The sequence below is a fragment of the Camellia sinensis genome, chromosome 9, assembly GCF_055761805.1.
Source record: "Camellia sinensis isolate YWXY chromosome 9, ASM5576180v1, whole genome shotgun sequence".
Taxonomy (NCBI): Eukaryota; Viridiplantae; Streptophyta; class Magnoliopsida; order Ericales; family Theaceae; genus Camellia; species Camellia sinensis.
Genome location: NC_138969.1, coordinates 112,788,758 through 112,932,936, shown reverse-complemented (window position 1 = coordinate 112,932,936; position 144,179 = coordinate 112,788,758).

Sequence of the window (144,179 nt, the reverse complement as noted above, 5' to 3'; positions counted from 1 at the left end):
AGATGAGTGAGAGACATAGAGAGAGAGAGACAGATAGACAAAAAGAAAAGAGTGATGAGTGAGAGAGAAAAAGAGAAAAGAGAGAGGAAGATGAAAAAATGGGTGAAAAGATATAGACAAAGAGAGAGAGAGAAAGAAAAAAAGAGCGAAAAGAGATAAACGAGAGAGAGACAGAGAGAGATGAGCGAGAGAGATAAAGAGAAGAGAGATAGAGAAGAGAGACAGAGAGAGAAGAGAGATGAAAGAGATAGACAGAAGAGAGATGGACGAGAGACACAGAGAGAAAGAGAGAGAGAGAGAGACAGACAGACAGACAGACAGACAGAGAAAAGTGATGAGTGAGAGAGAGAAAAATAAGAGAGACAGAGACACAGAGAGAAAGAGAGAGAGAGACAGACAGACAGACAGATGAGTGAGAGAGAGAGAGAGAGAGAGAAGAGAGACAGAGACAGAGAGACAGGAAGATGAAAAAATGGGTGAAAAAGTTCCGTGTCTAAAGCCTCATTTTCTAGTAGTGAGTCGTCTCTATCATTCATGAGTAGAATAGAGGCGCGGATTTGGGAATTGTATATTTTATATAAAAATCAAATTGAAATATTTTATATAATCACACCTATTTAGGGAGTGTGATTAAATATATATATATATATATAATTACACTTATTTAAAAAGTGTGATTAAAAAGTAGTAATGTATATATAATCACACTTTGATTAAAATGTGTGATTAAAAAATATATATATAATCACACTTATTTAAAAAGTGTGATTAAAAAGTAGTAGTGTATATATAATCACACTTTAATAAGAAGGTGTGATTAAAAATGTATAAATAATCACACTTTAATTAGAATGTGTGGTTAAAAAATATATATATAATGACACTTATTTAAAAAGTGTGATTAAAAAGTAGTAGTGTATATATAATCACACTTTAATTAGAAGGTGTGATTAAAAAATATATAAATAATCACACTTTAATTAAAATGTGTGATTAAAAAATATATATATAATCACACTTGTTTAAAAAGTGTGATTAAAAACTAGTAGTGTATATATAATCACACTTTAATTAGAATGTGTGATTAAAAAAATATATATATAATCACACTTAATTGAAAAGTGACATAAAAAATAAATATTATCACACTCAATCAAATTAAGTGTGATTAAAATATCAATCTAATTTTTTTTATCACACTTCCAATAAAAGTGAGATCTTTTTTTTTGTCAAAGTGTGATCTTTAACTATTTTTGTAGTAGTGATGCTTGGCTTTGCATAGCTATAGTGCATTTGGCTTTGCTAGTCTTGCACTTTGAGACCTCTAGCATGTCATAGTTGAGCTTTTTGCATGGCATGACATCATTTGGCATGTTATTTCTGACCATATATGTCTGCCATGTTCTTGCATTTGTCGCCCTTTTGTTGTGTTTGAGGGTTGAGCCTTATGTTTCACTTGTGAGCCAATATGTAAGCATGCTTGTCTAGGCTTTTGGACTTCTATTTCAGTATGTTTTAGTCTTTGTTTTGGCCTAATTGAGCTCTGTCCAGAGCTGGTTTGGTTGTTTAGGCTATGTATTGCATGCTTCTTGTGTAGTGCTCTTTACTAGCCTTGTGCTTTAGGCCTTTTAGCATGCCTTATTTGTGATATTTGTATGATATGGCATCATCTAACATGTAATTTTAGAGCATATATCCTTTCCATATTCTCATGTTTATCACTCTTTAATTGTGTTTAAGAGTTGTGCCTTTATGCCTTGTTGATGAGTCAATGTATGAACATTATTTGCTTGCCTTTCATGCTATCGTTTTAGAGCATTTTGGCCAATGTTTTGGCATGAATGAGGTCTATGTAGGGTTGGTTTGATCCATTGAGCATTGTATTACATGGTCCTTGTGTTGTGTCCTTCACTAGTTTCAGTGCTTAAGGACCCTAACATGCTATAAATGTGTTGTTTTCATGATATGGCATCATTTGATATATGATTTCAGAGCATGTTTCACTGTCATGCACTCATATGTATTGTTCTTTCAATGCCTTTGAGAAGTTGAGCATCATGCCTTGTTTGTGAGCCAATACTTGAGCATATTTTTCTGGCTATCTATGCTACAAGTCTAGCATGTTTTTGCTATTATTTTGACATGCCTTAGGTCTGTTCTGAATGGTTAAAGTCATTTGAGCATTGCTTAGTATGGTTGTAGTGTAAAGGACCTTGCCTAGCTTTGGGTTTTGAAGCCTTCAACATGATATGCATGTTATGTTTGCATGGTATGGCACCATTTACCATGTAATTTCAGTGCATATAGTATAGTCACAATCTCATATACTTCACTTCTTCATTGCTTTTAAGGGTTGTGTATTATGCTCTGCTTAGGGGCTAGCATGTGTGTATGTTGTCTTAGTCGTTTGAGCTTCTACCATAGCATGTTTGGACTATTATTTTGGCATGGTTTAGCCCTATTCATGGCTATTTTAGTCATTTGAGATTGATAATGCATGCCTCTTGAGTGATGCTCTTTACTAGCTTAACGTATTTGGCATTTGAGCATGCATTACATATGTTGTTTGCATTACATCGTGTTCAACCGGACATTATGTGGAACACAAAGTGGATTGGTCCACTTCATACTCAAAGGGATGAAAGTGAGCCAATCCCCTTTGTCTCCATTGCCTTTGATCACTTATGATAAGGCCATGGTCTTAGAGTCTTGTGCATGCCACTTTAGCATTGAAAGATAAGCATCTTGTTTTCATTGCATTGTGTTTGGATCGGACAGAATGTGGCACGTTCCATACTCAAAGTGATGAAACGTGTTGCGTTTCTCAGTCGCCGACACCCTTGATCATGCATGATAGGGAGGAGGCCCTTTGAGTCTTGTTTCGGCATTCACTAACATTGTGCAAGCTTGGCTCTTTGGCCATCGTGCATTGAGATGCGTGATTGGTGGCTTGAGAGTCGAGTACTACGCTTCTTTGAGCTTGAGAAATGATATGGAGAGTAGTTGCACACACATTTCCTTATAAATGCATTGTTGTGCCTTTGTTGATCTCTATTACAGCAAAGTTGAGGTTCTGGAAAGGAAAGTGGGCGGCCGGCCACTTGCACTAGCCTGCCGACCACTTGAAGTGGCCAGTCGGCCAGTTGAGGTAGCCTGCTGGCCACTTGCAGCAAATTTGTCCAGAATGCTCCTGTTTTGAGGCAGATGCAACCTGGAAGTGCGTTCGATGTTCTGAGGTCACCATGAGTGCAAACAGAGACAACTTATGGCATGGCAATGCATTTCTGGGCGAAGCAAACCGAGCATGCATATCTCCCTCCTTTCGAGGCCATTTTAACTACTTTGTTTAGTTAGTTAATTTGTCAGTTTCTGTAATTAATTAGTTAATGTGCTTAACTAATTTTAATTCATCTTTGTAATATTCTAATTAGCTTAGAATAACTATTTTCAATTTGGTTTGTAATAATTAGTTAGCTAGAGTTAGTTAATTAATTGGTTTGTAATAATTTGCTTAGCTTAGCGTTGCTAGTTAGCTTATTTATTCGGACCCTCCGTCGAGAGGGCAAACGTTGTAATAAGTATGTGTGTGTGTGTGTGTGTGTGTGTGTGTGTGTGTGTGTGTGTGTGTGTGTGTGTGTGAATGTTTTCCAACCCCACGCTTTTCTCCTTGTTTTTTACCCGCTTTTGATGGTTAGTTTAGGGTATGTTTCAATTAGCATACCTTATGCTTTTTATGCGTGTATCATTCATTTGTCTTGCATGCATCGAGCTCGGGGCATCATTCAAATTGCATCGTATTTCAATTCTTCTTTGAATACATGTATCAAATTGTTGCAATCATATCGCAGCTTAGATAGTTGAGCCTACTTAGTTGCATTTTTGCATGTGTTGCATTAGGCATTTATAACATAGCTAGGATCATGCATTGATTACTAACTAGCTTTTGTTTTAGCTCGAAGTATACTATAAGTGTTTATGCGTTAGCATCCTTGCATGTGTGTAAGTATTGCCATGACAGCATGCATGCCATGAGGCTATTTGTTTATTTGCTAAACTGCATGAATGCTTGTGGATGAAGGCTTCATTGCTTGAATTGGAACAATTCATCAAATGTGAGTTTTAAGCCCACTTGAAGTGGCAAATCATCATGTTTTAAGCCCGCTTGAGGGTGGCAGAATCCGCGTTTTAGCCTACTTGCGAGTAGCACTTTCAAACCATTTTCCAAAAACAAACATGAGATGTTTTGTTCCAAATTGGGTGATTTAGTCTATACTTGTATGCTGCGCATATGACATAGTAAGTTAAGCTAATAAACCAGAAGAAGAACACATGTGTTTTCAAAACAACATATCATGATTAGTAGAGGCTGATCCTTTCATCGGGCGAGCGGGGGGTGCTCATTTCATGACCTTCCCCCTTCGTACCCAAGTTCCCGAGCAGAGGCAACTTTGGTGATGACGGACACGCGGCCTTAAGCACGAGTTATGGTTTCCTAAATTTCCCAGAACAAAATATTTAGGTGGCGACTCTGAAATCTAGAAAAGTAGTCCATGTTTGGCACTTTTTGATTCAAAATTGATTTTTCAAAACCAATTTCCAAATTTGGCCTCTTTGGTGATTTATCAATCTTACATTGCACTTTGTGAGATTAGATTCTGAACCGAGACAGGAGTCTGAACTGTAGGACCAATTCGAGCTTTTCGTAAGGGGGCATGAAAAAGTCAAGCTACAGTTTCTGGCAACTCTGCTGGGGATTTAGAGAACTTGACTTGAACATCATGATATGTTGTTTTGTTTACACTTATGTGTCTCTTTGCGTTGCATTTGCATTGGTGCGCCTAGGACACCGTGTTTACCGTCTGCTATTCCTGAACTGTTTACCGGAGGCTTGCTTGGAACCGCGTGCTATAAGGCTGACCGGTTACGGGCTCTGCCACGATGGGAACACAAACCTCGGTTTTACCGATGCACCCTTTTTGACCATTCAACCTAGCTGCATATCGGAAGCCATAGTGGCCATTCCAAACTAGAACAGGTTGCTTACCCGAATGTAGGTTGTTTGAAACAACTGCGTGCGTAGTGAAACCCTAGCTCCTGACAAAATAGGACATGAAAATCCTACCCCAACATAGGGGTGTTTTGGCTCTTACTTGCTTGATATGTGCTGTCAGAGTGTGTCTCTACAGGTTGTATGTATCAGTTGCAAGTCTGGGTATCGGCCTGTGGGCATTTGTATCTGGGGGTATCAGATTTGAGGCAGTGATTTGGGGCATCGATCATTGTTTGAGAACAGTTTGTTCTGCTTACAATGTCAATTGTGTGCTGTCTTTATTTAAGCCAAAATGCTGTCCGTTTTTCTGCTTGTTGTTTCCTTATTTTTGCTTTATTTTCCTTTTTGCAAGGTAGTATTGCATCATTGCTTCCAAAGAGGCGGTTTTCCCGAAAGCACTCTAGGTTAGAGGCAGAAGGCTTTATCGATCTGAGGATCCAGTTGATGGACAAGCAGTGTTCTTTTCATTACCCCCGGTTACCAGACGTAGGGCAGTTAGGCAGAGAGTATCAGTACAGCAGTTGTCAGATCAGCGATCGTTATCCACCTCACCTGTGCGCAGTTGGGCTGAGATATCTGCTTCCACCTCAGAGAGGGGATACACACCTGTTCAGTTAGATCAGCAGTTTTCAATTAATATGGAGGACGTGATGCGTCAACTCCAAAAGACCATGCAAGCCATGCAGCGGGATACTTCCCGCCAGGCAGAGGTTACCACACGTTAGGCAGAAGTGGTAGCTCAACAGGCAGAGTTGATTGTCATGCTTCAGAAGCAGCATCCACCACAACAAGCCGGAGCATTTACTTCGCACCCACCCCCACCCCCACCTATGGTTCGACCACCCGGGGAGACGGCAAATGTCTAGGAAAAGACCAACGTCCCAACGAGGTCGGTTCCATCCCCAATCCTATCTCAGCTGTCTAGAGCACCGGCCAATCCAGTGGACACATCGTTTGAATTTGAGGTGGATCCAACAGCTCTGAAAGCGAGCAAGCTAGAAAAGCTGTTCAAAAGAGCTCAAGGCGCTAATTCCATTCCAGACATAGAGGATGGATACACCGACTCAGCGGTGACTTTGCTGGACCGGTTCAAGATGCCGCATATAGACCGTTTTGATGATTCTGGAGATCCTGTGTTACATCCACGGTTGTTCTCGAATATCCTACGGCTAATGGGCCTCTGTAGATTGCAAAAGCTTTCACTCTTCGGTCGGACCCTGCCAGGTATCGCGGCCATCTGGTATGCCAAACTAGAGGACTCAATGAAAAGAAGTTGGAAGGAGATGGCTGAGGCCTTCATCGCCCAGTATTCATACAACACTCAGACCGAGGTCACGATTCATGATCTCGAGGCAACTAGGCAATAGCCGAAGGAGGGCTTCTCTGACTTCGTAACCCGTTGGAGGGCCAAGGCTTCTCTAATGACCACCAGGCCGCTTGAGAAAGATCAGATGAGGATGGTTGTGCGCAACCTCCAACTTAAGCTGATGCAAAAAATGAATGTCTTACCGCTTCCCACCTTTGCTGACCTACACGAGATTGGGGTACAGATTGAGGATGCCATAAAGCAAGGTCTGATTGACCACGAGAGAGAGCAGCCCAAGAGGGCGTTTACCCACGGTTCAAATGCAGGTACTAGTAATGTTGTAGCTGCAAGGACATCTCACGTGGGCATGGTTACCACCACCACACCAAAGACAACCACCCCATTTACTGGTGCGTTCGGTACCAACTCACAAATAGCCAAATACCCACCCCAGGGCCAGAGGACTTTTACCCCACTGTATATTCTTTTGTCCAAAGCCCTGGGTATTTTAATCAGAAAAGGGCATCTGAAGCCCCTAGAACCACGCCCATTGCCAAATAATCTCCCACCAACCCATAACCCGGCCAAATATTATGCCTTTCACCAACAGCATGGTCACGACACCGACCAGTGCTTTAGACTTCGTCATGAGATTCAGGATCTCATCGACAACAAGGTGATTGCACCTCTAGAGAAGCCGAATGTCACCACCAACCCACTCCCACCACATAACCAAGCTCCACCACCCAAACACATTAACCTGATCCTAACCGCGGCCATTCTATATGACCCAAGCATATACATCACACCCTCCTACCTACCCAAGCCTGAGGTGTTCATCCCCAAAAGCACAGACCTATCCATGGTGGACGTCTCCCAAACCCAACCCGAGCCGGTGGTAGTGACTGTCGTGGACAGAACTGGCCTGACTTTGGAGGAAAGTGGGAATGTTGATTCAGGGCCTGAGGAATCTGGGAGCTTTACCGAGGGAGCATATAACCCGTATGGTTATATTACGTTAACAGATCAGGCTAAGCTGAGGGTAAATTTGCCAATCGGGGCGGAGATCAGTGTGGTCCAGGAGGATGGATCGAGTCAGGGGCTGGATGATCTAGCGAAGCTTGAGATATTGCCAATCTGTAGTTCTTTAACGAGCAGGATCAGGGTGATGTGAGCATCAATTGGTTTGACTTGAATGGATTAGTAGATACCACCGGGTGAGCCAGATGTTGTTGAGGAACCTCAGCCAGAACAGAGACCGTCAGAAACGGGAACACCTACAATGGCCGAAATGACCGACAATCTGGGAGAATTGCCGGAGAGCACCAGAGTGAAGAATTTTGCTCGGGATTGGGGCAGTCTGTGTGCAGCCGATATAGAGCAGGAGGCTGCATTAAAGAGGTTCGAGCAAGAGAAGGTTGATAATGACAGCAGGGCTAGAAAAGCCAAGGCACCCGAGGGGGCAGAGTGTGCTGTGAGCACAGAAGCAGTTATAATGGAGCCGGACAGCTGTCTGTTGGTTGCCGATGGTATGTGGTAGGAAGACGACGACGACTTGCATCTTGCACACACTGATGAAGATCGGGGGCAGAACCAACCGAATGATACTTGGTATATTGAGAAGGTTGACCATATGACCAGGAGTGGGCGGTACTTCAAGCCCCCACACTTGGACCAGCAGGAGGTGTCCGGGAAAAATAAAGAAGCGGGGAGGCAGAAAGAAAAACTGCTAGAGGAGGAGGCTGTACGGAAGAAGGTTAAGAAAATTGAAGCAGACATCTGCATCAAGGGATTGCTTATGGCCTCGAGGGTTCGCAGATAAGCCGTCCTTACAGCCATGGACAGGGCCAAGCTTTCAATTGATACAACTCGTGAGCAATTGGTAGGGCTGGTTTTCCCGGGAGGAGCTTCCCCAACCTTAACCTTCACAGACAAAGAGTTACCGCCTGAGGGCTCTAATCACAACAAACCACTCTATGTCTTTGTGGAGTGTAGAGAGAAATGGATACCGGTGGTCTTGGTCGACACGGGATCTGCAATCAATGTATGTCCATCAAGAACGGCGTATGCTATCAGGTTGAAGCCCGTGGATTTCGTGACTACATCCTAGGTGATACAGGCTTATGATAATACCAGCCGAGAGGTGATGGAGACTGTACAGATTAGGACTCAGGTTGGCCCAGGGCAGCATGACATTGAGTTTCATGTATTGGATGTTCCAACCACTTTCAATCTACTCCTCAGGCGGCTGTGGCTGCACCAAGTGAAAGCCATCTCTTCCACCTTACACCAGATGTTGAAGTACCCTCACGGGAAGGGAGTGGCAATTCTTTTTGGGAACTCGTCAATACATCTGCCGCCAGGGGTTTCTACACCAGTTCTGTAGATTGAGCATGGCGCGGAGTATGTGTTTTTGTCAGGATTCACCTTAGCTGAGGCTCGGGTTGTATAGGATATGCTAGCTGTTGACGAGGGACTATACGTTAGTGTGCAGCCTATCTACCTCATGAACAAGCTTCAACACATGCCCGGGATGGGATTAAGGCAAAGTGGCCGGAAGGGCGTCGCAGTATCGGCCGAGGTGCTGCACAACCCATCTACCTTTGGCTTAGGTTATCCGCCTACGAAAGAGGATTTGGCAAGGAAAGGAAGGGAGATGGTCGGAAGAGCTAAGGCAAAGCAAGCCGGGAAGCACTACGAGTTGGTGCACAGACCTAACCAGGGACCCTAAACGGATGCTTTGTTTCGGAAGGGGATGACTTCCCATTTTGCAACATTCCGGAGCCCTAGCTGAATTCAGAGAAGCGACACCTTCCCGACTTCGAGATCTTTTTTGACCTTCAGTTATCCGGGGATGAAGTTGCCAAAGAGCAGACAGACCCACTAGTTAAGGCTGAGCAGTGAAAGGAGGTAGATTTCGAGAGCACATAAATTGAGATGGGAGTAGCATTGGCTTGTCTCCTCTCAGATCCTCAGATCATATCGTAGTGCTTGGGGGATAACTTCTCAGTTTCCATGATCGGGGATGAAGTGGCTGTGGGCCCATCTTCTGGCATTCAGGATGCATCCATCGCACCCTCCCTCGTCTGGCAATACGAGGAGGGCTTTTATTGAGCAGTTCTGGATCAGGTAGTAAGCCAGAATCTGATTCCACAGAGTCTGTGTAGTCGAAATCAGATTCTAGCTCTTTTGAGTCTGAGTCCAGTATTCCTGGAGCTGATAACCCGGATGCCACTGTCCTGTCCAGGTCGTCTTTTTCGTTTTCCTTTGACTCTATTGTAACCGAAGGATCAGATCGACTGGATGTTATTAATGGGAATGGTACGACTGTGTCTTCTGAGTACTTTTCTATGCCTTTAGTTTATTGCATTAATCAAGACATTCAAAATTTTGATGAAAACGACGAGGAAGAAATTCCTCTGGTTTTGAAACGTTTGCTTGATCAAGAGCAGGAGAGGTTTGTAAAACCTTTGGTTGATGAAATCACCTTAATTAATGTTGGTGCTGAGAAGGACTTGCGGCTAGTCCAGATTGGGTCCACGTTGTCTTCGGAGGAACGCGAACGCTTTGTCACTTTATTAAAAGATTTCAAAGATGTTTTCGTGTGGTCCTACGAAGACATGCCTGGAATTGATCCTGAGATTGTACAGCACTAGATCCTTCTTGACCCAGAGGCCCGACCTGTTAAGTAGAAGCTCCGAAGGATCCGTCCGGTCTGGGCTCTGAAAATCAAAGAAGGGGTCACCAAGCAGATCGACGCAGGGTTCCTGTTAGTATCTGAGTATCCAACTTGGTTGGCTAATATAGTTTCGGTGCTGAAGAAGGATGGAAGAATTCGAGTATGTGTAGACTTCAGGGATTTGAACAAAGCCAGTCCGAAGGACGACTTTCCTCTGTTGCATATCGACGAATTCGTGGACTTCACTGCTGGGCATGCGCTGCTCTCGTTCATGGATTGGTTTTCAGGCTACAATCAGATTTTGATGGCACCTGAAGATAGGGAGAAAACTGCTTTCACTAGCCCGTGGGGGGCCTACTGTTATAGTGTGATGCCGTTCGGTTTGAAGAATGCAGGGGCTACGTATCAGCGGGCTACGACCACGATTCTACACGACATGATCCATAAAGAGGTTGAGGTGTACATGGACGACATGATTGTCAAGTCCAAGGAAAGAGAGGGCCACTACACTCCCTTGCAAAAATTTTTCCAATGGATCAGAGAGTATCGGTTGTAGCTGAATCCTCAGAAATGTACTTTTGGTGTTACAGCAGAGAAAATGTTGGGGTTCTTGATCACACAAAGAGGGATCGAGGCCATCTCAGAAATGCCACCACCAAGGACTGAAAATGAGGTGCGAGGCTTTCTGTGTAAAGTGCATTTGATAAGACGGTTTATTGCAAAATTAACCTTGACTTGTGAACCACTGTTTGGTCTCCTGAAGACAGGAAAAAAGTTCCAATGGGATGACCAATGCCAAGTTGCTTTCGAGCAGATCAAGCAATATTTACAGAACCCACCTGTGTTGTCGTCGCTAGAGCTTGGGAAACCGTTGATTTTGTACCTATCAATGACCGAAACGACGATGGGCTGCATGCTTGCACAGAAGTCTAAGGACAAAGTGGAGATGACTATCTACTACCTAAGCAAGAAAATGCTGGATTACGAGGCTTGTTACACTCCACTGAAAAAAGCATGTTTGGCCTTGGTATGGGCTACCAGGAAGCAGAGGCACTACCTGTTAGCTCACTCTGTAATACTGGTTTCGAGATTAGATCCCATCAAATATCTCTTTGAGAAGCCAACGCTTACGGGTAGGCTAGCTCGTTGGTTGCTTTCTTTTCCAAATTTGATTTGAAGTACATGACGCGCAAGTCAGTGAAAGGGAGAGAGGTAGCGGAGTCCCTAGCCGATCACCCGGTAGAGGGAGATGAAGCAGTTAAGTATCTGTTCCCAGACAAGGCCATTCTGCATGTTGAAGAAGAGACTTGGACTATGTACTTTGACGAAGCGTCAAACCAATACGTGTACGGGATAGGGGTGTTGCTGATAGCAGCCGACAATGTCCGCATACCCTTAGTATTCAATCTCCGATTCAAAGTATCGAACAATGAGGCAGAGTATAAGGCATGTATTGCTGGACTGGAAGTCGCCCTAGAACTAGGAGCAAAACAGTTGGATGTCATCAGGGACACAAACCTTGTTGTATCTTAAGCTAAAGGAGATTGGAAAGTTAAAGAAGAAAAGATGAGAATCTATTACCAGACCTTGGACGTTCTGATTCCTCGGTTTGAAAAACTGAACTTCGCTCATCTTTTAAGAGAGAACAACAGGTTCGCTGATTCATTAGCAACTTTATCTTCTATGATAGACATCCATTTTGGAGTCCAGATGCATCCGATCATCATTGAATAGAAATTCGTGCTGGCCTACAAGTTTATTGCTGCCATAGATGAAGCACAAGATCAGAACCCCTGGTATTATGACATCTAGAAACTTCTTAGAAAAGGAAGACTATCCACCAAGGGCAAATGCCAAAGACAAGAGGGAAATTCGAAGAATGGCTGCTCAGTTCATCATCTACAGGGGAAAACTTCACAAGTGGGGTCATCTTGGGATGCACAAGCTGTACATTGATGCTGAGGAATTTAAGCGCCTGATGAAGGTCATCCACGGAGGAGAGTTCGGAACACACATCAGTGGGGTGATGCTAGCCTGGCAGATTCTCAGGCAAGGTTATTACTGGTCAACCATGGAGGAGGATTGTATTAGCTTTGTCCGGCAATGCCACAAAAGCTAGATCCATGCAAATCGCATGAACATTTCGCCGTCGAAGCTGTACAACATGACATCGCCATGGTTGTTTTCAGTCTAGGGGATCGATGTGATTGGGGTAGTCACTTCGAAGGGGTTGAATGGGCATGAGTATATTCTGGTAGCGATAGACTACTTTACAAAGTGGGTTGAGGCCCAATCTTACGCTGGGCATGAGTATATTCTAGTAGCGATAGACTACTTTACAAATGGGCATGAGTATATTCTGGTAGCGATAGGCCCAATCGCATGTTGCTAAGTTCATCAGGAACAACATCATCTGTCGTTATGGGGTCCCAAATGAGATTATTTCGGATAATGGTTCCCATTTCAAGAAGGAGGTGATCGGCTTGTTGGAGAAATACAACATGGCTTTTCATAAGTCATCCAAATACCGTCGCAAACTAACGGAGCTATTGAGGCCGCCAACAAGAACATCAAGCATATTCTGCAGAAGATGGTGGCAACCTATAGGGACTGGCCAGATAAGCTGCCATTTGCTCTTTGGGGCTGCCGGACTTCAATTCGAACTTCTACTAGGGCAACTCTGTATTTCTTGGCCTATGGGATGGAGGTCGTTCTGCCTATCGAAGTTGAGGTTTCGTTATTGCGGGTTATGGCTAAGTGCCAGATAGCTGAGGCGGATTGGCTGCAGAGTAGGTTCAAAGAACTCATGCTGTTTGACGAGAGAAGGCTAAAAGCACTGTATCACGTCTAGGGTTATCAACAAAGGATTACCAGGGCTTTCAACAAGAAGACTAAGTCCAGGAATTTGAAGGAGGGGGATTTGGTGCTTAAAGACAACCAGGCTCCCATTCACGACCCTAGGGGCAAGTTTAGACCCAATTGGACTGGTCCCTACATCATCAAGTCAATTTGGTCAGGTGGAGCTGTCGTTCTTATGGACCTGGATGGCCTTGAGTTCTCCCAGCCAATCAACACGGACAAGTTGAAGAAATACTATCCCTGAGTGGCTCGCTAGGCCGAAAACCTGAAAGGGCAACCTAGGCAAAAGTTAGAGCACATAAAATTTGAAATAATAAAAATTGAGCTCGCAAGGTTGAAAACTCAAAAAGGACGGTCTTGGCAAAAGTTAGAGCGCAAAAGGAGAGTGTTAATACATGAGTGCACCTGAACTGAACTAAGTATGGCATGATTCCCACCCTTGGGATACGTAGGCAACTTCATTCTGAAGTCCAGCCATAAACACTTCCAAATCAACTTTGTCCATGAAATCATGTTGGTCATTTTTGTCTATTCTGCATCCAAGAGTTCAGTTGTGATCTTCTGTGCAGTGCTATTCAGACTAGAGGCAACTTTCTAGTTGTTTGGATTTGGGTTTGTACATCTCAGCGTTAGATCTCAGGTGTGTCCAGTTGTGATCCATATCGAAAATGGTTTTGAAAAGTTTTAATAAAAGTTGATTTTGCTCAAATTAATCTTTTTACCACTTAGACCATTTTTGGACCAAACGGAAAATTTTCAGTACCCACAACCTTTAATTTCATTGATTTCAGTATAGAGTTCTCCTACTCTTGAATACAAATTGAAGTTGTTTTTTATTACATTCATAAAGAAAACTTGAAAGTACCGATTACAGAAAATAAACTCGGGGCATAGTCAGGTGTTCCTGCATCGCCTCCCAGAGCTTGTGGAAGCTTCTGATGCCAAAGTACGCCCAACCTGCGCCTCTTCGTCGAGCCAAGCTATGCACTCATTAGAGAGGGTGTAACTGAAAGTGGGAGCAGGGGCCAAAAGCTCTCTCGTCCTCCATGCTATGGCATATCGAGCTAGCTGCGCGCCTTAGACGGGAATGCAGTAGGGTACTCTATCCCTTCTTCCGAGCAAGTCTGATCATGTCCAAATTGGCGCCGAAATTGGAATGGGAAGTAAAAGACGCAGTGTGTCAGGCCGACCAGCTGAATACCAGGATGGCGAGACATGCTGTAGCTCATCGTCGGCAGATTAAGCTAGGGGCAGCGCCAAACAATGTTGCCAGTGAATAGGCTGCACATCCATTCACACCACCATCCCTCGTCTGGGGCATCAACTAGGCGTTGTTAGAAGAAATAACCACGAACGGAATATGTTGGGCATGAGTCCACCACTCTCAACTTATCCATCAACCATATCTGAAGAGAGATGAAAAATGAGAGATTAAATAATAGAGAGGTGTACGAGAAGAGAAAAGTGAGAAAGGTTTTTTGAGAGAAAAACAGAGCCTAAGGGCCAAGTGATGTGAGGAGTACACATGTGAGTTGGGAGGGAAACATTAACTGCAGCAGTAGTGGACTCCCCGCGAATCTAGTTGTCTCTCGGCAATGGAATGCATCCAAACCCATTAGTGTCTCAGCTAGTGTCATGGCAATGGAGCTCTTGCCCTCCTTTAAGCCTTGGGCAACCTCAACCAAACGGATGCTAGACACTCCGAAGCTTGGGGCCAGCAAGAAATGAGACAACATGCACAAGCAGAGGGCGTATCGCCGAAAACTCTGCCAAAGATGATCGCCGTGGTCACTGGCATTAGAAAACTGATGAATCAAGCTCAGAATGTCCAGCTCTCCATCGTGAATCAAAGACCAAGCGTCATGCAAAGTAAGCCCGCATATCCGTCCTAAGGCTTGGATGTGGCCAAAACGGAATTGGGGCAAGATCTCTTCATCGCGTCGAGATTCCATCAAAGCTTGGAAGTCTTCGAAAGTGGGGCACATCTCTTATCCCTCAAAGCTAAAAACATAAGTTACTGGATTCTAACACCTTGCCGCAACATGGAGGAACGGAGAACGCAATGGGGTGCGGCTCAACGTGAATAGTGCATTTATTCCGAAGCCCCAGAAGTTCAAATTTCCGAGCCATCCAAGATTGCAATCCCATTTGTGAGGTTTTTGACAAGAAACGCTTCCATTTGGGGAAGAAATGGAGTTCAAATAAGGGAACCACGAAGCTGGAACCTTTATAGAAGATAGAGCTTTGAGTGGAAGACAAATGGTAGAAATTTGCAGATTCCCAGAAAAATTGGCCGGCCGGCCAGTTCCAGTAGCCGACTGACCAACTTAACTGGCCGGCTGGCCACTTAAGTGGTCCACAGAAGTAAAAAGTGGCCGGCAATGGCTATAAGTGGCTAGCAACCACTGTTTTTCCCCAGCAGATTTGTCTTAGTTTGTTTATGTGCTGGGAGTGCTGAAAATCCATGTTTTGTTCCACTCTGGACGTGTTTTGCTGTGTTTTGGCGACTTGTCCTTAAGTTTGTCACTTTTGTTTATCAAGTTGTTAACTTTGTTTATCGAGTTGCTGAACTTTGCTTATCGAGTTGTTGTCTGGCTTATCTGGTTGTTCTTTAAGTTGTTTTGTTTTGCTTGTCGTGTTGGTTCACTACCTGACTTTGCAATATACAAGTGTTCAATTTCCATCAATCTCATTTCTGTGCAAAGTGATGAGATGTGATGCTTAGAATGTAAAATGTAACACTTTTTGAACAAAAAGGCTGTTTTCATTCCATCATGGTTTCTCTTTACAAAAGGTACAAACTTTTAAAGAAAATAAAACTGCCTAAGGCTGTACAATGTGCCAATACTAAAGCAAAAAGAGGAATAAAGAAAAAACAAAAAGCATCTGAACTGGTGCTGCCGAACTCAAGACTGAGAGGCTCTCTTCACCCTCTTGCATCGTTTCTTTATCCTATTGCTTTTCCCTTTTTGTGGAAAATGTGTCTAGGCCTATTTTCTTGAGACTGTGACCTCTCTCTTTCTCTCTCTCCTCACTCACTTACGATGTGTTTGGAGTTTGTTTCGAGGTTTACCTTTGTTGATTGTTGGTCAGGGTTGGGGTACCATTTTGCTATGACTGCCGGTCACATGCAAGTTTGGCTTCAGCCACCCTCTCTCCTCTCACATTGTGGCATGTTTGGAGTTTGTTTTAGGGTTAACCATTGTTGACTATCGGTCAAGATTAGGGTTCCCTGTTGCTGTGATTGTTGGTCACTTGCAAGTTTGGCTTCAGCCACCTTATCTCCTCTCACATTGCAACATGTTTGGAGTTTATTTTGGGGTTCACCTTTGTTAACTACTGGTCAAGATTGAGGTTCCGTGTTGCTATGACTGTCAGTCACATACAAGTTTGGCTTCGACCACCCTCTCTCCTCTCGCATTGCGGTGTGTTTGGAGTTTGTTTCGGGGTTCACCTTTGTTAACTGTGGGTCAAGATTAGGGTTCCCTATTGTTGTGACTGCTAATCACATGCAAGTTTGGCTTCGGCCACCCCCCATCCTCTCACATTGTGGTATGTTTGGAGTTTTTCTTAGGGTTCACTATTGTTGACTACCGGTCAAGATTGGGGTTCCCTGTTGTTGTGACTATTGGTTACATGCAAGCTTGGTTTCAGCCACCCTCCCTCCTCTCGCATTGCAGCGTGTTTGGAGTTTGTTTCAGGGTTCACCTTTGTTGACTGGAGGTCAAGATTAGGGTTCCTTATTACTGTGACTGCTAGTCACATGCAAGTTTGGCTTCAGCCACCCTCTCTGCTCTTATATTATGACATGTTTGGAGTTTGTTTTGGGGTTCACCTTTGTAGATTGCCAGTCACATGTAAGTTTGGTTGCAGCCACCCTTTCTCCTCTCTCGTCATGGCGTGTTCAGAGTAAGTTATGGAATTTCCTGTCATTGTGACTGTCGGTCATGAGCGAGTTTAGCTTCGGCCACCTTCCCTCCTATTGCATGGAGCACGTTTGGACTTGCATTCTTCATTCATGTAGAAAACACGTTCATGCATCTTGTTTTTTTTGCTCTTGTTAAAAGCACATTTGAATAGCATTCTTTTTGCATCAGTTAGCATACTTCATGTCATTTGCATGAGGCTTGCCTTATCCCTCACCATCTTTGCAGCTTTATCCTTTTTTCATCTCATTGCATTTGTATCATTAAACTTTTCATAATTCGACAGTGTGGTATATGTAAGCCCAACTTTCAATTAACCGGCCATGCGTGGCTTGTAAGTCCAACTTTTTAAATGTATTTCGAGCATATCATTTGCATCTTGCCCTTGAACTATGCTGGTTTGATTCCTTGCAAAGTGATTCATTAGCAACCCTTGGGTTTAACCACTGGCATTTTTATTTTGTTTGTTTGCCCAAGTTTTACGGCCTTGTCGAAAAGGGTCATCTTCGGGCTTTGACATTCACTCACGTCATGAAATGATGCACCGAGTTCTGTCAAAGATGGACAACTGTAGACATCCTATTTTTGACTAGCCTTAAGACTTCGGTGCACTTTTCTGAACACCCAATGATGAAAATTGTGATATGCTAATCTTATGAGTTCCTTAGCAGGAAACCCGAGAATTAAGCTTTAAATCCCAACCACGTAACTGTTTTGGCCAAAAAGCTTTTCTACGAAGTTTCCACAAATATCTTAGATATTTACATCCAAAACTCTATAAATAGAGGTTGAAACCTCATTTCAGTCGGTTAGAAACTTTGCCCAAGGCTTACAGAGAGATTTTAGAGCTCCTTTCCCACATTTCATCTTTAACCTTCAGTTTCCAAACTTCAGTCATCAAAACTCCATTGAAGCTTCACTCTAAGCTTTTTGACGAGGATCTTAAACACTCTAAGTTGCATCTAAAGGACCTTAAGGTGCCAAGAAAGAGTTTGGGAACCAGGAAGTTCATTCTCTTTAAGAGGTGAAATTTTTGAACTTTTTACCACTTCATCTCTTGTTCTTCATTTCTAAGCTCTATTTTTCATTGTTTGCATGTTGTAATCATGTAACAAGTCGTCATGGATGTGGATGGAGGTAGAAAGTAGCCACCCATCCATTGATTTGATAGTTTTCATCACTTTTCTATAGCTTTGCTCTCTTTTCTTGCTTTCTAGAGATATACTCCATTAGTTGTATATTTTGGAACCTTGTGGATATAGACGGAGGTAGAAAGTAGCTACCCATGCACAAGTTTGATTATGTAGAGTTAATTTTTTATTTTTTATTTTTCATACCTTCCCATCACATATCTCATCATTCTACGATATTGGTCCATATATTTCAATCCATGCTCAATCAAAATCAGGAGAGGTGGTTTTTTCATTGGGCTAGGTGGATGATCTTTGAGATTTGATGTTGAGAAAGTTGTTCTTTTTCATAGTCATTGATTTTTCTTGGAAGTAAAGTAAGAGGTTTTGGGTCAAAGATGTCAAAAACTCTCTTCTCAATCATTTGTGGACATGGAAATGGGTGGAAACATTCTTGTTCCATGAATATGAGAGGAGTATTCAATAGCCTTTGATGAATCTCTTGCTTTGGAACCAAAACTTCCACTAAAAAATGGTGGACATTAACCTACTCTCTCTAATTAATAGCATGAATTTGGGTATTGACCTACCTTATTCAAAAAGAGATGATTGTAGGTTCCTATCTATTTCTTAGGCTTGAATTTCTGCTTGTTTAACTTATTTAATTTGATAAATTGTTGCAAAATATCTGTTGTACATAGCCATTTGTGTAATTGTTAAGGGTTGAGGCCTATCTACCTCCTCATTAAGTGTTCTCTGCTAGAGGGAGAAGTCGAAGGGATGAACACCCCTTAGAAGATGTACATTGTTTCTGTTTTGGACCTTCTGCACCAAATAGAGTTGTACTTAGAGGATATGTTCGGCTAGGCATCTTTTTAGTCGGTTGGATGAATATGTGTACGGTCATATGATTTTCACAGAGCAAAACAAGATAGTTTTTGGGAGTGTTCTCGTAGGCATTTTGGAGCTGTTGTGTAAAGTTCATTGTTTATTTTAGTAACGATTTGTTAGATTCGTCATTAATTTGGTCGAATCAATTCGTTGCTGTAATAACATCCAACCCGACATCTTTTCTTTTCTTATTCATTCATTTGTTGTAATAATCTCTCCCTCTCGTCATTCTCTCTTTTTTATTTAAATTATTTTAATAACTTCCAATCCCACGTCTTTCTATCCCTTTTATTTACATGTTTTCTGTATGTAGCATCATGTTTTATTTAACATATTCAAGATTTGCATTCATTTCTCACACATCTGGGTTCCGTCCATTTACATTTGTGGGATTTATTATTTGTAACATGATTTTGTGCACTACCTTATTCCTTGAGAAAATACACATGGCATGTGTAAGTAGCCGAACCTCTAGGTGCATTTTGTGTATGTATCGTATTAGCTATTTGTATGTAGGATCATGCATATATTTCTAACACATTTCTTTTTAGCTTACCATGGAGTACTAGGTGAGTTTTTTTTTTTTTTTTTTTTTTTTTTTTTTTTTTTTTATAGCATACTGTATGTCCATGTTATCTATCATATCCATTGCTATACCATGAGGCTAGATGCTTAGGTAAAATATTTGTGTGAATGTCAGTGGATAAAGGTTGTATTGCTTGTGTTGGAATGCAGTTGACTCCTATATTTCTAAGCTTTTTTTTTATTGGGAGTTGCACAAAAAGATTTTCCAAAATGCATGGAATCACGACATAACAAAATCCAGTGACACAATCTATATTTATTTGCCTCAAATAGTAATGTTACCATTATTAAAACTGAAACATGGATGTATGGAGACTATAAAAATCACGTTATGACTTAGTAGAGGCCGATCTTTTGATCAGGTGAGTAAGGGTGCTCAATTTATGACCTTCCCCCTTTATACCGAAGTTCCCGAGCTGAGACACTTCAGCTCTGATTGATAGTGGCCTTTGGCACAAGTCATAGATTTCCTAGTTTTCCCAAAAGATTAGGTGATGACTCTGAGATCTAATGACGTAGTCCATTTTTGGGGGAAGATTTTGCAATAAAGGGGATTTTATGTACAAAATGTCAAATGTGGACTATTATTTATGTTTCACATTGCACTTGTGAAACTAGATTAAGAGATTGGGAGTTAGTAACCCCGAAAGGCATCCCATACACATTGGTTGCCGACTCCATAGAAGAGGAAAGCGGTGAAAAAGAAAAGGAAGAACCTATTACTAGCACCAAGTCCCCCACTCTTAACGATGAAGTCCTGGATCATACAGAGGATAATAAAGAGGTTGCTAAGAGCACTTCCTCTGCCACTAAAGAGGACGACAAGACGGTGCCTGATAGAAGCGTTGAAAAGGCACTGAAGGAGATTGATGCGGAGATCATAACTGACTCTAAGTTTGACAAGATTACCTTGCTGACCACTAAGGCCGACCCAGCGCCAACCATCGAAGTTGGTTAGTCTGAAACTTCTGCTACTGCTAATCTTGAAGCCAGCACTTAAGATATTTTCTTTTTGTCTTTACTTTTAGTCAATATTATCTTTGTTTGAACAAGGCCGATGTGCCTTCATATGTAATCTCAAATCTTTAGTGTAAATGCAATCTCTATTTTTTGCTAAATGTTGGTCATTTTCTTTACTTCTGCTAATGAATGCCTTCCTTTACTTCAATGTCTTCAACACTTCTCAAAAAAATTTCTAAGTGTAACATCTTGGATTCAAATCTCATGTCGAACAACGCAACTACCTCGGATTACATGATCTCAGGTATAACTGTTATCTCAAATAACATCAACAAAATTTGTTTGAAAATTTCACCAAGTACCACTTTTAAATCACTGACTCAGTCTCCATTAACTCGTCCCTGCTCTCCACCCGCTAATGTGAATGTAAGTACAGCTTACCTTCACATTAATGAGCCAACATCTCATTCTTGCCTAAGTCCTATAGACCTAGACATCTATGATTGATGTCATGGTGTTTACCTCATCAAAACAAAACAATGAAGGCTTAACCTTAGTGTACCTATTTTACAGTACTAACTACCTCGGCTTTTTGTTACAAATTAACCAGGTCGGCAAATAGACATTACTGCCCCATGGCAGAGTCATAGTTAATTTTGTCTTGTTTCTCGTTGAAACATCCCTTTAAATTAGTTCTACTCTACCCTCTTAGTAAGTCTAAGTTAAACGTCCAGCTTCTCGCTGTAGCATCACATTGGCCTAAATCGATCCTAACTTTCTACCAAAATTACAAAATAAAATCATAGAAGAATCAACAACAATTGAAGTGAACAAATCAAAATAAGATTTTATTAATCAAAACTTCAACTAACAACTTCTAAGTTACATAAAAAGAAAACTAACGAAAGAAAAATTTCAAATTGCTAGTGTTCCATGGTCTTGGCAATTGCTTGCCATCACAATGTTTCGGCCGATATGCTCCTAGACCGACAATTGAGATGATCTTGTATTGTCCTTACCAGTTTGGGCCAAGTTTTTCCTCCCTATGATCTTTCTTATTGCCAACAACTTTCTCAGGATGAGGTCACCCACTTTGAATTCTATTGGAATGACTTTTTTGTTGTATGCTCTATCAAGTCCTTGCTAGTATGCCTCCAGTTGAAGTGTTGCTCTGTCCTTTGTTTCTTCAATCAGATCAAGATCTCGGGCTAAAAATACTTCATTTTGCTCATTCTTTATTGCTTGTGTTCTTATTCCTGGAATGCCAATCTCCAAAGGTATTATTACCTTTGTGCTCTAAGCCATGGCAAAAGGAGTCTCTCCTATTGATTTACTTAACGTAGAGCGGTATTGCCATGGTACGTTGGGCAACTATTCTGTCCACTTATCTTTATTTGTTTCCTATCTCTTTTTGATTCTGTCCAGAATAGTCTTGTTCAAAGCCTTGGCTTGGCCATTTCTATGAGGAAAGCTAGGAGTTGAATAGTAATTATTGATCTTATACTTAGCACATAAAGTTTTGATCAGCTTGATGTCAAACTCTGTGCCATTATCTACTTCTATGGCTATCGATATCCCAAACCCAGTGATGATATTCTTCTAGATAATGGTCTTGATGTCCACATCTCGGCTCTTGGCTAAAGGTTGCATTACGTAAAGTAGTTAGTGGCAACTAAGTGAAACTTCCACTAGCCAGTCACTTGAGGCAATTGCCCAATGAGATCCATGACCTATTGGGCAAAAGGCTAAGGACAAGATACTAGGTTCAAGTCTTTAGCAAGTTGGTGTATCAAATACGCAAACCTTTGACACTTCTCACACTTTCGAATATATGCCTCGATATCTTTTTGCATATAAGGCCACCAGTACCCTTAAGATCGCTCTATGGGCTAAGGACTTGCCTCCAGCTGTAGTTTGCTTTTTGTGCTCCTCGGAGGGGTTAAGTCTCCTGGGATACGATAGCCTTACAGTTCGGACTCCCATGGTTCTGAATTTGCTTTCACGGGTGCAATGTGAAACAGATAAAACATGAACGAGTCCAAATCCGGTACTTTTTAGAAAAATCTATTTAATCGTTAAAGATGCCAGAAATGGACTGCATTACCAGATTTCAGAGTCGCCACCTAAATATTTTTAGAAAATTTAGGAAACCTATGACTCATGCCAAAGGCCACTTGTTTGTCATAACCAAAGTATCTCAGCTTGAGAACTTAGGTATGAGAGGAGAAGGTCATGAATTGAGCACCTCACTCCCTCGATCAAAGATCGGCCTCTACTAATCATGATGGGTTTTCATGTACATTATATGCTCTTGTTTCGATTATTAATACTAACTTACTATGTGAGGCATACTAGAATAGACAATTTTGCTCATTTTGGAATGGTTTGAGTTTATGTTTGTTTGAAAATTGTTTTGATTTTTAAAAAGTGAACTCATATGTACTTTGATCAAATCATCCCAAATTAAGCAACACAAGCTTCATCTATCGGCATTCAAGAGTTATATCAATTAAGCACTTAGCCTCATGGTAAACACGGTTGATATGACAACACTAATATATATGCAATATGCCAAAGCAAAAATGGTCACCTAGTACTCAACCGAGGCAAGCCAAAAGAAATAAAACCATTAGAAAAATGCATGCTCTACTATGCAAGGTGACTAATGCAACACATACAAAATGCAACTACGAGGTTCGGTTTATTAGCATGGCACGTGAGTCAATTTGAGGCATGTGATAAAGCACATATTCGAGTAGGGAATTTGAAATTGACATTGATTAGTATGACGAGTCGAACCCTTATGGATGCAAAATAGATGGATGTGAGTCATGGAAAATGCTAAGGAAAATATATGCTATACAACCACGGTAAGCGGATAAATAAAAAGGAGAAAGAAATGGAGGTTGGAAGACATACACAAATTACTATAGGTCTGCCCTCGCGCAAGAGGGTCCGAATGTCCAAGTTTTCGAATTAACTACTTATTACAAATTCAAATGAATAACTGCTTAATCTATTAAAATAAACCAATGATCATGTGCGTGCCAATCACAATGTTCCTCGGAAACTGCTCTGTTTGCCTTGCTGGGAAACTGCCCTGCATTCACCCTTAGCCACTACTCTGTATTTCTTAAAAATACCCTGTGTACCATCCATTAGAGGCCGGTCGGCCCACAATGAGGCCTAGCCGTGTCCAAACAAATCCGACCTTGCCCTAATTTTTGGCAAAAAACTGTTTTGTGTACTAAGGTGAAAACAGTGCAGACAGAGTGCTTCTAAGCAATGTTCGTCCTTTCTGCTGTTCTCTATCATGGAGGAGTGGGTTCGGTTCCCAAACCATTAATGGTCGCAAGTTGATTGCGTGATGATTTCAAAAGTTTAATGAATGCAATGAAAGACAAACAACACCTCCTTCCTATCATGAAATTCAAGAAAGGAGGTAGACACGCTTCAAGAATCATCAAACATCACGAATTAGTATGCGATGACTCTAGAAGCGATGGATTTGGTATGACGCCCGACCGAATCTAACCAATTTTATTAGTGCCCTTTATGCCGGTTACAATCCAATTTTAAACCAATTTTATTAGCCTTTTTCAACTTACCTTTCCATTTCTTATCTTTTATTCCATTTTTTTCCAAAAGTGATGTTTACGTCCACTAAGTCCAAAAGCAATGAAGATGAACAAGCATCGACTTAATCTGAGATATGAGCCTTTCAAGCCCTTTTCTTTAAGGGAAATTGCAAAAGAGGAGTCAAACTCATTTATGAGCGATAAGGGATTCAGAGTCAAACCCGAGAGAGGGCGATAATGACTATAAATCCAAACCCGATAATAAGCTATAATGAAACATTCCTTTGTGATTTCCAAGGGTCTAACTAAAAAGTTAGTCCCTTAGAAGTAAATGCACTGGTGATAAAGAGGAATGACAAACAAGAGGTTGTGTTCAGCATAAGAGAGATGCAATGCCTTGGTAATGAGCCTCCGTAGACATTAAACCATTAAGCATAGAAGGTCTCTTTCTTATGCTTGAACAACAACCTTTTGTTAAACACAACTCTTTAATCAAGCAAAGAATGGAGGGAAGTTGCAGAGATGATTATGCAAAGTTGATTATTACAAAAGTGTGACTACTTAATTGAAAACTAAGTAAACATGACTATGAACTCAAATAGATTGGTATCTAAGGCCTAAACAACCAAATCCATAAGGACTTACAACACTACAAACATGATATTCAAAACATAAATTAAAACAAATTATTAAACAGCCCATAAATACCAAGAAAAAGAGTGTCAAAAGCAAAAGAAAGTAAGTAAAAAGAGTAGAGAAAAAAATATGAAACAAAGCCTAAAGAGGGGTTGCTAACCCCTCCACTTTTTCAATTTTAAATAATATATTTCAACCCCAAAACAGTCCAAAAACAGTGTATAAAGCAAGGAAAAGAGAGGAAAAGAGTGAGAGAGAAGTAAGGAAGAAGATGAAAAGTTATACCTCTTGAAAAAAGAGATAGCTTCTTAGTTAACAAACTTGATTCAAAACACCCTCAAGTTTCTGAAATATGGTTTGAAACTCTAGCAAAAAGCTTCAAGGGCAAGCTCTAATGGTGTATGTGTTGTGTATGTATAGCTAAAGAAGGTTTGAAGATGAAGAAAGGTATTGAAGATGAATGGGGGTCTCTCTAGCTCTTCAAAGCTCGTAGAAAATTTGCTAACCTTTAATTTTGAAGGCAGGGGTCTACTTATAGAATTTGAGACATTTTGGTCAAAAATATCTTCAAAAAACAACAGCTGGCAAATTCTTGCCAACTGTCCTGTTTATCACTATTGAGACCCGGCCGGGCCACAAAACACACGGCTGGGCCCAAAAATGAAAGGTCAGCTCTAAAAAGGTACTATAGACTATTTTTCATTGAAACTCGGCTGGGTCTAAACAAGCTACAGCTCGATCTAAACAAACCCGGCCAGGTCCAAAAAAACTACTTTCAAGCCCGAATTCAAACGGCCATATCTCCCTTATCCGGATTTGGTTTTAGGTGATTCTTGACTTAAATTGAAGCCCCAGAAGTATATTTTCCAATGGTGGTGGCCTCACATCTAAATTATAAGTGTAAAAAGAGCTATTCCTAATTTAGTGAAACCTGTTCTTTTTTTTTCTTAACGGCTTGATGCTCAACCTTTTCCTAAACTAGTTTTCTTGCAACCCCTCCTACTTCCTTTAACTCCAAACTTATAAATAAGATGTTTTTAAATATTTTTCAAAGAGTTCGCCTCTCTCACTTATTTTCACGTTGTCCTTACTCATTTTACTAAAAAGTACAATATTTTGATCGAAATACGAGCCTCAAAACATTGTAGAAACATTTGAAAAAAGAAATCGAAAAGAGGGTTTCAAGGTCTAAAATAGTTTAGCCAAAATGGGGTGTAAGGTTTAGGATTAGGGCTTGAATCCAAATTTCTTTACTGAGAATTCAAAAGATTGTACAATGTAACTTTCATCATTTGGTGTTCGGAATAAAGCACCCAAGTCTTAGGGGCGGTCAAAAATGGGTGTCTACACCAACATGGCTTCCACATATTCCATTGTTTATCTCGTACAAGAAGTCTTCAACTTAATAAGCATGTTGGTGTAGACACACACGCAATAATGGTCCAGTGAAAAACCTTCTATAGAGGTGACCTTCAGCCGACAAGCAGAATCTTGCCGACTTAAGTCATACCTTGTGTGCCTCTTTCTTATCCTCTGGTAACTTTCTATCTCTAATGAATTTCACAATTGGGTTCATTCAGCTTGAACGAAGTTCAACACACATTGCTTCGTATTCTATAATCATGGGCTCAATACTTAGACCCAACAAGTAGTCTACCAGATTCTAGGAGAGTCTGTCTTCATGGCCGAAGCCAGGTTAGCTAATGCATCTACATGACTATTATCTTCTTAGCAAACCTGCTAGAGGCAACAACTTTTGATCTATCCTAACAATCGCATGACCTATTTTTACGTAGGCTGACAATCTCTCATCTTGGGCAGTAAACTTTCCATTGCTTGACTGACGATGTGTTAGGAGTCATAGTAGACCACCACGTCATCGGCTTCGACTATTACTGCTAACTTCAATCTTGCGATCAATGCCTCGTATTCTACCTTGTTGTTTGAGGCCTTAAATCCTAACTTGATTGATTGCTCAACCATTTGTCCGTCTAGTAAGGTCACACACAACTCTCGCCCCCGCTTCTTGTCAGTTAGAACATCGATCAACAATGAGCCAAAAGGATTTGCCAAGATAAATGTTGCAAGGCTTCGACTTCTCAAACTCTTTCTTTTGGGTTCCTACATCTTCAGCAAGCTTGGGGGGTTGAATTATGATTTGCGTGTCTTTCGGTCCTACAATTCTCACAAGTCCGAAGTTTCCAAGTTTACGCCTTAAAATAGAATTCAGTGTAAACTTAGCAACAAAGTCAGCCAAGTCCTGACCTTTGATTGCTATCATTGGTTTGTATTCTATGTCATACTTACCTAGAATGATAGCCCATTGTGCAATCCTTCCTAACAAGTCTCTATGCTACAGCAGAGACTTCAATGGGTGCTCAATGAGCACTATGATTGCATGAGCCTGGAAGTATTGATTCAACTTCTTTGCTGTATCATCAATGCAAGTGTTAACTTTTCCAATGGAAAATATCTTGCCTCTGCACTTGCCAAGGTCTTACTCACTGTAGATACCCAATTTTGACCGACCTTAAGACTTGGGTGCATTATTTTGCACACCCATTGATGAAAGTCACAATGTGCAATCTTTTGAATTTCTCAACATGAAATCCAAAATTCAAGCTTTAATCCCAACTATCCCAACCTGATGCCCGTATTGGCCAAACCATTTTTGACCCACTTAAAACCCTTTTTCAAAACTATTTGGTTACGTACTTCCAAACATTTCTACAATGTTCCAAAACTCCTGTTTTCAAACTCCAAATGTTGTCTTTTCAATAGACTGAGCAAAGGACAGAGTGGAAGTGAATGAAAGGGGTGGGATTTTGTCGCGCCCCATATTTTATAACTCAGATATATTAGCATTAGTCCTTACAAAAGTCCATTTACCATAATAGTTAAAGAAACAACACAAGCTAGAAACATTTAATGAGGTTCTCTCTTGCATAATTACAATGATATACATAAATGTTCACAACAATTATTCACATTACATACCTCAAGGGCTTACATAGAAGATTAGACTCTAGTTATTTACAATAAAAGAATAACATCTTCCTCAACAATTCACACTGTAAGAAGTCTTAATGATTTAGAACTTCATGATCTTCAAATTGTTGCACCCAACTCCGTCCCTTAAAAAGGGTTAAACAACATGGGATGAACATGAGGTCCAGTAGGGATTTACAACGATTCCTGACAATAAGATCACAAGATATATGCAATTATGGATGTTATTAGGTGATACATACATAAATAATGTGTCTTTTTATATGTAAAATAAATTACATAAATAGATAATCTTTTCACCAAATCCCACTTCCCATTTCTTAGAGATCTCCTTTGCTATCTTTTTATATTACAAAAATTCAGTCAAATGATATTTCTTAAAATGTTTTTCGCCCACTAATCATTTACTTCTTTTAGTTCATATCTCATACTCATTAATTACGCCACATCTTGTCACCTTACGAATACCTGACAACATCTAACATGTACACCTAACAACTGCTATACACATGGAAGTTACATAATTCAATTTCTACTATAACCCTTTACCCCAACATACTCTGCATAATGCTAAGCTCATACATAACTCAACACATTCCAAATTATACACTTCAAATTTACATCTAACAATTTTCACAATTACATAACGGAATTATTACAAGATTCTCAATAAGTATCCACATGCCAACAACCGGCTTCGCTAAGCCATACCAACACAATTTACCGGGCGCTACTCCCGAAGGAAAGTTGGAACCTCTGTCAAGCGCCATGGTTTATCGGTGGCTAACCGGAAGGAAAGTGGAACCTCCACATAGCCGAACAGTTCACACGCTTTACTGGGTGCTACTCCGGAAGGAATGTGAAGCCTCTATCAGGTGCCATGTTTTTGGGTCACGAGCCGGAAGGAAATGGACCCCCTTTCCAAACTGTATCCCACAATTCATATTTTCACTTCAAAACAAAATTATGCTAACCACACATAACAATTAAAGTAAAAATTTATCTTTATGCATGAACAAATTTTCTTCTCCGCTATTCCCCATACTCCAAAATTAACTCCACTTATTTAAATAACATAAGCCTTTTAATTTCATGCACTTCACATACTGCATGACAACAATTGTCATCACCCATTATCATAACATGAGCCCATTCATCAATGATTATTCTCACAACAACTAATAATCAATATTTATACCCAATTCATGCAAACATCAACTCAATTTCAAGAATTTAGAGCCAATTGAAGAAAACTCCATGTTTAAATAAAAATTTAAAACTAGGGTTTGAACAAGAATTAGGGTTTGTCATTTTAGAATGTATAATCATATTTCAATAGCTCAAAACTTCCTTAATCAACCTTGTATAGTAGGTTATCTCTTTTGTGTTAGAAACCCTCACATTTCTCTACATTCATTTCAAGAAAATCTCTTTCAATGTAAGGTTTTATGCAATGAAAACATACCACACATCTATCTATACGTAACTATTGAAGAGAAGTAAAGAAATCCATACCTTTAGCAAAGAGAGAAAGAGACCCCAAAATCCAACGTTGGTGAAAACGTGATCTGCCTAGATTAATAGGACCTCCTCTTCGTGCTCTTCATTTTTGTGTGAGGAACTAAGGCGAGATTCTTACTCTAAGGAGTTAAAATCTAAGGTTTAAAGAGCTTGGAGCTCAACAGTGGCTGAATAGAGAAAGGGGAGAGAGAGAGAGAGAGAGAGAATTTGCAAAGAACGAGGAAAACTGACCCAAAAATGACTTTTTAAAGTGTTGATCCCGAACAGACCGCTCGAGCAAATATTTCACTACTGGAGTGGTGAATGCAATCTCTCAAGAAGTTTTGGAAGTCTACAGTGAAAAGACAAGGAGTTGCACATCTCCACTTGAGCGACCACTTGGCCCCTCAAGCGGTTACCCTAGAGATAGCTAGTCACATAGCACAGTTTTTAAGTCACTCCCAACCCATCAACCTTATTTTTATATGTAACAATTTAAGTAAATGCTTTCAAAGTAAAATACAAAAATATCAAAATCCAATTAAATCAAAAAGTTACTCTCCTATTTTAGTACAAAAATAATTTTTCGACTGAAATTTCTATGTTTGACATTGAAGTAAAGTGATTAATCCCTCGTAGAAAAATCCCATAAAATCAAATAAGACTATTTAATGTATAAAGAACAATTACCGACAGATATGATTTTCAAAATCGTAAGTTTTGAAAAATCTAATTTTTACACTTAGAAAATTTTCATACTAAGTCTAATTTTTTTATTAAAAAAAACATGGATCTTGACCTGAACTATTACAATCTCTCCCTCTTACAATTTTTGTCACCGAAATTAAAGATATACCCAGCTCGGAAAGAGAAAACAACAAAAGAACTGCACCTATATTTAGGGCCTAAATCCATTCCTGAACCACCCACTTGGATTCCCAAACCAACACCATGGTACCCTCTTGATGCCGAGTGAATAGATCACAAATTAAGGACAATGAGTCATTCTCGACTCACCGACTATGAGAAATGAGCAATTGGTTAAACCAAAAGGAAATCTCCCACAATACACAACTTTAGGAACTCAATTCTAATAAAGGTTACGACTACCCCCACGAACCAAATAGCTGACCAAGATTCACGGAACTAAAACCCATCAGAAGAATGTCCACTCCCATAAGACACGTCACCCCCACTTCAACAGCTCCATAACTAATAATCATTGGACAATTAACAACCCTAGGTTCGAGAACAATAACGCACTACAACTTAGAAGCTCTCCCAAAAAAAAAAAAAAAATAGAGTTCATGAAGAAAAACCTGGGTCAACAACTTTAACAATGTTAACCCACTCAAAACAAAGCACAAAACATTCCAGATAATTGACACTTCAAAACTCAAAGCTAAACTTATAGTCATGACAAAATTCTTATTCAATTCTTCCAATAAAATGGAACTTGCCCTGGAAACTTGACCCACAAACAATACCACAACACAACATGTTTAAACAATATTAGCCCATCAAAACAATATGTTCAGCCACCCATTATCAATCCGTGGTCAATTCATTACTCAAGCCAATTCTACAAGATTAAAGAATCTAATTACGCCTCATAATAAGGTTGCACCTTTGTTTTGAAAACACTTCCTTGAGTACTACATATTGTAGTTAAAATAAGTAAGTTAATAAATATAAATAAATAAATAAAATGTTTCTACCCACACCGTATTTCATAATAAAAAAAATAAAAAAATAAAAAATTGGTTCCATATCCAGTTTAAAGTTTACTAGTTTATTAAACATTTTCTAAGAATCGAAAGTGAAATTACCACAACATTGTTCTCAATTCCAATGCCAATGCCAACTGAAGCCATAATATCGAAAAACTTCATTTCCATATCCCTTTCCGACATCACTACCAGTGACTCCCAATCGTCATCCAAAACCACCAATCACAACCCATGTGATTTCAACAATTAATCTTAATATCAATCAAAACAACAGTTCATAAAAGCAATAATCACATTGAAAGACAACAATGCACAAGAACACTTATAAATCTTTGTAATTTGTTCTCTTTACATTCATTATCACCAATTAACAATCACACATCATCGCGTCACACTTCACATTTGCAAAATGTCATCTCTTATCCGAATCAAAAGATTTTCACACATACCCACACTAAATACTGCATCCATGCAATCAAGTTTTGACACTTAAGTGTATTCCCAAACATTTCTTAACTATACAATTTCTTACTCAAAACGAAAACAGCTTACGAGCTGACTACTTATCCACCTATTTCCTAGACAAGAACTAACACCATTAACCGTCAACACTTAGCACTCAAACACCAATGAGTTCCCAACACGGATTACCCCTACATGGGGTTCAATACCCACATACTGACACATTACTTGAGTCTACGTCGGACTCCCAAAAACTATTTACAAAATGACTACCCTCTTCCCTTATTTCTCTCTTGAGATTGTACCACCCAACCTTCTCTCCCAATGATCTCCTAATAGCCTTTATACCTATATGACAATTAGACACTTGACACTGCTCCTGATGACTGTTAGGGTCACCAACAAAACCTCTACCTACACCAACTCAAACAAATTCCATGACTAACTCTATCATCAATCGCAATATCTAACGAAGAAATTCTCGCTACCTCTATAAGACTCTTACACCTCCATTAAGGTGACTCAGTTCCCAAAGCCCCTTGGACTTACTTTGCAACAATACACAATTATTATTCTTAGTAACAATGCTCAATCAAAGGAGATTGACAAGTCGTTGCATACATCAACTTATGAAACACTAACACATTAGCAACGATACTAGTATTTACCAGTCCCAGCAATAACTTCTCAATTTAAGTAAATTCACAAACATCATAGGTCAAGTTTACTACATTTAAGCCAACAAAATACATGAATACAACATTAGCAGGCATGAGGCCCAACATTTAATTACATAGCATTACAATGCCAAGACAACCCAAAATGCCCCACAAATCTTTAACAACATTTCAACCCCAAATCTACACTACTGAGACTAGCTCTGACCACGCTGAGGGCAATAACATCTAACATGACCTTACTAATTACACTTGGAGCAAAATGGTGGTTTTATATTCTGTGACCGATTCGAGGAAACCAGAGTCTGATTAGACCTCCCAAAGGACGAATCTAAAAAAACAAGAGAAGACAGAATGAAATTGTCCTTGTGATTGGGATTCTACTTTCCTTTGCCTCTATTGCTGGCTTTTCGCGCTCCTCGAAGGGGTTTAGCAGAATGAAATTGTGCTTGTGATTAAGATTCTACATTATATGCTCTTGTTCTGATTTTATTAATATGCTAACTTACTATGTGAAGCAAACAACTATAGACCATGTCACCTACTTTGGAATGCTTTGATTTCATGTTTGTTTGAAAAAAGTTTTGAATATGTGCTACTTGAATGAAAAGTGAGCACATATGTACATTTATCAAAGTCGTTCCATCTTAAGCAAAATAGCCTTAATCTACAGGCATTCATAGAGATATTTCAAATAAGTGAGTAACCTCATGGTAGTATGCTTGACATGGCAACACAAACCCACGTGTAACATACTAAAGCGAAAATGCTCTCCTAGTACTCCAAGGCAAGCCAAAGAAAAGAATATGATTAGAAAAATGCATGATTCAAATATGTAAAATGGCTAATGCAATGTATACACATATGCAACTACTTGATTCGGCTATGAACATGTCATATGAATCCACTCAAAGCATGCGGTAACGCACGTATTCAAGTAAGAATTAATCAATGATATCAAGTATGATGAGCCGAACCCTAATGCATGCAAAAATGGATACAAATCATGGTAGTGATAAAGAAAATATGATGCTATACAATTACGGTAAGCATGTAAATAAAAGGGAGAAAGAAATGGGGGTTGGAAGACATACAAATATTACAAGTTTGCCCTCACACAAGAGGGTCCGAATGTCCTAATTAACTAACTATTACAAACACAATTGAATGAACTAATCAATTATTACAAATTCGAATGGAAACGACTAACTTTTTGCAAATATGGATATCTATGCTACTAATCTAGAGGGATTAAACGAAAGGCGGGGAGCTACGTGTGCACAGGCAAGAACATCCTCTGGAAACCCACCCTGCTCACTGCCAAAAGCAGCACTGTTCATAGTTTGAAAATGACTTTGTTTTAGGCCTCAAGATCTGCTATGTTTATTTGGAAAACTACCACGGCCTTACAAAAAGGGGTGGCTGGCTAGCCTTGATAAGTGGTCGGCTGTACAACGTGATGGCTGGCCGACAACTATTGCTGAGGAAACATATACTACAATAGAATTGAAACAGAGCAAAACATGTGGTTTTAGGAGGATGTTCATCCTTCCTTCTCTCTCCTGTCATGAAAAATTCTCATGGAGAGAGTAGGTTTGCACCACAAATCATCAAACATCCCAAGGGTATTTAAATGAACATTGGTGAAGCAACGGGATGGCAATTAATGGATTCAAAGTGAACTAAAACTAATTATGAAAGATACAATCAAAGATATGGCCAAAACCCACTAAATCTCATGGAAAATAAGAGTAAGTGAATACTCAAGCTTAGAGAGAATAGGTTTAGAAGGAGCCATTCTTAGAAACAAAGTTCAAACACAAAAGGTTCCATTATTAAGAAAACCAAAGAAACTCTTCTTCCTACTTATGGAAGATGGATTGAAACCTCGATTTCCATACTTCAAAAGAGCTAGAAGAGAGTCTCTAATGATATTGAAGAGAAAGTTCTCATGTAGCTTTGAAGGAAAAGGAAAACTAAACTAAGTAAAAGCAAGAACTGAAAGCTATGGAAAGATGATTGCAAGCTCATCTTCCTACCCATGGAACATGGATGAGACATCCATTTCCATGGATCAAAGGAGGAACTAGAAGAGTGCTTTTCAATATCTTCCAAGAAGAGAGATATGAGACGAATCAAACTATCTATATAAGCTTTAAACACATATATATATATATATATAGTTCATATTTAATCAAAATCTACCTAAAGCAGTGCTAAAAATGAAAGAAAAGAAGCAAAAACAAGAAGAACAACAAGAGAGCAACACTAGAGAACAAGCCTATGGAAGGGTGGCTAACCCTTCCACCTTCAACAAGGTTTAAATCACATGTTTAAGCCTAAAAACACTCTGAAAATTAGTATTGAAATGAATAACAAGAAGCTTAAAAGAAAATAAAATGGAAAGAGTTGAAGAATCGACCTCTGGAGAAAAGAAAGAGTTTCTTGGTTCACAGACCACAAGCTAAACACTCTCAAGTATTTGAAATATTGTTCAAAATCTCAGCAAAAAGCTTCAAAGTCAAGCTTCAATGGTGTATATCTAGTGTATCTATATCAAGAGGCTAGGAAAGATTGGGATATCTTTGAAAAAGGCTTGCTCACTAAGTTTCTCAACCCCAAACATTGAGGACAGGTGTTATATTTATAGAATTTTAGTGTTTCATGTCAGAAATATCTGAAAATGGACAACTAGCTTGGTGCTCATGTATGGGAGTAGTTACAACTACAAAATATCTGTTCTCGGCAAACATGGCCAATCGGCCAACCTAATGTGGCTTGCTGGTTATTTTTGGTTTTGCTACTTTTTGAGTGGTCATGCTAAAAAAATAAGAATTGGTCCAAATGGGGTGCAAGGTTTGGGTTTGAAGGTCAAAACCGAATTATTTTGCTGAAGACTCGAAAGATTACACTGAGTAACATTTCATCATCATGTGTTCAGAGTGAAGCGCCCAAGTCTTAAGGTCGGTCAAAATGGGATATTTACAGTTGGCCCTCTTTGACAGAGCCCGAAGTCATGAAAGGATGTAAGTGAATGTCAAAGCCCGAAGACGACCCACATGACAAGGTCATAAGACTTGGGCAAACAAATAAAATACAAATGTAGTTGGTTGAACCTGAGAGTTGCCTACATATCCCTTTGCAAGGAATCAAACTAGCATAGTTCAGGGGCGGGATGCAAACAATGTAACGAAATAATACAAATGATATACAATGAAACGAAACAATCAAACCACGAGCAGTGCTTACCACACAAATATCATAAAGGGATGGGGATACAAATCAAACTAAGTTTTATATAAAAAAAAAAGCGGACAGGAGCCAAACGATGCCTAACACAGGCTAAGTGCCTACACCCTTAATACTAGCCTCAACGCAGCATGGGTCGCGAGCACATGCAAAACTATGTCTTTCGCAGAAAGAGCACAAGTGATTGGGTGGTATGACATAGGTGAGGAATGACCTGTTGGGTAATGACAATGGCCCTACATGTTGAATGCAACAAGACAAAGTATGATGCAATGGATGAAGTGAATAAGAGGCGTAGGCCGAATTACGTCTTACCTAGAAAAGGCATGGACACAAAACAAACCACGTCTAACACAGAAAAGGTGCCGAAACCCTCAGACCATAATTCTCGCAAAATAGGTGTGTACACATACAGAGCTATGCTTTAACGCGGGAAAGGTATGGACAAATGCCAAACTAAGCTTAACATGGAAAGGATACAAGCAATAAAATGGTATGATGTAATGGATGTAATGGATAGTGTGGAAGATGCACGCAATAAATGCTCTATGCAATGCGATAGAGGTACTACATATGATGTAGCAGTTAGGAAGTAGTGCCTTAGAAAGCACCTTACATGGGTAACTGGTGATGACTCACCTTATGCTGCTGGGGATCTTCCTCTTCTTCTTGGTTTTAAGACTTCTTCCTTCATTTTGTGCTTCCCAACCACGGGTACTACTTTTCTCCCTGGCCATGTTTCTAACTTTCCCAATTCTCTAACAGGATGATAGATTAGGTTGGTTCAGTATCTAGAATTGAGGTGCATACAAGATACCTCAACCTATGGGGCTGCTATATTGATTTCAAGTTGATGATAAGCCCCTGGGTATTTAAAGCAGACTTTAGTCTCAGAAATTACAAACCTTTGCGTTGTATGCCTCAACCGTTCGAACTCTAGTTCCCACCGTCTTAGTTGATCTCTTAGGAACTCGTTACAAATACAATTAGGTGGCTTTACCAGACCGCCTGAAGTTGTTCGGGCACAACAAACACTAAAGGAATTGCACCTTTAGAGGATTTAAGGTCTCATAGACCAAGTGAGTGCACAAGACAGTGCAGGTGAGGTGCATAAAATAGTGCGATACAAGTGCACAAAACATTGTGATGTAGGCGCACAAAATAGTGCTGTGTAGGTGCACAAGACAGTTCGATTCAAGGCAAATGCACAAGACAATACGATGCAAGGTGAATGCACAAAACAGTGAGATGCAAGTTGCACAAGGCAGTGCAATGCGGGGTGAATGCGCAAAATAGTGCGATGCGGGTGCATAAGATAATGCGATGCATGTGAATGCACAAAACAGTGCTATGCAAGACGAATGCACAAAATAGTGCAAAGCAACACGAATGCATAAAACAGTGGGGAGTGCACAAAACAATTCAATGTGGAGTGCACAAAACAGTGCAGAGTGGGTGCAGAAGACAGTGCAATGCAAGTGCACAAGACATTGCATCATGTACCTTACGGAATGAGTGTAGGGCAACATGCCATAACTTTTTGAAACGTAACTGAGAAACACTATGAAAGGTAACTTAACAAAACTCTATTATTACAAGTACAGACAAAGTCAAGAACATGAGCAGCCAATCACGCAATTCAAATCTACCAGAGTCTACGAGCCTGCATGCATAATCCAAAGCACATGTATTAATAAAGCAAAGATAGCAATCCCAAGAGAGTTTCGAAATGGTCGGAGACAACTTTCAAAAGCTGAATCATATTAGAATCATCATTGGGGGGAGCTACCCTAACTTAGGGGAAGTGCCCAATAAATGGCTTTGAGTGGACTGAGAGAAAGGTTGGGTTCATGTCCGTTGTTCAATTGATGACCCGATCAGATGTACTAAAAATTGCCCATAGTGTCTAGTCACTGGCCACCTTTTTTAACATTATGCAGGCACGTGTGATGGGGATCATTAGATCCTGGAATAGTTGCCAACAAATTAGACTCATGCTTCTCTTCTGCCCCGGTATGTTGAGAACTTACTCTAGTCCCCTCCAAAGTAGCAACAGATTCCTCACATACACTTTGCAATGATCATGGACTCGATGCCCTTTGTATAGGCACTCTTAGCTTGTTTATAAATTCCACACATGGACTTATTTTTTAGTTTGAAGCGAATACTCGTGTATGGAATTTTGACCATTCCACTATGTTGAACTTGAGCGATAGACTTGGTACGGTGTAGCTTGCTTTTCCTGCTCCTAGGAGGGGTTTAGTCTCCTTGGATACGATAGCCCTACAGTTCGGACTCTCATGGTTCTAAATCTAACTTCGCAAGTGCAATGTGAAATAGATAAACACAAATGAGTCCAAATCTGACAAATCTTTTGGAAAATCGATTTTTAATCAAAAATGCCAAAAAATGGACCGCTTTGCCAGATTTCAGAGTCGCCACCTAAGTATTTTTGGGAAATTTAGGAAACCCATGACTCGTGCCAAAGGCCACTTATCTTTCATCACCAAAATGTCTCGACTTGGGAACTTACGTATAAGAGGGGAAGGTCATGAATTGAGCACCCCACTCACCTGATCAAAGATCGGCATCTACTAATCATGATGTGATTATTATTTCCGTTACATGCTCTTGCTCCGATTATTTATGCTATCTTTACTACGTGAAGTCAAACAAATATAGACTGATTCGCCTAATTTGGAATATTTTGATATCATGTTCATTTTGAAAAATGTTTTGAATATGTACTACTTAAAAAAGTTATCTCATATGCACATTAATCAAATTATCCCAATTTGAGTGAAAAAAGCCTTCATTCCCCGACATTTAGACAGATATATTAACTAAGCACATAGCCTCAAGGTAGTTATGCTCGACATATCAACAATCGTACGCATGCGACATGCTAAAGCAAAAATGCATGCCCTAAGTATCCGAGGCCAGCCAAAAGAAAGGGAACAATTAGAAAAAAAAAAATGCATGATCCTAAACAATGCAACATGTCTAATGCAATGCATACAACATGCAATTGATAGGCTCGACTACTAGCAAAACATGTGAGTCAATTCAAGGCATACGATAAAGCACGTATTCAGGTAAGGAATTTGAATTTGATATTGATTAGTATGATGAGTCGAACCCTTATGTATGCATAACGAATGGATGCAAATCATGAAAAATGCTAAGGAAAATATGATGCTATATAACCACGGTAAGTGAATAAATAAAAGGGAGAAAGACATGGGGGTTGGAAGACATACACAAATTATTACATAATTGCCCTTGCGCAGGAGGGTCCGAATGAATGTCCTAATTAACTAATTAATTACAACATTAAATTAATTAACTAAATTAACCGGTTATTACAAGTTCAAACGAATTTAACTAATTAATTACAACATGCTAATTAATCTAAGAGCTATTTAAGCTAATTAAGTCAAACAAAAGTCGAGGAAACACATGCTCAACTGAGAACATCCTCCCCGAAAACGCCTCTGTTTTGTTGCCAGAACTATTATGTTTTGTAGACATAAAATATTCTCATTTTTAAGCCAGCTCCTGCTCTGTTCTTTCATGAAAATGACATAGTCTGTCCAAAATAAGGTGGCCAGTTGGCCACGGAAAGTGGTCAGCTGGATGAAGAACTGGCCAGTTAGCCACTGGTTTTAGGTGATACCCTGCTACAACAGAATCGAAATAAAGCAAAAACAGAGTGTTTCCAGGGGATGTTTGTCCTCTCTACCTCTCCCTATCCTGAAACTGATCAAGGGAGGAGTAGAATCGATTCACAAATCATCAATCGTCGCAACGTCGTACATGATAGTCCATGAGCCAATAGGACAAAGGGTCAATGACTGGAAATAAAAGACTAACAACACCCCTTTTTTATCATGGAGTTACCTCAAAGAAAGTGGTAGATATTGTTTCTTGAACCATTGAGCGTCACTAGAGAGTACGTAAAGAGTCAAGACACAATGGGTTCAATTAACATCCGATTGAACCCGACTTCATTTTAATATCTTGTTAACACTTTTAGTTCCATTCATTACCTCTTTTAATTACCTTTCCATTACTTAGTCATTTTGTCTGAAAATGATAGCTATGTCCACTAATGAATTGAAGTGTCAAACAAGAAGTTGTCCTTGGCATGAAAGAGATGTAATGCATTGGTAATGAACCTCCGAAGAGATTAAACCATTGAACATGGAATGGTCTCTTTTTCATACTTTAAACATGCATCAATTGTTTGAACCAACTCTTCAACCAAAAAAAATAAAAAATAAAAAAAAACCAAGAAAGGCGGGAGGTTGCAGAGATGATTATTGCAAGGGTGAGTACATGTATGAAAAACATGAAATAAAAGCTATCAACTCAAATAGGCTGGTGTCTAAGGCCTATACCACCAAACCTATGAGGACTTAAAACAACATAAGCATGATATTCAAAGCATAAGCCATCTAAACAATTAAAACAGCCCCCAAAACACCAAAAATAGTGCTAGAAACGGCTTGAAAAAGTTAGAAAGAGTAAACAAAATAGAAGAGAATTGAAGCTAGTAATCAAGTCCCACCACTCCACTTTTTGGACCTCAAAACCACATGTTTAACCTCTAAAAAACTCTGAAAATCTGTCAGACCCCAAACTCGCCCCTAAAAATTTCGGCATGACCGACCCGATAATGAGTTTTAAAACCGAATAAGCACATAACATGAATACCTTATACGGTACGGGGCCTGAACGAAAGCAATTATTAATCTAAAAAGACATCCATTGAGCCAGAGTTTAAATGCAAGGATCACAAAACACATCATCACATAATCCAACATATAACGTAGCATATACGTAAGTGACAACTATATACATACATAAATATACAATCCCAACCCCATAACTGGGGGTATAACTAAAACATTCAAGGGTGAAAGTTATACATGATTATCGACATTTGACAAAAGTGCTAGTGACCCAACGTTATTAGCCATGAAAGGAACTCTACCAAAAATACATAAACTCCATCTAACTGATTAGACACGGCGGGGTCGACAAAAGAGCTTCTAGGGTTGGACTAAGACTGACCTCCGAGCTGATTACCTACATAGACATACATAACATAGAGTGAGTGGAGCTCAGTGAATAATAGTGTAGACACCCCATTTTTGACCGACCTTAAGACTCAAACGTTAGTGATTGAGCGCTCGGTAATTGTGCATGTTGTGCTCGTTCTGAGGTTACGGAGTCTCGGCTGAGAACCTTGCCTCCGGACTTCGGGACTCTTTTGTGCTTTTCCTCGGTTTGCGAACCAGGCTCTGTTTTCTCCTCCCGAAGGGAGGGAGAGGTCTCGTAGACCATCTCTCAGTGGCCGTAGGCTACTTTTCGTGGTTGTAGACCACTGTTCCCGTTTGGAGACCAGTTTCCTGTTTTCTGAGTCGTCAGCCGTGCGCCTCGGTTCGGGACCGCTTAACTTTCCCCGTTTGCTCCAGTTTTCGGCACACACCTTGTTTTCCCTCTCTAGAGGCGCATTGTGGCCCGAGAGACCACCTTTGTGGTCGCACGCCACTTTCGATGATTAACAGTCAGTTTTCGGGGCACCTGGCTGCGCGTTTTGGCCCCCGAACCCTCGTTTTGCATCCGTCTTGGTTCATTTTTGGCATGGACCCTATTTTCATTATTTGGAAGGTGGTACAAGGGTGGGAGACCACCTTTTCTCCTTGGAGACCACTTTTTCCCCGCCCGCCAATTTTCTTGTCAGGTAACTAGTCTCCCTCACTTTTGGGCCACAATTACTGGTCTCCCACCACACCACTAGCTTGCATTCTGATGGGAGACCACCCTAGGAGGCTGCCAACCACCTGAGCCTTTTGACCCTAGTCGGTCGACCAGGGCAAGTGGTCGACCGGCCACTTGAACTGGTCGGCTAGCTCCCAGCAGTCTTGTCTCTATGAGTTGTTGCCAGCTGTGCCAGCTAGAGGGCACAGAGTCGATCCTCCGTACACGTGTATGGAGGATCTTCAAACTTGTTTTCTAGATTCTTTGAGAAGCTAAGGACTTGTATCTCTATAAGAGAGGCCCTCTCCCTCATTGGTAGAGGTTCAGATTTTTTCCTAAGGAAAAATACACCTCTCTCTATATATCTCTGTATTTTGGCTCCAAAAGTGCATAGTTTTTGGCCCTTTTACACCACACCTCAAAGCATAACACTTCCACTATCAACCTAAGCTTCTTGGAGGTCATTTGTAGAGGTCAAAGGCTGAGTTTTTGGTCCAGAGGTTGCCGGCCTTGCTGAGCTACAAGGGTAACACCCTATTCCCTCTTTTGAGCTTTATTTTATTCCATCTTTTATCCATACTTGCAAGCATTTTTGAGCTTTGGTATAAACTGAAAAAAGTCTTATTTTGAGGTCCTTAACATGTTTGTTTAAGATCATTTTTCTTTTGGGGGTCATCTACCCCCTTGCATGCTTCAATTTACCTTGTTTTGAGCCATGCCTTAGAGCATTTGTGTTGGCCTTTCTTTGGTCTTTTAGCCACAGAAATCCACTGTATTTTTAGTGGCTAGCATGCTATTTTGAGTGCTAAAATCAGAGAGGGGTGACCCTCTCTCTCCTTGTTTTGTTTTCTAGCATTTTTGGCCTTACAAAGGAGCCCTTATTTGCATGCTTCCAAGCCTCATTTCAGGCCATTTTTGATGAGTATTAGGACCTGCATAGGCTCTGTCCAGAGCTTGTTTTGCCATATTGGATGTCCATCTTGCATGTGTAGAATAACCCTCTTCATAGCATATCAAAGGGGCATCTCAGTCTTGCATGCATTAACCATGTTTCAGTGGGTTTTTGGGCTTTATTTGGCATGTTATACCTCTAAATTTTTCTGGTTTAGTGGCCTCTTGATTGCCTCACTTGCTTGTAGTGCAAATCCTCTTTACTAGCTTACATTGCATGCTATTTTGGCATTTCATTCTAGCACTTTTTGGCCATGCCTTAAACTGATTTTGTGCATGTTTTGGACTGCCTTAGCTCTTCTTTATGCCTCATGCTTGAATGATGCTTTCTATGCATGGTTGTAGTGTAATACCCTTGCCTAGCCTTGAGTTTTGAAGCCTATTGCATGCTTATACTGAGGTGTTTTCATGTTTTGGGGCCATTGTGCATGGTATTTCGGAGCATGTAAGGTTTCCAACTTCCAATGTTATCCACTCCTTAAATGCATTTGGGAGTTGTGCATGAATACCTCATTTATGGACCATTGCATGAGCTTCATTTCTATGCATTTTGAACCATCATTTTAGACCATTTTCCCACTGTCTTGGACCTGCATAAGGACTGTTTGGGTCTGGTTGTGTCATTTGAGCATTGCTTTGTGTACCTCTAGTGTATTGCACTTCACTAATTTCGGTATCCGGGCCATCTAGCATGCATTGTGTGAGGTGTTTACATGATTCGGGACCATCTTGCATGTCATTTTAGAGCTGGAAAATGTGTGATTGTATGCCATATTTCATCGCTTCCCATGCTTTGGTAGAGTTGCACTTTGTGCCTTAGGTTTGGTCCCTTGCATTTGTGCATATTTGCATGTGTTTTGTTGCCTAATTTCATCCTAGTGGCCACTGATTTGAGTGTGGCTAAGGCCCATTCATTTTAGTTTAAATCCATCTTGTATTGTGTATGCCATGTCCATGTTGTCGCATGCTTGATCGTCGCATTGTGTAAGCCTTGATTATGCCTTTGTGTATGTCCATCGTCATATGTGCGTTGTGTATGCCATATAGCGTCATAGGCATTGAAGTATGCCATTCGTAGTTCATAGCATTGCGTATGCTGGTTGCACCTTTGCATATCATCCCTCGCATGCTAGCATGATTAGGTTGCATTGCGTTTAGGGTTGCATGCTAGTCGTATTGTGTATGCCATGTATATTGCATTGTGTTTGGAATAGGGTTTAGTCCAAACACGGGAAACGAGGGATGTTTCATACTCCAAGTGACGAAACGTGCCTCGATTCTCGGTCGCCGACACTTCGGATTACCTATGATGGAGTTTATGCCTTATTGTGTTCATTTGTGCATCCATTTCACATTGAGTCATGCAATTCGACTCCTCAGCCATCATGCATTGAGATGCATGATTGGTGGCACAAGAATCGAGGACTACACTCTCTAGAGCTTATGCAGTGACGGGGAGAGTGGTCGTGCACACATATATTGAAAATACTTTGCCATGCTGCTTTCCCGATCTCTGTTGCAGCAAACCAGAAACCAACAGTAAAAACTGGTTAGCAGCCTTCTGGAGCTTTGTACAGTATTCTAGGACCAGTTGCAAATAGAGGCAAATCGAGGCATCGCGATGGATTTCCCGACAAGGCGACTTGAGCATGCATGCATCCCTATCATTCGGAACAGCGCTGAGCCAGTCCATTTTGTTTAATTTACATACTAGTTTCCTTACTTACTTAGTTAATTCGTTAATTAATTAATGTTGTGTAATAATTAATTTAATTAGCTTAGATTAGCTAGTTTATTCTGTACTATTCATTCGAACCCTCCGAGGAGGGCAATGTTGTAATAAGTGTGTGTGTGTGTGTGTGTGTGTGATGCACGTCTTTCAACCCCACGTCTTTCTCCCTTTTATTTACCAGCTTATGATGGTTAGTTTAGGGCACGTTTCAATTAGCATACTTATGCTCGCATGTTTTGCATCCATTCATCTGTCTTGCATACACCGGGCTCGGCGCATCATACTAACTACATCGTATTTCAATTCTGAGTTGAATACATGTTATCTGTAGCATCTCATATGCCATCTTAGAATAGCCGAGCCTATCTTAGTTGTATTTTGCATGTGTTGCATTAGCCATCTTAACATGAACTAGGATCATGCATTGATTACTAACTAGTTTCTGTTTTGGCTCGGAGTACTCGGTGAGAGTTTATGCTTTAGCATCCTTGCATGTGTGTGAGTGACTGCCATGATAGCATGCTTACCATGAGGCTATTTGCTTATGCGATATAACTGCCTGAATGCTTGTGGGTGAAGGTCGGGTTATTTGAATTGGAACAATTCACCTATTGAGAGTCTTAAGCCGACTTAAGAGTGGCAAAATCATGTTTTCTTAAGCCCACTTGAGGCAAATCCATGTCTTAGCCTACTTGCGAGTAGCACCATCAAGCCAGCTTTCAAATAAACAAACATGAAATGTTTTGTTCCAACTCAAACGATCCAATCTATACTTGTATGCTGTGTGCATCACATAGTAATTCTAGGCTAATAACCGGAATAAGAGCACATAATATTTTCAAAACTCGATATCATGGTTAATAGAGGCCGATCTTTGATCGGGCGAGCGGGGGTGCTCATGAAGTGACCTTTCCCAATCGTATCCAAGTTCTCGAGCCGAGGCTACTTTGGTGATGACGGACACGTGGCCTTAGGCACGTGTTAGGGTTTCCTAAATTTTCCAAAATAAAATATTTAGGTGGCAACTCTATATCTGGTAAAGCAGTCCATGTTTGGCACCTGTTTCAAAAAATCTATTTTCAAAAACGATTTGCCGGATTTGGACTCTTTGATGATTCATCGGTCTTGCATTGCACTCTGCGAGATTAGATACAGGACCATGACATTGAGTCCTGAATTGTAGTGAGCTCAAATGAACAAAACGGGATTTCCTCCCGAGACGTTCGGGGACGTCTACAGTTTCTGGCGACTCTGCTGGGGAGTTAGACAACTTGACTCGAACTGATGATATCTTGTTTTGATTACACTTATCTGTTTCTTTGCATTGCATTTGCATTGGTGCGCCTAGGACACAGTGTTTGCCGTCTGCTATTCTTGAACGGTTTGTCGGAGGCTCGCTTTGAGAAGCGTGCCATAAGGCTGACCGGTTACGGGCTCTGCCATGATGGGAACACAAACCCCAGTTTTTACCAGGGCACCCTTTTTGACCATTCGACCTAGTGCGTATTCAAAACCCATAGTGACCATTCCAAGCTAGGACAGGTTGCTTACCCGATTATAGGTTGTTTGAAACCGCTGAGTGCGTAGTGAAACCCTAGCTCCTGACAAAATAGAGGACAGGGAAACCTTACCCCAACATAGGGGTGTTTTGGCTCTCACTTGTTTGCTATGTGCTTTTAGAGTGCGTCTCTACAGGAATGCATGTATCAGTTTATAAGTTTGGGTATCAGGCCTGCGGGCACCAGTTCAGTATTTTGGGAATCAGTTATCTGCGGGTATCAGATTCAGTGTTGGGGGCAGTGATTTGGGAACAATGATCAGTGTTTGAGAATAGTCTATTCAGCTTATCAACTGTGTGTTGTGACGCCCAACTGTGTGTTGTGTGTTTATTTACGCTGTTATGCTGCCCGTTTGTCTGGTTGTTTATTTCCTTATTATTGCTTTATTTATCTTTTTGCTAGGGTAGTTCAGCACAATTGCTTTAGACCACACAGATATTCCCCAAGCACTCTGGACTAGAGGTCGCCGACTCAATCGATTTGAGGATCTGGTCGACGGACAACCAGTGTTTTATTCCTTACCCCCGGTTATCAGACGGAGGTCGAGAAGACGTAGTGTATCCAAGCAGAGGTTGCCAAAACAGTGGTCTACCCCGTCAGTGGACAGTCAGGCTGAGGCTTCAGTTTTTACCACAGAGATAGATATACCAGTTAGTCAGCTGGAGCTGCAGAACATGGTAGGGATGGAGGAAATGGTGCGTCAACTCCAAGAAAGTATGAAACTCATGCAGGAGGACGCTGCTCGTCAAGCGGAATTTGCCAATCAGCAGGCCGTGATCAGGACCCCGCAGGCAGAGCTAATTACTTGGCTACAGCAGCAAGCCGGAGCATCAGCCTCATATCAAGCTCCTCCCCCACCAAGGGTCCCAGTACCCGGGGAGACACCAAATGTCCAGAATATCCAGAAGGATCCAGACATCCCAACAAGGCCAGCTCCGCCCCCGATTCTACCTCAACTATCCGAAACACCTACGCCTATCAATCAACCAGACTCTCCCTTTGAGTTCGAGGTGGACCCTACAGCATTGAAGTTGAGCAAGCTTGAAAAGTTGTTCAAGAAATCCCAAGGGGTAAAGTCCATCCCAGACATTGAGGACGGATATACCGACACAGCTGTGATGCTGCCAGATCGGTTCAAGATGCCACAAATCGACCGCTTTGATGGGTCCGGGGATCCCATGGTACATCGTTTGTTTTCAGACATACTAAGGCTGATGGGCCTCACCAGACTACAGAAGCTTTCATTGTTTGGGCAGACCCTGTCGAGTGTGGTAGCCATCTGGTACGCAAAATTGGAAAATGATGTCAAGCGGAACTGGGATGAGATGGCCGAGGCTTTCATTGCACAGTACTCCTATAACACGCAAATCAAGATTACAACCCGTGAACTTGAGATAACAAGGCAGGAGCCTGAGGAGAGTTTTTCTGAATGCATAACCCGCTAAAAGGCCAAGGCCTCAACGATGACCATAAGGCCGACGGATAAGGAATAAATACGGATGGTTGTGCACAACCTCCAACCCAAACTGATGCAGAAAATGATCGTGCTCCCCTTCCCTACCTTTTCAGATCTGCATGAGATAGGAGTACAGATCGAGGATGCCTTGAAGCAGCGCTTGATTGACAATGGCAAAGAGCAACCCAAGAGAACCTTCAACCACAACAACAATGCAGGCACAAGTAGTGCTGCAACTGCTAGAGCTTCAGAAGTAAGCATGGTCACCACCATGCCTCCAAGAACCCTGGCAGCTACACCCTTCTCCGGTGCATTCGGAAGGAACACACAAACAACCAAATACCCACCTCGAGGCCAAAGAACCTTCACTCCATTATATATGCCCCTGTCCAAAGCTCTGGGGGTATTAATCAGGAAAGGGCACTTGAAGCCCCTGGAGTCGAGGCCATTGCCAAATCCACTTCCTCCCTCCCATAACCCAGCCAAATACTGCGCATATCACCAACAACATGGTCATGACACCGACTAGTGTTTTAGATTTCGTCATGAGACTCAAGATCTCATTGACAAACAGGTGATTATGCCTCTAGAGAAACCCAATGTCACAACCAACCCTCTCCCTTCACTCAACCAAGCTCCACCTCCCAAATGCATCAACTTTATCCAGACTGGGGTCGTGTCTTATGATCCTAGCATCTATATCGCCCCTTCTCACCTACCTAAGCCGGAGGTGTTCATTCTCGACAGCACTGACTTGTACATGTTGGACATCTTCCGAACCCAACCGGAACCAATGGTGGTGACTGTCGAAGACAGAATAGGGATGACTTCGGAGGAGAATGGGATTGTTAAGCTAGAGTCTGAGGAAGTTGTGAGCTTTACTGAGGAGGTATACAATCTGAATGGCTATATTGCATCAGTGGGCCAGGCTAGGCCAAATTTTGAATTGCCCGTAGGGGCAGAGGTTTGGGTAATCCAGGGGCACGGACTCGATCAGAGGATAGATGACGTGGCAGCTCTGGAAGGGGACTTCGCCGACCTTCTATCCTTCAATGAACAAGATTTAGGAGACATGACAGTCAATTGGTCTGATTTTGATGAGTCAGTAGAAGTTACCGAGTGGCTTGATGACCAACCAGACGTTGTTGAAGAATCTCAATAGGAACAGGGCCCGTCAGGGCTAAGTACATCAGTTATGGCCGGAAGGGCCAGGGATCAGAATGCATCACCGGAGAGCGCCACTGCTAAGAATTTCACTCAGGACTTGGGCATTGTGAATGCAGGAAATGTTGAGCAGGCTGTGTTGAAGCAATTAGAACAAGAAGGGATCGAAGATTCCGAAAGAGCTAGAAAGGCTAAAGCTCCTGTGGGGGTTGAGAGTGCTGTGTGCACAATAACAGAATGTACTGTGAGTACAGGAATGCAAGGTGCTGCGGGCACAGAGATTTTTGTAATGGAGCCAGACAGGTGTCTGTCACCTGCCGATGGAATGTGGTGGGAAGACGATGATCTATGTCTTTCCCACACGGATGAGGATTGGGGAAGCAATCAACCTGATGATACCTGGTATATCGGCGAAGTCGATCATATGACCAGTAGCGGGCGGTATTTCAAGCCCCCTCATCTAGATCAACCAGAAGCGTCCGGGAAGGACAAGGAGGTAGAGAAACAGAAAGAGAAGCAACTCAAAGAAGAGGCTGTGTTGAAACAGTTGAAAAAGATACAAGCAGATATCTCCATCTGGGGACTGCTTATGGCTTCTCGAGTATATAGACAGGCCGTCCTTTCAGCCATGGACAAGGCCAAACTCTCGATAGACACCACGCCAGAGCAACTAGTTGGATTGGTTTTTCCGGGAGGAGGTTCCCCGATGTTGATTTTTTCTGACAAAGAACTACCGTCTGAGGGCACAAATCACAACAAACCTCTCTACATCTCTGTGGAATGTAGAGGCAAGTGGGTATCGGTGGTTCTTGTCGACATGGGATCCGCCATTAATGTGTGCCCGTCGAGGACGGCATATGCAATCGGGTTGAAGCCCGCGGACTTCGTGCCAACTGCCCAGGTGATTCGGGCGTATGATAACACAAGCAAGGAGGTGATGGGGACTGTCAAAATTCAGACCCAGGTTGGTCAAGGATAGCATGAGATCAATTTCCATGTCTTGGACGTTCCCGCAACCTTTAACCTACTTTTGGGGCGACCATGGTTGCACCAGGTAAAGGCAGTTTCTTCCACCTTGCACCAGATGTTGAAATACCCTCACGGGAAGGCGGTAGCTATAGTTTTTGGAAATTCATCAATCCATCCGCCACCGGAGGTGTCTACACGAGTCTTGGAAATCGAGCACGGCACGGAGGCTGTGTTTTTACCAGGGTTTACTCTGGCTGAGGCTCGAGTCATGCAAAATATCTTGGCTATTGATGAGGGGGTGTATGTCAGCACACAATCAATATACCTTATGAACAAGCTTCAACACATCCCCGGGACAGGATTGGGAAAGAGTGGCCGGAAAGGCATCGTAGTGTCGGCTGGAGTGCCGCACAACCCGCATACCTTTGGTTTGGGTTATCTGCCCACCAAAGAGGACTGGGTAAGGAAAGGCAAGGAAATGGCCGGGAGAGCCAAAGCAAAGCAGGCAGGGAAGCCATATGAGTTAATGGACCGACCCATTCAGGGTACCCTAAACGGACGCTTCGTCCGGGAGGGAGAGGATTTTCCATTCTGCGACTTTCCAGAGCCATGGTTGAATGCGGAGAGGAAGTGCGTGCCAGGTTTTCAGATCTTCTTTGACCTGCAGTTATCCAGGGATAATGTTACTAAGGAGCAGACAGACCCATCAACTGAGGTTAAGCAACGTGGAACAGTGGATTACAAGAATGCTGAGATTGAATGGGGGTAGCGCTGGCTTGTCCACTTTCAGATCCTTCAATCTAATAGAAGTGCTTGGGGGATAACTTCTCAGCGTCCATGATTGGGAATGAAACGGTTGCGAGCCCACCTTCAAGTATTTTGGATGCATCCATCGCACCCTCCCTCATCTGGCAGTACGACGAGGGATTTTTGTCAAGCAGCACCGGGTCAGGTAGTGAGCTGGAATCTGATTCCACCGAATCTGTTGAGTTGGAATCGGGTTCTAGCTCGACTGAGTCTGAGTCCGGTATCCTGGGGGTGACAACCCGGATGCCACAGTCCTGTCTAGGTCATCTTTTTCTTTCCATTTTGAGTCTGTTGTAACAGAAGAATCGGACGATTTGGAAATGACTGAAGAGAATGGAATGGCTGTGGTTTTTGAGTATTTCTCTGCGCCTTTAATTTATTTTATTAATTAGGACTTTCAAAATTTTGATGAAAACAATGAGGAAGAAATTCCTCCGGTTTTACAACGATTAATTGGTCAAGAGCAGCAGAGATTTGTTAAACCCCTGGTTGATGAAATCACTACAGTTAATGTGGGTATTGAAAAGGACCCGCAGCTGGTCCAGATAGGGTCCACGTTGTCTTCTGAGGAACGCGAGCGCTTAGTCGCTTTATTAAAAGATTTCAAAGATGTTCTCGCGTGGTCCTACGAAGACATGCCTGGAATCGATCTTGAGATTGTACAGCACCGGATCCCTCTTGACCTAGAGGCCCGACCCGTTAAACAGAAACTCAGAAGGATCCGCCCGGACTGAGCCCTCAAGATTAAAGAAAAGGTCACCAAGCAAATTGACGCAGGGTTCCTGCTGGTATCCGAATACCCAACTTGGTTGGCCAACACTATTCCGGTGCCAAAGAAGGATGGAAGGATCCGGGTATGCATAGATTTCAGGGATCTGAATTGAGCCAGCCTGAAGGATGACTTTCCCTTGCCGCATATTGATGAGTTAGTGGACTCCACAGCGGGGCATGCTTTGCTTTCATTCATGGATGGATTCTCGGGCTATATCAGATAGTGATGGCACCTGAAGACCGGGAGAAGACTGCTTTCACCACCCCGTGGGGGACTTACTGTTACAGGGTGATGCCATTTGGGTAGAAGAACGTTGGAGCTACATATCAACGGGCTGCGACCACAATATTGCACGACATGATCCACAAAGAGGTTGAGGTGCATGTGGACGACATGATTGTCAAGTCCAAAGAAAGAAAGGGCCACTACACCGCCTTGCAAAAGTTATTCCAAAGGATCAGAGAATTTCGGTTGCGGCTGAATCCTCAGAAGTGTACGTTCGGTGTTACAGCAGGAAAAATGTTGGGTTTTCTGATTACACAGAGAGGTATCGAAGTCGACCCTTCCAAAATCAACGCCATCTTGGAAACGCCACCACCGAGGACTAAAAAGGTGGTGCGAGGCTTTCTAGGTAAAGTGCAATTCATAAGACGGTTTATCTCAAAATTAACCTTGACTTGTGAACCACTTTTTGGTCTCCTGAAGAAAGGCAAGAAGTTCCAATGGGACTGCTGATGCGAAGCTGCTTTTGAACAGATCAAGGATACTTACAGAACCCACCTGTGTTGTCGCCGCTTGAGCCGGGAAAACTGTTGATTTTGTATCTTTCAGTGAATGAAACTACGATGGGCTGCATGCTTGCGCAAGAGTCTGAGGACAGAGTAGAAAAGGCCATTTACTATCTGAGCAAGAAGATGCTGGAGTATGAAACCCGCTACACGCCGCTGGAAAAGGCTTGCATAGCCTTGGTATGGGCTACCAGAAAGCTGCGGCACTACCTATTACCTCATTCTGTAATGTTGGTTTCAAGATTAGATCCTATCAAATATCTCTTCGAGAAATCGGCACTTACGGGTAGGCTAGCTCTTTGGTTTTTGTTGCTTTCTGAATTCGATCTAAAATATGTGACGCGCAAGTCAGTCAAGGGAAGAGCGGTAGCGGAGTTCTTAGCCGATCATCCAGTGGAAGGAGGTGAAGCAGTTGAGTACTTATTCCCAGATGAGGCCATTTTGCATATCGAAGACGAAACTTGGACGATGTACTTTGACGGAGCGTCAAACCAATACGGGTATGGGATAGGAGTGTTGCTAATAGCACCTGACAATTTCGGTATCCCTCTAGCCTTCAAACTCCGGTTCAAAGTCTCGAACAACGAAGCAGAATATGAAGCATGCATTGCTGGTTTAGAAACAGCCCTGGAACTAGGGGCAAAATGGTTGGATGTCATTGGGGACTCGAACCTTGTTATATCTCAAGCGAAAGGAGATTGGAAAGTCAAAGAAGAAAATATGATAATGTATCACCCGACCTTGGACTTGTTAATTCCTCGGTTTGAGAAACTAAACTTTGCTCATCTGTTAAGAGAGAACAACAGGTTCGCAGATTCACTACCAACTCTATCTTCCATGATAGACATTCCTTTTGGAGTCCGGATGCGTCCAATCATCATTGACTAGAAATTTACGCTAGCCTACGAGCTGATTACTGCCACAGGCGAGGTACAAGATGAAAACCCCTGGTACCACGATATTTGGAATTTCTTGGAGAAAGAAGCATATCTACCAGGGGCAAATGCCAAAGACAAGAGGGCAATTAGAAGAATGGCTGCTCAGTTCATCATCTATGGAGGAAAACTGTATAAGAGAGGTCATTTGGGAATGCATAAGCTGTGTGTTGATGCCGAAGAATCGAAGCGCCTGATGGAGGCCATCCATGGAGGAGAGTGCGGAGCGCACATGAACGGGGTAATGCTAGCCCGGAAGATCCTCAAACAAGGTTACTACTAGTCCACTATGGAGAAGGATTGTATCGACTTTGTTCGGCGATGCCACAAATGTCCGATCCATGCAAACCGCAAGAACATCCCGCCGTCGAAGCTGTACAATATGACTTCGCCATGTCCATTTTCAGTTTGGGGAATCGATGTGATCGGGGCTGTCACTCCAAAGGGGTCCAATAGGTATGAGTTTATTCTGGTCGCGATAGATTATTTCACAAAGTGGGTTGAGGCCCAATCATATGCAGTGTTAAAGGCTTCACATGTTGCAAAGTTCATCAGGAACAACATCATTTGTCGCTATGGGGTCCCGAATGAGATCATTTCAGATAATGCTTCCCACTTCAAGAAGGAAGTGATTGACTTGTTGGAAAAATACAACGTGGCTTTTCATAAGTCATTCACATATCAGCCTCAGACCAATGGAGCAGTTGAGACCGCCAACAAGGCCGTCAAACACATTTTGCAAAAGATGGTGGAAACCTACCGGGACTGGCCAGATAAGCTGCCATTTGCTCTGTGGGGTTACCGGACTTGAATCAGAACTTCTACTGGGGCGAATCCGTATTCATTGGTTTATGGGATGGTGGCCGTTCTACCTATCGAAATTGAGGTTCCGTCACTGCGAGTACTAGCTGAGGGTCAGATAGTTGAGGCAGATTGGCAGCAGAGCAGATTTGAAGAACTCATGCTCTTCGACGAACGCAGACTGAAAGCATTGTACCATGTTCAGGGTTATCAACGAAGAATCGCCAGGGCTTTCAAGAAGAATGTTAAGTCCAGGAATTTGAAAGAAGGAGATTGGGTGCTCAAAGACAACCGAGCTCCTATTCACGACCCTAGGGGCATGTTCAGACCCAATTGGACTGGCCCTTACATCATCAAGTCTATCTGGTCGAGTGGAGCTGTCGTTTTGATGGATCTGGATGGCCTAGAGTTCTCACAGCCGATCAATATGGACAAGTTGAAGAAATATTACCCCTGAGAGGCTTGCTAGGCCGAAAACCTAAAAAGGCGACCTAGGCAAAAGTTAGAGCATAAAAAATTTGAAATTACAAAAACTAAGCTCGCAAGGTTGAAAACTCGCAAAGGGCGGCCTTGGCAAAAGCTAGAGCGTAAAAGGTGAGGGTTAATACATGAGTGAACCTGAACCGAACTACGTAAGGCTTGATTCCTGTCTTTCGGATACGTAGGCAAGTTCGTCTTGAAGTTCAGCCATAAATATTTCGCCGATCAACTTTGTCCATTTGATCATCTCTGTCATCTTTGTCTATTTAGCATTCAAGAGTTCGGTTGTGATCTCCGGTGTAGAGCTACTCAAACTAGGGGCAACTTTCCAGTTGCTGGAATCCGGGGTTGTGCATCTCAGTGACAGATCTCAGGCGTGTCTAGTTCTGATCCATATCGAAAACGATTTTGAAAAGTTTTAATAAAAGTTGATTTCGCTCAAATTAATCATTTTACAACTTAGACCATTTTTGGACCAAACGAAAAATTTTCAGTACCCACAACCTTCAATTACATTGATTTCAGTACAGAGTTCTCCTGCTCTTGAATACAAAATCGAATTTTCTTTTTATTACATTCATAAAGAAAACTTGAAAGTTCAGATTAAAGAAAATAAATTCGAGGCATAGATAAGTCAGGCGTTCCTGCGCCCCCTCCAGAAGCTGGTCGAAGCTTCCGATGCCAAGCTGGGCCCAATCTGTGCCTCTTCATTGAGCCAATCTATGCACTCATCAGATAAGGTGCAACTAAAAGCGGGAGCGGGGGCCAGAAGCTCTCTCGTCCTCCATGCCGTGGCATACCGAGCTAGCTGTGCGCCTCAGACCAGAAATGCAGCTGGATACTCTATCCCCTATGCCGGGCAAGTCTGATCATGTCCAAACTGACGTCGGAATCAGAACGGAAAGTAAAAGACACAATGTGTCAGATCAATCAACTGAATCCCAGGTTGCCGGGACATGCTGTAGCTCATTGCCGGTAGATCGAGCCAAGGACAGCGCCAAGCAATACGGTCTGCAGATAAATTGCACATTCAGTCGAACCACCTTCCCTCATCAAGGGCATCAACTAGACATTGTCAAAAAAAGTAGCCGCGAGCTGAGTATGCTGGGCAAGAGTGCACAACCTGCAATTTGTCCATCAACCACACCTGGGGAGGGATGAAAAATGAGAGATTAAATAATAGAGAGATGTACGATGAGAGAAAAGCAAAAAATGGGTTTTGTGAGAAAAATCGAGCCTAAGGGTCAAGTGATGTGAGCAATATATATGTGAGGAAGGGTGGAAACATTACCCGCAGCAGTAGTAGACTCCCCGTAAATCTGGTCATTTCCCGACAATGAAAAGCATCCAAGCCCATCAATGTCTCAGCCAACATCATAGGAATACAGTTCTTGCCCTCTTTCAAGCCTTGAACAACTTCAATCAGGCGAATGCTAGACCCGTTGCAGCTTGGGGCAAGCAGAAAGTGAGAGAGCATGCACAAACAAAGAGCATGATGGTGAAAACCTTGCCAATGATGGTCGCTGTGGTCACCGGCGTCAGAAAAGCGATGAATCAAGCCGAGGATGTCCAATTCTCCGTTGCAGATCAAAGACCAAGTGTCGTGCATAGTGAGCCCACACATTCATCCTAAGGCTTGGGCGTGGCCAAAGCGAAGCTAGGACAAGATTTCCTCGTTGCGCTCAAACTCCATCAAAACTTGGAAATCTTCGAAAGTAGGACATACCTCTTGCCCGCCAAAGCTAAAGACATGTGTTACCGGATTCCAGAACCTTGCCGCGGCATGGAGAAAGAGAAGATGCAGCGGAGTGCAGCTCAACGTGAATAGTGCATTCAAGCCGAAGCCCCGGAAGTTCAACTTTTTCGAGCCGTCTAAAGTAGCAATCCAAGCTGCGAGATTTTCGATGAGGAATGCCTCCATTTTGATGCAAAACTGAAATGAAATGAAAGAACCGCGAAGTTGGAACTTTTATAGAGGATAAGGCACTATTTGGGGACACGTGTCAAAAATCTGGTGGTTGCCAAACCAGGTGGTCGGCCGACCACTTTTTCTCATAGGCCGACCACCCCTTTGGTGTCTAAGGAAAATAGCTGGTCGGCCAGCCCCTTCTGGTGGTCGGCCATGGAGAAAAGATGGTCTTTGGTCTTTTCCTAGTCTCTAGAGGGAGCTCCTAGCATTTCCATGTGTTGGGAGTATCGAAGGTTCGCGTTTCCCCCTATTTCGGACAAATTCCGTTGCCCGGTTTGTCCGCAATGCATTTGCTTATTGAGTTGTTGTTAAGTCTTGCTTATCAAGTTGTTGTTTTGCTTATTGAGTTATTTTGTTTATCGAGTCTTTAAGTTTTGTCGGCTTGTCGAGTTTTGTGCATTGAGTTGTTGCTCTTTGTTTGTCAACATTGTCGGGATTTGTTTATCGAGTTGTAAGCTTACTAAGGTTTTGTTGTTTCTTTGTAAGTTAAGTTGTTTAGTTTGTTGCGTCGGTTCACTACCTGACTTGGTAATGTACAATGCTAGAATTTCATTCAATCTCATTTTTGTGCAAAGTGATGTGATGCAATGCTGAAAACAAAATACAACACTTTTGAACAAAAGTTGTTTCATTCCATCATAGTTCTTTTAACAACATTTTACAGCAAGTGTACAAGTTTTAAAGAAAATAAAACTGCCTAAAGCTAATGTGCTACAACTACTAGTAAAAAAGGAAAATAAAGCAAGAACATCTGTATCAGTGCTATCAAGTGCAGGACTGAGAGGCCCTATTTGTCCTCTTCTGCGGAACAACCTCTGTACCAGCGTCATCATCTGAATCGGAACTGCCGCCCTCGAGATCCTCCCCAGCATCATCTCCACTCTCCGAACCGGAACTAGAGTCACCCTCTCTGTGTGTGGATGTCTCTAACTAGGGATGCGCAGACTCCTCCTCCTCGCTGGACTCCTCATCATCTATGATAGGTGCTCTGCGTTTGCCTTGACTGCGAGTCGAGCCCCCTCCCCCAGCTCCTTGAGCAGGCCTGGATGGCCCAACCTGTAACGGTGGCATCTAAAGAAAAGAGGGCAATTTGAATACATTAGCCAATATGTATATCAAATGCAAAAAGAGTGGGTGCATGCAGATACAGTATGTGGCTGTGGTGTGTGTCAGATGTGCTCTACACATGCAATCAACCAATGTAGTGAAATAGTCAAATTTAGCATGTCATCAAAAGTATGATAAATGCAAGAAAATTGAAAGTACCGAGACACCAGCGATGAACAGCTGCGTCTCCCTCCGCAGAACCATACCCTCGAGCGCGGCCACAAATCCGCGCATCCCATCCATGTACTCTCTGGGAGGCTGCAGACGTAAGTGTAAGTTATCAGTGAATGAATGGATGTCTAAATAGCTGAAGGTTGCATCAAAACTATAAAGCATACCGGTGGCGAGTCAGGGTCACTGACGTATTGATGATCAGGCAACGGAGGCTCCAACGGAATCGAGTAAGATGTCCCATACCACCAACCTGTCAGCTCGGTCGGGAGATCTGGCCACCCAGCATGCTGATAAGTCGGGAAAATTGGGAGAATCGGTCTAGCCCCACTCCTCGATGTACCGGCCCTACTGGTCGAAGGAGCACCTGCAGCCCGGACTCAACTCGATAATGGCCTGCCAGCAAAACCCCGCATCGGAGTACGGACACCTGTCAATGGAGGCATCAAGTATATATGGCGGTAGGTCGCGTACTCCCCTCCTCCAAATGCAAAACTACATCAGTGCCCACCATAGCCTCCTCGACCTCCTGGGGAGTGAGTCCCTCAGTGGATCGCATATCGTACGGAGGTGCTGCGGGGATACTCTGCTCGGGGTACCCCAACGTCTGACGCATGAAACAGTCCCCCAGAAACTAGGCCCTACCAACTGGACCCTCGAATAAAATCCTGTATCGAGAGGCGACCCACGCCCCAAGGAATCAAAACCGGGCATCTCCTGACATGGGTGCCCAGGGCTGCCAAGTGATCTGCGAATAACCAGTGCATGAGCTGATTAGAGATCGTAAATATGCAAGATGAATCAAAACTGAAAACATGAAGAACTGAGAGTTCTGAATTACCTCGGTCGTTCGCACTGTATCAAAGAACTGCCACAGGTAGGGGAGAGTCTCCTGAGCCCGAGCCCGGTACTAGCCCTCAAATACGAGAGAGTAAGGCATCACAAGAGGCACCTCCACCTCGAGCTCCGGGGCTAGCGTCGGAAAGTACGCGTAAACCCATAGCTGTGGAAAACATGGCAGTAGCCATCAGAATACAGAATGTATAAAAAGTGTAGGATGCTGAGTGCAGAATGTGAATGTAGAATGTACAGAGAATGTAGAATATTGAGAGCAGTGTGCAAAGTACAAAATGTAAAGCGTGTCGTATGTGCAGTATACAGATAATGAAAAGCAGAAATGTAAATCCAGAGGGCAGAAAGTACCTCCCAGGCTCTCCAGTAACCACCGACTGTGTTCCCCCGTCCGCGAGAGGTCACACTCATGTAACAGTAAAGGGTAGCGAGGCCGGTGCCCCCCCAGTCATACTGGCTAACCTGTGATACGTCCACTATAGCACAGAGCAGATACAGTCCAACTATGTTCCCCCTGTCGGAGAACAAAGTGGTTCCAAGGAGGAACATCAAAAATCCTCGAGCGTACTGCATTATCTCCTCGAGAGTCTCAGGCGCAGTCCCCCTATACTGCGTAGGGAACCACGTGTACCTGACTCTACCTGAAGATCTGTCAATCGGTGGGCGAGCTCCCAAAAGATAGATCTAAGCAGCCTCCCACTCGCCCATATCCTCGTCATAGGGGACCGGTCGGCCGGCCACATCAAGGCCAGTCAGCATCGCAAACTCGAATGGGGTCGTAGTCATATCCCCGGTAGCTGAGAAGTGGAAAGAGTTGGTGGTGTCCCATCATCTCTCCACGAGTGCCCCCATCAAGGTCCTGCTCGCAGGGTAGCGAGATAGCCCCGAACAGAAGGGCCCAAATCCTACCCCGTCCACCATGTGATGAACGGTCTCTGGGAGCTCTACATACCACTCCCTAGCGAGCATCGAGCCATAACCTCGCGTAGAACGAGAGGATACCTGCATTCAAAATGAACAGATGTATTCAGTTTCAGAATGAAATGTATATGTTGCGTGCAAATGAAATGTATGAGCTGTGAGTTCAAATGTGAAATGTAAGAACTGTGTGTTCAATATGCGCTGCGTGCAAATCAAAAGTGTGGGCTATGTGTTCACGTCAAGAGTTTGGGCCGTGTGTTCAACTTTCAAAAACCGTGGGCTGTGTGTTCACCTCAAGAGTTTGGCTCTGTGTTCAACTTTCAAAAATCGTGGGCTGTGTGTTCACCTCAAGAGTTTGGGCTGCGTGTTCAACTTTCAAACAACGTGGGCTATCTGTTCACCTCAAGGGTTTGGGCTGTGTTCGACTTTCAAAAATCGTGGGCTGTGTGTTCACCTCTAGAGTTTGGGCTGTGTGTTCAACTTTCAAAAATTGTGGGTTGTGTGTTCACCATCAAGAGTGTGGGCTGTGTGTTCGCCATCAGGAGTTTGGGCTGTGTGTTCAACTTTCAAAAAATTGTGGGCTGTGTGTTCACCTCAAGAGTTTGGGCTGTGTGTTCAACTTTGAAAAACCGTGGGCTGTGTGTTCACCCTAAGAGTTTGGGATGTGTGTTCAACTTTCAAAAACTGTGGACTGTGTGTTCACCATCAAGAGTTTGGGCTGTGTGTTCAACTTTCAAAAACTGTGGGCTGTGTGTTCACCATCAAGAGTTTCGGCTGTGTGTTTAACTTTCAAAAACTGTGGACTGTGTGTTCACCAACAAGAGTTTGGGTTCTGTGTTCAACTTTCAAAAACTGTGGGCTGTGTGTTCACCATCAAGAGTTTAGGCTGTGTGTTCGACTTTCAAAAACTGTGGGGTGCGTGTTCACCATCAAAAAGTTTGAGCTGCGTGTTCAAATTTCAAAAATGTGGGCTGCGTGTTCACGACATCAAGAGTTTGGGCTGTGTGTTCAACTTTCAAAAAACGTGGGCTGCGTGTTCACAACCAAAGGCATGAGCTGCGTGTTCAGAAATTCAAGTGCTTGAGCCGTGTGTTTCAAAATGCAAACAGAATGCTTTGTTATAGATTGAGTGTTCAGCACAAGCAGCGTGCCGACTCAACAGAATTCTGTACTGTGAGCTGTGTGCTAAAACGAGCGAAGTCTGGTTATACATAAGCTTTGTGCTAGGTGAACCGGATGGTGTGTGAATGTGTTCAGAATGTGCAAATCAACATATAGTGAAAACAGGAAATGGACAAGAAATGCAGAATACATTGTCAGAGAATATAAAAATGAAGTACGTACCTCTCGTGCCTGGTGAGAGAGGTGAGACTCCGGCTACCGTAGCAATAAGTCCGCAGGCGCCTGTCGCTCAAACTCAGTAAAATGGTAGAAAGTGGTGGGAGGTAGGGCGTGCTCTTGTGGACGATACCTCTCGGGATCGAAAGGCCGAACTCTCGGAGGCAAGGACATGATGTCCGGCTCACCCTCGGCAGCTGGAGGACCTCCACCATGGGGAAAATTACATGCCATTTCAAGAAATCTGCAAAAAGGAGCAAAATGAGCCAAAATTGGAAAAAGTCAACAAAAGTCAACTCTCGGGAAATGAAAAAGTCAACAAAAGTCAACTCCTGAGAAAATGTTCCAAATGTCGAGACAAACTTACCTCAAGTGGTGAAAATGGAGAAAGAAGCTCCAAAATCAAATTTTAATCGGTCCAAAGTGAAGAAAACTAAAAGATTTCGCGAAACAACTTTGTGTGGGGCATTGGAAAGCCCGTATAGAGCGCAGATCTGAGAGAGAAAATGGTCTAGGAAGGAAGAGGGACTAATTTCGGCCTTGAGGTTATGAGGAATAGTGATTGGGACAGGTGGATTTAAAGAAACAAGTGTAAGAAGACAAAACTGTCCCGGATTTGGACAGGTGGTCGGCCAACCACCTTTCCTGGTAGGCCGACCACCCTCTTGCACAAAACCTAGTCAGTGGCCTCCCTAGGTGGTCGGTGGCCCTCCTGGGTGGTCTCCAATGACTCTTTGTTCTCCCTGCAAATTTTGGTGGTGATCGAAGTCCCCGGCTCTTGAGAAAGTACAAGGAAAGTGCACTTTTCGGAGCGAAATCCCTCTGCGGGAACTTCAAATCCAATCCTCGATGCATGGCTCATCATTACTCACCAAGAGCCATGTGTATCCTTTTTGAGTACGTTGCAACCTCTCTGAGGGGTAAACCGGAGGTCGCGTTTGAATTGCCCTCGTCGAGGCTTGCTTTTCTTTGCTCAATGTTTTGTTTCAAACATGCTTTTGAAGTTGCGCTTATCCTGCATTGTTATGGACGCCACTGGCATTATTATGCACGTCATTTGCATTGTTATGCATGTTTCATTGGCATCGTCATGCCCTCCATGCTTAACTTGCGTTTTCGCGTACGTTTCTTCTTGCATTGCGGTGCACTTTTCCATCGGCACCATGGTTATCCGCGTTTGATGTAGTGTTGAACATATGTTGCTAACTATGTTACGCTTGTTAAGTTTCTCTCTTTTGTAGCCACGATATTGTATGTACGGTTCATTTGAAGCTGGTGCGACTAGACAAACCGGGCAAGTATTGTATCTTCTCCGTGTGAGACGTAGCGAGAATTGTAATTCTCGTACATCCTTACAGCATGAAATGTAGTTTTGATTTGCATTCTTGCTTAAAACTGTTGCATTTATTGTGAATATTTACTTCATTACAGTTTGCTGCTTTGCATGATCATGAGTTACATTCGGCTTTATGCATTTTGTTTTGCATTTTGCCCCTGCTTATGGGCACGCCTGCAGGCCCGTCTCTTGTTTATCTCGCCTGTTTGTCTAAGTCTTCGGCCTTGTCAAAAATGGGTCGTCTCTGGGCTTTGACATTCACTCCCGTCACTTATGACTTTCGAGTTATGTCAAAGAGGGGAACCTGTAGACACCCCATTTTTGACCGACCTTAAGACTCAGACGTCATCGATTGAGCGCTCGGTGATTGGGCATGTTGTGCTCGTTCTGAGGTTACAGAGTCTCGGTTGAGAACCTTGCCTCCAGACTTCGGGACTCTTGTGTGCTTTGCCTCGATTTGCGAACTAGGCTCTATTTTCTCTTTTCGAAGGGAGGGAGAGGTCTCGTAGACCATCTCTCAGTGGTCGTAGGCTACTTTTCGTGGTCGTAGACCACTGTTCCCGTTTGGAGACCAGTTTTCGATTTTTGGAGCCGTCGGCCGTGCGCCTCGGTTCGGGCCCGCTTAACTTTCTCCGTTTGCTCCGATTTTCGGCACACACCTTGTTTCCTCTCTCTAGAGGGGCACTGTGGCCCGCGAGACCACCTTCGTGGTCGCACTTTCGATGCTTAACAGTCAGTTTTCGGGGCACCCAGCTGCGCGTTTTGGCCCTCAAACCCTCGTTTTGCATCCGTCTTGGTTCATTTTTGGCATGAACCCTATTTTCATTGTTTGGAAGGTGGTACAAGAGTGGGTGACCACCTTTTCTACTTGGAGACCACTTTTTCCCCGTCGGCCGGTTTTCTTGTCAGGTAACTAGTCTCCCTCACTTTTGGGCCACAATTGCTGGTCTCCCACCACACCCCTAGCTTGCATTCAGATGGGAGACCACCCTTGGAGGCTGCCGACCACCTGACCCTTTTGACCCTAGTCGGCCGACCAGGGCAAGTGGTCGGCCGACCACTTGAACTGGTCGACCAGCTCCCATAAGTCTTGTCTCTATGAGTTGTTGTCAGCTGTGCCAGCTGGAGGGCACAGAGTGGATCCTGCATACACGTGTATGAAGGATCTTCAAACTTGTTTTTTATTTTCTTTGAGAAGCTAAAGGCTTGTATCTCTATAAGAGTGGCCCTCTCCCTCATTGGTAGAGGTTAAGATTTTTGCCTAAGGAAAAATACACCTCTCTCTATATATCACTCTATTTTGGCTCCAAAAGTGCATAGTTTTTGGCCCTTTTACACTACACCTCATAGCATAACACTTCCACCATCAACCTAAACTTCTTGGAGGTCATTTGTAGTGGTCAAAGGCTGAGTTTTTGGTCCAGAGGTTGCTGGCCTTGCTGAGCTACAAGGGTAACACCCTATTCCCTCTTTTGAGCTTTATTTTACTCCATCTTTTAGCCATACTTGCAAGCATTTGTGAGCTTTGGTATAAACTAAAAAAAGTCTTATTTTGAGGCCCTTAACATGTTTGTTTCAGATCATTTTTCTGTTGGGGGTCATCTACCCCTTTGCATGCTTCATTTTATCTTGTTTTGAGCCATGCCTTAGAGCATTTGTGTTGGCCTTTGTTTGGCCTTTTAGCCACTGAAATCCACTGGATCTTCAGTGGCTAGCATGCTGTTTTGAGTGCCAAAATCAGAGAGGGGTGACCCTCTCTCTCCTTGTTTTGTTTTCTAACATTTTTGGCCTTACAAAGGAGCCCTTATTTGCATCCTTCCAAGCCTTGTTTCAGGCCATTTTTGATGAGTTTTAGGACCTTCATAGGCTCTTTCCGAAGCATGTTTTTCCATATTGGATGTCCATCTTGCATGTGTAGAATAACCCTCTTCATAGCATATCAAAGGAGCATCTCATTCTTGCATGCGTTTGTAGACGCGCCCGCGTGAGGCCTTCGTGCTACAGTTCAGACTCAATTTGTGTCACGGTTCTTAATTTGAACCAAAGAGTCCAAATCTGGCAAATCGTTATAAGATTTTTAGAAAAGAAGTACCAAACATGGACTGTTTTTCCAGATACAGAGTCGCCACCTAAATATTTTTTTTTAAGGGGGAATTTAGGAAACCCTGACTCGATGCCAAAGGCCACATGTCCGTCATCACCAAAGTTGCCTCAGCTCGGGAGCTAGGGTACGATTGGGGAAGGTCAGTTATGAGCACCCCCTCTCGCCCGATTCGAAGATCGGCCTCTACTAACCGTGATATCCATTTTTGAAAACGTTATGTGTTCTTATTCCATTTTTGAAAACGTTATGTGTTCTTTTTGCCCTTTTGCGGTCAGCTTTACTGGTGCCCCTTTCCGGCATGTATGGTGCCTTTCTTGGCAAGCATGTTAACAATGGGGAAAAGACAGAACACCTGACTCAACTGTGTCCCTAGTTCATCGTTTTGGCCATTTTTTTATTTTGGTTTTAAAACAATTTTGACCAACATGAAAGTTAGATTAACATGCTTGTTCAAGAGTCAGGCTATGAGCACTAAAATTTTTCCTTTTTTGGGCCCAAGAAATGGTCAAGTTTTTTGGAAAAATAGAATAATTTTCGAGAGAATAGTCAACCTCAGTAAAAATTCTCAAAAACTATTTTTGCAAACGGCCAATGCTCAACAAGCACAGAACCTACTCTTTGGATGCACAACCTCAGATCCGAAGGAAAATTGCTCCTCGCTTGAAGAGAGCTGCACGGCAACGGAAATTTTCCCCTTATTTGAATGGCACCACGGCACACTGTATGCCAACGGAAAGTTGCCCCTTGTTTGGATAGCATCGCAGCGCATTGCAATCAGTCCTCAGAGTGACGATGACAACCGAACTCTCGGATACAGAGAAGGCAAAGATGATCAAAACCATTACATGGACACAATTGATTTTGAAGTGTTTTACGGCTGGACTTCGGAATGAAGTTGCCTACGTATCCCAAAGATGGGAATCAAGCCTTACATAGTTCGGGGTTAAGGTACACTCGGGTATTTAACCTCTCCTTTTGCGCTCTAACTTTTGCCAAGGCCGCCCTTCTGGGTTTTCAACCTTGCGAGCTCTGTTTTTCTTTTCTTTTCAATTCTTTTCATTTTTTTCATCTTTTCTTTTCTTTTCTTTTCTTTTTCATCTTTTCTTCATTTCTTTCTTTGTTCTTTTCCTTTTTTCCTTGCTCTAACTTTTGCCTAGGTCGCCCTTCCGGGTTTTCGACCCAGCGAACCTCTCAAGGGTAAAAGTGTATCTTTGTCCATGTCAAATGGTTCTGAGATCTCGAATCCGTCTGAATCCAGGAGAGTGACGGCTGTTCGCCGACAATGCAGGAGTCCATCCCATGGAGGCTGAATTTGCCCCTAGTGTTGTGGATCGGAACTCAGTTTTTCTTTAGCAATACTTTCTTCTTCCTTCTCTTCTGGGGTTTGGCATTCTTGCCAGTCTTCATTGATTTGCAGGACGATCCATCTTCGGCTCTTCGAGCACATCTGGCATTTTTGCCCCTAGTTCCAGGGATACTTCTGATCTAGCTTTGCAAGCTTCTTTTGGCGACATCTGATCTCCTTGATCTGACTTTTCTTGCCCCTAGTTTGAGGGCTGCTTTAAATATGGCCACACAGGCTTCCTTTGATGGTTGACCATTGACCATTCTGAATTTAAGTCCAAGGTTTGAAAATGAGGGGTCAAGTCTCGAGGCTGAGAGCGATCCTAGGCTACACAATCTCAAGAGCGATTCCACACAGGTCTTCGCAGGATCGCGCAAAACAATTTTTTTTTTTTGAAATCTTTTAAGAAAGCGACTAGTCGCTCACGCTGAAGATAGTGTGAGACCAATCTAGATCAAGCCAGGATCCTTCTCAGTACTCACATTAACAAGCATGATCTCAATCATTAAAGGCTTAGCATGCCTCTCTTTCTCTCAAATGATCAAATTTTTGCAAAAACCCGAGAAATTCCTTCCTCTTCATTTTCATCACAATGTTCAAAACAGCTTTGAAAAACTTAGGTCAACGCAATGACTTAAAAGCACAGAGAAGCAAGTGAAATGCACTGTCATTCGATTCGACTTTCTGGCACAACTGGCACAAGGCAGAAGTAAGCACAAAAGCATGAACAACCACTGCTGCTTCGTTCATAACTGTTGGTGTAACTGGCTCCATGGCAGAAACAGACTCAAAAGAAAGCAAAAAGACAAACACAAAACAAGATAGTGATGCCCGAGGTAACACTCCCAAAATCACCCGACTCTAAGAAAACAGGACTGACTCGACACAACAAGACAGACCCGACTGACTCAATACAAAATGACAAGACTGACCCAATACCCAAGTCAGAAAACATGAAAACTAGCATTCGCAAAATGCTCAAAACAGTGCGTGCCATACGCCACATCCGGAGTAAACTGAGCGCCGCCCGCAGGTGGTTCATCCCTCGATCACATCGCATTATCCCCCACAAGTTCACTGATCAAGTGCCGATAGACTTTGCAGGACCTGGTGCGGGGATGACCTTGTTGTCAATCAAATTTTGTATTTCGTGGCGGAGACGGACGTAACTGTCGGTGCCATGACCGGTTTGTTGATAAAAAGCACAGTACTTGGTCGGGTCATGCTTTGTAGGGAGAGGATCGGGTAGAGGCCGTTGTTCCAACGGTTTCACATGTTCTTTCCTGAGTAGGACCCCTAGAGCTTTAGATGAAGGCATAAAGAGTAGGGTGAAAACCCTCTTGCCTCGAGGTAGATAGTCCGAAATTCGGGGGTTTGAAGTGGATGCACCAACAAAGGGGGTGGCTGCTCTTGGTGTGGTGGTGGCGACCATGCCCACGTCTGAGGTCCTAGCAACTGCGTCACCACCGGTGGTCGCATTTGAACTGCGGGAAAACGGCCTCCTAGGCTGTTCCTTCTCCTGGTCAATGAGGCCCTGCATCATAGCGTCCTCGATCTGTACTCCCATCTCATGTAATTCTAAAAAGGTGGGGAAGGGGAGCACGATCATTTTCTGCATTAGTTTGGGCTGAAGGTTGCGCACAACCATCCATATTTGATCCTTATCCGTTGGCCTAATGGCCATCATTGAGGCCTGGGCCCTCCAGCGGGCCACGAATTCTAAGAAGCTCTCCTTTGGCTCTTGGCGGGTGACTTCAAGATCACGAGTTGTGACCTCAATCTGTGCGTTGTAGGAGCATTGATCACTGAAGGCCTCAGCCATCTCTTTCCAATTCTGTTTCACAGAGTTCTCCAATTTTGCATACCAGATTGCGGCTATCCCAGACAGGGTTCGGCCAAACAATGATAGCTTCTGTAATCTGGTGAGGCCCATCGGCCTTAGTATGTCTGAAAATAGTCTCAGGTGCACCATGGGGTCCCCGGACCCATTGAAACGGTCAATATGCGGCATTTTGAATCTGTCAGGCAGCGTCACAGCTGAGTCTGTATACCCGTCTTCAATGTTAGGAATGGAGTGGGCCTCCTGAGACTTCTTGAACAATTTCTCAAGCTTGCTCACTTTCAATGCTGAGGGGTCTGTCTCGATATCAAAGGGGGGATCTGGTAGGTTGGTGGGTGTTTTAGATAGCTGGGGTAGAACCGGGGGCGGAGTTGGCCCTGTCGAAATGTCCGTATCTTCCTGGACATTAGCTATCTCCCCGAGTGTTGGAACTCCTGGTGAGGGACCAGCCTGGTGTGAAGTAGATACTCCAGTTTGCTGCTCTAATCTGGCAATTGTCTCTGCCTGTTGGGCTATGACCACAGCCTGTTGCTTGGCAAATTTTGCTTGACAAACAGTGTCTTGCTGCATGGCTTTCATACTATCCTGGAGTTGGCGCACCATCTCTTCCAGACTCGACATATTGTTCCGATCTAACTGAGCAACCGGTATACATTCTTGAGGTAAAAACAGATATCTCAACCCAACTGCGCACAGGTGAGATGGATAATGACTGCTGATCCGAAGACTGATGATCTGTGCCTGACTGGCTTTTTTACCCTGTCTCTGGCAAAGGAGCAGTGATTGCCCTTGGACTGAATCTCTGACCTGACAAAGTCTATCAGCACAAGTCCGATGAACCTTGGGGGATATCGGAGCCTTCTGAAGCTATGGTTCTAGGACTACCTTGCAAAAGAGAAAACAGGCAGCACCTCAGCTTGATTTCACCAAAACAGATATGAGCACTAGGATAACTGTGTCCTCTACTGAATTCTGCCCCAAAATTTTGCCTGTAAACCTGATACCCTCAGGTAAAACTGATTCCCCAAATATTGATCGTGATGTCCACTGGCCTGATACTCAAACTTGTAAACTGATACATGCAATCCTGTAGAGGCCAACTCTAAAGCACATAGCAGATAAGTGAGAGCCAAAACACCGCTATGTTGGGGTAGGGTTTCCCTGTCCTATTTTGTCAGGAGCTAGGGTTTCACCATGCACGCAACAGTTTTCAAACAACCTAACATCGAGTAAGCAACCTGTCCTAATTTGGAATGGTCACTATGGATTTCGATATGCACTAGGCCGAATGGTCGAAAAAGGTGCCCCGGTAAAACCAGGGTTTGTGTTCCCATACTGTCAGAGCCCACAACCGGTCAGCCTTATGGCATGCTTTGACAAAGTCAATCCTCTGACAAATCGTTCAAGAATGGCAGATGGCAAACACGGTGTCCTAGGCGCACCAATGCACATGCAATGCAAAGAGATACATAAATGAAATCAAAACAGGATATCATGAGTTCGAGTCAAGCTCTCTAAAATCCCTAGCAGAGTCGCCAGAAACTATAGACGCGCCCGCGTGCGGCCTTCGTGTTACTGTTCGGACTCAATTTGTGTCACGGTTCTTAATCTGAACCAAAGAGTCCAAATCTGGCAAATCATTTTGAGAAAACAGATTTTTAGAAAAGAAGTACCAAACATGTACTGCTTTGCCAGATACAGAGCCGCCACCTAAATATTTTTTTTTTAAGGGGAATTTAGGAAACCCTGACTAGGTGCCAAAGGCCACATGTCCGTCATCACCAAAGTTGCCTCGGCTCGGGAGCTAGGGTATGATTGGGGAAGGTCAGCTATGAGCACCCCCTCTCGCCCGATCCGAAGATCGGCCTCTACTAATCGTGATATCCGTTTTTGAAAACGTTATGTGTTCTTATTCCGTTTATTAGCCTAGAATTACTATGTTATACGCACAGCAAACAAGTATAGACCAAATCGCCTGAATTAGAACGAAGCATTGCATATCCGTTTGTTTAAAAAACTGTTTGAAATTTGATAGTCGCAAGTAGGATAAAGCACGGATTTTAACGAGTTGTTCCAACTCAAACAATCTAACCTTCACCCACAGGCATTCAAGCAGTTTATATCACATAAGCATCTAGCCTCATGGTAATCATGCTATTATGGCAACACTCACACGCATGCGGTATGCTAAAGCATAAATGCTTGCTGAGTACTCCGAGCCAAAACAAAAACTAGTTAGTAATCATATGCATGATCCTAGTTCATGTTAAAATGGCTAATGCAACACATACAGAATGCAATTAGGATAGGCTCGGCTAATCCTAAAATGGCATGTAAAGTGCGGCAAGTAGCGTGTATTCAAGTCACATTTGAAATACGATGCAGTTAGCATGATGCACCGAGCCCGGTGCATGCAATACTGATGAATGATGCACGCATGCATAGCATGAGGTATGCTAAAGTAAACATGTCCTAATACTAGCCATCAAAGCAGGTAAGTAAAATGGAGAAAGAAGCGGGGGTTGGAAGACATGCACACACACACCCACACTTATTACATAATTGCCCTCGCTCAGAAGGTCCGAAAGAATAATACAGTCCGAATAACAAACCAACAGTCCTAGCTAATTAATTATTACGGACCAACTAAATTAGTTAAGCAAATCAACTAATCTAAGAAAGCGATTAACGGCCTCGGGAAAAGAGCCCAATGTAATGCATGCTCAGTCTTGCTCGGAAGTCCACTGCCATGCATAAGCTGCCTCTGTTTTCCCTGCTCTGCTCCTCTGAAGACTGCCAAAGTCTTAGGATGTGCTCACTGGATGTTGGGGAATGCCACCGGCTGGAGGGAATCATCATCGGCTGTGATTTGGTGTCGATCGGCCAAAAATGAATCCATCGGCCACCGATGGATTGCCGGTCGGCACTCTGTGCAGTCGATCGACAAAAAGTTCTTGCAGAATCTGTTTGACAGCAGTAGAGGACAGAGCTTTGCATGGCAATGTAATTCAACCAATGTATGCACCAACCATATCCCTTATCATGTTTATGACTCAAAGGGACATGGTCCTTGGTTCTCGGACCATCAATCGCGCATTTCAATGCGTGATGGCCCAAGAGACCAAGTTATGCATGTTGATTTCAAATGCAATGCAAACCAACAAACAAAGGCGCAACTCCCATCACTAAATCAAGGAACAAGGCATGCATGCTAGATGGAGTGCAACCTAGGCATGCGAACTAGCATGCAACATGGGCATACAATGCATTTATGCAAGTATGCAAGCAAACATGCAAGGTAAGCATGCAAACAAGCAAAGGATGGACTTAAGCTCGTTTGGGCAGCCCTTAAGGAAGCCTAAAACAGTGGCCATCAACCAAGGAAATGAGGCCAAATGCACATGCAAGCATACATGACAACATGGACCAACATTTAAGCACATAAAGGCAACTTTTAAGCGCACTTTAAAAGAGGCATAGCATGGACAATTAACATGCAAATGAAGCTCTGAAAATCATGCTATAGGAGGTGCCAAACCAACTAAACAAAGCAAGCATATCATGCAACCAAGCCCAACGCCTAAGGCTCACCAAAGAGGCATTGGACTACACTTATCAAGACGAAACATGGCATGATTTAAGCAACTAAAATCAGGGTTTTAGCATGTCAACATGAACCCCGAAAACCACTTAGATGACATCTAAATGACTTACACATGGAAGCATGCACAAATGCACTTTCAAGGAGCATGAAACACAAACTCTTGAAACATCAAAGAGCCATAAAATGCAAGTATACAAGCATGCTAAGTGGACTGAAATGACATGGAAAATTGTCCCAACTCACTAAATCAAAGCAAGTAATGCATGCTATACACTCACATACTTGAAGCCTACAAGCTAAAATGCAAAGGGGCTATGCAATGCATGCTAAAGTCGACCCAAACAACTAAGGATAGACCTTAAACATGGCGAAATAAATATGAAACCTTCACAAAGCCAAGCCTAAAGCATGCTAGAACAATGGTTTACAACCCAAGGCATGTTAAGGCAACAAAATGGCATTACAAGGCATGTATGCTAAGCAAGCATGGTGTACCAAAACCAACTTAAAACAATGCTATATCATGGCATAATAAGCATAAAAAACAGCCGAGGCATGGTAAACATGAGCCTAAGCTAGGTGCTCCCTCAAGAGGCAAAAAAATGATCCTTTTCAAGGACAACAAGGAGAGGGGGTGGCCCTTTCCTTCATGGGACCTCAAGGCACCATCCTCACCTCTGAAATCCCTCAAGATTTCAGTGGGGAGCCTTACAAGGCTTAAGAGGGGTCAAACAACCCCAAAGCTTGAAGCAACCTTAAACAACTATTTAGAGGGCCTAAAAATAGAACTTTTTTATGTTATACACAAAGCTCAAAAATAGTTTCAAGATAGGCTAAAAAGCTAAGCAAGAAAGGGAAAAAAGGGACAAGATTGTTACCCTTGAAGACCTCTTTCACAAATGAAGCTCCAGCAACTTCTTGAGCTTCAAACCAGCTCCAAAACTTCAAAAACAACCCTCTAGAACCTCAGTTCCAAGAGAAAGGTGTAGTAGTAGGTGTTTGTGTGCAATACTAAGGCTTAAACACACACAATACAAGAGAAGGAGAGATATAGATATAGGATAGATATAAAACCCTAAACCTAGAACCAGAGCTTCTCTAACAATGTTTTCTAACCTACTGTCAAGAGAGGAAGCCTCTTCTTATAGGCAACTCCCTCTTGTAAGGCTTCCAAAACAAGCCATCCAAGAGGGAAATCCCTCCATACGCGTGTATGGAGGGGAACAGAGTGGGTGCCAGCTATCACAGCTGGCACAAAATATCTACTAAAAGTAGATGAACAGTGATCAGCCATCCAAAATTGCCATTTTCACAAAATAAATGGCCGATCGGCAACAAAGGATGCCGACCGGCAATATATATTGCCGATGGCATAAAATCACTGGCCGGCGCCCTCGAGCCATGGCCGGTGATGTGTGGGGATGCCTTACAAGGCATTCCCTGCCCCTTCAAGGCAAAACACAAATGTTTGGTGCAAAACCAGACACAAAACAATCGAGTCGAGAGATCCTGAGGCAAGGCGCACAACCGAGACCTCCGGGAACTCAAGACTAACACAAACATGGATTATCACCGAGTGTTCAAGCGGTGACGTCCAAGTCTTGAGGACGGTCAAAAATGGGGTGTCTACAGCGTTAACCATGTTTCAGTGGGTTTTTGGGCTTTATTTGGCATGTCACACCTCTGAATTTTGGTGGTTTTAGTGGCCTCTTGATTGCCTCACATTCTTGTAGTGCAAATCCTCTTTACTAGCTTACATTGCATGCTATTTTGGCCTTTGATTCTAGCACTTTTTGGCCATACCTTAAACTGATTTTGTGCATGTTTTGGACTGCCTTAGCTCTATTTTTGTGCCTCATGATTGAATGGTGCTTTCTATGCATGGTTGTAGTGTAATACCCTTGCCTAGCCTTGAGTTTTGAAGCCTATTGCATGCTGATACTAAGGTGTTTTCATGTTTTGGGGCCATTATGCATGGTATTTCTGAGCATGTAAGGTTGCCAAGTTCCCATGTTTTCCACTCCTTAAATGCATTTGAGAGTTGTGCATGAATACCTCATTTATGGACCATTGCATGAGCTTCATTTCTATGCATTTTGAGCCATCATTTTAGACCATTTTCCCACTATCTTGGACCTGCATAGGGACTCTTTGGGGCTGGTTAGGTCATTTGAGCATTGCTTTGTGTACCTCTAGTGTAATGCACTTCACTAATTTTGGTATCCGGGCCATCTAGCATGCATTGTGTGAGGTGTTTACATGATTCGGGACCATCTTGCATGTCATTTCAGAGCTGGAAAATGTGTGATTGTACGCCATATTTCATCTCTTGCCATGCTTTGGTAGAGTTGCACTTTGTGCCTTAGGTTTGGTCCCTTGCATTTGTGCATATTTGCATGTGTTTTGTTGCCTAATTTCATCCTAGTGGCCACTAATTTGAGTGTGGCTGAGGCCCATTCATTTTAGATTAAGTCCATCTTGTATTGTGTATGCCATGTCCATGTTGTCGCACGCTTGATCGTCGCATTGTGTATGCCTTGATTATGCCTTTTTGTATGTCCATCGTCATATGCGCGTTGTGTATGCCATATAGCGCCATGTGCATTGAAGTATGCCATTCGTAGTTCATAGCATTGCGTATGCTGGTTGCACCTTTGCGTATCATCCACCGCATGCTAGCATGATTAGGTTGCATTGCCTTTAGGGTTGCATGCTAGTCGTATTGTGTATGCCATGTGTATTGCACTGTGTTTGGAATAGGGTTTAGTCCAAACACGGAAAACGAGGGACGTTTCGTACTCCAAGTGACGAAACGTGCCTCGATTCTCGGTCGCCGACACTCCGGATTACCTATGATGGAGTTTAGGCCTTATTGTGTTCATTTGTGCATCCATTTCACATTGAGTCATGCAATTCGACTCCTCGGCCATCATGTATTGAGATGCGTGATTGGTGGCACGAGGATTGAGGACTACACTCCCTAGAGCTTATGCAATGACGGGGAGAGTGGTCGTGCACAGATATGTTGAAAATACTTTGCCATGCCCCTTTCTCGCTCTTTGTTACAGCAAACCAGAAACGAGCAGCAAAAATTGGTCAGCAGCCTTTTGGAGCTTTGTACAATATTTTGGGACCAGTTGCAAACAGAGGCAAATCGGGGCATCGCGATGGATTTCCCGACAAGGCGACTTGAGTATGCATGTATCCCTATAATTCGGAACAGAGCTGAGGCAGTCCATTTTGTTTAATTTGCATGCTAATTTCCTTACTTACTTAGTTAATTCGTTAATTAATTAATGTTGTGTAATAATTAGTTTAATTAGCTTAGATTAGCTAGTTTATTCTGTACTATTCATTCGGACCCTCCGAGGAGGGCAATGTTGTAATAAGTGTGCGTGTGTGTGTGATGCATGTCTTCCAACCCCACGTCTTTCTCCATTTTATTTACCAGCTTATGATGGTTAGTTTACGGCACGTTTCAATTAGCATACTTATGCTCGCATGTTTTGCATCCATTCATCTGTCTTGCATGCACAGGGCTTGGCGCATCATACTAACTGCATCGTATTTCAATTTCGAGTTGAATACATGTTATCTGTAGCATCTCATATGCCATCTTAGAATAGCCGAGCCTATCTTAGTTGCATTTTGCATGTGTTGCATTAGTCATCTTAACATGAACTACGATCATGCATTAATTACTAACTAGTTTCTGTTTTGGCTCGGAGTACTCGGTGAGAGTTTATGCTTTAGCATCCTTGCATGTGTTTGAGTGACTGCCATGATAGCATGCTTACCATGAGGCTATTTGCTTATGTGATATAACTGCCTGAATTCCTGTGGGTGAAGGTCGGGTTATTTGAATTGGAACAATTCACCAATTGAGAGTTTTAAGTCCACTTGAGAGTGGCAAAATCATGTTTTCTTCAGCGCACTTGAGGGTGGCAAATCCACGTCTTAGTCTACTTACGAGTAGCACCATCAAACCATCTTTCAAATAAACAAACATGAAATGTTTTGTTCCAACTCAAACGATCCAGTCTATACTTATATGTTGTGTGCATCACATAGCAATTCTAGGCTAATAACCAGAATAAGAGCACATAATGTTTTCAAAACTCGATATCATGGTTAATAGAGGCCGATCTTTGATCGGGCGAGTGGGGGTGCTCACGAAGTGACCTTCCCCAATCGTACCCAAGCTCCTGAACCGAGGCAACTTTGGTGATGACGGACATGTGGCCTTAGGCACGAGTCAGGGTTTCCTAAATTTTCCAAAATAAAATATTTAGGTGGCGACTCTGTATCTGGCAAAGCAGTCAATGTTTGGCACTTCTTTCAAAAAATCTGTTTTCAAAAACGATTTGCGTGATTTGGACTCTTTGATGATTCATCGGTCTTGCATTGCACTCTGCGAGATTAGATACAGGACCGTGACATTGAGTCCTGAATTGTAGTGAGCCCAAATGAACAAAACGAGATTTTTCCCGGGACGTTCGGGGACGTCTACAAATAGCACATAGGAAATTTGTACGAATAAATAAAAATCACGTCGTATGTGAGTACATATGTCACATGTTTGTCTTTATTCTGCATTCATTTCCAAAACGGCCTAGGGCCCAATATTATACAAAATGGCCTCAGGCCCAATATCATACAGAACGGCCTCAGGCCCAATATTATACAAACGGCCTCAGGCCCAATATTATACAAAATGGCCTCAGGCCCAACATATCAACAACTATTTGGAGCATTAGGGGGCAGGTAGAACATCGACATGTACACTACTTCCCATGGTCTTAGGCCATGAGTCATAAATAGTTCAAATCATATTAGGGTCGATAAGACATCGACATGTCACCACCTCTCTCAGAATGGCCTCGGGCCCAACAATGACAAAACAGAATGACCTCGGGTCCATAAGGATACTAGTGCTCAATATCACACACAAGTTTTCCAATTGTTCACCGCACGGAGACATAACCTATTCACGGGGTAACAGTGTGCTAGTAATAACTAGTAGAAGTAAATGAAACATATCACTACATTACTATTACTCACAGTGATGTGGAAAGGCAATATTCCTTTCCTGTACGTGACCTACACACAACATACAACTCATAAATTAGTCTCTTTTCTTTAGTCTTTTCCTTTTTAATCAATATTTGATTCGTTCAACCTTTGTTTAATTACATGCATTTTAAAAGCTTCAAATACACATTTTAGCAATCCCAGAGGGTCAAACAGAAGAAAGAAGCACACCAAAATTTTCCCCTTGGGCCACACGTACGAAAGTCCCTCGCTGCACGTGCTGGAAGGTGGGCCGCACGTGAGCACGTGCGCCCCACACGCACATTTATTTCAGAACCTGAAATGCACATTCCCCTATTTTCCGCACGTGCAGCTGTGAGCCCCGCACGTGCGGTGGTGCTTCCCACACGTGCGGCCATGAGTGCCGCACGTGCGGTCGCAGCCTCTGTTTTGAGCAATTCGGACCAAGGCAAAAATCCAACAAGGCAACCATATTATAAAGTAGAAAATAGAGAAATCAGTGCAATATTATGATATAACACCACAATAAACATGAATCACAAGCTTATCTGGATCATAACCCCGTCCAAATTCATATTCACAACTCAATTTTCTTAGGTTTCTAGCCATATTTGGTTTTCAAATATATATATAACCATCCAAATATATAGATGAATTCAACATGCAAAACTAAAGAATAAGATGTAATTTTCCTCCATATAGCTCAAATTAATTCAAAACAACCCAATGATAAGAACATCTTTCCAATTAACCAATTATCATACACTAGACCTCAATTACAAACCCTAGCTTGCATGAATGTAAAAGAAGTTCTTACTCAAGTCAATGAAAGAGGTTATTCTAGGTGGGTTACATCTACCTTGAGTTCAAATCTCTACAACTCTTCTCAATTTCTTCAATCTTGTCCTTGATGAAGTCTCTTCCCTTTTTCTTCCTCTCTAGAACTCTCTCCGTCTCAGGAGATATTTCTTTGTGATGGAAAATTACCAAGTTAAGGGTTAAGGGGGTTATTTAAGGGTTGACCACAAATTAATCAATTTAATCATTATGAATCAAATTTTTACAAAATTCATATTATGATCTAAAATGAATTTCGGATTATCGTACTTCTAAGGCTTCCAATTCCTAATCCAAACGTCACAATTGTAACAGATTTTTCACACAATTGACAAATATAAATCCATGGTCATATAATTCACACAATTAAGCTTAATTTTACTTAGAATTTCACATTGAGCATATAATTACTCATATAATAAGAGACTGAAGCATATCAGAAAGCATATAGGAGGGTCGAGTTATTACAAAATCAGTGGCCAAAAGTTGAAAAGTGAGTGTGAAACACAAGGATAAAAGTTTGTAGAACAAGGTTCAAGGAAGGGTGATTGACCCCTCCACCTTTGGCAGGTTTAAATCACAAGTTTCAGCACACAAAAATAGTGTAAAAATAGTACAAAACAATAAGAAAAAGATGAGAGAAGAGTGGTTTAAGCAAAGCAAGAGTTATACCTTTGAAGAGAAGATACACTTTTGTTCACAAACCACAAGATGCTCACTCTTAAGGGCTGAAATTTAGACTCAAGAACCTCAACAAGTAGAGTTAGAATAACGGGCTAAAATCCGTCAAATCTTTTGGAAAATCGATTTTTAATCAAAAATGCCAAAAATGAACCACTTTGCCAGATTTTAGAGTCGCCACCTAAATATTTTTGAAAAATTTAAAAAACCCGCGACTCGTGCCAAAGGCCACTTATCCGTCATCACCAAAGTGTCTCAACTCAGGAACTTAGGTATGAGAAGGGAAGGTCATGAATTGAACACCCCACTCACCTGATCAAAGATCGACCTCTACTAATCATGATATGATTTTTATTTGCATTGTATGCTCTTTTTCCAATTATTTATGCTATCTTTACTACGTAAAGTCAAACAAATATAGACTGATTCACCTAATTTGGAACATTTTGATTTCATGTTCATTGTGAAAAATGTTTTGAATATATACCACTTAAAAAAGTAATCTCATATGTACATTAATCAAATTATCCCAATTTGAATGAAAAAAGCCTTCATCCACGGGTATTCAGATAGGTATATCAACTAAGCACATAGCGCCGTGGTAGTTATGCTGGGCATATCAACAATCACACGCATGCAATATGCTAAAGCAAAAATGCTTAACCCAAGTATCCGAGGCGAGCCAAAAGAAAGAAAATAGTTAGAAAAAAAAAATGCATGATCCTAAACAATGCAACATGACTAATGCAACGCGTACAACATGCAATTGATAGGCTCGACTACTAGCATGGCATGTGAGTTAATTTAAGGCATGTGATAAAGCGCGTATTCAAGTAAGGAATTTGAATTTGACATTGATTAGTATGATGAGCTGAACCCTTATGTATGCAAAACAGAAGGATGCAAATCATGGAAATCGTTAAGGAAAATATGATACTATTTAACCGCGGTAAGCGAACAAATAAAAGAGAGAAAGAAATAGGGTTGGAAGACATACACAAATTATTGCATATTTGCTCTTGCGCAAGAGGATCTGAACGAATGTTCTAATTAACTAATTAATTACATCACTAAATTAATTAACTAAATTAACTAGCTCTTACAAGTTTAAAGGAATTTAACTAATTATTTACAACATGCTAATTATTCTAAGAGCTATTTAAGCTAATTAAGTTGAACGGGAGTCGTGGAAACACATACGCAACCGAGGACATCCTCCCAGAAGTGCCTTATTTTGCTGCCAGAACTGTTCTGTTTTGCAGTCATAAAATATTTCTGTTTTTACCACAGCTCCTGCTCTATTCTGTCATTAAAATGACACTGTCTATCCAAAATAAGGTGGCTGACTGGAGATAGAAAGTGGTCGGTCGGATGGGGAACTGGCTGGCCGGCCACTGGTTTTAGGTGATAATTTACTGCAACATAATGGAAACAGAGCAAAAATAGAGTATTTACAGGGTATGTTTGTCCTCTTTGCCACTCCCTATCATAAAACTGATCAAGGGAAGAGCAGAATCGATTCACAAATCATCAATCATTGCAACGTCATGCATGATAGTCCATGAACCAATAGGACAAAGGGTCAATAACCGGAAATAAAAGACTAACAACCCCCTTTTCTTACCATGGTGTTACCTCAAAGAAAGTGGTAGACATTATTTCTTGAGTCGTTGAACATCACTAGAGACTACTCAACGAGTCAAGACGTAGACACCCCATTTTTGACCACCATTAAGACTTGGGCGCTACTGATTGTTTACTTGGTGATGAAAGATGTGCAGTGCAAAGATTCAATTTCTTCAACAAGAGAAGCTTCAAGTCCTAACCTCACACCCTTTTTGGACCAAATCCTTTTGATTAAAAAGATTTTAGTCCTTAAAACCATCTCTTTCAAAATATTTTTGAAAAAAGTTCCTACAATGTTCCGACGCTCACATTTTGTTAAATATTGCGCTTCTTGGTAAACTGAGCAAAGACCAAGTGGAAATGAATGAAAGAGAGGTGAACTTTTAGAAAAATATTTCAAAACACCTTATTTAGGGGTTTGGGGTTGAAGAAAAGAGGAGAGGAGAGAAGAAAACTAGCTGAGGAGGAGTTCGGCATGAATCCGGGTAGGATCGAAACTGAGCAGTCTTCACTCAAATGAGTATAACTCTTTGCACACTTTGAATTGTGATGTGATGCTTCCACCATTGGAAATAAGATTTCTTGGGCTTCAATTTAGGCTAATAATGACCAGCAAAGGATTCCAAATGAAGGAGTTATGCCCATTTTAAGTTGGGCCCAAAAAGAAGATTTTTCTGACCAACCAGAGGTGGAGGTTTCTGACCATGGATGGATTTTTCTAGCCATGTGCCAGCCATGAATGGCCTATGACAACCCCCTTCCATCCAATGGTGATCCATGCCGACCAGCAATGATGAAGTGCCGGCCATCAATGGAAAAAGGCAATTTTTGGCAGATATTTGTTCTCCAGCTGTTACAACTGTCTTTTTTTGGGATATTTTCGACCAAGGCTTGCATTCTTCTGTATATAGAGGGGCTTTTCTATGGTTTTAAAGGTTAGAAAAAATTTAGGAAGAAGTTTGGGAGCCTCTCTCTCTACAATACTCTCTGTAGATTTCTCTCTCTAAAGCTTTAGTGCTTAGAAGCTTCCAGACATCAATCTTTAACCTATCAACCCTTAACAAGAGTGGTTCATCTTTGGGCTGAGGTTTCTTGAAGCTCTGTTGGAGCCTCCTTGTAGCTCTTAAGGTGGTTTTGACTTGGTTTTGTGGCCTAAAGTTGTGTTGTTCTTCAAGAGGTATAACTCTCTCCCTTTAAGCTTGTTTTTCATACTTGCTTTGCCATCTTTTTCCCCCATTTCAAGGCTGGTTTTCACATGTAAAAAGTTCTATTTTTTCAATCATAAAAATGGTGGTTTGAGCCTTTGTGAGTTAGGGGGTTGTCCCCCCTTTTGGCTCTTTGGCTTGTGAAGCTTTTTGTGCCATCTTTCATCACCTTTCAAACCAACTCTTTTGGCCTTTTAACCACTGAAACTCAGAGGTTTTTTAGTGGTAAAAACTTTGTTTTCAGGTCCAAAATAAGAGAGGGTGGCCTCCCCTCCTTGGTCTTTGTTTGTATGCGTTGATGGCCTAAATGTGACCATGTTTTTCTACCATCTCATGGCTTGATCTCAGCATGTTTTTGTGACTTTTTTGACTTGTTTTAGCTCTATTTTTGGCTGGTTAAGTCACTTGTTGCTTGCTTCTTACACTTGCAGTGTAATCAAGCTTACTAGCTTAACATGCCTACTGAGTTAGTCTATCATTCTAGCTTATGCTAGCTCCATCTCAGCATGCTTTTGCTCATATTTTGTCATGCTTTAACTCTGTTTTGAGTGGTCTTGGTCTTATATGCTTTGCCTTGCGTGGCTATAGTGTAGTTAGCTTCCCTAGCTTTTTGTTTTAAGGCTACTAACATGTTGTGTATGTGTTGCTTGCATGTTGTAGCATCATTTTACTTGATTTCAGTGCATATAGTTCAGTCACACTCTCACATATTCCACTCTTTCATTACTTTTGATAGGTGTTCTTTGTACCTTGTTTATGAGCCAATACATGAGCATCTCTTTCTTGCTTTTCATGCTACCATTTCAGCTTCTTTTAGCCACTGTTTTGGCACGTTTGAGGTCTGTTTAGAGCTGGTTTGGCCATTTGAGCTTGATGTTGCATGGTTCTAGTGTAAAGCTTTTCACTAGTTTTAATGCTTAAGTCTCTAATATGTTGTACATGAGGTGTTTGCATGTTATAGTCTTGTGTTTCATGCCATTTTAGCACTGAAATTCTGCCACCTCCCTCATTTCTTCATTTTTCCAATTGTTTTGAGGGTTGGTTAGTCTTAAAGTTGTGTTTAAGCTTGAGATTGAGGCTTGTGCTTAAATGGCTTTAACCCTCTTTTGAGGGTTCCTCCTAGTCAAAGACATGGTCTCTCACATGTCTTAAGCCATCTTTTGGTTGATCCCCCCTCTCATTAGAGGACAATCACTTGGACTTAACCGGTTAAAGAATGGCTCGGTAATGTAAAATGTGTAAATAAGAATTAAGCAAAGTAAAACTAGTGCAAGATAAGCATGCGTGTTGCATTGTATGTGTTTGGATTGGACGTTAATCCAAACACGAGAAATGTGAGACTTTTCATACTCATAATGATGAGACGTGTCACATTTATTGGTCTTCATTGCCTTTGATCTCTCATGATAAGGTAATGGACTTGTGTCTTTGTTTTGTACATTTATTGAATTTGTGCAAGTTAGATCCTTGGCCATCATGCATTGAAAATGCTTGATTGGTGGCTTTAGACCCAACGGTGCCACTCCTTTGATGTTTTGAGATGATATGGAGTGGCATAGTACAAACATGTCCCTGGAAAAACTTCTATTTTTCTCTGTTTTGTGCTTTGTTGTAGTTTGGTGTTTCAGCACACCAGTGGCCGACAGTACCTCACCGGTGACCGGCAATGCTTCACCCTTGGCCGGCAGAGGCACACTCTTGGCCGGCAGGTGGCCGGAAGCCACCATTCATGGCCAGCAGGCTACCGGTGTACTCCCCAGTAGTTATTTGGTAAGGTTCAGTAGAAGGTTCTTGGAGACACCCTGCAAACAGAGCCTCTAATGAGTAAACCGGAAGGCTATTCGGGACAGAAACTGAGGCATGCATGTTCAACTTCTTCAAACAGAGCTGAGGCAATGTTGTTTAATGTTTTACTTGTTAGTTAGCATAATTTTGTAATTTAATTAATTAGTTTGCTAATTAGTTAAAATGTTGTAATAATTAGTAAGTAGTTTGCTAGTTATTCAATTTGGTTTGTAATAATTAGTCTAAATTAGATTAACTAGATTAGTTTAATTAGCTTAGCTTAGTGTAGCTTAGCTTATTCATTCGGACCCTCCTTCACAAGGGCATGATGTTGTAATAAGCGTGCGTATGTGTGTGCATGTCTTCTAACCCCACATCTTTCTCCCTTTTATTTAACTACTTTTGATGGCTAGATTAGGGATCATTTTTCAATTAGCATACCTTATGCTTGTATGTTTGTATCATTCATTTGTCTTGCATGCACCGGGCTCGGCGCATCATTCAAACTGTGTCGTATTTCAACACTTATTTGAATACATGTTCAAAAGCATGTTATCAAATTGTTGCATTCATATGCCATCTTACATAGACGAGCCTATTTAGTTGCATTATTGCATGTGTTGCATCAGGCATCTTGCATAGCTAGGATCATGCATGATTTCTAACTAGCTTTTGTTTTGACTCGGAGTACACTGTAAGTTTTACACTTTAGCATACTTGCATTAGTGTGAGTGATGCCATGTTTAGCATGCTTGCCATGAGGCTATTTGCTTAAATGCTTAACTGCACGAATGCCTATGGATGAAGGCTTTGTTGCTTGAATTGGTACAATTCATCAAATGTGAGTTTTAAAGCCCACTTTATAAAGTGGCAAAATCATGTTTTTTTAAGCCCACTTGAGGGTGGCAAATCTGCGCTTTAGCCCACTTGAGGGTGGCACTTTTAAACCATTTTCAAAAAATAAACATGAGTTGTTTTGTTCCAATTCTTGCGATTTTAGTCTATACTTGTATGTTGGACGCATCACATAGTAAAGTTAGCTAATAACCAGAATAAGAACACATGTGTTTACAAAACAACATATCATGCTTAGTAGAGGCCAATCTTCGATTGGGCGAGCTCATTTCCGGACCTTCCCCTCTCGTACCCAAGTTCCCGAGCTGAGGCAACTTTGCTAATGACGGACACATGGCCTTTGGCACGAGTCAGGGTTTCCTAAATTTTCCGAAATAAAATATTTAGGTAGCGACTTTGTAATCTGGAAAAACAGTCCAATTTTGACATTATTTGTTTTAAAAATTTGATTTTCCAAAATAATTTGCCGTATTGAACTCTTTGGTGTTTATCAGTCTCACATTGCATTTTGTGAGATTAGATTCAGAACCGTGATAGGAGTCCGAACTGTAGGAGACCAATTCGCGCCTCTCTGAAAGGGGGGGCACGGGGAAAGTCGAGTCTACGGTTTCTGGCGCCTCAGCTGGGGATTTAGAGAACTTGACTCGAACTCATGATATGATGTTTTATCTACATTTATGTGTTTCTTTTACACTCTTTCTTTTGTGTCTGTTTCTACCATAAAGCCAGTTGTGCCAGCAAATTTGAATGAAACGGAAGTGCTTTTCACCTACTTTTCTGTGCCTTGAAATCATTGCATTGACCTAAGTTTTTCAAAACTTTTCGAACATTATGATGAAAACAATGAGGAAGGAATTCCTCGGGATTTGCAAAAATTTGATCAAACTGAGAGAAAGAGAGGCATGCTAAGCCCTTAATGAATGAGATCATGTTTGTTAATGTGAGTACTGAGAAGGATCCTAGATTGATCCAGATTGGTTCTACATTGTCTTCGGCGCGAGCGACTAGTCGCTTTCTTAAAAGATTTCAGAAAATGTTTTGCGTGGTTCTACGAAGACCTGTGTGGAATCGCTTTTGAGATTGCGCAGCATAGGATCATTCTCAGCCTCGAGACTCATTTCCTTTTGCTTTCAAACATTGAACCTTGATTCAGAATGTTCAACGATCAACCACAATGTCAGGCTTGTATTGCCAGATTCGAAGTAACCCATAAATTAGGGGCAATAAGGTCGTATGACATCAAAGGAGGCCCACCAGGCCAGATTTGAAGTAGACCTCGAACTAGGGGCAAGAAGGTTAGATGTGATCAAAGAAAGCTTGTGAAGCTAGAAAAGAGAAGCAGCGCTCAAACTAGGGGCAAAAAATGTCAGATGCGCTCGAAGATTCAAAAATTGGGTCGTCTTCCAAGCCAATAAAGACTGGAAAGAAAGCCAAAACCAAGAAACGGAGAGAAGAAAGTTTGTTGCTGAAGGAGAATCGAGTTGCTATCCATAACACTAGGGGCAAATTCAGACCCGATTGGATGGACTCCTGCATCATCAGCGAACAGCAGCCATTCTCCTGGATTTACATGGCTTCAAGATCCTATGACCAGTCAACATGGACAAGTTACATTTTTCTATCCTTGAGAGGCTCGCTGGGCCAAAAACCTGGAAGGGCGACCCAGGTAAAAGTTAGAACAAGAAAAATAGAAAAAGAACAAAAATGAAAAAAGAAAAAGAAAAATGAAAAAAATTAAAAAGAAGAAAAGGAAAAGGAAAAACTGAAAAAAGAAAAGAAATGAAATGAAATGAAAAGAAAAGAAAAACAGAGCTCGCAAGGTTGAAAACCCAGAAGGGCGGCCTTTGCAAAAGTTAGAGCGCAAAAGGAGAGTGTCAACACCCGAGTGAACCTCAACCCGGAATTACGTTAAGCCTGATTACCATGTTTGGGATACGTATGCAACTTCATCCTAAAGTTCGGCCCTAATTATTTTCAACCTGCTTGGCTCATCCATGTTGATTGGTTTATCCTTGTTCAACTCAGATATCTAGTCCATGTGAAGTGGCTCATCTTCATGATCATCTTCATTTAGACTCAATTGTCCTGCTCTGTTAGAAGATTCAGCTGCCAGATGATTCAAAGCTCAAATTTGAGGTTGTGCATCTCGAGAGTAGATTCTGTGTTGGCTGAGCAATGGCCATTTGCAACAGCAGTTTTTGAGAATTTTTAATAAGGTTGACTAATTCTCTCAAAAATTATTCTGTTTTTCCAAAACTGGACCATTTCTTGGGCCTAAAAAAAAGGAAAATTTCCAGTGCTCACAACCTGACTTACATGATTTCAAATCAGAAAGTTGAACAAGCATGATAATCTAACTCTCATATTGATTAAAATTATTTTAGTAGAAGCCAAAAACAAAAAATGGTCAAAATGATGAACTAAGGGTACAGTTGAGTCCGGTTTTCTATCTTTTCCCCGTTGGCAACATACTTGCCAAAGAAGGCACCATACTTGCCAGAAAGGGCACCATCCCGCTAGAAAGGGCACAACTAAAGCTAACAACAAAGGGCCGAAAGCTCCCTCATCCTCCAAGCAGCGAGGTATCAAGCCAAGTGCGACACACGAAGTGGAAATGGAGTTGCATGTTCGTTTCTCTCATCCGGACGATCACACCTAAATTGGCGTCTGACCTAGAATGGGGATGTAGAAAATGAAATGTGTGAGGCCAATCAATTGTATACCAAGCCAGTGAGACATGCTGTAATTCATCTCAGTCAAGCTAAGATAAGGGCATCATCAACCGATGTCAGCAGTAGATCTGCTACACATCCAGTCGCACCACAACCCCTCTGTGGGAGAAGCTCACTAGTTGTGAGCGAAAGAAGGAGAATCTGGCAGAATACTAGGGGCAAGAGCCCACAACTTCCTGCTTATCCATCAACCACCCAAGGGAGGGATAAAAAATAAAGAGAGATTGAAGAATAGAGAGATATGCACTGAGAGAAAAACTGAGGAAATGGCTTTTTCAGAGAAAAAGAGATTGAGTACCAGAGTGATGTGAGAATCACAAATAAGAAAGGGTGGGAAACAATACCCTCAGAAGCTGTGGGCTCCCTGTGAACTGAGGTCTCTCGCCATTGGAACATATCTGAGTGTTGTGTGTGTGTTTTTGGTTTGTCTCGATTCTTGTTTTGAGTCGTTTCGAGTGTCGATAGATGTGTTTAGGTTGTTTTACCTTTGTTTTCTTTTTGTTGAGTCATTTTGACTGTGGTCAGTTGTAGGCTCAATACCCGGTTGAGAACACAAACTCAATTTCAAAAATAAATCATTTTGTGCTCAGAGTGCTGTGCCATTCTCCACATATGTGCAAAACAGGATTTGTTCTTTCATAAACGACAGGGTTCAACCCAGGTCATGTGAGAACAATAAAACCAGGACCTATCTGAAGCTATCTGGGTTCCAGAGTCCAAAGTAAAAGAAAAGGGGGAAAATTTGGAGCATCTTAGTGTGTTTCAACTTCAGCAAGTTCCAAGACTGCATTCCAGGTGCATCTCCTCTGGCCTCGCCTTTCTCTAGAGTATGAGTGTATCTCGACCCCAAGCTTAAGCCTGCTTCAAGTCAGAATGGCAGTCCAAGCAACACCCGTGGTTTTCACATGCAGATGTTACCTCTTGCCAATATGGACAGGGTGTACCCTTTTTGAGCTAAGTGTGTTGCAAAGTCCTCTGAGAGGTAAATTGGAGGCACCAAAGTACATATTTGATGCCCCTCTCTTGAATAGAATGTGCATTTTCATATAAACTTCTGCTGCATGTGTGCCACGCATCGTTTATCATTCTTGCATAGAATATGCTTGTCTCATGCATAGAATATGCTTTTAGTGTTGCATAGCATATGCTTTTGTCTTTTGTATAGAATATGCTTGTTTCATGCATCAAACATGCTTTCATTCTTCCTTAGAATGTGTTGTTGCCTTCATATCTTGGTTGTTTGTCTTGCATGGAATATGCACTCTTACTATATCACACTTGTTAAGTGTCTTTCCTTGTATGCACAATATTGTACGTTTGGTTCATTCAGAGGAATCCCGAGTAAAACGATTCATCTCCTTCATCTCGTTGGTTAGAGACATTCGAGTACGCCCGATGTCTACACTGACATCTCGCTGGTTAGAGACAATCGGGTACGCCCGATATCTGCACTAACATCTTGTTGGTTAGACACATTCGGGTACGCCCGATGTCTACACTGACATCTCATTGGTTAGAGACATTCAGGTACGCCCAATGTCTACACTGACATCTCCTTGGTTAGAGACATTCGGTTACACCCGATGTCTACATTGACATTCCGTTGGTTAGAAACACCTGGGTACGCCCGGTGTTTACACTGACCCCCTACTGAAAGCGTTTGGGTCGTGTGCCGCTACTTGTACCTTGCCCTTTGGTAAGAAGTGTTTGGGACGTGTGTCTGCCGCTTATGCCACTTTGCTTTGGTTAGTAGCATTGGGACGTGCTCCGATGTTTATACCACCCTTCAGTGTTTACACCACTTGTTTTTCCCCCCTCACGTGTGACACGCTAAGAGGTGTTTCGTTTGAGACTTCGGGTACGCCCAACAGTCACTTTTGGCCTTTCCTACTTGTGGAGCAGTCAAGATTGCATAATTTTCTTACATCCTTTCTATATGAAATGTGGTTTGACTTGTGAGTCTCGCGCATGGCGTGTTTGTGTGTTTGCTTTTGTTTTCTCATGTGTGAGACTGCTGTAAATTGTAGGTTTGCTTAAAATGTTGTATTTGCTTTGCATAAATGCTTCATTACAGCCCTCTTTGCATAATCATAAGTTATGTTCTTGCATCGTGCATATTATTTGCATTTTGCCCCAGCCTGTGGGCGCAACTATGTATTTTTATCTTTAATTTTTGTCTAAACCTTGTGGTTATGTGCCACTCGCACTTTCTTGTGAATTGCGCTTTGTTGTGCAACCTTTCTCCACTCGCATGTGGCGCATTTGGATGTACTCGCACTTTCCTGTGCATCGCCCTTTCTTGCGCAACCTTTCTTTACTCGTGTGAGGCGCGTTTGGATGTACTCACACTTTCTTCTGCATCGTGCTTTCTTGTGCATCGTGCTTTCTTGTGCATCGTGCTTTCTTGCACAACATTTCTCCACTCATGTGTGGCGCGTTTGGAAGTACCCTCACTCTCTTATGCATCGTGCTTTCTTGCGCAACCCTTCTCCACTCGCGTGTGGCGCATTTGGATGTACTCGCACTTTCTTGTGCATCGCGCTTTCTTTGCGCAACCTTTCTCCACCCGCGTGTGGTGTGTTTGGATGTACTTGCACTTTCTTGTGCATCGCGCTTTCTTGCGCAACCTTTCTTCACTCACGTGTGGCGCATTTGGATGTACTCGCACTTTCTTGTGCATCGCGCTTTCTTGCGCAACCTTTCTCCACTTGCGTGTGGCGCGTTTGGATGTACTCGTGCTTTCTTGCGCATTTCATATTGCATTCGCGCTTTCTTGCGCATTGCACACTCACGCTTTCTTCTATCCCTTCTCCTCTCGCATGTGGTGCATTAGGATGTCTTCGGTTTTGAATACTCAGATGTGTTCCGGTGTTCATTCATGCTCTTCCTCCTCTTGCATGAGATGTGTTTGGACATATTCACGTCCCTCCCTGGTCTAGGAGACCTCAAATCCTCTGAAGGTGCAATTCCTTTGGTGTTTGTCATACCCGAATGACTTCCGGTGATCTGGTATAGCCACCTGCCTGTGTTTGCGATGAGTTCCTAGGAGATCAACCAAGACAGTGGAAACTAAAGTTCGAATGGCCAATGCCTAGAACGCAAAGGTTCGGAATTTCAGAGACTAAAGTCTGGTTTAAATATCCAGTGGTGTATCCTCAGCTTGAAATCTGTATGGCAGCCCCACAACTTGAGGTAGTGGGTATGCGCCTCAATTATGGATACTGAACCAACCTAGTCTGTCACCCTGTTGAAGAATAGGAAAGTTATGAACATAGCCAGGAAGAAAAGTAGTACCTACGGTTTGGAAGCACAATCAAAAGGGGAAGATCCCCAGCAGCATTAGATGAGTCATCACCAGTTGCCCTTGTGAGGTACTTTCACTTCCCACCTACATCGCATTTCATCATCTATTATGTCTATTGCATTGCATATAGAATCTATCACATGCATCTACTGCATTGTCCATTGCATCATGCATCCTTTTCGTGTTAAGCTTAGTCTGGCATGTGCTCATGCATTTCCCTCATTGAAGCATGGTTCTGTGATAATGTGCACACACCTATCCCACTTAGAGAATTGTGGTCTGAGGGTTTCGGTACCTTTTTGGTGTTACACATTGTCTGTTTTGTGTCCATGCCTTTTCTAGGCAAGATGTGGCTTGGTCGTGTGCCTTATTCACTGCATCCATTGCATTGTAATATGTTTTGTTGCATTCAGCATGTAGGATCATGATCTTTCCTCAGCAGATCATTCCTCACTTGTATCATACCATCCAATTGCTTGTACTCTTTCTCTTTCTACAAAAAGACATAGTTTTACATGTGCTCGTACCCTTTTCACGTTGAAACACAGTTCTGTTATCTATAAGCATCCATGCTGCGCTGAGTCCAGTACTAAGGATATAGGCACTTAGCCTATGTTAGGCATCGTTCGGCTCGTGCCCACTCTTTTTCTATGTTAAATGTAGTTTGATTTTGCATCTCCATCCCTTCAGGATATTTCTGTGGTTTTGCACTACTTGTGGTTTGATGGTTCAAATACATTGCATATCATTTGCATTGTTTTGTTACGTTACATTTCTTTACAATGTTTTGTTATATTGTGTATTATTTTGTTCTTGCCCCTAAACTACGCTGGTTTGGTTCCCTGGAAGGGGATACGTAGGCAACCTGCAGGCAGAACCGTTTGTTACTGCATCTGTATTTTGTTTATTTGTCCAAGTCTTTGGTCTTGTCAAAAATGGGTCATCTCTGGGCTTTGACATCACTCACGGCATTTCATGACTCTGAGCTCTATCAAAGAAGGGCAATTGTAGACACCCCATTTTTGACTACTCTTAAGACTTGGGCGCTACTGATTGTTTACTTAGTGATGAAAGATGTGCATTGCAAAGATTCAATTTCTTCAGCAAGAGAAGCTTCAAATCCTAACCTCACACCCTTTTTGGACCAAAGGACTATGATTAAAAAGCTTTTAGACCTTAAAACCCTCTCTTTTAAAATATTTTTGAAAAAAGTCCCTACGATGTTCCGACGCTCGCATTTTGTCAAATGTTGTGCTTTTCAGTAAACCGAGCAAGGACAAAGTGGAAATGAATGAAAGAGAGGTGAAATTTTTGAAAAATCTTTCAAAACACCTTATTTAGGGGTTTGGGATTGAAGAAAAGGGGAGAGGAGAGAAGAAAACTAGCTGAGGAGGAGTTCGGCATGAATCCGGGTAGGATAGAAACTGAGCAGTCTTCACTCAAATGAGCATAGCTCTTTGCACACTTGGAATTTTGATGCGAGGATGCTACCATTCAAAATAAGACTTCCAGGGCTTTAAGTTAGGCACAATAATGACCTACAAAGGAGTCCAGATGAAAGAGTTACGTTCATTTGAAGTTGGACCCAAAAAACAGATTTTTCTGGCCAACCAGAGGTGGAGGTTTCTGAGTATGGATGGGTTTTCTGGCCATGTGCCGGCCCTGAATGGCCTATGCCGACGCCCTGCCGTCCAATGGTGATCCATGTAGGCCAACAATGATAAAGTGCCAGCCATCAATGATGGCATGCCGACCATCAATGGAAAAAAGCAATTTTTGGAAGATATTTGTTCTCTAACTGTTACAGCTGTCCCTTTTGGGATATTTTTGACCAAAGCTTGAATTCTTCTATATATAGAGAGGCTTCTCTATGGTTTTAAAAGTTAGAAACAATTTAGGAAGAAGTTGGGGAGCCTCTCTCTCTACAATCCTCTCTCTAGATTTCTCTCTCTCTAAAGCTTTCGTGCTTAGAAGCTTGCATATATCAATCTTTAACCTATCAACCCTTAACAAGAGTGGTTCATCTTTGGGCTGATGTTTCTTGATGCTATCTTGGAGCCTCCTTGGAGCTCTTAAGGTGGTTTTGACTTGGTTTTGTGGCCTAAAGTTGTGTTGTGCTTCAAGAGGTATAACTCTCTCCCTTTAAGCTTGTTTTTCATACTTCGCTTTGCCATATTTTTCCACCATTTCGAGGCTGGTTTTGGCATGTAAAAATTTCTTTTTTTCAGTCCTAAAAATGGTGGTTTGAGCCTTTGTGAGTTAGGGGGTTGTCCCCCTTTTTGGCTCTTTGGCTTGTGAAGCTTTTTGTGCCATCTTTCATTACCTTTCAAACCAACTCTTTTGGCCTTTAAACCACTTAAACTCAGAGGTTTTTCGGTGGTAAAAACTTTGTTTTGAGGTCCAAAATAGGAGGGGGTAGCCTCCCTTCCTTCAGCTTTGTTTGCATGTGTTTATGGCCTAACATGTGAGCATGTTTTTCTACTATCTCATGGCTTGATCTCAGCATGTTTTTGTGACTTTTTTTACTTGCTTTAGCTCTTTTTTTGGCTGGTTAAGTCACTTTTGCTTGCTTCTTACACTTGTAGTGTAATCATGCTTACTAGCTTAACATGCTTAATGGATTAGTCTGTCATTCTAGCTTGTGTTAGCTCCATCTTAGCATGCTTTTGTTCATATTTTGTCATACTTTAACTCTGTTTTGAGTGGTCTTGGTCATATATGCTTTTCCTTGCGTCGCTATAGTGTAGTTGGCTTCACTAGCTTTATGTTTTAAGGCCACTAACACATTGTGCATGTGTTGCCTGCATGTTGTAGCATCATTTTACATGATTTCAGTGCATATAGTTCAGTCACACTCTCACATATTCCACTCTTTCATTACTTTTGAGAGCTGTGCTTTGTACCTTGTTTGTGAGCCAATACATGAGCATGTCTTTCTTGCTTTTCATGCAACCATTTCAGCTTGTTTTAGCCACTGTTTTGGCACGTTTAAGGTTTGTCTAGAGCTAGTTTAGCCATTTGAGCTTGATGTTCCATGGTTCTAGTGTAAAGCTTTTCACTAGTTTTGATGCTTAAGTCTCTGACATGTTGTACATGAGGTGTTTGCATGTTATAGTCTTGTGTTTCATGCCATTTTAGCACTGAAATTCTGCCACCTCCCTCATTTCTTCATTTTTCCAATTGTTTTGAGGGTTGGTTAGTCTTAAAGTTGTGTTTAAGCTTGAGATTGAGGCTTGTGCTTAAATGGCTTTAACCCTCTTTTGAGGGTTCCTCCTAGTCAAAGACATGGTCTCTCACATGTCTTAAGCCATCTTTTGGTTGATCCCCCCTCTCATTAGAGGACAATCACTTGGACTTAACCGGTTAAAGAATGGCTCGGTAATGTAAAATGTGTAAATAAGAATTAAGCAAAGTAAAACTAGTGCAAGATAAGCATGCGTGTTGCATTGTATGTGTTTGGATTGGACGTTAATCCAAACACGAGAAATGTGAGACTTTTCATACTCATAATGATGAGACGTGTCACATTTATTGGTCTTCATTGCCTTTGATCTCTCATGATAAGGTAATGGACTTGTGTCTTTGTTTTGTACATTTATTGAATTTGTGCAAGTTAGATCCTTGGCCATCATGCATTGAAAATGCTTGATTGGTGGCTTTAGACCCAACGGTGCCACTCCTTTGATGTTTTGAGATGATATGGAGTGGCATAGTACAAACATGTCCCCGGAAAACCCTCTATTTTTCTCTGTTTTGTGCTCTGTTACAGTGTCGTGTTTCAGCACAACAGTGGCCGACAATGCCTCACCGGTGGCCGGCAGTGCTTCACCCTTGGCCGGCAGAGGCATGCTCTAGGCTGGCAGGGGGCCGGCAGCCACCATTCATGGCCGGTAGGCCATTGGTGTGCTCCCTAGCTGTTATTTCGTAAGGTTCAGCAGAAGGTTCTTGGAGACACCCTACAAACAGAGCCTCTAAGGAGCAAACCGGAAGGCTTTTCGAGATGGAAACCGAGGCATGCATGTTCAACTTCTTCGATCAAAGTTGAGGCAGTGTTGTTTAATGTTTTACCTGTTAGTTAGCATAGTTTTGTAATTTAAGTAATTTGTTTGCTAATTAGTTAAAGTGTTGTAATAATTAGTAAGTAGTTTGTTAGTTATTCAATTTGGTTTGTAATAATTAGTCTAAATTAGATTAACTAGATTAGTTTAGTTAGCCTAGGTTAGTGTAGCTTAGCTTACTCATTCGGACCCTCCTTCGCGGGGGCATGATGTTGTAATAAGCATGCATGTGTGTTTGCATGTCTTCCAACCCCACGCCTTTCTCCCTTTTATTTAACTGCTTTTGATGGTTAGATTAGGGATCAGTTTTTGATTAGCATACCTTATGCTTGCATGCACCGGCTCAGAGCATCATTCAAACTGCATCGCATTTCAATACTTATTTGAATATGTGTTCAAAAGCATGTTATCAAATTGTTGCATTCATATGCTATCTTAGATAGCCGAGCCTATTCAGTTGCATTATTGCATGTGTTGCATTAGGCATCTTGCATAGCTAGGATCATGCATGATTTCTAGCTAGCTTTTGTTTTGGCTCGGAGTACATTGTAATTTTTACGGTTTAGCATACTTGCATCAATGTGAGTGATGCCATGTTTAGCATGCTTGCCATGAGGCTATTTGCTGAAATGCTTAACTGCATGAATGCCTGTGGATGAAGGTTTTTTTGCTTGAATTGCAACAATTCATCAAATGTGAGTTTTAAAGCCCATTTGCGAAGTGGCAAAATCATGTTTTTTTAAGCCCACTTGAGGGTGGCACTTTCAAACAATTTTCGAAAAACAAACATGAGTTGTTTTGTTCCAATTCTTGCGATTTTAGTCTATACTTGTATGCTGTGCGCCTCACATAGTAAAGTTAGGTAATAACCGGAATAAGAATACATGTGTTTATAAAACAACATATCACGCTTAGTAGAGGCCGATCTTTGATCAAGCGAGCGGGGATGCTCATTTCAGGACCTTCCCCTCTCGTACCCAAGTTCCCGAGCCGAGGCAACTTTGGTGACGATGGACACGTGGCCTTTGGCACGAGTCAGGGTTTCCTAAATTTCCTAAAATAAAATATTTAGGTGGCGACTCTGTAATCTGGCAAAACAGTCCAATTTTGGCATTATTTGATTTAAAAATCTGATTTTCCAAAATGATTTGCCAGATTGGACTCTTTGGTGTCTATCAGTCTTACATTGCACTTTATGAGATTAGATTTAGAACCGTGACAGTAGTTCGAACTGTAGGAGACCAATTTGCGCCTCTCCGCAAGGGGGGCGCGCGGAGAAAGTCGATTCTACACAAGACACAATAGGTTCAATTAACATCCGATTGAACCTGACTTGATTTTAATATCTTGTTAACACTTTTTGTTCCATTTTGTTAGCCTCTTTTAATTACCTTTCCATTACTTAGTCATTTTGTCCAAAAATCATTGCTATGCCCACTAATGAAGAGAAGTGTCAAACAAGAAGTTGTCCTTGGCATGAGAGAGATGTAAAGCCTTGGTAATGAACCTCTGAAGAGATTAAACCATTAAATATGGAACGGTCGCTTTTTCATACTTTAAACAACCATCAATCGTTTGAACCAACTCTTAAACAAAAAAACAAAACAAAAAACCAAAAAAAAAATGAAAGGAGGGAGGTTGCAGAGATGATTATTGCAAGTGTGAGTATATGTATGAAAAGCATGAAATAAAAGTTATCAACTCAAATAGATTGGTGTCTGTAGACACCCCATTTTTGACCGTCCTCAAGACTTGGACGTCACCGTTTGAACACTCAGTGATCATCCATGTTTGTGTTCGTTTGGAGTTCCCGGAGGTCTCGGCTCGCGTGCCCTGCCTCAGGATCTCCGAACTTGACCGTTCAGTGTCCGGTTTTGCACCGAACACTCGTGTTTTGCCTTGGAAGGGCAGGGAATGCCTTATGAAGCATCCCCACACACCACCGGCAGTGGCTGGAGGCCACCGGATGGTCTTTTTCTGCCATCGGCACTTTTGTTTGCCGGTCGGCACACTTTATTGCCGGTCGGCATAATTTGTTGCCGGTCGGCACTGTTTTTTGTCGAAATGACATTTTTGGGCAGCCGACCACTGTTCATCCACTTTATGGAGATATTTTGTGCCAGCTGTGATAGCTGGCACCAACTCTTCCCTCCTCCATACACGTGTATGGAGGGATCTCCCTCTAGCCAAGCTTGTTGTATAAGCTTTGCAAGAGGGAGTCTTATAAGAGGAGGGCCTTCCTCTTTGATCTAGGTTAGACTCTTGCAACCGAAAACCAGACCTTAGAGATATAGATACATATTATCTCTATACCTCCCCCTTGCTCCTCCTTTGTGTGTGTTTCTTAGCTCAAAAGGTGGTTTTTACCTTACTTTTGCACCATTACACACACCATTACACCTTACTCCGAGATTGAGGGACTTGGGGGTTTGTTTCTTGAGTTTTTGGACTGGTTTTGATCAAAAGAAGGAGGCTAGGAGATTTGTTCTTCAAAGGTTCTTCAAGGGTGAGCATCTTGATTTATATTCCCCAAACTTGCAATAGTTTTTTACCTATCTTGCTTGCTGTTTTAGCCCTTGTGTATAACACAAAAAGGGCTTGTATTTTCCTGCTCTAGCACTTTCATTAAGGTCATTTTGTGGTTTGAGTGCAAACTCATGCTTCTAGGCCTTGTTTGGTCCATTTTGGTGCCTCTTTGATAAGGTTTTGTTCACTTCAGTGTTTTGGTCCTTTGATCATTGAAAATCAGTGTATTTTTAGTGTCAAAAAATTTGGTTTGAAGTCTTGCATAGGGGAGGGCCCCCCCTCTCCCTTTATGATTTTGTTTCCTTGAGTTGTGGCCCAAGAGGGTGACATGCATGCTTGCTTGGTTCTTGCTTCATTTTAGAACTTTTTGGGTGTTTTGAGATCATGTGTGACCTCTGTTTTTGGTTGGATTTGTGCCTCCTTGTATGCTTGTAATACTTGCTTTGTATTGCTCCATTTTGCTTAGGAGTGCATCTCATGATTAGGCCATGATTCTTGTGTGTGTTGGCTTAGTTCCATGAAGCTTTTAGTGTTGTTTTTCAATGCTTAAAATCTGTTGGTTATCCATTTGGTCATGCTTGACATGTTTGTTAGGGTTACTTTGCATTTTGGCTTAAAAGCTTTGAGTATGTTGACCTCTAGCATGCATGGTTGTAATCATCCTCATGATTTGACATCATCTAGGATCACATTTTAGTCCAAGAATCATGTTTGTATGTGTGCATGCATGGCCTCTTTTATGCCTTGAAGGTGTACCCTCTTATGCTTAGGAATGAGCCTTAGTGCATATGCCTCTTGGGAGTCATCTTTAGCTGCCATACTAGGAGGTTTTGGGGTCCCATTTTGCATAAAAAAAATCTGTCCTTACTTGTCTTAATTATGCCATAGCTTGGTCTTGTTGTTGGGAGTAAAGTGGCCCTTTTGGCGCCTTAGCCTCGGGTCTATTAGCTTGCATGTTGGCATGAGTTGTTTGTCCATTATTTTGAGCACTCTTGGTGCTGTTTTGAGGTGAATAAAGGTCTGCACCTTTATCACTTTGAGGCCCCCTTTGCATTCTTATCTTATGTTGGTTGCATGATTGTCCCATTAATGTGCTTTTCCATGCTAACTTTATGACCAAATTGGTCCATGTTTGCATCATATTTGTACCTTGTATGCTTGGCATTATACATTTGTCATGTTGGTTGCATAATGTTTGTTGTGCTTTGCATCTTGGTATCATGTTGCATGTTGAGCTATGTTTGCATAACATGCATTGCATTCACTTGGTTTGGGGTGTCAAACCAAGTGTGGGAATCAAGGAACATTCATACTTCAAGTGATGTAATGTGCCTCGATTCCCGGTCACCGGGGCCTTTGATTTCAACTTGATAAGGCTTTGGATCCCATTTTGTTTGTTGCATACATCCTTATATCAAATGGCAAATTTGATCCTTTGAGCCAGCATGCACCATTGATGGTTCGAAGATCGAAGGACATGCTTCCTTGAGTTCAAAACATGATAGGAAGTATGACCATGCTTACATGTGCCCAAAAACTCCATGCCATGCACTGTCTGTTCTCTGTTTGCTGTCAAATTGTCTTCTGCAGGAAGTTTCTGCCGACCGGCAGAATTTAGTGCCGATGGAAACTCTGGAGTGCCGGTGGGAATTCTGTCTGGCCGGTGGCGCTCTGCAGCATGAAAGGAACCTGCTCCAGGACTTGGGCAGTTTTCAGGGAGACAAGGCAGTACAAACAGAGGTGGCAGGGGTACAGTATGGGTTTTTTTCGGGCGAGCCAATTTTCGAGCATGCATCATCTGCGCACTCCGAGGCAGAGGCTGTGGCCACCCTTCTTTTCTTTTACATCTTTTTTTAGTTAATTAGAGAATTCTGTAATAATTTTATTTGTTTATTATTTGGGACTGTAATATTTATTTGGGTCCTCTAAGTGAGGGTAAATATGTAATAAGTGTGGGTGAGTGTGTGTATGTCTTCCAATCCCCATTTCTTTCTTCCCTTTTATTTACCTGCTTATGGTGGTAGATTAGGGCATTTTTTGAAATTAGCATACCTTATGCTATGCATGCGTGCATCCATGCATTTGTATTACATGCATTAGGCTCGGTACATCACGCTAACTGCATTTGTACTTCAAAATTCTAAACCGAATATGTGATAATTGTGCATTTTCACATGCCATGTTTAGGTCTAGCCGAGCCTGCCTAGATTGCATTTTGCATGTGATGCATTAGCCATTCTTAACATGAACTAGGACACGCATGTTTGCTAACTAGTTTACTGTTTTGGCACGGAGTACGATGTAAGTATTTATGCTTTAGCAACCCACATGCGTGTGAGTGTTACCATGACAGTATGCCTGCCATGCGGCTAAGTGCTTATGTGTTAAACTGCTTTGAATGCCTGTGGGTGGAGGTTGGATTGTTTGAGTTGGAAAAACTCGTTGAAATCCGCATTTTAGCCTACTTGCGAGTAGCAAATTCAAAACGTTTTCCAAAACAAACGGATGTGCAATGCTTACTTCCAAATTAGGCAATCTAGTCTATACTTGTTTGCTGCACGCATAACATAGTAATTCTAGGCTAATAATTGTCTTAGGAACACATAACGTTTTCAAAACTGGATATCACGGTTAGTAGAGGCCGGTCTTCGGACCGGGCGAGAGGGGGTGCTCATAGCTGACCTTCCCCGATCGTACCCAAGCTCCCGAGCCGAGACAACTCCGGTGATGACGGACATGTGGCCTTCGGCACCGAGTCAGGGTTTCCTAAATTTCCCCATTTTAAAATATTTAGGTGGCGACTCTGTATCTGGCAAAGCAGTCCATGTTTGGCACTACTTTTTCAAAAATCTGTTTCTCAAAACGATGTGCCAGATTTGGACTCTTTGGTTCAGACTTAGAACCGTGACACAAATCGAGTCCGAACTGTAGCATGAGGCCCACGGGCGCGTCTACAGTTTCTGGCGACTCTGCTTGGGAATTTTAGAGAGCTTGACTCAAACTCGTGATATCCTGTTTTGATTTCGCTTATATGTTTCTTTACATTGCATGTGCATTGGTGCGCCTAGGAACACAGTGTTTGCCATCTGCCATTCCTGAGCGGTTTGCCGGAGGCTTGCCTTGTCAAGGCATGTCCATAAGGCTGACCGGCCATTGGCTCTGACAGCATGGGAACACAAGGCCCGGTTTACCGGGGCATCCTTTTTGACCATTCGACCTAGTGCATATTCGGATCAATAGTGACCAGTCCAAATTAGGACAGGCTGCTTACCCGATATTAGGTTGTTTGAGAACTGCTGCGTGCATAGTGAAACCCTAGCTCCTGACAAAATAGGACAGGGAAACCCTACCCCAATGTAGGGGTGTTTTGGCTCTCTTTACTTGCTATGTGCTTTTAGAATGTATTTCTACAGGGAAATGTACATACCAGTTTGCAAGTCTGGGCATCAGGCCTGAGGGCATCAGTATCAGTTTTAAGAGAATCAGTTATCTACGGGTATCAGGGTTCAGTGTTGGGAACAGAGCTTGTTTTGGGGAAACAGTGATCAATATCGAGGAACAGTGTGTTCGGCTCACCGACTTTGTATTGAATATCCAACTGTGTATTATATGTTTATTTTATACTGTTGTGCTGTCCGGTTGTTGGTTTATTTATTGCTTTATTTATCTTTTTGCTAGGTAGTTTAGCATCATTGCGTCCAACCCAGTAGACATTCCCCAAGCACTCTGGATCAGAGGTCGTCGGCTCCATCGATCTGAAGATCTGATAGAAGGACAACCGGTGTACCATTCTCTACCCCCGGTTACTAAACGGAAGGCAACTAGGCAGAGGACATCGGTCCAACAGTCAGTACAGAGGGCTTCATCTACCCCACCTGTGTACAGTAGGGATCAGGATCCTGTTTCACCCACAGAGAGGGAGTGCATACCAGTAACTCAACCAGAGCAGAATAGTATGGCTAGCTTAGAGGAGATGGTGCGCCAACTTCAAGAAAGCATGAAAATGATGCAGCAGGATGCTGTTCGATAGGCAGAATTCGCCAGACAACAAGCTACAGTCATGATTGAGCAAGCGGATTTAATTGGGAGATTGCAACAGCAAACTGGGGCATCACCTTCGCAGCAAATCCCTCCTCTATTAAGGGTTCCAATACCCGAAGAGACACCAATCGCCCGGAACGTCCAAGAGGATACAGACATCCCAACAGGGCCAGCTCCCCTCCCGATTCCACCTCAACAATCCAAGGCACCCACCCCCATCAATCTGTCGGATTCTCCCTTTGAGTCCGAGGTAGACCCCATGATGTTAAAAATGCACAAGCTTGAAAAGTTGTTCAAGAAATCTCAAGGTACGAAGTCCATTCCCGACATTGGAGACGGATACATCGACACAGCTGTGACGCTGCCAGATCGGTTTAAGATGCCACAAATTGATCGTTTTGACGGATCTGAGGATCCCACGGTACACCTGCGACTATTCTCAGACGTCCTAAGGCCAATGGGCCTCACTAGATTGCAGAAGCTATCTTTATTCGGCCGGACCTTGTCGGGTGTGGCGGCCGCATGGTATGCCAAGTTAGAGGATGACGTCAAGAGAAATTGGGACGAGATGGCCGAGGCCTTCATCCTGCAGTACTCGTATAACACACAAATCGAGATCACGACCCGGGATCTCGAGACAACGAGGCAAGAACCCAAGGAGAGTTTCTCAGAATTTGTAACCAGATGGCGGGCTATGGCTTCGATGATGACCTTAAGACCCACGGACAAAGACCAGATTCGGATGATTGTGCGCAATCTCCAGCCGAAGCTAATGCAAAAGATGATCGTAGTCCCCTTCCCTACCTTTGCTGATCTGCATGAAATGGGGGTACAGATTGAGGACGCCCTAAGACAAGGGTGGATTGATAATGACCGGGAGCAACCCCGCAGAAATTTCAATCGTAATACTAATGCAGACCCGAGTAGCGCTACGACTGCCAGGACCTCCGAAGTGAGTATGGTCACCACTAACCCTTCCCCAAGAAATATGGCAGCCACACCATTCTCCGGTGCGTCCGGAAGCAACTCACAAACAGCCAAATACCCTCCCAGAAACACCAGAACCTTCGCTCCACTTTTTATGCCCCTGTCCAAAGCTTTGGGGGTTTTGATCAGAAAATGGCATCTGAAGCCCCTAGAGCCGCGGCCCTTACCTGAAAGACTACCCGCCACCCACAATCCAGCCAAGTATTGTGCGTTCCACCAGCAGCACGGTCACGACACCGACCTATGCTTTCGTTTACGTCATGAGATTCAAGATCTCATTGATAATGGGGTGATTCTACCCCCTGAGAAACCCAATGTCACTACAAATCCTCTCCCCACACATAACCAAGTTCCACCACCCAAAAGAATCAACTTCATCTACACTAGGGTCGCATCCTACGATCCTAGTATCTATATCACACCCTCCTACTTGCCTAAACCGAAAGTTTTCCTCCCTGATTGCACCGATTTGTGCATGATGGACGTCTCTATAACCCAACCCAAGCCAGTGGTGGTGACCATCGAGAACAGGAAAGAGATTGTCGAACCAGAGTCTGCGGAATCCGGGAGTGATGTTGGGAACACTTACAGTCCGAGTGACTACATTTCACCAGTGGGCCAGAATAGACCGAATGTCGAATTTCCAGTCAGGGGAGAGCTGTGTGTAATCCGAGGGAACAGCCCAAGACAGGGAATGGATGATTTGGCAGCCGTGGAAGAGGATCTTGCCAAGTTCCAATTTTGCGATAACCAAGATCTAGAAGATTCAGCCATCAACTGGTACGATAATGAAGAATCAGCGGAGGCCACGGGATGGTTAGACGATCAGCCAGATGTAATAGGGGAGTTTCAGTCAGAACAAGGCCCGGCAGGGGCGAGAATGTCCACAACGGCCGGGGGTGTCGAAGAACAGAATACATCGCCGGAGAGCGCCGGTGTCGAGAGTTTCGCTCGGGAATGGAGCATTTTGAGTACAGGGATCAGTGAGCAATCTACTGCATTGACACAGTCAGAACAGGAGAGATTCGAAGATTCTGAGAGGATCAGGAAAGCAAAAGGCCACGTGGGGGTCGAAACTGCCACAAGTATGGAAATGGAGAATGCTGCGAGCATAGGGATAAAAGGTACTGCAAGTATCAGGACAGTTATGCCAGAACCAGACAGATGCCTGTCAGCTGCAGATGGTATGTGGTGGGAAGACGACGATTTGTGTCTTGCCCACACGGACGAGGATTGGGAAGGTAACCAACCAGATGATACCTGGTATATCGGCGAACTTGATCACATGACTAGGAGTGGACGGTATTTCAAGCCTCCACACCTAGATCAACCAGAGGCGTCTGGAAAAGATAATGAAGTAGAGAAACAAAAGGAGAAGCAACTCGAAGACGAGGCCGTGTTGAGACAATTAAAAAAGATACAAGCAGACATCTCCATCTGGGACTGCTTATGGCTTCTCGAGTACACAGGCAGGCTGTCCTTATAGCCATGGACAAAGCCAAGCTTTCCATAGATACCACGCCCGAGCAGCTGGTGGGCTTAGTCTTTTCAGGAGGAAGTTCCCCGATATTGAGTTTTTCTGACAAAGAACTGCCACCTGAGGGTGCGAACCATAACAAGCCACTCTACATCTCTGTCGAGTGCAGAGATAAATGGATACCCGTGGTGCTTGTTGACACGGGGTCCACCATCAACGTCTGCCCGGCAAGGACAGCTTATGCGATTGGTTTGAAAGTCGCGGATTTTGTGCCAACGGCCCAGGTGATTCGGGCGTATGACAACACAAGCCGGGAAGTGATGGGGACAGTTAAGATTCAAACAAAGGTTGGGCCAGGACAGCACGAGATAGATTTCCATGTCTTGGAGGTTCCTGCAACGTTCAACTTGCTTTTGGGGCGGCCGTGGCTGCATCAGGTAAAGGCGGTCTCCTCTACCCTACATCAAGTGGTGAAATACCCCTATGGGAAGGGAGTAGCCATTGTTTTTGGAAACTCATCAATTCATCCACCACCAGAGGTATCTACGCCTGTTCTAGAAATTGAGCACGGTATAGAAGATGTGTTCATATCAGGTTTTACCTTGGCTGAGGCTCGGGTCGTACAGAACATCATGGCAGCTAACGAAGGGGTGTATGTCAGTGCCCAAGCAGTCTATCTCATGAACAAACTCCAGCACATCCCCGGGATGGGATTAGGCAAGAGCGGCAGGAAAGGTGTCGCAGCATCGGCCGAAGTGCCACATAACCCCATACCTTTGGTTTGGGCTACCTACCCACCAAAGAGGATTGGATAAGGAAAAGAAAGGAAATGGCCGGAAGGGCCAGGGCGAAACAGATGGGGAAGCCCTTTGACTTAATGCACCAGCCCATTCGGGGGACCCTAAACGGACGTTTCGTCCGGGAGGGGGAGGACCTTCCGTTCTGTGGCTTCCCAGAGCCGTGGCTCAACGCGGAGAAGAAGCGTGTACCGGGATTTGAGATTTTCTTTGATTTACAGTTACCTGAGGGTGACATCGCCGAAGGGCAGGCAGATCTATCGGCTGAGGCTGAGCAAAGTAAGGAAGTGCAGTTTGAGGACGCTGAAAATGAAATGGGGGCAGCGCTGGCATGTCTGCTTTCAGATCCTCCGATCGAACAGAAGTGCTTGGGGGATAGCTCCTCGGTATGTGTGATTGGGAATGAAGCGGCTGCGAGCCTACCATCAGCTATTTTGGATGCGTCCATCGCACCTTCTCTCATCTGGCAATATGAAGAAGGCTTTTTATCAAGCAGCACCGGTCAGGTAGTGAGCCGGAATCTGATTCTACCAAATCTTGTGCGTCGGAATCAGATTCCAGCTCAGCTGAGTCTGAGTCCGGTATTCCTGGGGGTGATAACCCGGATACCACAGTCCTGTCTAGGTCGTCTTTTTCATTTTCTTTTGAGTCTATTGTAACAGAGGAATCCGACGGCTCAGAAGTGTTTAATGAGAACGACGTGAATGTGGTTTCGGAGTATTTTTCTGTGCCTTTGATTTATTGCTTAAATCAGGATTTTCAAAATTTTGATGAAAACGACGAGGAAGAAATTCCTCCGGTTTTACAACGGTTAATTGATCAAGAGCAGGAAAGGTTTGTTAAACCCTTAATGGAGGAAATCACTACTGTGAATGTGGGTACTGAGAAGGACCCGCGGCTGGTCCAGATCGGGTCCACGTTGTCTTCTGAGGAACGCGAGCGCTTAGTTGCTTTGTTAAAAGATTTCAAAGATGTTTTCACGTGGTCCTACGAAGACATGCCTGGAATCGATCCTGAGATTGTACAGCACCGGATCGCTCTTGATCCCGAGGCCCGACCTGTCAAACAGAAGCTCAGAAGAATCCGCCCTGATTGGGCCATTAAGATCAAGGAAGAAGTCACCAAGCAGATTGATGCAGGCTTCCTGTTGGTATCTGAGTACCCTACTTGGTTGGCCAACATTGTTCCGGTGCCGAAGAAGGACGGCAGAATTCGGGTCTGTGTAGACTTCAGAGATTTGAACAGGGCCAGTCCGAAGGACGACTTTCCCTTGCCGCACATTGATGAATTAATAGATTTCACGGCAGGACACGCCTTGCTTTCGTTTATGGATGGCTTCTCAGGCTATAATCATATAGTAATGGCACCCGAAGACCGGGAGAAGACTGCATTCACTACCCCGTGGGGTACATATTGTTATAGAGTGATGCCATTTGGGCTGAAAAATGCTGGAGCTACCTATCAACGGGCAGCAACAACAATATTGCATGATATGATCCATAAAGAGGTCGAGGTGTATGTGGACGACATGATTGTCAAGTCCAAAGAAAGAGAGGGCCACTACACCGCCTTACAAAAATTCTTTTAGAGGATCAGAGAGTTTCGGCTGCGGCTGAATCCCCAGAAGTGTACTTTTGGTGTTACAGCAGGGAAGATGCTAGGGTTTCTAATTACGCAAAGGGGCATCGAGGTCGACCCTTCCAAAATCAAGGCCATCTTAGAAATTCCACCACCGAGGACTGAAAAGGAGGTGCGAGGCTTTCTAGGTAAAGTGCAATTCATAAGATGGTTTATCTCTAAATTAACCTTGACTTGTGAACCACTTTTTGGTCTCCTGAAGAAAGGAAAGAAATTCCAATGGGACGGCCGATGTCAAGCAGCTTTTGAGCAGATCAAAGAGTATCTACAGAACCCGCCTGTGTTGTCACCGCCAGAACCGGGGAGACCGTTGATATTGTATCTTTCAGTAACTGAGACCACCATGGGCTGCATGCTCGCACAGGAGTCAGAAGACAAAGTGGAAAGGGCCATCTACTATCTGAGCAAAAAGATGCTGGATTACGAGACCCGTTACACTCCGCTCGAGAAGTCTTGCTTGGCCTTGGTATGGGCTACTAGGAAGCTGCGGCACTACCTGTTAGCTCACTCTGTAATGTTGGTTTCACGTTTGGATCCCATCAAATATCTTTTCGAGAAACCAGCACTTACGGGTAGGCTAGCTCGTTGGTTGCTATTGCTTTCCGAATTTGACTTGAAGTATGTAACACGCAAGTCGGTAAAAGGGAGAGCGGTAGCGGAGTTCCTTGCCGACCACCCGGTTGAGGGGGATGAAGCGGCTGAGTACCTATTCCCAGATGAAGCCATTCTGCACATCGAGGATGAAACTTGGACGATGTACTTTGACGGAGCATCAAACCAGTATGGGTATGGGATAGGGGTGTTGTTGATAGCGCCTGACGATTCCCGTATCCCTTTAGCATTCAAGCTCCAGTTCAAAGTTTCGAACAATGAGGCAGAGTATGAGGCATGTATTGCTGGTCTGGAAGCAGCCCTAGAACTAGGGGCAAGACGGTTGGACGTCATTGGGGACTCGAACCTTGTTGTGTCTCAAGCGAAAGGAGACTAGAAAGTCAAGAAGGAAAGGATGATAATCTACCACCAAACCCTGGATTTATTAATTCCTCGGTTTGAGAAGCTAAATTTCACCCACCTCGTAAGAGAGAACAACAGGTTCGCAGATTCACTAGCAACTCTATCTTCCATGATAGACATCCCGTCTGGAGTCCGGATGCGTCCAGTCATCATTGATCAGAAGTTTGCGCCAACATACGAGTCAATTTCCGCCATAGATGAGGCCCAAGACGACAACCCCTGGTATTACGATATTTGGAACTTCTTGGAAAAGGAGACGTATCCACTAGGGGCAAGCGCCAAGGATAAGAGGGCCATTAGAAGAATGGCTATTCAGTTCATCATCTGCGGAGGTAAGCTGTACAAAAGGGGTCATCTGGGAATGCATAAGCTCTGTGTAGAAGCTGAAGAGTCGAAGCGCCTAATGGAGGCTATTCATGGAGGGGAGTGTGGTGCGCACATGAATGGAGTAATGCTAGCCAGAAAGATCCTCAGGCAGGGTTACTACTGGTCGACCATGGAGGAGGATTGTATCGGCTTTGTTCGGCGATGCCACAAATGCCAAATCCACGCAAACCGTATGAACAACCCACCATCCAAGCTTTACAACATGACGTCCCCGTGGCCATTTTCCGTGTGGGGGATTGATGTGATCGGAGCTGTTACCCCGAAGGGGTTGAACGGACATGAGTATATCCTGGTAGCGATAGATTATTTCACAAAGTGGGTCGAGGCCCAATCATACGCCGTGTTGAAAGCGTCACACGTCGCCAAGTTCATCAGAAACAACATCATTTGTCGCTACGGGGTACCAAACGAGATCATTTCGGATAATGGATCCCACTTTAAGAAAGAAGTGATCGACTTGTTGGAAAAGTATAACGTGGCTTTTCATAAGTCATCTACGTACCGGCCGCAAACCAATGGAGCAGTTGAGGCCGCCAACAAGAACATCAAGCATATACTGCGGAAAATGGTGGAGACCTATCGAGATTGGCCAGATAAGTTGTCGTTTGCTCTGTGGGGCTATAGGACTTCAATTAGAACTTCTATCGGAGCAACTCCGTATTCATTAGTTTATGGAATGGAGGCTGTTCTACCTATTGAGATTGAAGTTCCGTCTTTACGGGTATTGGCCGAGTGTCAGATAGCTGAGGCAGATTGGCAGCAGAGCAGGTTCGAGGAACTTATGCTCTTTGACGAAAGAAGGCTGAAAGCACTGTACCACGTTCAGAGTTATCAGCGCAGGATTGCTCGGGCTTTTAACAAGAAGGTTAAGTCCAGAAATCTAAAGGAAGGGGATTTGGTACTCAAAGACAACCGAGCACCCATCCACGACCCGAGGGGCAAGTTCAGACCCAATTGGACTGGTCCCTACATCATCAAAGCTATCTGGTCAGGTGGAGCTGTGGTTCTGATGGACTTAGATGGCTTGGAATTTTCCCAACCGATCAACATGGACAAGTTGAAGAAATACTACCCTTGAGAGGCTCGCTAGGCCGAAAACCCGGAAGGGCGACCCAGGCAAAAGTCAGAGTACAAAAAATTAGAAAATATAAAAACTGAGCTCGCAAGGCTGAAAACCCGCAAGGGGCGGCCTTGGCAAAAGTTAGAGCGCAAAAGGAGAGTGAAAATACTCGAGTGAACCCCAGTCGGAACTACGTGAGGCTTGATTCGCATGTTTGGGATACGTAGGAAGCTTCATCCTGAAGTTCAGCTATAACACTTCCCCGATCAACTTTGTCCATTTGATCATCTCAGTCATCTTTGTTCATCAGCATTCGTTGGAATCTCCGGTGCAGTGCCACTCAGACTAGGGGCAACTTTCCGTTGCTATGCAGTGCTGCGGCGCTTTTCAGACTAGGGGCAACTTTTCAGTTGCAGGGATCTGGGGTTGTGCATCTCAAGTGACAGATCTCAGGCATGTCCAGTTCTGATTCACATCAAAAATGTTTTTGAGAAGTTTTAATAAAAGCTGACTTTGTTCAAATAATCTTTTTACAACTTTGACCATTTTTGGACCAAGGCGGAAAATTTTCAGTGCCACAACTTTCAATTTCATTGATTTCAAAATAGAGTTCTCCTGCTCTTGCATACAATTGAAGTTGCTTTTTATTGCATTCATAAAGAAAACTTGAAAGTACTAATAAAGCAATAAATCTGGGGCATAGTCAAGTCAGGTGTTCCTGCGCCCCCTCCCAGAGCTGGTCGAAGCCTCTGATGCCAAGCTGGGCCCGATCTGTGCTTCTTCATTGAGCCAATCTATGCACTCATCAGATAAAGTGCAACTGAAAGTGGGAGCGGGGGCCAAGAGTTCTCTCATCCTCCATGCGGTGGCCTGCAAAGCAAGCTGTGCGCCTCGGGCTGGGAATGCAGCAGGATACTCTATCCCCTCTGGAGGGCAGGTCTGATCATGGCCAAATTGGCGTCGAATCCGAAATGGGAAATAGAATACACAGTGAGTGAGACCAACCAGTTGAATCCCAGTCTGCCGAGGCATATTGTAACTCATTGCCGGAAGGTTCAGCCAAGGGCACCGCCAAGCAATACGGTCTGCGGACAAGTGGCACATCCAAGCGAACCACCATTCCTCATCCAAGGCATTGACTAGACGATGCCGGAAGAAGTAGCCGTGAGCTGAATATGCGGGGCAGGAGTCCACAACCTGCAGTTTATCCATCAGCCACACCTGGGGAGGGATTGAAAAATGAGAGAATAAAGAATAGAGAGATGTATGAGGAGAGAAAAGTGAGAATGGGGTTTTGTGAGAAAAAGATCAAGCTTGAGGGCCGAGTGATGTGAGCAATACATAAATACGAGATTGGGTGGGAAACATTACCTGTAGCAGTAGTGGACTCCCCGCCAATCTAGTCGTCTCATGACGATAAAAGGCGTCTAAGCCCATTAGCGTCTCGGCCAGAGTCATGACAATACAGCTCTTGCCCTCCCTCAAGCCTTGGGCAACCTCAATCAGCCGGACACCAGCCCCTCCAGAGCCCGAGACAAATAAAAAATGAGATAGCATGCACAAACAGAGGGCATGTCGCCGGAAGCCTTGCCAATGATGGTTGTTGCGATCACCAGCATCAGAAAATCGATTGGCCAAACTCGGAATGTCCAACATCCCGTCACAAATCAGAGACCGAGCATCGCGCATGCTGAGTCCACACATGCGCCCTAAGGATTGGGCAAGACCAAAATTAAGTTGGGGCAGGAGCTCCTCGTCGCGCTCGGACTCCATTAAGGCTCGGAAATCTTCAAACGTAAGACATATCTCTTGCCCGGCGAAGCTGAAGACATGTGTCACCGGATTCCAAAACCTTGCCGCGGCACGAAGAAATGGGAGGTGCAATGAGGTGCGACCCAGAGTGAATAGTGCATTTATGCCAAAACCCGGAAACTCACTTTTTCCGAGCCATCCAAGCTAGCAATCCAAGCTGTGAGATTTTGAGCAAGAAACTCTTCCATTGTAGCAAATCAGTGTGAAAATGAGAAAAACTACGAAGTTGTGATCTTTTGTAGGAGATAAGGTTGAGTGGAGGGACAGGTGTCAACATTCTACTGATCCCCTCATTTAGTGCCGGCCGGCCAAACTGTTTGCCGACCGGCCATAATAGTTTGCCGACAAGGAAATTTCATGGCCGGTAGCCATTCTTTGTAGCCGATGGTCTCTCCCCCATGCCGATGGGCTTCCTTCTGGTTTCCCAAGCTGTTTATGCTAGGCATCGGGGAATTTCACCACCTCCAACCCCTCCCCGGTGATCGATCCTTGCGGGGGCACGCCGGTCCGATTGACAACTTGTTGTGCGTTTGCTTATCGAGTTGTATTTTCGCTCTCTTTGAGCTCTTGATTTGTTTATCGAGTTGTACTCACACTTGTTTGGTTGCATCGTGTCTTTGTTTTGCTTATCGAGTTGTAAGTCGGTTCACTACCTGATTATTACGATTGCAAATTTCCAAAATGAGTTCAATTCCGTTCACATTGTGGTGTGATACCCTACGATACGATGCACAGAAGATCCACAAATGCAACATCTTTTGAACAAAATGGATTGTTTCATTCCCATCACGTGTTTTGCAAAGTGTATAACTTTGAAAAAGAATAAAACCTGCCCGAGGCAGTGCAATGTGCTTAAATTACTAGTAAAAAAGGAAAGTAAAGCGCAGAGTGACAAGGTAGCAAAGTATCAGAATTGGTACCAGTGAAACTCTCCTTGCGGTTAACGCACCTTCCGCATCTTTGTTCGGGTCAGCCACGTCGTTGGACGCCCTCACAATACGGGAAAGCACACCTTTGAAACGTGAACCTTCGAGTTGACCTCAGGCCACAGCTTCTGCAAGCGATGCTCGACGCGTGCGAAGAATGTCCCGCCCCATATCCTTTTCATGCTTTGTGAACTCCACAAATTGTTTCAATTATGCCATGTAATGGTACATCCTTTCTTTACTGGCGTAGACCGCATGTTTAATTTCATTACCTGCGTAGACCACATGTTTTGATTGCATAGACCGCATGTTTAATTTCATTACCTGCGTAGACCGCATGTTTTGATTGCGTAGACCGCATTTTTAATTTCATTACCTGCGTAGAACGCATGTTTTGATTGCGTAGACCGCATGTTTAATTTCATTACCTGCGTAGACCGCATGTTTAATTTCAATACCTGCGTAGACCGCATGTTTTGTTTGCGTAGACCGCATGTTTAATTTCATTACCTGCGTAGACCGCATGTTTGGATTGCGTAGACCACATGTTTAATTTCAATACCTGCGTAGACCGCATGTTTTGATTGCGTAGACCGCATGTTTAATTTCAATACCAGCGTAGACCGCATGTTTTGATTGCGTAGACCGCATGTTTAATTTCAATACCAGCGTAGACCACATGCTTTACTTACATATTCGTATTTCCACAGCATTGTTATACTCCCTACTTGCTTTGCGTTGTCACGCGTTTTGAGTACACTACTTTGCATATTGCTAACGATATTGTACCTGTTAAGTTTGTTTTCTTTTCAGGCACGATATTGTATGTACGGTTCATTTGAGGCTGGTGCAGCCAGACGAGCCGTACAGGTATTGTATCCTCCGAGTGAGACGTATTGAGAATTGCATAATTCTCTTACATCCTTTCTGCATTGTAGTGTAGTTTGGTGTATGCTAGCTTAAAGCTGTCGCATGTATGCTTCGTTACAGCTTTCTTTGCATGATCATCAGTTATGCTCGGCTCTGCATTGTCTTGCATTTCACCCCTGCCTTCGGGCGCGTATCTTGTTTGTCTTGCATGTTTGTCTAAGTTTTCGGCCTTGTCAAAAATGGGTCGTCTCTGGGCTTTGACATTCACTCCCGTCATTGTTATGACTTTCGAGTTCTGTCAAAGAGGGGCAACTGTAGACACCCCATTTTTGACCGTCCTCAAGACTTGGACGTCACCGTTTGAACACTCGGTGATCATCCATGTTTGTGTTCGTTTGGAGTTCCCGGAGGTCTCGGCTCGCGTGCCCTGCCTCAGGATCTCCGAACTTGACCGTTTAGTGTCTGGTTTTGCACCGAACACTCGTGTTTTGCCTTGGAAGGGCAGGGAATGCCTTATGAAGCATCCCCACACACCACCGGCAGTGGCTGGAGGCCACCGGATGGTCTTTTTCTGCCATCGGCACTTTTGTTTGCCGGTCGGCACACTTTATTGCCGGTCGGCATAATTTGTTGCCGGTCGACACTGTTTTTTGTCGAAATGACATTTTTGGGCAGCCGACCACTGTTCATCCACTTTATGGAGATATTTTGTGCCAGCTGTGATAGCTGGCACCATCTCTTCCCTCCTCCATACACGTGTATGGAGGGATCTCCCTCTAGCCAAGCTTGTTGTATAAGCTTTGCAAGAGGGAGTCTTATAAGAGGAGGGCCTTCCTCTTTGATCTAGGTTAGACTCTTGCAACCAAAAACCAGACCTTAGAGATATAGATACATATTATCTCTATACCTCCCCCTTGCTCCTCCTTCGTGTGTGTTTCTTAGCTCAAAAGGTGGTTTTTACCTTACTTTTGCACCATTACACACACCATTACACCTTACTCCGAGATTGAGGGACTTGGGGGTTTGTTTCTTGAGTTTTTGGACTGGTTTTGATCAAAAGAAGGAGGCTAGACCATTTGTTCTTCAATGGTTCTTCAAGGGTGAGCATCTTGATTTATATTCCCCAAACTTGCAATAGTTTTTTACCTATCTTGCTTGCTGTTTTAGCCCTTGTGTATAACATAAAAAGGGCTTGTATTTTCCTGCTCTAGCACTTTCATTAAGGTCATTTTGTGGTTTGAGTGCAAACTCACCCTTCTAGGCCTTGTTTGGTCCATTTTGGTGCCTCTTTGATAAGGTTTTGTTCACTTCAGTGTTTTGGTCCTCTGATCATTGAAAATCAGTGTATTTTTAGTGTCAAAAAAGTTGGTTTGAAGTCTTGCATAGGGGAGGGCCCCCCCCTCTCCCTTTACGATTTTGTTTCCTTGAGTTGTGGCCCAAGAGGGTGACATGCATGCTTGCTTGGTTCTTACTTCTTGCTTCATTTCAGAACTTTTTGGGTGTTTTTAGGTCATGTGTGACCTCTGTTTTTGGTCGGATTTGTGCCTCCTTGTATGCTTGTAATACTTGCTTTGTATTGCTCCATTTTGCTTAGGAGTGCATCTCATGATTAGGCCATGATTCTTGTGTGTGTTGGCTTAGTTCCATGAAGCTTTTATTGTTGTTTTTCCATGCTTAAAATCTGTTGGTTATCCATTTGGTCATGCTTGACATGTTTGTTAGGGTTACTTTGCATTTTGGCTTAAAAGCTTTGAGTATGTTGACCTCTAGCATGCATGGTTGTAATCATCCTCATGATTTGACATCATCTAGGATCACATTTTAGTCCAAGAATCATGTTTGTATGTGTGCATGCATGGCCTCTTTTATGCCTTGAAGGTGTACCCTCTTATGCTTAGGAATGAGCCTTAGTGCATATGCCTCTTGGGAGTCATCTTTAGCTGCCATACTAGGAGGTTTTGGGGTCCCATTTTGCAAAAAAAAAATATGTCCTTACTTGTCTTAATTATGCCATAGCTTGGTCTTGTTGTTGGGAGTAAAGTGGCCCTTTTGGCGCCTTAGCTTCGGGTCTATTAGCTTGCATGTTGGCATGAGTTGTTTGTCCATTATTTTGAGCACTCTTGGTGCTGTTTTGAGGTGAATAAAGGTCTGCACCTTTATCACTTTGAGGCCCCCTTTGCATGCTTATCTTATGTTGGTTGCATGATTGTCCCATTAATGTGCTTTTCCATGCTAACTTTATGACCAAATTGGTCCATGTTTGCATCATATTTGTACCTTGTATGCTTGGCATTATACATTTGTCATGTTGGTTGCATAATGTTTGTTGTGCTTTGCATCTTGGTATCATGTTGCATGTTGAGCTATGTTTGCATAACATGCATTGCATTCACTTGGTTTGGGGTGTCAAACCAAGTGTGGGAATCAAGGAACATTCATACTTCAAGTGATGTAATGTGCCCCGGTTCCCGGTCACCGGGGCCTTTGATTTCAACTTGATAAGGCTTTGGATCCCATTTTGTTTGTTGCATACATCCATATATCAAATGGCAAATTTGATCCTTTGAGCCAGCATGCACCATTGATGGTTCGAAGATCGAAGGACATGCTTCCTTGAGTTCAAAACATGATAGGAAGTATGACCATGCTTACATGTGCCCAAAAACTCCATGCCATGCACTGTCTGTTCTCTGTTTGCTGTCAAATTGTCTTCTGCAGGAAGTTTCTGCCGACCGGCAGAATTTAGTGCCGACCGGCAATATCTAGAGTGCCGAGGAATCCAACAAATGCCGATGGAAACTCTGGAGTGCCGGTGGGAATTCTGTCTGGCCGGTGGCGCTCTGCAGCATGAAAGGAACCTGCTCCAGGACTTGGGCAATTTTCAGAGAGACAAGGCAGTACAAACAGAGGTGGCAGGGGTACAGTATGGGTTTTTTTCGGGCGAGCCAATTTTCGAGCATGCATCATCTGCGCACTCCGAGGCAGAGGCTGTGGCCACCCTCCTTTTCTTTTACATCTTTTTTTAGTTAATTAGAGAATTCTGTAATAATTTTATTTGTTTATTATTTGGGACTGTAATATTTATTTGGGTCCTCTAAGTGAGGGTAAATATGTAATAAGTGTGGGTGAGTGTGTGTATGTCTTCCAATCCCCATTTCTTTCTTCCCTTTTATTTACCTGCTTATGGTGGTAGATTAGGGCATTTTTTGAAATTAGCATACCTTATGCTATGCATGCGTGCATCCATGCATTTGTATTACATGCATTAGGCTCGGTACATCACGCTAACTGCATTTGTACTTCAAAATTCTAAACTGAATATGTGATAATTGTGCATTTTCACATGCCATGTTTAGGTCTAGCCGAGCCTGCCTAGATTGCATTTTGCATGTGATGCATTAGCCATTCTTAACATGAACTAGGACACGCATGTTTGCTAACTAGTTTACTGTTTTGGCACGGAGTACGATGTAAGTATTTATGCTTTAGCAACCCACATGCGTGTGAGTGTTACCATGACAGTATGCCTGCCATGCGGCTAAGTGCTTATGTGTTAAACTGCTTTGAATGCCTGTGGGTGGAGGTTGGATTGTTTGAGTTGGAAAAACTCGTTGAAATCTGCATTTTAGCCTACTTGCGAGTAGCAAATTCAAAACGTTTTCCAAAACAAACGGATGTGCAATGCTTACTTCCAAATTAGGCAATCTAGTCTATACTTGTTTCTGCACGCATAACATAGTAATTCTAGGCTAATAATTGGCTTAAGAACACATAACGTTTTCAAAACTGGATATCACGGTTAGTAGAGGCCGGTCTTCGGACCGGGCGAGAGGGGGTGCTCATAGCTGACCTTCCCCGATCGTACCCAAGCTCCCGAGCAGAGACAACTCCGGTGATGACGGACATGTGGCCTTCGGCACCGAGTCAGGGTTTCCTAAATTTCCCCATTTTAAAATATTTAGGTGGCGACTCTGTATCTGGCAAAGCAGTCCATGTTGGGCACTACTTTTTCAAAAATCTGTTTTCTCAGAACGATGTGCCTGATTTGGACTCTTTGGTTCAGACTTAGAACCGTGACACAAATCGAGTCCGAACTGTAGCATGAGGCCCACGGGCGCGTCTACAGTGTCTAAGGCCTAAACCACCAAACTTATGTGGACTTACAACAATATAAGCATGATATTCAGAGAATAAGCTATCTAAACAATTAAAACAGCCCCCAAAACCCAAAAAACAGTGCTGGAAATGGTTTGAAAAAGTTAGAATGAGTAAACAAAATAGAAGAGAATTGAAACTAGTAAACAAGCCAAAGGAGGGGTGGCTAACCCCTTCACATTTTGGACCTCAAAACCACATGTTTAGCCTTTGAAAAACTCTGAAAATTAGTTGCCAAAAGTTGAAAAGTAAGTGGGAAACACATGATAAAAGCTCTAGAACAAGTTTCAAGGAAGCGTAATTGACCCCTCAACCTTTGGTAGCTTTAAATCACAAGTTTCGGCCCACGAAAATAGTGAAAAAACTGTAGAAAAATAGCAAGAAAAAGAAGAGAGAAGAGCGGTTTAAGCAAAGAAAGAATTATACCTTTGAAGAGAAGGCACTCTTTTGTTCACAAACCACAAGGTGCTCACTCTCAAGGGCTGAAATTTAGACTCAAGAACTTCAGCAAGGAGAGCAAAAATATTGTTTTAGGAAGTGTATGCATAGTGTATGTATATTGCAAGATAGAAAGGGATAGTATTTTGCAAGGTTTTGAGCTTTGGTAAAATTTTCTAACCTAAAACCAAGTTGTTATCTCAGAAATATCTGTATTGAGCCAGCTGGTGCAGTGCATACACATGGGGGAACAGTTGGCAACAAATATTTGTTCTGTCGGGAAACATGGTTGGTCGGCCGGCCAGCCAGGTGGGGGACGGCTGGCCACTAATTTTTGGCCAGACGGCCACCTATTGGCCAACAGGCCTCTAAGTAGTTAGGCTTGGAAAAATTGGTTTTGGCTGAAAGGAGGTGCAAGGTTTTTAGGCTCTGAAACTCAAAACTAAAGCTCCTTGCAAAAGAAACTAAGCTTTTGTACAGCTTATTATTTCATCATTGAGTGATCAACCTGAGGCGCCGAAGTCTTATGGGTGGTCAAAAATGGGGTGTCTACATACGGTGACTCGATGAAGAGTGTAGACTGAGACAAACACCAAGCATGACACAACAGAACTCACAATTGACCCAAATGCATAAAAACACTCAAGGTAACTGATCATTCATAGTGCCTCTATTATTACTCATATTCCCTTTAGAACTTAATTTCACAAAACCAAGTTCCGATTCCTTTTTTGCTAAAGTTAGAGATTCTACTTGATAACTTCAAGTATTGAAAATTGGTCCACTTGTTGATTAAAGCTAGTTCTTTCTTACCCAATGCAAGTATGATATGCGCAGCAGTCGGTGTAGCTCATGGATTGATGCAAAGCTAACGATGTGAATTGGGCAAGATGATTGGGTTGAGATAGATGAGATGGAAATGGTTGAGACCGAACTTCAGGATGAAGTTGCCTACGTATCCCAAGAATGGAAATCAGGTCAACGTAGTTCACGGGTGAGGTTCACTCGGGTGTTGACATTCTCCTTTTGCGCTCTAACTTTTGCCAAAGTCGCCTCTTCGGGTTTTCAATCTTGCGAGCTCTATTTATTTGATTTCTCATTTTTCATGCTCTAACTATTTCTTAGGTCACCCTTTCGGGTTTTCGGCCTAGCGAGCCTCTCAAGGATAGCGTTACAACATTTGCGATGAATTTGATCAATAGCCATCCTTACCCTAACACTGGAATTGGCTTCATCTTGATTTGAGCTTAGTTCTCCAATCTCTTATGCATGTCTTCTTCCTTTCTTTTGCTCCATTTCCAAAGTTAGTTATTCTCGCAATATGATACTTCCTCACATTGGCTTCCTCGAATTCAGACAAAAGTTCCTTTCTTCACAGATGATTGGATTTCATTCCATTGGATACCCCTAGCTTGATGGTTGACTTCTTTACCCTTTCTTTTTTTTTTTTTTCCTTTCTTTCTTGTTTTTTCTTCTTCCTTTTGACATTTTTTTTTTCTTTTTTCTTTTTTCCATTTTTTGTTGTATCCTTTTCTTTGGAGTAATGAAAACACCAGGGGGAGACATTCTATTATTGTGAAGTCCGAAAGTCGTCTTGTGCTTGCCAAAATGATCGCCTAAAGGTGAAGAGAATCTCCATGACAGTGTAGAATACCACGCACAATTCTAAACCTATCTTCGCAAGTTTCCAAAAGAAACAGCTTAAAATAATCATAAAGGACTTTGCGACGACAATCTAGAATCCACGCAAATAATTTGGGGGCCCTTCTCAACACTCAAAATTAGTAATGGAATCTCATTCAAAAAAACAAACTCAAAACTTTTTCTATTTTTAAAAAGGTCACAAATGCATTACTGTAGGCACAATAAAATGATCAAAAACTTCACTCTCGCTTTTATGTTGAAAAAAATGACGACTTGAGGGCACATGAGAGCGACTCAAAGGAAGAGACTCAATTGACGTAACAATGCAAGAAAAGACAAAGAAAAATAAAACAAACAACTCGATGCACATCTAAACTATTTGTAGGACACAACTCAAAACAAAATCAGTATCCTTGAGACAAAAGGGGTTTTCACTCTCCAAGTGCATCTATAGAATTCAAAAAAGAACTTCAAGTAGCCTACGGGAGGGTCCAAACTTGCCTTTAATTCAACAATACTAACATCCACACCCAGTAGGATTGATTTCAACCTTTCAAATTGGGTCTCACAGATTGAGCCTCACAATTCCCCTAGTAATCCCCACAAATCTCCTTGACTAAGCTAGCTGGGGTCAAGGTTGGTTGTTGGTAAGCCATGGATGGGATTTATGTTATGGGATGGCAATCTATTGTAGTCAAAGAGAGTGTCATTGACAACTTTGGGATTTTCAGGTAGGGTGATGACCTTATTGTCAATCAAGTCTTGAATTTCATGGCGAAGGTGAAAGCAGCGGCCAGTATGATGACCGTACTACTGATAGAATGTGCAATATTTTGTAGGGTCATGTCTAGGTGGGAGAGGTTTAGGGAGTGGTCAAGAATTGTGGAGTTTGAGATACCTTTTATCCATCAACACCTTCAAGGCACAGGTTGGGCTCATATGGAGATGGGCGAAGGTTCATTTTTGGGAGTGGGAAGCATCAATTTTAGAAACATTGGCAAATGGGTTGACAAGTGTTGGCTAAGTATTCATGGTTTGGGACTGGAATCAGGATGGGTATTTCTGGTAAAACATCTCTCCTCATTGTTTGACCTTTTCTTATTTTCCAACCTGTGATTCAAAGGACCCATAACCTGGCTTTTTACATTGACTTCAACCAGAGTAACCCCTACTTGAGCGTTAGTGTCTTGAGTGGCAAAAGTTTCATCCACAACCATTTCAACAAGTGCAAGGACTTACCATTTGTTTAGGTCTTTGGTCTTTAGAGCTTCGACAACCCATCAGAGATGTGCACAAGGGTCAATAGTTACCCCAAACTCATTCTTGCTACTTGCTTTAACCCTGTGCAAGAGTCAGCCGACTATATCTAGGCAAGGTTTGCTTGCTTTTCATCAGCCCATTCCACTTTTAGCCTGTCCTAAGATTGGAGAACTCTTTGACCGGATTGAAACCCCAAATGTTAAATCTGTCATAGTTCCTTGAAGGTCTTCAATCATTCTCAACATCTCAACAGTAGTGGGTTCAGCCATTTGGCGCTCTTGGTGTATCCGAATCGGATTAGGTGTATCCATCATGCACAAATCCGCGTCTTCGAAAATGAACACCTCTAGCCTGGGCAGATAAGATGTAATGATATATATATCGGGGTAGAAGGTAGGAGGTATTGTATGGATGAGGTTAAGGTGAGGAGGAGGTACTTGGTCATGGATGGAAAGACGATTAGTGGTAACATTGGGTTCTTGAAGTGAAGCTATCGTCTGGTTGTTGATAAGATTCTGAATCTCATGATGAAGGCAATAGGAATGATCGGTGTCATAACCATGCTGTTGATGGTAAGCACAGTATTTGGTGGGGTTATGTCTAGCAAGGAGTGGGTTACGAAGAGGTTAGGGATCAAGGGATTTGAGATGCCTTCCTTCCATCAGGACTTTTAGTGCGCAGGTTAGGTTCATATGGAGGAGGGTGGAAGTTCTGCCTTTTGCTCGGGTTGGGCTAGCTGTATGTAGGTTGGTATTAGCAAAGGGGTCGGCAATTTTGGGATCAGTGGCAACGGTATTAATTGCAATTGGCTTAGGAATAATGCTACTGCTAGCATTGGTACTCCTGGAAAACACCCTACTTGTCGGTTCGCTCGCTTTCTGGATATTTCCCTTCTTGAAAGAGCTCTCAATCTGAACCCCCAATTCACGTAAAGTAGAGAAGGTAGATAGTGGCACGACTATCATCCTCTGTAACATGTCTGGTTCAAGGTTCTGAACTACCAAGCGAACCCGTTCCCACTCTGAAGGCCTGTGGGTCATTCGTGTGGCCTTCACCCTCCATCTCGCAACAAAGTCTATAAAGGGTTGTTCAGGATTTTGAGAGGTTGCCTCCAGTTCGCTGATCGTTACTTCCATTTGAGTATTGTAGGAATACTGATTAACAAATCCCTCAGATAGTTCTTCCAGTTCTGCTCGGTCGAGTCTTCCAGTTTGACATACTAGGTGGCCGCCACTTCTTATAAGGTCCTTTTAAATAATGGCAATTTTTGAGCCCGCGTCAAGCCCATTGGTTTTAAAACATCCAAGAAAAGAAAGACGTTGATGATAGGATCTCCGCTTCCATCAAATCTGTCAATGTATGGCATTTTGAACATTTCTGGAAACCTCACAGAAGTCTCAGTATAACCGTCTTCAATGTCTGGGCTGGAATTAAAGCCTTGAGATTTCTTAAGCATCTTCTCCAGCTTAGCGATGTTTATCATAGCTGGATAGATGTCATAGATGTCGAAAGGAAGAAGCCCTCCATGAGGCTATACCGGAGGCCTGAAAGCTTGAGCTTGAGCTAACACCTCTTAGGGATTCAAAACTTGGAGATTTTTAGCTAGCGGAGATAGATTGAGGTTCGGCAGGATAGCTGGGACCGGATGTGTGGTAGATACTGATGTCCCAGATGAGCATCGCATTTCAACAATGGTCTAATCTTGCACAGCTATCCTCTGGTTTAGTGTATCCATGGCCTTTTGAAAGGCTGTCATCATGGCCACAACTTCTTTTGGACTCTATGTATCATGGGTTTGCTAAGTTAGCAATCGGGAAAATGGGTGTGTGTAGCCTAAGAGCTGACTAACAAGGATTTTGACCCAGTTACACTTGATGTACCTAAACTGGATTAGCCTAGATGGGTTTGATTGGATTGAGCTTTTTAGATTGGGTCTTTTGGCATTGGATGGATCTTTTATGAGCTGGCCTTTTGGGATCAAATGGACTGGACTTTTGCTGGGTGGGTTTTTTTGGGATTAGATGGACTATCATGGGCTAAGCTTTTCTAGGTTGGATTAGGTTTGGCCTTATCTAGATTGAGTACTCCTTCTTCTTGGTGACCTAGCTTAGACGCACCTAGCATGAAAGACAAATGCCCCATCAGATCAGCGGGTATGCTGGTCAAAACAAAGCAATATAAAAAAAAATTTGGGCCTAGTTCTGATTTTGTTACAAATTTCCTCATTCAGATACAATCCCCAGATCCTAATATTTTTCCACCATATTTGACACAAACCCCTAGATTTTGACCCAAATTATGATTCTGATATGACCCTCAAGTTTGAAGGGAACCGCCTCAAGATTAACACTCTCTAAGGATTGCATCACACATTGTGAAAGATTTCACATTTTGCATAAAAACATTCAAAACACCCCTATGAGAGGTTAAGGTTTCCCTGTCCTAGCTTTGGCATGATCTAGAGTTTCACTACTTCAAACAAGTGGTTTCACAATATCCTACATATAGGCAAGCATCCTGTCCTATGTCAAAACAGTCACTAGAACTTTACTATATGCGCTAGGCCAATTGGTCTAAAAGTAGGGATGGCAATTTGAACCCGGCCTGACAAGGACCCGATCCCCCGACCCCGATTATAACGGGTTTTCCCTGAAAATTATCCCCATAGGGTCGGGGATGGTATTAAAAATTGAATCCCCGACTATTTTCGGGCCAGGGACGAGGATAGCTACCCCGGCCCCGGCCCGATTTATCCCCGCATAACTACCGAATATTCCCCATTTATATATGGAACATGTTTGACTCTGCCTCTCACTCACATGCATCTCATTTCTCTCTCTCATAGTCCCAACCTCTCTCCCTCTCTCTCTCTCTCTCTGCACAGCTACTCTCACGGCATGTCGTCGTCCCTCCATTACCGATCTCCTTCTTCCCATCACTGCTGATCGTCGGCCTCCTTCCCAGCGCCACTATCTACTGTCCTTTCTCTCCATCGCCGCTGTCCTCCTCTCCCCTCCCCATCGCCGCTGTCCTCTTCTCCCCTTCCTATTGCCGTCGTCCCTCATCTCCATTACCATTGTCCTTGACGCCAATCTTCCTCCTCCATCGCCCATCGCCTCCATCATCGCAGTCACAGTAATCCATTTTCCACAGATCTAGTTGAAAACCCCCAGATCTGGTTCGATTTCAACTATTTGTAGAAGTCCATTCGCACATATGAAGATCAACTACGGTAATGTGAAGAGCTTTGATTTGCTATTTAAGATCAACTATAAAAATTGAGATCACTTGGTTTGCTTTGAATATGAATATTTGTTTGATTTTTTTTTCATTATTTTTTGAGGAACATTTGTTTGATTTTTTATTTATTTATTATTTTTTGTTGGTGATAATGATGATGTTAATGATGATGGAGTCACTGATGTTGGATGGATTTGTTTTAGCTTGTTTTACAGATTGCTTAATCTTTCCTTTGAGTAAAAAAAAAAAAAAAAGATCTGATATGCTATTTAATTCGGGAATTTTTCGGGGTCGGGGATACCCGATCCCTGTTAGGGGGCAGGGGTGGGGAAGGGGGTGGCGATGGGTTCCCCGCTGGGGATCGGGGCCGGGGATGAGGAATTTGGCATTTTCGGGGATTGGGGACAAGAAGGGTTGTCCTCGACCCTGCCCCGTCCCGTTGCCATTCCTATCTAAAAGGGTACCTCAGCAAGGTTACCTAATATACCTCTCACACCTAATACCGAAAAGTGAAAGGAGGATCAAGTGGTATAGCGGTAACCTTGATCCAAGGGTCGCGTTCCCAACGTGACATTGCCTATGTTCGACCAGCCTTTTGGCAAGCCTCCGACAAGTCGTCCAGGATATCAGATGGTAAACACACTGACTTAAGAGCACCATGCAAATGCAATATAAATAACATTTATATGTAGATAAAATGTCACATCATGAAGTTTGAGTCAAGTTCTCTAAATCCCCAGCAGACTCGCCAAAAACAGTAGCTGGCTTTTTGCGCTCCTCTGATGAGTTTAGTCTTCTTGGGTACGGTAGCCCTATAGTTCGGACTCCCATGGTTCTGAATCTAGTTTCAGAAGTGCAATGTGAAACAGAAAAACGAATGAGAGTCCAAATCTGGCAAATCTTAGAAAAATCCATTAATCATCAGAGATGCCAAAAATAGACTGCATTGCTGTAGACACCCCATTTTTGATCGTCCTCAAGACTTGGACGTCACCGTTTGAACACTCGGTGATCATCCTTGTTTGTGTTCGTCTTGAGTTCCCGGAGGCCTCGACTGCGTGCCTTGCCTCAGAATCTCTCAACCCGACCGTTTTGTGTCTGGTTTTGCACCAAACACTTGTGTTTTTGCTTTGGAGGGCAGAGAATGGCATTTAGGACGTCTCCACATTCCAACGGCCATGGCTTGAGGCCATCGACTATGTTTTGTTGCCATCGGCCAAATGTGATGGCCGGCCGGCCAATTTGACTGCCAGTCGACCACTTTGATAGCCGGCCGGCCAAATGTGGTTTTCAACAGATATTTCGGTAGACAGCTGGCAGCTGTCATTCTAGGCCATACCCCAGCCCATGCACGGACGTGGGTGTTCTGAGAAGCTACAGATTAATACATATCTATATCAATCAAGCTCTCTCACATAGGAGAGAAGGAGAAGGAAGAGATATACAACTTGGAGCAAAAAAATCTCTCTCTCTACATTTTCTGCCTGTCTCTCTAAGGTTTAGGGCTTCTTTGTGCTCAAAAGTGCATTTTCTTTGCACTTTTGCATACAAACACCTAGTTCTCTACTCCCCTTATTGAGCTGAGATCCTTGGAGGTGATTCTTAGGGTGATTTGAAGCTCTTTTTTGGTCCAAAAGTTGCTGATTTACTGATGTGCTACAAGGGTAAGACTTTTGTCCCTTTTTACCCCTTTTTTTGCAAAGCTTTTTAGCCTATCTTGCATCTATTTTTGAGCTTAGAATATAACACAGAAAAGTCTTGTTTTTGAGTGCTCTAAATAGTTTGTTAAGGGTGTTTTAAGCTTTGGGGTTGTTTGACCCCTCTTAAGGCTTGTTTGGCCTTTGTTTTGTGCCATTTCGGTTGAGCTCCGGGACCATTGTGTTTGGACCTCCTCACCACTGAAATCTTGAGGGATTTCAGAGGTGAGGATGGTGCCTTGAAGTCCTAAAAAGGAGAGGGCAACCCCCTCTCCTTGTTGTCCTTGGAAAGGGCTATTTTTGCCTCTTGAGGGAGCATCTGGTTTAAGTGTATGTTGGCCATGCTTCAACTGATTTTTGTGCTTATTATGTCATAATATGCCTCTATTTTTAGTTGGTTTGGACATACCTTGCATGCCTTGCATACATGTCTTGTAATGCCACATTTTTGCCTTAACATGCTTTAGGTGTAGACAGCATGATTTAGGCTTAGCCTTGTGAAGCTTATATGCATATTTTGATGTGCTAAGGGACTGTTTTAGGTCATTTGAGTCATTCATGTCTTGCTTTGTATAGCTACCATGCAACCCCTCTTGAATGCCTTAAGCTTTGGCCTCTCTAGCATGCATTACTTGCATTGTTTCAGTGGTTTGGAACCACTTATCATGTTATTTCAGTCCTTATAACATGCTTGTATCCTTGCCTTTGATGCCTCTTTAATGCCTCTAAGAGGTGGTGTTGTATGCTCCATGTTTAAGCATTTGTGCATGCCTCCATGTGTAGATCATTTAGATGCCATCTAGGTGGTTTTTAGGACTTGCCTTAACATGATTTGGGACAGTTTTGGTCCACTTTGGTCATTTGTTTCATGTGTCATTTAACCATATTTTAAGTTCTTGGGCCATTTTTGCATGCATCGTTTGTGTGTGTATTTGCCTCCATTCCATAGCATTTTGGCTTCCTATTTAGACATGGCCGAGGCTTGTCCATATTGGTCTAAGTCCACCTTTCGCATGTTGTTCAAATGTGATCACATTGATACATGCTTGCATGCCTCGGTTGCATAATGTTTGCATGCTCATTACTTGCATTGTTGACACATGCTTAGCTATATTGCATTTTGTTGCATGCTTCCCCCATGTTCATATAGCATACTAGTTTGCATGCCTAGGTTACATGCCATCTAGCATGCATGCCTTGTCCCTTGATCTAGTGATAGGGATTGGGCCTTGGTTTGTGTGTGTGCATTGCATTTGAAATCAAAACGCATACTTGGTCCCTTAGGCCATCATGCATGGAAATGCGTGATTAGTGGCCCGAGAATCGAGGCCCATCCTCCTTTGAGTCATAAACATGATAAGGAGTGTGGTTGGTGCATACATTTACTTGAAATACATTGCCATGCCTTGCCTGCCCTCTACTGCTGTCAAACAGGTTTCAGCAGGAAGAATTGGCTGGCCGACAGTGTTGGGTGCCGACCGGCAAAACAGGTTTGGCCGAGAGCATAATTTTGTGGCCGGTGACCATTCTCCATGGCCGGTGGAGTTCTCACTCAGCCGGTAGTTTCCCACAACACTCAGAGAAGCAACCTTGGGAGTTGTGCAATTTTCAGAGAAGCAGAACAGTCAAAGCAGAGGCAAACTTGTGCATGGCGTTGGATTTCCGAGCAAACCCGAGCACGCGCGCATTGGATCCTCTTCCCGAGGCCTTTACTACTTTCATAAGCTTAGTAAATTTGCTTAATTAATTAGGTGGTCTGTAATAATTAATTAGCTTGTAGGTTAATTAATTTGTATTATTCTTTTGGTCCCTCTGAGCGAGGGTGAATTTGTAATAAGTGTGGGTGCGTGTGTACATGTCTTCCAACCCCCACTTCTTTCTCCCTTTTACTTACCTGCTTTGATGGTTAGTATTAGGACGTATTTAGTTTAGCATACCTTATGCTATGCATGCGTGCATCATTCATTAGTCTTGAATGCACCAGGCTCGGCGCATCATACTAACTGCATAATTATTTCAAATCTAACTTGAATACGTGCTACTTGTGCATTTTCACATGTTATTTATAGACTAGCCGAGCCTACTCTAGTGACATTCCGTATGCGTTGCTTTAGGCATTTAAACATGGACTTGGATCATGCATGATTGCTAACATGTTCTTGTTTTGCAACGGAGTACTAGGTGAGCTCTTTATGCTTTAGCATCTCACATGAGTGTGAACGTTAACATGATAGCATGATTACCATGAGGCTAGCTGCTTATGTGATATAACTGCTTGAATGCCTGTGGGTGGAGGACGAATTACCTAAATTGGAATAATGCATTAAAACTGTGAGTTTTAAGCACGCTAGATAATGGCAAAACCATATTTTCTAAAGCCCACTTGAGGGTGGCAAAATCTGCATTTCAGCCTACTTGCGAGTAGCAAACCATTTTCAAAACAAGCAAGAAATGTTTTGTTCCAATTTAGGCGATTTGGTCTATACTTGTTTGCCGTGCACATAACATAGTAATTCTAGACTAACAAATGGAATAAGGACACATAACGTTTTCAAAAACAGATATCACGGTTAGTGGAGGCCGATCTTCGGATCGGCCGAGAGGGGGTGCTCATAGCTGACCTTCCCCAATCGTACCCAAGCTCCCGAGCCGAGGCAACTTTGGTGATGACGGACATGTGGCCTTTGGCACCGAGTCAAGGTTTCCTAAATTCCCCATAAAAAATATTTAGGTGGCAACTATGTATCTGGCAAAGCAATCTATGTTTGGCACTTCTTTTCAAAAATCTGTTTCTCAAAACGATTTGCCCAATTTGGACTCTTTGGTTCAGATTAAGAACCGTGACAATTTGAGAGTCCTGAACTGTAGTAGACCCACAAAACGAACAGAACAGGACTCATCCTCCCGGGGCGTTCGGGGACGTCTACAGTTTCTGGCGACTCTACTGGGGATTTAGAGAGCTTGACTCGAACTCGTGATATCCTGTTTTGATTTCATTTATGTGTCTCTTTGCATTGCATGTGCATTGGTGCGCCTAGGACACCGTGTTTGCCATCTGCCATTCCTGAACGGTTTGCCGGAGGCTTGACTTTGTCAAAGCATGCCATAAGGCTGACCGGTTGTGGGCTCTGACAGTATGGGAACACAAACCCCGGTTTTACTGGGGCACCCTTTTCGACCATTCGACCTAGTGCATATCGAAATCCATAGTGATCATTCCAAACTAGGACAGGTTCCTTACCCGATGTTAGGTTGTTTGAAAACTGCTGTGTGCATAGTGAAACCCTAGCTCCTGACAAAAATAGGACAGGGAAACCCTACCCCTCCATAGGGGTGTTTTGGTTCTCTTTACTTGCTATGTGCTTTTAGAATGCATCTCTACCGGGAACGTACATATCAGTTTGCAAGTTTGAGTATCAGACTTGAGGGCACCAATATCAGTTTATGGGAATCAGTTATATCTGTGGGTATCCGATTCAGTATTTTGGGGGCAGTGATTTCAGGCAACAATGGTCAGCAGTAGAGTACAGTTGTTCGGCTACATCTGTGTTTGATCCATTTGGGCTGAAACGCTACTTGTTTTTCTTTTCAAGGTTCAGAGAGTTGATACAGAATAGCCAGTGTTCCCCCTTGCTGAGACAAGACAGATGTCTGATCCGTCAGTCACCGTTCAGTACAGCAGACTTATCATGACGCAGAATTCGGAGGAGATTGTGGTTATGACGGCCGCATCAGATCAAGGAACCACTCTGCAAAGCGAGACCAATGTCGATGTACCGCATCCACCCAGGTCGCCTGTCGCACACCCGGTCTGGACCTCCCAGTTGTATCAGGCTCGTGAGCCCACCACATTCGAATTGATGGGAATGATGGGTGACCTCCAGAGATCCGTGGCCGATCTGGCCTATGGAATGTCGGCTTCGCCACCAACTGCACCGTATGCCGGGAATTTCATACCACAGGAGCCCCCGCTACTGGGGCGGATTGTGATCGAGCTCAGCCAACCAGAGGTTGCCTCCAGGTACAACAACGACGTGTCAGCAACAACCAGGCTTCGCTCTGATGTAGTAACCCAAACCCCTGATCAGGTTGAGGCCAAAGACAAGAACAAAATGAAGGCAGATGCCGATCCCATTGAACAACTACTGTGGGTAGCCGAGGCTTTAAAAGCCAGGGGGATGAATAAGCAACAAGTATTCGCAGTTATGACTAAAGCTGTGGATGAGGCTTTCCCCACTTCAACCGAAGGCGGTTCAAGCCGGGCGGAAAATCGGGATGGGCCCCGTCATGCCAAGGCAGTCCCTATCATCCCTAATCCTGTACCAGGAAAAGACCAGAAAGCCAAGGCAGTGCCTGCCGACCCTTTCGCTAGTGCGTCTAGCAAGAACCCTCAGACTTCGAAGTACCTGCCTCAAGGGCACAGAGCCTTTCACGCCCTCTACATGCCTCTGTCTAGGGCATTTCAAATATTGGCTAAAAATGGGCATCTTAAACCCCTCGAGCCTCGGCTCCTTCCGAAGAATCTCCCTCTCTCGCATGATGCTACCTTATACTGCGCGTACCACAAACAGTCCGGTCACAGTACCGATGGTTGTTTCCGCCTTCGTCATGAAGTGCAAGATTTGATCGACAATGAGGTCATCCTCCCGCCTACCTCAGCAAAGTCTGTTACCACTGAGCTATTGGACTTCGAGGATACTGCAAATTTGTGATCAGGGGTTGGACCACCTGCGGCGGCACTCGGTGTATTTTGGATGTGGCGTCTAGCACGCATTTTTGGAGCATCTGCAAATGCTAGTTTTGTAAATCCTGGCTTGCGTATCGAGTCAGTCTTTTGTTTTGTTTTGAGTCTGTCTCATTGTCATGAGTCAGTCCTTTTGCTTATGGGTCTGTCTTGTTATAACGAGTCAGTCCCCTTTGTATAGAATGTCGGGTGATTCCGGAACTGTTGCCTAGAACACCGTTTTGTTTTGTAATTATCCTTTTGTTTTTCTTTTGAGTCTATCTCTATCGTGGAGCCAGTTGCAACCAGGGAATCTAAATGAAACAGCTACGGCTATCATGTTTCCATGCTTACTACTATTCTGAATTGGTTGTGCCAGGGGACTTGAATGGAACAGCAGTACATTCCACATGTTCTCTTGTGCCCTGAAAATCATTGCATTGACCTAAGTTTTTTTTCAAAACTTTTTGAACACTGCGGTGAAAACAAAGAGGAAGGAATTCCTCGGGTTTTGCAAACTTTGATCAAATTGAGGGAAAGAGAGGCGCTAAGCCCTTAACAATTGAAATCGTGCTTGTCAGCGTGAGTACTGAGAAGGACCCTGGCTTGATCCAGACTGGTTCCACACTATCTTCAGCGCGAGTGATTTGTCGCTTCTTAAAAAACTTTCAAAAACAAAATGTTTTGCGCAGTCCTGCGAAGACCTGTGTGGGATCACTCTTGAGATTGTGCAGCTTAGGATCGCTCTCAGCCTCAAGACTCGAGCCCTTGTTTTAAAGCCTTGAACCACAATTCGGAGTGTTCAACGATCAACCATCAAGAGAGGCCTGTGTGACCAGATTGGAAGCAGCCCTCGAACAAGAGGCACCAAAATCAGATCAAGAAGATCATATCTCATCAGAAGAAGCATGTAAAGCTAGAACAGAAGCACCCCTCCAAACTAGGGGCAAAAATGTCTGATTTGCTCGAAGAGCCAAAGATGGGTCCTTCAGTAAGTCAATGCAACATCCACTCTCCTAGATACGGATGGCTTCAAAACCCTAAAACCATTGGGCATGGACTTGTTACACTTTTCCCCTTTGAGCGGCTCGCTGGGCCGAAAACCCGGAAGGGCGACCCAGGCAAAAGTTAGAGCAAAAGAACAAATATACAAAAGAGAGAAAAAAGAGAAAAAATATACAAAAGAGAGAAAAATACAAAAAAAGAAACAAAAATAAAAGATACAAAAAAGAAAAAGAAAGGGAAGAAAGAAAAAGGAAAGAAAAGCTTGCAAGGTCGAAAACCCACATCAAGTGCCTTGGCAAAAATTAGAGCCTAAAAGGTGAAGGTTAAAATACCCGAGTGTACCTTAACTAGAACTACGTAAGGCTTGATTCCCATGTTTGGGATACGTAGGCAACTTCGTCCTGAAGTCCAGCCCCCAACGCTTTCATAGCGACTAAGTCCATGCAATGGTTTTTAATCATCCTTGATTCCCATGTTTGGAATATCTAGGCAGCTTCGCCCTGAAGTCCAGTCCTACGCACTTTCAAAGTGACTGTGTCCATATATCGGTTTTGACCATCTTCATCTTCTCCATGTCCGAGAGTTCAGTCGTGATGATCACTAGTGATGACTGTTTGTAAAATGCTGCGGCACTATCCAGACAAGGGGCAACTTTCCGTTGCCATGAGTCACCGTTCAAACCAGGGGCAACTTTTCGTTGCCATGCAGCGTCCTTCAAACAAGGGGCAATTTTCCATTGCCTCCGATCCGAGGTTGTGCATCTCGAGAGTAGGTTTCGTGCTCTTTGAGCATTGACTGTTTGCAAAAATAGTTTTTCAAGATTTTTTACTGAGGTTGACTATTTTCTCGAAAACTATTTCATTTTTCCAAAACTTAGACCATTTTGGACCCAAAAAGGAAAATTTTCAGTGCTCATAGCCTGACTTGCATGATTTTAAATCAGAAAATTGAACAAGTATGTTAATTTGACTCTCATCTTGGTCAAAATTGTTTCAGTAGAGAACCAAAACAAAAAATGGTCAAAATGATGAACTAGGGGTACGGTTGAGTCAGGTGTTCTGTCTTTCCCCCATCGCCAACATACTTGCCATGAAAGGGCACAACTGAAGCTGTCATTAAAGGGCTGAAAGCTCTCTTAATCTCCAAGGAACGAGGTATGAAACTCCGTTCCCTTTACCTGGGGCATCGACCAAACGCCACCAGAAGAAACAGCCGTGAGCTAACTATGTCAGGCGTGAACCCACAACATCCTATTCATCCATTAAAAAATCCAAGGAAGGGATAAAAATGAGAGAATAAAGAATAGAGAGGTGCAAGTTGAGAGAAAGAGTGAGCAAAAGGGGTTTTGAGAGAAAAATCGACCTTGAGTGCCAGAGTGATGTGAGAATCACAAATAAGAAAAGGGTGGGAAACAATACCCAGAGAAACTGGCTCCTCGTGATCTGAGGTCCCCCGTCTTTGTTAATGCGTCTGTATGTCGTGTCTTTTGTTTTGTTTACCTCAACCTTTGTTTTGAGTCTTTTCCGAGTGTGTCTCATTGTGTTTAGGTTGTTTACCTTTTTGTCTCCACTGTTGAGTCGTTCTCGCTGAGTTCAGTTGTAGGCTCAATACCACGGTTTGAAAAACCTTCTTCAATTTCAAAAATTAATCGTTTTTGCTCAGAATGCTGTGCCATTCTCCACATTTATGCAAAAACATGATTTCGTTCTTTCATACAACTGCAGGATCCACCCCCGATAAGTGTGAACAGGAAAAAAACCTGGGCTTCTTCGAAGCTTCTGGGTTTCAGATCGCATCTGAGTATGCTTTAACTTTAGTAGATTCAACCTTCATGGTCTGTCTTGTCAGATTTGGGCTATTTGTTCTGGATCCGCTGTGTGAAAAATGAGCCAAGCGCTCTATTATGAGCTGTGTGCAGATTAATCCCTAGTAGAATATGAGCCGAGTGTTCAGAATGTGCAGTGGTTGGTATGGGTTGTTTTGCTGTTGCCTGGTTCGTTATCTGATTATTACAATGCAAGTGTTCAATTTTCAGACAACAGATCAATTTTATTTACATTGAGGTGCAACATGAGGCAATGCGATGCAATATATGAAATGTACAAATGCAACACTTTTTCAGACAAAAAGTTTGTTTCATTTCATCATCTTTTTCAAGTACGTGGTTTTGGAAACAAAAATCTACTTGCGGCAGTACAAGGTACTCTAACTACCAGCAAAAGGTACAAAAGAAAAAGAAAAAGAAAAAGAAAAATAGCAAAAATCTGGATCAATGACAAAGGATCTCAGGCCTGGGAGTCTGTCCTAGTCCTCTTCCTGGATGAAGGTCCAGGAGCATCATCAGCGCTGTCATCTGAGCCCGAGTCCGAGCCGTCTCCGGTCTCTTCCTCCGACGACTCTGCCTCCGCCTCCGCCTCTGACTCCTTGTCATCGTAATCAGGGACTGGAGCCCGCGAACTACTCCCGATGTGAGTGCGCCCCACCTTGGTACGGGGGAATACTCTGCCCTCTTCATCTCCTCCGACAAGGACAGAAGGCCTGGCTGGAACACCTCCCACAGTGGGAATCTAGAAAGGAGGCTGAAAAAACACAAAAGGCAAACGCATCAGAATATTGTGAGCAGTGTATCAGTGCAGAATGCAATGTATGAGTACAGCGTGCGAGTGCCGTGAGCAGTTTATCAATGCAGAATACAGTGTATGAGTACAGCGTATGAATGCCATGAGCAGTTTATCAAGTGTTGTGTTGTGCACCAGATTATGTGAAGCAGCTTATGAGTATGGTTTGAGACCGTGATCAGAAGAACATACTGGAATGCTGTAGAGGGCCAGGAGGTCGAAAGTCCGCTGCAACATCCCCATCATGGAGGCATTCAGCTCCAAGGACTGTCAGGTATACTCAGAAGAAGCCTGCAAAAGTATCAAATGCATCAGTATTCTGTGGAATATCAAATAAACTGAAATGAAATGCCAATACAAGATGCATAAAATGTAGTAATACATACCGGAGGCAAGTCATGGAAACCGACCAACTCATGGTTAGCCGAAGGAGGAGCAAAGGGCATCTGGTAGGTCGCCCCACCCTGCCCTCGGTATGTCATCATCGTGGGTAGCGCTGGCCAGCTAACCCCCCGACCCCTCCGAGCTCTACTCCTGCCACGGACACGAGCTGTCCTCGACGTCCCTGCCCCAGCTCCAGCTCCAGCCGCTGGCGCCACAGGTCACCCTCTCTCAGCTCGGCGGCCACTACTCAGAGGCCGCATAATGTACGTCTGAACATACTCTGAGTAGTTGCCCTCACCCCTAAAGCCCTCTGCGTCCCAGTCGATCGTGTAATCGGCCATCTCCTCGGCGATGAACCTCTTGGTGTCCCTCATGTGGGTAGGAGGCGGACCCGGAACTATCTGCTCTGGCAAGCCCAGGGTCTGGCGTAGGAAACGCTCACCCAAGTACCAAGCCCGACAGACTGGGCCCTCCAGCAAAATCTGGAAACATGCAATCTCCTCTACACCGGCAAACCGATCCCGAGTCACGGCTGGCAGTGGAGCCCAGGGCTGTCAGGTGATCTGAAAATGAAATACAGCTTATTATCTACTATTATTGAAAATACAGTGTGAAGCGAAGCTTAAATAAAACTCTAAAAGTTGAACATACCTCTGCGGGAGTAATTGTGTCAAAGTAGCGGCGGAAAAAGATGAATGTCTCCCGTGGCCTCCTCACGCACCTCACGTCAAAGCGACGCGAAAATGGGAAGGCGAGAGGGGTCTCTACGTCTAGCACTGGGGTGAGTCTCGGGAAGTAGGCGTAGACCCACAACTGCAAAGAAAATACCAGAAGAGTCATCAGACAAAGCAGAACACAAAATAAAGCAGAAATTGCAGGACCATGTATTATGCAGTGTATTGAGCAGAGTGTACAGTGTGTGCAGTGTACAGTCAGTGTAAAGCAGGGTATATGTGTGTGCCGTGTGTGCAGTATATGTTCAGTATGAAGCAGACCACAGTGTGTGCAGTGTACAGAGTAGAGAAAATGTAAAGCAGAAATGAAAAGCAGAGGAGAAAACGAACCTCCCAAGCTCGCCAGTAGCCCCCGAGCAACTGTCCGCAGCAGGAACATGAGAAAGCCGCGCGCATATCACTCCACCGCCTCCTGAGTCATCGGAGCCTCCTCGACTAAGGCCGGCTGGACTCTAAACTGGACCTCAAACCATGAATATTGAACGAAGCCAGGACGTGCGAGGGGCGGCACCTCACCGAGCAGGTAGATCTGAGTAGCCTCCTACTCGTCCATGTCGGTGTCGAAGGGGATCGGATAACCCCCCACTTCGATGCCGGTGAGCATCGTGAAATCATAGGGAGTCATCGTCATGTCTCCCGCGACGGAAAAGTGGAATGAGTCGATGGTGTCCCACCACCTCTCCACCAGAGTGGCAAGGAGAGGCCTGCTCGCCGTAAGGCGCAAGAGTCCCCTGCAGAATGCACCAAATCCGGCCTGGTCAACAATGCGACGGACTGTGTCCGGTAACTCCGTGTACCAATCCTGGGCGGCAATATTCCCATACCCGCGAACAGTATGGGAATCTCCCTGTTCAAAAGAAAAATAGTTGCGAAGAATATAAAATGTCCAGTTTTGAAGAAGTATTCAGAATTAGTGACAATATAACGTGTGTGCACGTTTTCAGGTTCAAACAAACATCGGGTGCCGGTGTGCTCGCAGGGAACTACAGCATATGATGTGTCAGTGTGTTTGAGTGGTTCAGTACAGATATAGCGTGTGTGCACATTTTCAGATTCAAACAGATATCGGGTGCCGGTGTGCTAGCAGGGAACTACAGCATGTGATGTGCCAGTGTGTTTGAGTGGTTCAGGGCAAATGTAGTGTGTGTGCACGTGTTCAGATTCAAACAGATATCGAGTGCTAGTGTATTCACAGTCAACTACAACATATAGTGTATCTGGGTTAAGCAATTAAAGAGCAGAATCAACTATGGCAGTTAAGTGTTCTACATTGCGAAAAATGAAACGGGGGAGAATATACCTCGGAAGCGCCGTATGAAAAGTGCGTCTCAGGCTCACGCAAGAGAAGCTCTGGTGGCACACCTCTCACAAAATCCCGGAACTGGCGAAGTCCGTCGGGAGGAAGCACGTGAATCGCCGACCGGCAGGTCACTGGGTCGAGCGGGCGGACGCTCAAAGGAAGGAGCTCGGCCTCTGGGTCCATCTCGTGATCCGGGGGAGTCCCGCCCCGTGCAATATCATCCTCCATGTCAAAAATGGTGTGAAGACGGCCGAAAACGTGGAAACCGGATGAGAATGTGAAAGGTCAACCGAAAAGTCAACCCCGGGAGGGCGGAAAATGGCCGGAAAAGCCAGAATGTGGAAAATATACGAAAATCAAGAAAAACTTGGGGGGAAACAAACCCCATGAGGCGGAAATTGAAAAAACTGCACCAAAACGAAGTTTCGATCGGATGAAAGTGTTTGAAACGCGATGAACTTCGCGAATCAAACGTCGAAAAGAGCGCGAGAATCAAGGAAAACGAGGAAATGAAGAGAAGAAAATACTCTAGAGAGAGGGAGGAGAGAATTTTGGCTAAGAGGAAGTAAGAAAAATAGGGTTTGGAACCCTATTTTAAAAGACCCGAGCCAAAAAGACAAAACTGCCCCGATTTAGGCATTTTTGGCCGGTCGGCTACATTTTTGGCCGGTCGGCCAAATATTTGGCCGGTGAGTTGTTTCGATAGCCGGTGGACAGCCGGTAACTTTCCCTTTTGGCCGGCGAGCCTCCTACAGCCTTGTTTGGGTCAAATGAGTGGTTTGGGACCTTCATTACTCAAGTCAGTGCAAGAACGGTGCATTTCCAAAGCTCAACCAGCCTCTATTTCAACCTCGGATGGTGTCTTCTATGCGTGGCACCCGAATTTGTGCAAGGTGTATCCTTTTTGTATCCTTTTTTTATCTCTTACAAGGTTCGAAAGTGGCCCCACGTGGGTTACATTACAACGCTCTATCGTGAACGCGTGCTGATTTTGCGTCATTTCTGTCACGTCATTGCACACACACCGCGCGTTGTCACACATGTCATAATCATGCATAATCATGCATTCAAAATAACAAAGTTCATGTATTTGCCTGGTCTGACGAGACCTTAAACCCGCTCGATTGCATTGTCATGCATTTCAAACGACGCGCGTGATTGTGCATTCGGGTTCACATGCATTGTCATGCATATCAAAAGACGTGCGTTGTCACGCACTTACATCATCTGCATTGTCATGCATCTCAAAAGCCACATGTTGTCGCGCATTTCAAAATCATGCATCATCACGCATTTGCATTTCAAAACAAAACAAAACAAAAAAAAAAAGTGCATATGTCATGCATCATTGTAAAATAGTGCATATGTCATGCATCATTGTAAAAAGTGCATATGTCATACATCATTGTAAATAGTGCATATGTCATGCATCATTGTAAAAAAGTGCATATGTCATGCATCATTGCAAAAAGTGCATATGTCATGCATCATTGTAAATAGCGCATATGTCATGCATCATTGTAAAAAGTGCATATGTCATGCATTCATTGTAAATAGTGCATATGCCATGCATTATTGTAAATAGTGCATATGTCATGCATCTGAATGCAAATATTACGTTTACGCCCATCCATTGCATATTGTAGATATTGCATTGTAGCTTGCATGCATTCACTGCATCTCTTCCATCTAGGGTTTGCGCCTTTCCTTGTTGAGCTTGGTCTGGTATGTGCTCATACTTTTCACGTTTATACACTCATAGTTCTGTATGACCGTTCTATGTTAGACGTGACTTGTTCGTGTCCATGCCTTTCCTAGGCAAGATACGGCTTGGCCGTAAGCCTTAATCCACTGTATTCATTCCATTGCATACTTGTAAACAGTGCATTGTAGCTTGCATGCATCGACTGCACCCCCCATCTATGGCTTGCGCCTTTCCATGTTGAGCTTGGTCTGGTTTGTGCCCATACCTTTCATGTCTATACACTCATAGTTCTGAATGACCGTTCTATGTTAGACGTGGTTTGTGTGTGTCCATGCCTTTCCTAGGCAAAATTTGGTTTGGCTACTTGCCATATCCATTGTATATATATTACGTTATAGTGTAATTTTCGCATCCAGCATTAGGATCATTGTTCTTTCTTCAACGGGTCGTTTTCCCACTTATGTCACTCTACCCAATTACTTGTTCTTGTGTCCGTCTACATCACTCATAGTTCTGCATGTGTACGCGCCTATTCCACGTTGGTATGTTGGTTTGAGGGTTGCGGCACCTTTTCTATGGTAGACGGACTTTGCATCTCCATCAACCTATTTGACATTTGTGTGGTTTTGAACCGCTCAGGATTTGATCAAGATTCAATAGCATTGCATTTTCATTTGCATTGTTTATACATAGTTTTGTATATATTGCATATCATTTTGCATTCATTTTGCATGTTATGTATGTTGCTAACGATATTGTACCTGTTAAGTTTGCTTTCTTTTCAGGCACGATATTGTATGTACGGTTCATTTGAGGCTAGTGCAACCAGATGAACCGCACAGGTATTGTATTCTCCGAGTGAGACGCATCGAGAATTGCATAATTCTCTTACATCCTTTCTGCATTGTAGTGTAGTTTGGTGTATGCTAGCTTAAAACTGTTGCATTGTATGTGCTTCGTTACAGTTTTCTTTGCATGATCATAAGTTATGTTCGGCTCCTTGCATTGTTAGTTGCATTTTGCCCCTGCCTTTGGGCGCATATCTTTATTGTCTTGCATGTTTGTCTAAGTCTTCGGCCTTGTCAAAAGTGGGTCGTCTCTGGGCTTTGACATTCATTCCCGTCATTGTTATGACTTTCGAGTTCTGTCAAATAGGGGCAACTGTAGACACCCCATTTTTGACCGTCCTCAAGACTTGGTCGTCTCGGTGATCATCCTTGTTTGTGTTCGTTTTGAGTTCCCGGAGACCTCGGCTACGTGCCTTGCCTCAGAATCTCTCGACTCGACCGTTTTGTGTCTGGTTTTGCACCAAACACTTGTGTTTTTGCTTTGGAGCGCAGAGAATGGCATTTAGGACATCCCCACATTCCACCGGCCATGGCTTGAGGCCACTGGCTGTGTTTTGTTGCCATCGGCCAAATGTGATGGCCGGCCGGCCAATTTCACTGCCGGCCGACCACTTTGATAGCCGGCCGGCCAAGTGTGGTTTTCAATAGATATTTCTGTAGACAGCTGGCAGCTGTCATTCTAGGCCATACCCCAGCCTATGCCTGGACGTGGGTGTTCTGAGGAGCTACAGATTGATACATATCTATATCAATCAAGCTCTCTCACATAGGAGAGAAGGAGAAGGAAGGGATATACAACTTGGAGCAAAAAAATCTCTCTCTCTCTCTCTCTACATTTTCTGCCTCTCTCTCTAAGGTTTAGGGCTTGTTTGTGCTCAAAAGTGCATTTTCTTTGCACTTTTGCATACAAACACCTAGTTCTCTACTCCCCTTATTGAGTTGAGATCCTTGGAGGTGATTTTTAGGGTGATTTGAAGCCCTTTTTTGGTCCAAAAGTTGCTGATTTGCTGCTGTGCTACAAGGGTAAGACTTTTGTCCCTTTTTATCCCTTTTTTTGCAAAGCTTTTTAGCCTATCTTGCATCTATTTTTGAGCTTAGCATATAACATAGAAAAGTCTTGTTTTTGAGTGCTCTAAATAGTTTGTTAAGGGTGTTTTAAGCTTTGGGTTTGTTTGACCCATCTTAAGGCTTGTTTGGCCGTTGTTTTGTGCGATTTCGGTTGAGCTCCGGGACCATTGTGTTTGGACCTCCTCACCACTGAAATCCTGAGGGATTTCAGAGGTGAGGATGGTGCCTTGAGGTCCTAAGAAGGAGAGGGCCACCCCCTCTCCTTGTTGTCCTTGAAAAGGGCTATTTTTGCCTCTTGAGGGAGCATCTTGTTTAAGTGTAAGTTGGCCATGCTTCAACTGATTTTTGTGCTTATTATGTCATAATATGCCTTTGATTTTAGTTGGTTTGGACACACCTTGCATGCCTTGCATACATGTTTTGTAATGCCACATTTTTGCCTTAACATGCTTTAAGTGTAGACCCTTGTTCTAGCATGATTTAGGCTTAGCCTTGTGAAGCTTATATGCATATTTTGATGTGCTAAGGGACTATTTTAGGTCATTTGAGTCATTCATGTCTTGCTTTGTATAGCTACCATGCAATCCCTCTTGAATGCCTTAAGCTTTGGCCTCTCCAGCATGCATTACTTGCATTGTTTCAGTGGTTTGGAACCACTTATCATGTTATTTCAGTCCTTATAACATGCTTGTATCCTTGCCTTTGATGCCTCTTTAATGCCTCTAAGAGGTGGTGTTGCATGCTCCATGTTTAAGCATTTGTGCATGCCTCCATGTATAGATCATTTAGATGCCATCTAGGTGGTTTTTAGGACTTGCCTTAACATGATTTGGGACTGTTTTTGTCCACTTTGGTCATTTGCTTCATGTGTCATTTAACCATAGTTTAAGTTCTTGGGCTTGGTTGCATGCCTTGCTTGCATTGGTAGTTGGATTTGGTATCATCTTAACATGATTTTCAGAGTTTGATGTGCATGCCATTTGTCCATGATTATCCTCTTTTAAGTGTGCTTAAAAGATGTTCTTTAATGCTTAAGCGTTGGGCCATTTTTGCATGCATTGTTTGTGTGTGTATTTGCCTCCATTCCATAGCATTTTGGCTTCCTATTTAGACATGGCCGAGGCTTGTCCATATTGGTCTAAGTCCACCTTTCGCATGTTGTTCAAATGTGATCACATTGCTACATGCTTGCATGCTTCAGTTGCATAATGTTTGCTTGCTCATTACTTGCATTGTTGACACATGCTTAGCTATATTGCATTTTGTTGCATGCTTCCCCCATGTTCATATAGCATACTAGTTTGCATGCCTAGGTTACATGCCATCTAGCATGCATGCCTTGTCCCTTGATCTAGTGATAGGGATTGGGCCTTGGTTTGTGTGTGTGCATTGCATTTGAAATCAAAACGCATACTTTGTCCCATGGGCCATCATGCCTGGAAATGCGTGATTGGTGGCCCAAGAATCGAGGCCCATCCTCCTTTGAGTCATAAACATGATAAGGAGTGTGGTTGGTGCATACATTTGCTTGAAATACATTGTCATGCCTTGCCTGCCCTCTACTGCTGTCAAACAGGTTTCAGCAGGAAGAATTGGCCAGCCGGCAGTGTTGGGTGCCGACCGGCAAAACAGGTTTCGCCGAGAGCATATTTTTGTGGCCGGTGACCATTCTCCATGGCCGGTGGAGTTCTCACTCAGCCGGTAGTTTCCCACAACACTCAGAGAAGCAACCTTGGGAGTTGTGCAATTTTCAGAGAAGCAGAACAGTCAAAGCAGAGGCAAACTTGTGCATGGCATTGGATTTCCGAGCAAACCCGAGCACGCGCGCATTGGATCCTCTTCCCGAGACCTTTACTGCTTTCTTAAGCTCAGTAAATTTGCTTAATTAATTAGGTGGTCTGTAATTATTAATTAGCTTGTAGGTTAATTAATTTGTATTATTCTTTTGGTCCCTCTGAGCGAGGGTGAATTTGTAATAAGTGTGGGTGCGTGTATGCATGTCTTCCAACCCCCACTTCTTTCTCCCTTTTACTTACCTGCTTTGATGGTTAGTATTAGGACGTATTTACTTTAGCATACCTTATGCTATGCATGCGTGCATCATTCATTAGTCTTGCATGCACCAGGCTCGGCGCATCATACTAACTGCATAAGTATTTCAAATCTAACTTGAATACGTGCTACTTATGCATTTTCACATGTCATTTATAGACTAGCCGAGCCTACTCTAGTAACATTCTGTATGCGTTGCATTAGGCATTTAAACATGGACTTGGATCATGCATGATTGCTAACATGTTCTTGTTTTGCAACGGAGTACTAGGTGAGCTCTTTATGCTTTAGCATCTCACATGAGTGTGAACGTTAACATGATAGCATGATTACCATGAGGCTAGCTACTTATGTGATATTACTGCTTGAATGCCTGCGGGTGGAGGTCGAATTACTTAAATTGGAATAATGCATTAAAGCTGTGAGTTTTAAGCCCGCTAGATAATGGCAAAACCATCTTTTCTAAAGCCCACTTGAGGGTGGCAAAATCTGCATTTCAGCCTACTTGCGAGTAGCAAACCATTTTCAAAACAAGCATGAAATGTTTTGTTCCAATTTAGGCGATTTGGTCTACACTTGTTTGCCGTGCGCATAACATAGTAATTCTAGGCTAACAAATGGAATAAGAACATGTAACGTTTTCAAAAACGGATATCACGGTTAGTAGAGGCCGATCTTCGGATCGAGCGAGAGGGGGTGCTCATAGCTGACCTTCCCCAATCGTACCCAAGCTCCCGAGCCGAGGCAACTTTGGTGATGACGGACACGTGGCCTTTGGCACCGAGTCAGGGTTTCCTAAATTCCCCATAAAAAATATTTAGGTGGCGACTCTGTATCTGGCAAAGCAGTCCATGTTTGGCACTTCTTTTCAAAAATCTGTTTCTCAAAACGATTTGCCAGATTTGGACTCTTTGGTTCAGATTAAGAACCGTGACAATTTGAGAGTCCTGAACTGTAGTAGACCCGCAAAACGAACAGAACGGGACTCATCCTCCCGGGGCGTTCGGGGACGTCTACAATTGTCCGATTTCATAGTCTTCACCTAAATATTTTTAAAAAATTTAGGAAACCTGTGACTCGTGCCAAAGGCCACTTGTTCGTCGTAACCAATGTTGTCTAGGTTCGGGAATTTAGGTATGAGAAGGGAAGGTCATGAATTGAGCACCTTCTCACCCAATCAAAGATCAGCCTCTACTAATCATGATGTGAATTTCATGTACATTACATGCTCCTGTTCTAATTTTATTAATATGCTAACTTATTATGTGAAGCAAACAAATATAGACCACGTCACTTACTTTGGAATGCTTTGATCTCATGTTTGTTTGAAAAAAGTTTTGAATATTTGCTACTTGAATGAAAAGTGAGCTCATATGTACATTTATCAAGGTCGTTCCAACTTAAGCGAAATAACCTTCATCCATAGGCATTCATAGAGATATTTCAAATAAGTGAGTAGCCTCATGGTAGTGCGATTGACATGGCAACATAAACACATATGTATCAAGCTAAAGCAAAAATACTCACATAGTACTCCGAGGCAAGCCAAAAAAAAGAATATGATTAGAAAAATGCATGATCCTAATATGCAAAATGGCTAATGCAATGCATACACATATGCAACTACTTGACTCGTCTTTGAACATGTCATATGAATCTACTCAAAGCATGCAGTAACACACGTATTCAAATAAGAATTAATCAATGATATCAAGCATGATGAGTCGAACCCTAATGCATGCAAAAATGGATACAAATTATGGTAGTGATAAAGAAAATATGATGCTATACAATTACAGTAAGCACGTAAATAAAAGGGAGAAAGAAATGGGGGTTGGAAGACATACAAATATTACAAGTTTGCCCTCGTATAAAGGGGTCTGAATGTCCTAATTAACTAACTATTACAAACACCATTGAATGAACTAATTAATTATTACCAATTCAAATGAAAGTGACTAAATAATTACAAATATGGATATCTATGTTACTAATCTGAAGGGATTAAACGAAAGGCGGGGAGTTGCATGTGTGTGGGCAAGAACATCCTCCGAAAACTCCCACTGCTCACTGCCAGAAGCTGCACTGTTCATAGTTTGAAAATTACTTTATTTTAGGCCTCACAATCTACTCTGTTTATATAGAAAACTACCATAGCCGTACAAAAAGGGGTGGCCAACTAGCCTTGATAAGTGGTCAGACATGCAAACTGATGGCCGGCCACTATTGCTAAGGAAACACCTGCTGCAACAGAACTGAAACAAAGCAAAACAGGGGGTTCCTACAAGATGTTCATCATTCCTTCTCTCTCCTGTCATGAAAAGTTCTCAAGGAGAGAGTAGGTTTGCTCCACAAATCATCAAACATCCCAAGGGTATTTAAATGATGATTAGTGAAGCAACGAGATGGCAATTAATGGACTCAAAGCAAACTAAAACTAATTATCAAAGGTACAATCAAAGATATGGCCAAAACCCACTGAATCTCATGGAAAACAAGAGCAAGTGAATACTTAAGCTTATAGAGAATAGGTTTAGAAGGAGCCATTCTTGGAGACAAAGTTCAAACAGAAGAGGTTCTATCATTAAGAAAACCAAAGAAACTCTTCTTCCTACTCATGGAAGATAGATTAAAACCTCCATTTCCATGCTTCAAAGGAACTAAAAGAGAGTCTCTAATGGTCTTGATAAGAAAGATCTCATGTAGCTTTGAAGGAAAAGAAAAACTAAACTAAGTAAAAGCAAGAAATGAAAGCTATGGAAAGATGATTGCAAGCTCATCTTCCTACCCATGGAACATGGATGAGACATCCATTTCCATGCATCAAAGGAGGAACTAGAAGATAGCTTTGCAATGTCTGCCAAGAAGAGAGATATGAGACAAGAATCAAACTATCTATATAAGCTTTAAACACATATACAGTTCATATTTAAACAAAATCTACCTAAAACATTGTTGAAAATGAAAGAAAATAAGCAAAAACATGAAGAACAACAAGAGAACAACACTAGAGAACAAGCCTATGGAAGGGTGGCTAACCTTTCCACCTTCAACAAGGTTTAAATCACATGTATAAGCCTAAAAACACTCTGAAAATCAGTATTGAAATGAAGAACAAGAAGATTAAAAGAAAATGAAATGGAAAGAGTTAAAGAATCCACCTCTAGAGAAGAGAAAGAGTTTTTTGGTTCACAAATCACAAGCTAAACACTCTCAAGTATCTGAAATAGTGTTCAAAATCTCAGCAAAAAGCTTCAAAGTCAAGCTTCAAGGGTGTATATCTAGTGTATCTATATCAAAAGAGTAGAAAAGGTTGGGATATCTTTGAAAAAGGCTTGCTCACTAAGTTTCTCAACCCCAAACATTGAGGGCAGGTGCTGTATTTATAGAATTTGGGCATTTCACGTTGGAAATATCGAAAAAAGGATAGCTGGCTTGGAGCTCATGCATGAGAGCAACTAGAGCTACAAAATATCTGTTCTCGGCAAATATGGTTGGCCAACCAAGAGGATGGCCGGCCGACCAACATAATGTGGCCTACCGTTCATTTTTTGGTTTTGCTGCTTTTTGAGTGGTCAGGCTAGAAAAATAGAGTTTGATCCAAATGGGGTGCAAGGTTCGGGTTTGAAGCTCAAAATTGAATTCTTTTGCTGAAGATCTGAAAGATTACATAGTGTAACATTTTATCATCGAGTGTTCAGAGTGAAGCGCCCATGTCTTAAGGGTGGTCAAAATGGGATGTCTACAGCCTCCTATTAGGCCTCGTATAAACCGTAGGACACACTAATATGGCCTCGTCCTCTCCATCTGGGCCAACCTCATGAATGGTGGCTTCCACGTGAGTTGCCACTTGTACTAGTATGTGATAATTCCTATGCGTACACCTAACAACCTTCCATTGAATATCATCACATAACCTCTCTTCAAACTCAATTCAATGATGTTCCTTTTCTACTACTAACCTTGGAGCAAACCAAGACAAGCTGGTAAATCTCACCTCAAATTGTGCCAAAGGAGTAATACCTTGGTGCAACTCCATAAATTGTTTCCTCAATCTTTCTTGAGAGGAAGAAGGAAAGTACTTGGCCAAAAAGGCTTCAATGAATGTAGCCCATGTGGTGCCTATGGTAGGAGCTTACATACTTCCACCAATACCCAACATCTCTCTTTAGTAGAAAACTCGCTAATGCTACTCTCAACCCTTCATCCGTGACTCGGAGCATATCAAGAGTCTTGGTGATCTGCTCTAACCAATTCTCTGCCTCTAATGGTTCAAGCCCTCCTATGAACTTTGGTGGGTTAAAATGAAAGAACTCTTAGTGATCTTTAGGGCATGAGAACTGTTCCCCTCGTTGCAAATTAAAGCCTCTTTTATAGCTCTTATAATCTCGCGTGCAATCTCCTCACCCACATTCAGTGCTGCAGGTGCAAGTGTTATTGGACCCGCTGTGCCCCTACGGCACTTCTAATCCTAACTCGATCTCTACTTCCTTGCCCTAACATCCTATCAATGACAACACCAAACTTAGTAAATAAAACTCTGGCCTTTCCCAAAACACTTACTCAATCTATACTAAGTTACAAAACCAGCCTAGCATATAGTCACATAGCACATAAACAGTTTAAGCACTTAATCACATAGTCGAGTCAAGTCTGCAAGGATGACCACTTGTCACAGCACTCCTAAGGAACTCTTACTAGAAACCACGTTGACCAGGCGCGTTTCCAATGATATCTCAAAACAAGTTGGCCAGCTACAAGCGTTATCCCTAAAACTTAACTCGATGCCCTTACAAATGCAACACATAATTTCCTACACCTCATACTATCTACATGCCAACATCCTTACCTAACGAAATGAAACCCATTGTGGTAAAAACCACTTCCAACGAGCTCAGGGTTTTTAAACTCATTCAGCTCTAATACCAAGCTGTCACGCCCCAGATTTTATAACTCAGATATATTACCATTATTCCTTATAAAAGTCCATTTACCATAATAATTTAAGAAACAACACAAGCTAGAAAGATTTAGCGCAGTTCTCTCTCCCATAATTACAATGATATACAAAAATGTTCCCAACAATTATTCAGATTACATGCCTCAAGGGCTTACAAAGAAGATTACACTCTAATTATTTACAATAAAAGAATAACATGTTCATCAACAATTCACGTTGTAATAAGTCTTAATGATTTAGAACTTCATGATCTTCAAACTGTTGCGCCCGACACTATTCCTTAAAAAGGGTTAAACAACACAAGGTTCAATAGGGATCTACAAAGATTCCCGACAATAAGATCACTAGATGTATACAATCATGAATGTTATTGGGTGATACATACATAAATAATGTGTCCTTTATATGTAAAATAGATTACATAAAAAGATAATCTTTTCACAAAAATCCCATTTCCCATTTCTTAGAGATCTACTTTGCTATCTCTTTATATTACAAAAATTCAATCAAATGATTTTTCTTAAAATCTCCTTTGCCATAGGTATAGGTTTTGGGCCCACTAATCATTTACTTCTTCTAGTTCATATCTCATACTCATTAATTATGCCACAACTTGTAACCTTACTAATGCCCGACAACATCGAACATGTACACCTAACAACCGCTATACACATGGAAGTTATA